Below are 144,179 nucleotides of genomic sequence, written 5' to 3'. Positions count from 1 at the left end.
TACATTTATATATGAAGCAATTAAGTATAAAAATAAGTATTTATTTGTAGGTAAATTTTCGTTTGTGTTGGTGGCGGAGGAAGGATGGAGAAGTATCTTTTGAAAAACACACAGGGTAAGTTCCATTTCCCAACTAGCAACGCATCCAAAGAAGTGCGTTCAAATTCGAAAGTCACAGTTTCACTTATTATTCCTATTTCGTGTGGCCTCTAAAACAATTTGGAAAACCGCACAAAAAATCTTATAACCGAAGCTGGCCTTAAATTTAATGAATTTTTAATTGATAGCGTAACCAAAAGGCTTTACAGGTATGAAGAACGCTTAGTAACCAGCATTTCAACATTGCTTGATCCGAGGTTTAAGAAACAGGGTTTCCGTTCGCAAAACAATGCTAAGAATGCGGAAAAAGTTTTGATTGAAGAACTTATTCATCTGAGCTCTATCATCTCTCCAGCTCCCACCTCAGAGCCACCAACACCAATTGAGCAACCAAAGACAACACGACATTCTCTTTATGATTTTGTAAATATCAATATAGGAAATTTGCCGATGCAATAGTTGATTTGCACCAATATATTGGAAAAAATCTCTCCTTGTCAGATGTTGATCCCCTCAAATATTGGCAGGTATGTAGTTAAAAAAAAGTCTTCAAAAATCTTATATTTTCCCGCATTTACAGCATAACGAGAGTAGAATAAAAGACGTCATTACTTAATTTTTGTGTATTCCTGCTTCATCCACTGAGTCAGAGCGATTGTTCAGCAAAGCTGGACAGATTAGCACGGAACGACGAGCTGCCTTAAAAGCTAAGCATGTGGACATGCTTGTCTTTCTTAATCATAACTCTTGGATCTTGGCAGAAGAATAAAAGCCATGCATTTAATTTTAATTTTATCTAAACTTTTTGTTTATTTTTATTTTTATTTTTAAATATGCATTTATTTAGTTTCTTTTTGAACTTGAAATTATTTTTGATAGTACTCTGAAACTATTGAATGTTGCAACCATCGATAGTTTTACAGCTCTACCACGCATTAGAGTAGTGTAAGACCAAGTGTTTAGAATTAAGAGAAAGATCATCAAGTATTAAAATTATAGTTAAGCAAAACAGGTATACCCATTTTTATGTTTATAGTGTAGGGTAGCAACAGCCGATGCAGCGTCCATACTACAAAACATATTCACCATGCTGCACTCTAATAGTGTCCCAGTGCTGCCTAGATTACATGCACGTTTTTTGCTTAGGCGTAATACGGACTTTATTGAAAAGCTGGGTTCACAAAAAAGGCTTCGAGTTTTCCTTAGTGTCAACGAAAATAACATCAATCTCCGAGGAGTCAACTTTTAATAAAAAGAATATACCGAGGGAATTTAAAAGGAAACCTCGAAGCTTAAAAGACCTAGACAGATGGAAGGCAACAGGGCTTAGGCCATTTTTATTATACACTGGGCCTATCGTGTTGAAAAAGAATTTGAATCGATATATTGCCATTTTTTTTTTTAATTATCGTTGGCTATGAGGATACTTTTGGACATATGTACATGACTGCAAGTCAAACAATTCTGTTGCTGCTCAATTATTAAGATCATTTGTTGTTCACACACCAGAGTTGTATAACTTGTGTTGTTTTACATACAATGTTCATGCCTTGTTGCACATCAACGAATATGCCAAATTTTTGGAGCCTTAGATGGCATAAGTTCATTTAAGTTTGAAACCTATCTGCAGCAAATCAAGAGGAAAGTCGGAAAAGGAGGAAGTGTTGCAGTTCAAATCTATAAAAGACACATTGAGAAAAGCTACCATTTGGAAAAGGAATTAAAGCAAAAATTAAACATAAGTTTTGGGAAGATCATAAATGATAAAATGTCAAGTATTTCTTTAAAAGGTGTCTTCATTTCTTTGGAAGAGCCCAACAACTTTTCTTTAGTAAATAATAAAATATTTAAAATAATAGAAATAAAGAAAAATGAGAATCTGCCCGTTATTGTAGGGAATGAAATACATGGCTTGACATTACTTTTCGTGGAACCAATATGAAGCGATTTTAATATATATAGTGCAACTGACTTACGAGCCTTCGATAATACAATTGAATTTTGCTTAAATCAAATAAATAATGAAATAATATGTTTTCGTGATTCCTTAGACTTGTAAGTATTTTTAATAAAAATTTTCCAATATTATTTTTAATAAACACATAATTTTTAGTGACAAACGTTACGATACCAGAGACGGGAAACCTCCAGTCTGAAGTTTCTGAGATAAAACATTTAAATTCCGATTTGAAAGCAGAAATAACTGCTTTAAAGGAGTCAAATAAACGGGGACTCTTAAAGTTGACAGAGCAGGTTATCTCTGTTAAAATGGAAAACAGAAAAAACAACACAGATTTTGATGATGTTTTATTCTCGGACATCCCAAAACTTCCTCTCAGTGCCATTAGTGAAGTAGTAGCATTTGATGAGAAAGTCCAAAGAAATTGGAAAATATTGAAAATATTTTGTATTAATTAATATTTTCCCTTTTAGATATTGCTGAAAAATATAAATGCACGGACAAAGATTTGAACTAATTCAAATATATAGTAAATAGTAAATGAAAATTATATTTATAAAAAAATTATTTTAATTGCAAATCATTGAAAATTTTATTCGAATATGAGTCAGAAATTATTAAATTATGACTCGTGGAAGACTCTCTTATGATTAAAAGATGACTCGTGGAAGACTTTTTTGTGATTAATAAAAAGAGTCATTAGCGACTAATCAAGAAGAGTCGCGGATAGGGTACCATTGTCTCCCGACAGAACAGTCTTTTATGATCAGAAAATGAGCGCAAATATGACTATTTTCAATCGTCGCGCGAATCTTTTAAGACTGACTTATGCTTTGTGAAACTCAAAATTCTGGGTGGGTATATACAGTGAAGAACTAAATTATTGGCACAGCAAGGTTTTTAACTTTATAGAAATTTTTCAAGTATCAAGTATTTCAACAAAAAATTAACTAAGTAGAAGGTGTTTATTATGTTATAAAAAAAATATATATATATTGCAACAAACTTCATCGTACATTTTAAAAAATTAAATAACCAAAAAAAAAAAAATCTAAATATTGCTGAACAAAATTATTGGCACACTTAGTATTATGTTTGTTTTTTTTTTAACAATTTGGGTTACATACCAAACATTAATTTTAGTTGTAGACCATTTTTTCCATAAAATTTCTATGTTTCTTAAGTTTTTTTTTAGATGTGCCAATAATTTTGTTCAGCAAAATTTAGGTTTTTTTTGGTTATTTAATTAAAAAAAATGTACGATGTACATAATAAATACCTTATTCTACTTAGTTAATTTTTTGTTTCATTAAAAAAACGTTTCAAAATACTTCAAAAATTTCTATAAAGTTTAAAAGCCTTGCTGTGCCAATAATTTAGTTCGTCACTGTACATACATACATACATACTATAAATAAGCGCGTGCATAAGACAGACTGGAATGCTTGAAATTATGCGAGCAGACTTACATATGGATAATATAATATGTAATATAATATTTATATATGTATGTATGTACATACATACATATGTATGTACATATATACATATGTATATGTATATGTATGTATATATCAGCAAGCGATATATTTATTATTATTTTTTTTTTTTTGCTTTAAACACAGCGAGCCGCAATTGTCTCGTTGTTACTTCTCCTCTTGTTCTCAGACTAAAGCCACGTACGCACAGCCTCAACGCTCGTGCCTATACATATTCTCTTTTTCACATAACAACAACAATCGCGCCACACTCGGCTGAAGCATCTCTCTCGCTCTCGAGCCTCGTTCTCGGCATAGAATTTACCGCTAACCGTTATTCCTCTTTCGTCATTTACTTTGCTTCTTGCATTGTATGTATATAGTAGCGACGCAATCACACCACTATGAAGTTTTACAACATCGCAAAGAAGCATCGCAACATTGTGTCACACCGACCGACGTCATCAACATTTCACTTTCATGTTATTATCATAACATACTCCTGTTATGTTAAATTCTCATGTTAAATACATAAATCTCTGACATACACACCCAGAATTTTGAGTTTAACAGAGCATAAGTCAGTCTTAAAAGATTCGCGCGAGGATTGAAAATAGTCATATTTGCGCTCATTTTCTGATCATAAAAGACTGTTCTGTCGGGAGATAATGGTACCCTAGCCGCGACTCTTCTTGATTAGTCGCTAATTTTGCAGTCGCTAATAATTTGCAATGAAAATAATTTTTTAATAATTATAATTTTCATTTACTATACATATATGTATATATTATCTTAAAAAATAACAACAACAACAAAAGTAAATACAATGGAGGACAAAAGTATTTTGACAACGCATTGCAAAAACTTGAACCGCTTATTTCTGCGCGCTGAGAGAGGTAACGGTACCCATTATATTTTTCAGAGAGAGCAAACATACTAGGCTTTAAATGACCAAAATATTGCATTGATGACATGACTCATTATTTTTATACCCTGAACCCATTGAAAATGGGAAATCAGGGTATAATGGTTTTGTTGAAATGTATGTAACAGGCAGAAGGAGGCGTGGCAGACCCCACAAAGTATATATATTCTTGATCAGGGTGACGAGCTGAGTTGATTTGGCCCTGTCCGTCTGTCTGTCTGTCCGTCTGTCCGTATGTTTGAACGCGTCGATTTCCGAAGATATAAGAGCTAGAGACTTCAAATTTTTTGTAAAATGTTCGTAATTACAGCGCGGATATCGAGTTTGTCATTAAAATTCGATAACTCATCCCGATCTTTTTTTATCGATGAAAAACCTTATCGAAAACCAGTTATAAAATTATATCTTCTACACCTTTATTGCTAGAGTCTCCAAATTTTGAATGTATGCTTATATGCAATTTATACAATTTCGGTTTTTGTTAAAATTTACCCCCCACCTCTAAATTCACCCCCTCACCCTCACTTTTGTAAAACGCGTATTTCAAATACTAGAGACTTGTGCTTTGGCAATTACATGCATATTCATGTTATAATCATAGTCTGAAAGTTTCATGAAGATCGTACGTCCACAAAAAAAGTTATTAAACAATTAAGTTCTCATAGTAAGCGCACACGGCAGCCCATGCGTGTTTATCCGTGGGTGCTTGTATGTGTATGTGTTTGTGTATGTGTGTGTGTTTCTTGTGTAAGCTGAAAGACGCGAAAAATTATTGAAATAGCTAGCACTCCAAGGGTTCAGGGGATCTCGTAGTCGAGCAGTCTCGACTAGAGCTTTCTTACTTGTTCTATAATTATTTGCATGGCGGATTATCATTTTTTGGTTATCATACGGGCCTTATGGCATGGAGCATTGTCTTGCTGTAGTATAAATGAGTGTCCAATTAGCCGGTCCCCAGAAGTGAATGCGTGGTCATTCAGTAGTGCTGGGAAAAGATCGATCTTTACGTAGATCGATATTTCGATATTATGTATGGGTCTCAGATCGATGTATCGATATTTTCATAAACATATTTTAACTCCCAAAATTAAAAAAAAAGTTTTCATATAAAAAACAAAAGATGAATTTCTTATTAAAATTAAAAAACGTTTCATATAAACTAAACTAAACTATGTAACAAAGATTATATTATTTAATAAGATCAGTTACTTCGTCCAATCATTTTTGTTTATAAAGAGCAGCATATCTACTTGCTGCGGCTTGAGACAACTCCTTTTCTCATTTACTATGTGTCCAGCTTTGCTGAACATTCGTTCACTTTCTGTGGACGTTGCTGGGACGCACAAAAACTTTTTCACGCATCTTTTAAATGCGTTGTCAGTTGAGATCTGTGAAGAAATTGTTTTAATTAAAAATGATTTACTCTTATGTTATGTATTTTTACCTTCCAGTAGTCCAATGGGGAAATACTTGGTTCAACATTTTCCGTGTTAAAATACTGTTTCAATCCTATAATTGAATCTGCTCGACTGCTTCTAATTTTTTCAGATTTTTTCTTTTTTAGAAAGTCGAATAGTGGGTGGGGTTGGACTGCTGGTTTTGGTGCTGGCAGGTTGGAGGAAGATGGATGTGGCTCGGACAATGCGTTGAACATAGAGAGTTCACTTTCTACAAATTTCTCTGCTTCGCTGACATTAAAAGGTGATAAAAATCCATCTTTCTTGAATCGGGGGTCCAGGAGAGTGGAGATTCTTGTATTTGACCGCGACTCGTACTTAAGTAGTCGGTTTCTTGTGCCATATATTAATATCGTACAAGCACGCTCACCCTCCTCAGTAGCTAGGTTGCCTTTGAGGCTTTGAAGGTTATGAAGAAGGCCACAGCATACTGGAATAACCATCGACACGGTGACCAAGCTGCTCGATGATGTGGACTTAGTCGCGTGCTCAAAGGGAGACAAAAGCTTTTCAAGGTCTTCCAAAATGACAATTTCATCCGCTGATAAGGGCGACAATGCCTTTGGAGTGTTGAGTAACACCTTACATATAGCATCTTTGGTTTCCAAAAATCTTTTTACCATGTGATAGGCACTGTTCCACCTTGTTGGGCATTCTTGCTTTAGGCTGAGTGGGTTTTCCTTATTTTGAGCCTCCCTGAATTTCGCATAAGCTATGGTACTGCTCTTAAAAAAACCCACAATTTGTTTACATTTTGCCAATAAAGGCTTTAAATTTTCATTTGCCAAACATTCTTGTACAATCAAATTAATTGTATGCGCTACGCATGGAACATTACTTTTTGAAAGAATTTCGCAAGCGCTTTTCATGTTCGATGCGTTATCAGTTACGATTGCCGTTATTTTTTGTGCAACTCCCCACTCATTGAATACATCGCGTAGAGAATTGGCAATGTTTTGTGCGGAATGATTTGTTTCTTCTTTAAGTTTTGTAGTTGACAGAACCGCTGTCCGCATCTCAAACTCTTCAGTAATGAAATGACAACTAACTGATAAATAGCTTTCATTCGCTTTTGAAGTCCAGCCGTCAGTAGTAACAGCGCAGAACTCAATCTTATCAAGAATTTCGCGCAGTTTCTGCTTCATTTCTATAAAGAGATTTGGTATGCAGACATCGCGCAATGTTCTTCTTGATGGAAGCTGGTAGCGAGGATCAAGAACTTCGACGAGATGCCGAAACCCCTTGTCCTCCACTACACAGTATGGGCGAAGATCAGACGTAATGTACGTTGTAAGCGCACTGTCCAGTGTTTTTTTCCTGGCTGATGAGGCATCATATTTTTTTTGAAGAAGCGTTGAGATGGGGCCTGCAGCCTTCGGCTCTTCAATGGTGCTCAAATTGGGATGTTTTCTTTTTAAATGAGCAGACAAATTTGTGGTATTGCCACTTGTTTGGCATATTTGGCCACATTTTGTACATTTGGCAGACTTGCCATCCGCACACTTTTTAAAATAATCCCATACCCCAGACATACCATATTTGGTCCTCTTACGTGGTATCTCCTCCTCTCCATTTTCCTTATCCGCGTCGCAATCTACAAACAAATGCGTGTTTGTTACATTAATTTAAAACGCAAAAGCTGCAGACATATGCAGTAAAATAATATTTACCTTCGCCATTGTCCTTGCTCTTTAAAAACTTATCCATTTCTCTACAACACTACCAACACCAAAATCCTAAATGAAAAGTGGGTTACGTTAGTATTTGAATTATATTGTTAAAATAATTTGCAAATTACCTGACAGTCTTATCCCACGCTTTTAATTCAAGTGATGGGGAATTAATGGTATAGTGATGGCGATATATCAAGTATCGAAGTTTTCTACATCGATATTTTCGATGGATATGAAACATCGATATATCGTTTGCTAGATCGATCTTTTTCCCAGCACTATCATTCAGGACACGTAAATATTTGTCCTTATTCATCGTTCCATCGATTGATGTCAAATCGCACAGGCCATTGAAGCACACGCAACCCCAGAACATTACCGATCCTCCTCCGTGTGGTGCCCGTTTGAAGACAGGTCTCATTTTTTTGTAAGTATTCTGTGGCAATCGGCAATATATCTTTCCTTTCGACCCGTGATACTCGAAAGAGCTTTCATCTGTCCATAAAACTTGTTCCCAGAATGATTGCGGCTTGGTTATGTAGGATTTGGCAAATTGTAATCTTTTTAGCTTATTTTTTGGTGAAATCAATGGTATTGGACGAGCTACATAAGTAGAAAAATTTGCCTCCTTTAACCGTCTTTCGATGGTTTTTCCACTTATTGTTATGATGTTCTTTCAGCTCAATCGACACTGCTTTTGGAGTAATCAGCACATCTTTAAATTTTCTTAATATTATGCGGTCTTCTTTAGGTTTTGTTTTGCGCGGTCTTCCTGATCTGGCCTTATTTTTGAGTGAATAATTTTTTTTTTTTTTGTTTATTTGGTAGTAAATTGTTTGTCGTGGTACACTGTATAAGTTGCTAAGGTATTCTACCGAAATACCTGCATTATACTTCGTAACCATTTCATTTCTAATGAGTTCATTTATTTCACGTGTTTTGCCCATGATTTAATGAAATCTTTGATCAAACAGTGATAATTTAGTAAATTGCCTGATAAAGAACGAAAACACGCTTAAGAAATTAGAGCACGTGCTTTTTACCGCAAGCGAATCACCGAAAATGAATATGAAAAGAATGTCAAAATACTTTTGTCCACCCAAATAATGATGATCTGCCATGCAAATAATTATAGAAAAAGAATGTGTAACGTAATCAATGCAATATTTTGCTCTCTCTTCTCTTTTTATACTCATTCACGAAAGTGAATCAGTATATTGGTTTTGTGCAATGTCCGTCTTGCTGTCCGTCCGTCTGTCCGTCTGTCCGTCCGTCCGTCTGTCCGTCTGTCCGTATGAACGCAATCTATTTCGGCGCTATTGAAGCTAGAGACTTGAAATTTGGAACACATACTCGTGTATATCTCCGATTTATAAAGTGTTAAAATTTTCCCGATCCGCCCACTAGGGGCGTGGCAAATCGGAAAATGCATTTTCCGATATACCAGAAATCATGTTTGTTGAAGAGCTAGAAAGCTGAAACTTGGTATGTAGGTCCGCGTTGACCACCCAAGATCACGAGCTATGGCGGATATATCTACGCCCATTGGGGGCGTGGCAAATCGGATAAAACTGTATCTCCTAAAGTTGTAAACCTAGAATGCTGAAATTTCGCACGTCAGCTAATGGTATGATTCTATAAAGTCTGAAGATAAATTATAAGTCTACGCCCGTTGGGGGCGTGGCAAATCGGACCTGAAGATATAGTGATTTTTTAAATTCTCCTATATTTTGGACACTATTGATGGCAGAGACCTCAAATTTTGTATATATACTCGGACTGATCACCCAAGACCAAAAAGTTTTGTCGGATATATGTCCGCCCACAGGGGGCGTGGCAAACCGCAAAAGTTTATATCTCCTAAAGTATAATAGCTAGAAGCTTCAAATTTGGATAGTTGAGTTACTGGTAGCCTCCTCTATCGATTCCCCAAAAATAATTTTTACGCCTCTTTAGGGGCGTGGCATATCGAAAAATACCCTGTAATTTTCACATTTTTTTAGGGTAAGCATTCAAACTTTGCAGTTAGGGTAACGTTATCTCTTTCTAAAAACTGACCAAAAATGAGGTGTCTACGTCCAGTTGGGGCGTGGCAAATCGGAAAAACCTGTATATTCTACAGTATTAGAACGAAACTTAACTACTAAATTGTTGATGGGATGTGAATGAGTATTCCGCAGTCGGTAACGCCCGACTGCAACGTTCTTACTTGTTATGTTTGCTCTCTCTGAAAAATATAATGGGTACCGTTACCTCTCTCAGCGCGCAGAAATAAGCGGTTAAAGTTTTTGCAATGCGTTGTCAAAATACTTTTGTCCTCCATTGTAGATATTCAAAACAAAACATAGAAATTCAAAACAAAAAATAACAAAAACAGTGATAGTAATCATAACATTTAACATAATTAATTGAATTAATGTAGATAATAACAAAAATATTAACAATATTATTTACATGTATGTTTTATATTACTCTAAACGCCTACGCTTCGCAGGCCTGTCATTGGCATGTACAAAATGCGTTTGTAGCACCGTATTCAAATCTTTGTCCGTGCATTTATATTTTTCATTAGTAATATCTAAAAGGGAAAATATTAATTAATAAAAAATGTTTTAAATATTTTCCAAAATAATACATACTTCTTATTACGGCTACAATGTAGCATCTTTCTGCTGAAGGTTTAATTTTCATCTCCTTCCAGCTCTATTCGGAAGCTACCTTGTCCGAAAAACTTTTCTGATCGCAGCTCTAATAAATGGTGTGGGCCCAGTGGCTCATTTAGCTAGTCCCTCACGAAAGTCAACTTCACTTTTCTTGCTACTGGCAAAAGACCCACTGTCACTGTCGCTTGAACTTTCCGCACTCTTCTGATTATAATCAAAACTTTCGTTTGCCAAAAGATCACTTGAATTGTTGTTTTTCTCTATTATTTCGTTTTCAGGAAATAATAGTTTATAGGCCTCTCTTTTGGCCACGCGACGCAATTGTTTGACTGACATAATCACCTTTTTATTTGATATACATACAGAAATTGATATAATAATTGATTTTTTTGCACTTCGCACTTTGCAATTGCACTTCACTTGCACTTTCACGATCGAAAGACGAAATTTGCACATAGATTAGTTGTTTTTTAATCGTCAATGGGACTCAAAAAAGACTCATCAAGACGATTTCTGTTAAAACAGTCTTCCAATTGCTTGCTGGGTATTTATGAAGAAACAAATTTAAACTTATAAAAATGAATTAAGCTTTAAACTTATTAGTAAGTAGAAAATAAGAATTTGTTTTCATTAACAAAAAAAAAAAAAAAAAAAATTAAAAAAAAAAAATAGTAACAAAATTCAGCTGCCAAAAAAGTGTTTAAACAACTAAAACTATTAATTCATTATAGTGTTTTAACTACTTTGTAGTTAAAACTAATACTTTGTGTAGCCACCGTTGGCATCTATGACTGCTCCCAAGTGTCTATTCATCGATTGGACCAGGTCTTTGACATATTCCACTGGGATATTTTGCCATTCCTCCAAAACAATGGTTGTTTAGCTCAGTTTTATTCTTTGGATGCCTCTTGGCGGTTCTGTTCTTCAGAAAAGCCCACAAATTCTCAATGGGGTTTAAATCCGGGCTTTGAGCTGGCATATCCAACACATTTTCAAAGCTATAAAGTCATCACCTCACAATATTTGCCTTATGTTTGGGATCATCGTCTTGATAAAACCTAAAAGTTGGTTTGCCATTGACAAGAACCCAAATTTGTTGGCACTGGTTACTAAATGTGTGCGCACAATGTCCAAATGCTGTCCAGCATCTATGGTGTTCTCAATAAAACATAGATATCCAACTCCTTTGCTTGAGATGCACCCCCAGACCATTACCGAAAGCTTTCCAAAATCAACAGTCGGTATTAAATTTTTCTTCTCAAGGACTTTTAGGTGCTTGCGGCACACTCTAATTAGACGATTGTTAAAGTATTTATCGCATAATATTACATCATCCCAATATGAATCTGTCTGATTTCCGTGCATTCTAGCAAACGTTAGACGCCTTTGAACGTGATCTGCCGACATCTGTGGTTTGCTTCGATACCGATTGCAGAATATTCATTCACAGCCCAAACGCTGTCAACCAGAGTATATAGTGCAATTTTCAAATCTAGTGCGCAACAAAAAACAGGGCATGATCCCATTTAAATTGAAAAATCATCGAAAGCTATTGCTATCATCATTAAATCATTGCAGGTCTCTAGCATCAATAGTGCCTAAAATACTCGAAAAATCACTATATCTTAAGGTTCGATTTGCCCCTAATGGGCGTAGATATATAATTTTGTCATTAGAATTTATAGAATCATAACATTGGCCCACGTGCAAAATTTTAGAAGATACCGTTTTATCCGATTTGCCACGCCCCCAATGAGCGTAGACATATCCGCCATAGCTTGGTTGGTCGACGCGAATCTACATTCCAAATTTCAGTTTTCTAGCTCTTCAAGTAACATGATTTCTAGAATGTTGGAATATCTGGAATATTGGAAAATTTACTTTTGTGAATGAGTATAAAAAGAAAACTGATCCTCTTGCTATTTCGAATTATCGGGATTCTACTCCATTAATTTGTTGGCGCACTGTTATTGTGCTTTCTACCTACTTGCCAATTTCCCTTTCTGAATGCCCACGTACATACATATGTACTTGTGCGTGTGAATCGAGCCTGTGTTTCAATGAAACGAAGAATGCGAGTTATATGATCTATGCTTTGGTTTATCTATGTCTATGGAGTAGAGTGCAGCATGCTAATGCGTATTGAATTTGCTATTTTGTGTGTTTCGCGACTGTTGTAATAGTTGAATATGTTTTTTTTAGCAGACTTTGATCTCACTTTTTTACGTTTTATCAAGATTGCTAATATAACAGCAACAACTCTCAATTGTTGTGCCGACATAATATAAACACGTCGTTATTCCTTGAATTTTTCAATTCAACTGAACTACCAAATGAGTGTCACTTGCAAGCAGTGCAAACAAAAACAAACAAGTAAGAACGTTGCAGTCGGGCGTTACCGACTGCGGAATACTCATTCACATCCCATCAACAATTTAGTAGTTAAGTTTCGTTCTAATACTGTAGAATATACAGGTTTTTCCGATTTGCCACGCCCCAACTGGGCGTAGAGACCTCATTTTTGGTCAGTTTTTAGAAAGAGATAACGTTACCCTAACTGCAAAGTTTGAATGCTTACCCTAAAAAAATGTGAAAATTACAGGGTATTTTTCGATATGCCACGCCCCTAAAGAGGCGTAAAAATTATTTTTGGGGAATCGATAGAGGAGGCTACCAGTAACTCAACTATCCAAATTTGAAGCTTCTAGCTATTATACTTTAGGAGATATAAACTTTTGCGGTTTGCCACGCCCCCTGTGGGCGGACATATATCTGACAAAACTTTTTGGTCTTGGGTGATCAGTCCGAGTATATATACAAAATTTGAGGTCTCTGCCATCAATAGTGTCCAAAATATAGGAGAATTTAAAAAATCACTATATCTTCAGGTCCGATTTGCCACGCCCCCAACGGGCGTAGACTTATAATTTATCTTCAGACTTTATAGAATCATACCATTAGCTGACGTGCAAAATTTCAGCATTCTAGGTTTACAACTTTAGGAGATACAGTTTTATCCGATTTGCCACGCCCCCAATGGGCGTAGATATATCCGCCATAGCTCGTGATCTTGGGTGGTCAACGCGGACCTACATACCAAGTTTCAGCTTTCTAGCTCTTCAACAAACATGATTTCTGGTATATCGGAAAATGCATTTTCCGATTTGCCACGCCCCTAGTGGGCGGATCGGGAAAATTTTAACACTTTATAAATCGGAGATATACACGAGTATGTGTTCCAAATTTCAAGTCTCTAGCTTCAATAGCGCCGAAATAGATTGCGTTCATACGGACAGACGGACAGACGGACAGACGGACGGACGGACAGACGGACAGACGGACGGACAGCAAGACGGACATTGCACAAAACCAATATACTGATTCACTTTCGTGAATGAGTATAAAAATGAAAACACGTGTAGACATTAATGCAATATATTGCACGAAAAAGCCATGCAAAAGTTTGCGTGCAAAACGAAAATTGATTGCAGCAAGTAATTGCATGCAATATTTGCATTGGTGTGAACATTTGTGCAAACTTTTGCAGCAAATTATTTTCAGCTTGCTGCAAATTGTTTGCATCGTGTGTACCTATGTACATAGCTTAATGATTGCGATTTCGTATATTTTCGTAGCCCGAGCCTAAAAGTGAGGAGCCGAGCAAATACGAAGTTGTGTGGGACGCAACGATCGAAATAAAAGTGTGCAAAACGCTTTACACTACGTGTCCGGTCTATGTATGTGTTCTATAGTTAGTATATTTATGTAATTAACATGAGAATTTAACATAATAGGAGCATGTTATAATAACATGAATGTGGAATGTTGATGACGTAGCAATGTATTGGTGCGCTGCCGCCACAGTCAGTCTGACACAATGTTGCAATGCTTCTTTGCATGACGAAAAAGGAATAACAGTTAGCGGTAAATTCTATGCCGCGAACGAGGCTCGAGAGCGAGAGAGATGCTTCAGCCGAGTGTGGCGCGATTGTTGTTATGTGAAAAAGAGAATATGTATAGGCACGAGCGTTGAGGCTGTGAGTACGTGGCTTTAGTCTGCGAAGAAGAGGAGAAGTAACAACGAGACAATTACGACTCACTGCGTTCAAAGTAAAAAGAATATCACTTGCTGAGATAAAAAATATATCATGGAGCAAAATAGTTTAGAGCCATCTCCGGCATACATACATATGTATTAACAGTGAACCAAAAAAGTATAGGCACACCTAAAAAATCAAACTTCCAAGAGCTGTAACTTTTTTTTTGAACACAACTATAAATAAATGGACAACTGTATTTATTAAAACCATATATTCTAATAATATTTAACGAAAAAAAAAAACAAAAACATTAAATTTCTGCATGGGTTCACTTGCATAGAACTAAAATATAAATATTGGCTCAAATTCTCGTCAAATAAGTATTGGCACAAAAGGCGTAATCAGTCAATCACATCGGTAGTCAATCACCCCAATACTTTGTGGGTCCCTCTTTTGACTTAATCCTTGACGTTTCATAAGTAGTGATTTTCGCCCACTCAGCGAGTAGAGCCTCTTTTAGTGAATTCTTTTAGGTTATTCGGTGTGATCGGATCTTCCTTTCCAATAGATGTCATACATGCTCGATGGGGTTCAAATCCGGTGATTGGGGCGGTGTTTTGTACTGCTTGCAATGGTATATGAGCCTCTCCTGCACAAGATAAGACGAATGTTTTGGGTTATTGTCTTGCTGAAACTGCCAGTCAGTGCCACTGAGACGCAGTTTTTGAATATCTGGACTTTAATTCTCTTTGAGAATCTCTCTATAAACATGCTTGTCCATATTGTCATCAATAAACACAAGGCTTCCAACTTCAGAAGCAGCAAAACACCCCCAATTCATCACATTACCTCCATTGTGCTTAACCGTTTTGAGTAAGTTGAGCAAAAAGTTTACGGAGTATACTAGAATGAAATAAGCACATTTGATTACACTTACGAAATTGAGCCACTATTTAAAAATTAATAGTTTTAATAAAATATGTAAAAGGCTAATTGTGACGTTAAGGTAAACAAAAATTATTTAAAATATATTTAGCTTTAATCATTTTTACTTTTACTTCATATTACTTGTTTATTTTACTTACTTAACATATTTTAATTTGAAAAATTAATAATATTTTGTGTTGTGACATAAGTGCTCGGTTCCTGTGGGTAATATTGAGCGGATTGAGATTCAAGTAGAGTCGGTGATATATAGGTAGCTTGGTTCTCAATATTTTGTAAATTAAAAGAACGCCCCACGTTGTATGTGTGATCATAGACCGATTTTCGCATATCCATTCTGTACAATAGCTTCGTTTGTGGATCCATTTTTTTAACGTGCGGCAATAGGCTTACAAAAAAAGCCATGTCTTCATCGTCGGCTGGAATCTTGTTTTTTTTTTTTTTTTTTTTTTATATATCCTGAACCTATTGAAAATGGAAAATCAGGGGCAGAAGGAGGCGTGGCAGACCCCACAAAGTATATATATTCTTGATCGGCGCGACGAGCTGAGTCGATATAGCCCTGTCCGTCCGTATGAGTGTGTCGATCTCAGAAGTTATAAGAGCTAGAGAGCTGGAATTTGGCATGCATACTCGTGTGTACCATACGCAGTACGAGTTTGCTTTATGCGTTTGCACGCAGGCTTATGCGTGCGTGTGGATGCATGTGAATGTACAGAGGTGGTCAAAAGTAATTACACACCGAGCTTTTTTCTGCATGCTCAACTTTAAAAGCTTGTTGTTGTTGTTGTTGTTCGCTGTTTTTGAAAAAAAAGCTTTTGTGTCATAAAGCTTATTCTGTGTAGAAGCGATCGGCAAAAAGAAATTGCTAAAATAACGGTACAGGTTCGTAGATATAGCAAAAAGAACAGTTACCTAGAGGTTGTCAAAAGTATTTACACACATTTTTTTTGCGTCATAAGTATTTACACAATGTAAATTTGCCTTTAGTCTTTGATTTGCGTTGATCATGTGCGGTCTTTGACTAAGATCGGAATTCAATTTGTAGTTGAAATTGTAGATGTGCTGTAAAATGGTAAAAACAAAGGAACTATCAGTCGAAACAAGATCCGAGATCGTTTGATCCTTTTTGTCCTATTTGAACTCTCAAAAAACATTTTTCTGGGACGTCCACGATTTGAGTTTGTTGCCAATTGATTGACCTTACTCAACGGAATCGTTTTTTTCCCTTCCAACCATGTGCTTTGGCACTTTAATAATTGCCTTTTGTTACGCTTGTATTTTAGCCAATACGCAGCGATTTTCTTACAATCATACGTTACAACATTTTTTAGATCACATAAATTGGTTGTGAAGCCTTTGTTCTCAATGTGTTTTTGCACTGCATCAAGCACAATTTTAGTTTTGCCGGCACCAGTTCCCTTTTGAGCGCACCAAATATCAAAAATAAACATTCGCGAATATTCGCATTGATAAGAAGAACCTGACAAAAGAAAGCCGAATTACAAATAAAAAAATAAAACACAACCAAAAAAGGCGAACACGAAATAAAACAAACACAAAGAACAGCTGAGCGTCAGAGACGTTGTAGAAACATAACCTTAATGGCACAGACTGCTACCTTTTTTTTCTTACCACTTAATGGTCTGCAAATATTTGCAAACTATGGATGCGTCTTTAAAATCACAAATAATTGACGAATACAATGACATATACCACATTGGAGACGTGTGGGGGGAACACAACTAAAACCTTAGGTAAACATGAAAAACAGAGCACAAAAAACATTCAATAATCAATGTTACTAAAACACACAATTCACAATCACAATGTGTAAAATGACATAAACCTTAATTTTAACAAAAAATACATACCATTAGCTTTAAATTCCATTATTCTTACAAACAATTGGTTAAGAAACAAAAATTCATATTTTTGTTTCTTAACCAATTGTTCGTTTCAGCTTGTCAAATGTGAACACGTGTGCTGTGTTGCAGAGCTATTTTTAGAACTTACCGTTAGATTTTCGGCAAAAGCGAGATGCACTTGAAAAGTTTAGACATTTCTGTGTTGCCTTGATAACTTATTATGTTAATCTTTCAACTTTTTTTTTTTATTTTTGACCTATGGGCGCAACCACTGTGCGTTGATTCCCGGCTGAGTCACGGTACTCAAGTACTTCAGTCCAAAATGCTAGCGTATTTTCCGAGTTTTGCCAAGTACACAGTCTTAAATCAGCATATTGTCTTTCAACATCAGCAATTTTTGAAATTTTAAAATATTCGAGAACGGCAACGATATGAGGCTGCTTAAATTTGAAAACATTTTCCACAGCAAATATATCGGTTTGTTTTAAGCTGATGTCAGAGTGGAATCATCGCAGACCCCATAAAGTATATACATATATTCTTGATCAGGACGACAAGCTGAGTCGATATAGTCCTGTCCGTCTGTTATAAAAGCTAGATAGCTGAAATTTACTCGTGTATATCACACGCAGTACAAGTTTATCATATTTTTTCGATAACTCATCCGATAAATCTTTTATCGAAAACAATCGAATAATTGATTTTGTTTTTTCAGCCTAATTTCAACGCTTTTAGACCTGGAGACTTCAGATTTACTGTGTATATATGTACATATGATGAATACAAAGATTTTGTAATTTACAGATTTTGGATACCACACCCCCTTCGCCCCCAATTTAAAAAAAACGCATTTCAGAGGTTACTAGAGACCTGAGCTTTAGAATGTACACACACTTTAAACATATGATCACCCTCTGGAAGTTTCATTAAGATTGTTGTCTATAAAAGAAATTTTTCAACAAGTAAATTGTCATAATATTGCCTACACTAGTGTAGATAAAAATCTAAAATTTTTGTCGAAATTCAATAAAAATATAATAATTAAAAAAGCAAAAAATCCGTTTATGTTCAATGCCCTTCTCTTACTGCCCGTATGGAGGCAAATGTGTATTCTTCTTGTCTTGCAAGATCAAAAGCAAATTCACCTGAGTGCCAGCTTCTTCATTATTAGCTTCCTTATAGAGAATTTTATTTCGCGAGGACCTCGGCTCCATTAAGTTTCTCAATATTCTACCAATGAATGAATTATTTTTAATTCTTGTAGATTCTGGCTAGTTTTTAGGAAATATTTTTAATAAAATCAATAAATTTTACAACTTCAGCAGAAATAATATTTTCCACACTTTCGTTCATATTGTTATTAATTTTCTCAACGATACAAAATTTTCTTTAGCTCTACTTGGCGATTTTTGCTTGACTATGGTCTACAAATTCTTAGCGCTGAAACTCATATTTTACTAGAAAATTGTTATTTTTTCGAAATGAAGCAAAAAGGAGCAAAAACGATCTCTAGTAATAGAGGGTTCGGACAACACGTTTACTCATTCACATCCCATCAGCAGTTTAGTAGTTAAGTTTCGGTCCAATACTATAGAAAATGCAGTTTTTCCCGATTTGCCTCGCCCCTACTGGGCGTAGATACCTCATTTTTGGTCAGTTCTTAGAACGAGTATACAGTACCCTAACTGCAAAGTTTGAATGCTTACCCTCAAAAAATGTGAAAATTACAGGATATTTTTCGATATGCCACGTCCCTAAAAAGGTGTAAAAATTATTTTTGGGTCATCGATAGAGGAGTTTACTGGTATCTTAACTATCTAAATTTGAAGCTTATAGCTATTAAAGCCACTCCCCCGGTGGGCGGACATATATCCGATAAAGGTTTTTGTTCATCGGTGATCAGCCCGAGTATATATACAACATTTGAGGTCTCTGGCATCAATAGCATCCAAAATATAGCAGAATTTAAATAATCACTATATCTTCAGGTCCGGTTTGCCACGCCCCTAATAGGCGTAGATATATCCGCCATAGCTCATAATCTTGGGTGGTCGATGCGGATCTATATTCCAAATTTCAGCTTTCTAGCTTTTCAATTAATATGATTTCTGTCATATCAGAAAATGCATTTTCCGATTTGCCACGCCCCTAGTAGACGGATCGGAAAAATTTTAACACTTTATAAATCAGAGATAAACACGAGTATGTGTTCCAAATTTCAGACGGACGGACAGCAAGACGGACATTGCGCAAAACCAATATACTAATTCCCGTTCGTGAATGAGTATAATTAGACAATGAAACAAATGTACTCAAAAATTGGAATTGACAGTTTATAGTATGTATTATTAGTATTAATTATGTTTTCCATTTTTAAAGTTTTCTTTTTATTTACTGCAGCATTAAACTTGAAAGCTGTACAAATTTTCCTGCGCTTTTTTGCATACAGAGCAACGTAGGGTCAACCCTACGTTATATGGTAGGGACAGTTCAAAAAAAAATTTTTTTTAATACTTTCTACTTTAGTTGAGATGTTTATTATTGGAAAATAAAAAAAATGTATATATGAATCCAACAAAAAATTGCATTTATCAACTACGATGTTAGTTAATAATAATTGATAAGACACACAGGGGCATCGCCTGTGTTGTTAGTTGCTAATAATTAATAAAACACAGCGTATTTTACTTTCAACGTAAATCTTTTATTAACACTCATTTTTATTCTTAAGCTGCTGCGCATGCTCACTCGCTGTTCTCGATCGCTCACTAACTAATCATTATGCTCTCGCTCTTCATCCGCCTCTACACTTTGGCCGCAGTGGTGCCAGATTTTCAGAGTCACCATAAGCTAGATTGAAGAAAAAAATAAGCTAGAATAAGCTAAAATTAAAAAAAATAAATCTTTAAAATAAGCTAACTAAAAAAAAAAAAAAAAACAATTGATGTATACTTTTTAATAGATATTTGAATTTTATTAATATATTTAAATTTATATTAACGAAATTATATCATCAATTTCATTATTTGCTTCCTCATATTTCTCAGATGTTTTAATTAATGATAAGTACCTTGCAGGTACTTTATAATTAAAGCAACATTTGCCATGACGGCGTAATCCATATCTGTAAAAACCTTATACGTAATATTGCGTTTAAACCTTTAACACTCAATTGATTTCGCAATTTAGTCTTAACTATATTAACTTGGCTAAATACGCGTTCAACTGCAGCATTCGACCAAGGAAGCGATAGCATATGTATAGCAAATAATGATAACTGCTAAAAAGTGTTGTTTCCGCCAACATCCTTATAGTTAAGGACCTCGGCCCAAAATTGTGTAGTATTTTCTTTTTCCTCCCAATTTATTAAATGAACTTTTGCAAATTGAGCAACAATTTCACCAACATTTGAGTAGTTTGAGAATTTGCAACAAGTGTGACCGAAAGTTATCAGCGAAAATTACCATACATATATACTCAAAATGGCACTATCAAAAAAAGTTATTATCGATTTCTCGATCAAAATGACCGAAAGCTACAAAACAATCAAAAAACAAAAATTGTTTTGTACTACATTTTTGCAAGCCAAAATAAGCCAAATTAAATTTGAAATAAGCTAGATCTCAAGCTATAAGCTTTTCATTAATTTTCCAAGCTTTTTAATTTCAAAATATGCTAAATCTAGCTTAAAATAAGCTAAAATGGCAACACTAGTGTAGAGGCCAAATTGGCCGCGCGACCCGCCTCGGCGTCGGCAATGCAACTCACCACGGCGTCGGCTCTTCGAACTTTCGCCGCGAAGGCAGGGTTGCATTGCCGATCGCTGCGACTTGCGCGGGTGCCTTCGTCGCATTTGAATGCCAGCGGCCTCAAGTTTTCTAGCATGTGAGGCGGTTCGGTGCCTTACAAGATATTTTTTACCTCCTATTTGTTTAATCACCTTTTTTAACGTGATTCTTCGAGTTTAACAATTTTCAGGTGACTTCGCTGGAGATTTTTGGCCATTCCTCCAAACGCAAATTATGCTAAAGTAGGGGAGGTTCGAAACCCCTTCCATGTTTTTTTTTTCATACATATTTCGTTTTTTATAAAGGGGAAGGTGCGAGCTTGAATGAATGGCACTAAATGCTTTTCTTTTTCTTAGTCGAATAATTTAAAATAAGTTTAAATTTGTTTCTTCTTAAATACATATACGCCCTCAAATACATATACGTAAATACATACATATGTATATATGTAGGTCTGCACGCATGGCATCAGCCAGCCTTATACACGCGGTCATTTGTATGTGTGTATGTATGTATACATAAATGCGACTCTATCATATTCAAAGAATCTCAGCTGCGATTGATTTGTCTTTGCATTGTTTTTGAATTTCCAACCGGTACACTGGCTTTTCTTTGCTATATGGCGTCATAACAATAATGTGATTTCGTTTTAATTGCTGTTGTTCGAAAAGACGAAGCGGAAGCGCCGGCGGTCTTTATTTTAGATATTTTGACATGAACATGCTATTCGGCTAGGGTGCGAGTTCAAATCCCACGGAAAACACTTTTTGTAAATTGCAAATTTTTGTTATTTTAGCTTCTTTTATATTTTTTGTAAATTTCATAAAAATGTTTCTTTCCGTATTATGAATATCTATTAAGCTTATTTATATGTATGTACAAATACATACATAAATAGATGGCTGACGCATATAAACGATGCATATAAATTACAGGGTATTTTTCGATATGCCACGCCCCTAAAGAAGCGTAAAAATTATTTTTGGGGCATCGATAGAGGAGGCTACCAGTAAGTAATTTGAAGCTTCTAGCTCTTAAGCTGTAGAAGAGACATATAAACTTTTGCGGGTTTGCCCCGCCCCCTATGGGTGGACATATATCTACCACAGCTCGTTGGACTTGGGTGGTCAACCCGCGTATATGTATATACCAAATTTCAAGTCTCTAGCATCAAAAGTGCCTACAATATAGCAGAATTGGAAAAATTCCTATATCTTCAAATTTAGACTTTATAGAATCATAACATTAGCTGACGTAATAAAGCTCTAGTCGAGACTGCTCGACTACGAGATCCCCTGAACCCTTGGAGCAATAGCTATTTCAATAATTTTTCGCGTCTTTCAGCTTACACAAGAAACACGCACACACACACACACACACGCACACATTCACATACACACATACACACACACACACACACTTACACACACAAGCACCCACGTATAAACACGCATGGGCTGCAGTGTGCGCTTACTATGTATGAGAACTTAATCGTTTAATAACTTTTTTTGTGGACTTTTTATACCCATACCCATTTTCAATGGGAAATCCAAAATATAACAAAAGTCAAAATTTTATAAATTATACATATGTGTAATTCGACTATCCCAGCTCTAAAGATTTACTAGATATAAAAGGGAATAGTTAGCAATGATTTCTTAATTTAAATGGGATCAGGCCCCGTTTTGTGTTGCGCACTAGAGACTTGAAAAATTCACAATATGTATATACATAAATATGTATGTATGTACATATAATCGGGCTGATAGCGGTTGGATTGTGAATGAGTACTCTGCAATCAGTATCGCCCGATTGCAACGTTCTTGTTTAGGTTTACGCTTGCTTCACTTTGCACAAGATTGACCAACTCAAATATGTCAAAGCAATCGCAAAAAATATTATATATTTGGCAAACAAAATTCCGATATATATATAATTTTTAAACAAAATTATCGATGTATTGATATTTCGATATATGTATTTTCCAAAACCCAAACAAATACCACTGGTCAGTGCAAATACCAACGTAAATTTACCTACAAATATATTTTCGACTCCCGTTATTTTAAACCTGCGATATTTTGAAGAACGATAAAATTCGTACTCATTCGACAAATCAAATTTGCGGTTTCTTTGTATGTTAGCAAGAACTTTGAATTTGAATTTTCGGACTCCTTCGGATAGAAGCTTTTACTCAGTTGGCGCTGTTCGAAGAGTTCCAATTTCTTCTATATTTAGTCAATATAACCGTCAACCAGAGCTAAATATATTTACATACGTACACATTTATGAATGGGTTGTTTTCATAAAAAGTCGTTATTATTTATGCGTACATTTGTTTAATTTGATGCAATTAGAATTGTTAGACATGCCAGAAATCGGGTACTTGCAGAGTTTCGTAGACTTGGGGAGTAATACCCAACCCTTTGGACCCGGTATAAATGTTCTAATAATAATCACAAATATTTGAGTCATAAAAAAAAATCAAATGCATTTTTACTTGGGTCATATGAGTGCGAGCGTTGCATTCGGCATCAGGCAAAGCAAAACAATTGTGAATATAGAATTAAATTCATGTGCATGATGATCAGCATGATAATGTAGGCGCATCATTTCTTCTTGGCATCTTTAAGACCAGCTCCGGCGTTGAATTTGAAGAAAATGATGTCGCCATCCTCGACCGTGTAGTTGCGTCCCTGTTGGCGATACTTGCCGGCTGCCTTCGCGGCCACCTCACTGCCCTCGGCCTTGAAGTCCTCGAAGTGCATCACCTCGGCCATAATGAAGCCCTTCTCGAAATCGGTGTGAATGCGTCCTGCGGCCTGTGGCGCCTTTGTGCCCTTCTGTATTGTCCAGGCCTTCACCTCGTCGGGGCCGGCTGTGAAGAAGTATTCCAGCTGCAGGGCCTTGTAGCCGGTGACAATGATCTTGTCTAGCTGGCTCTTGCACTTGGTCTCCTCCTCGTAGCTCTTGCGTTCGAGCTCGTCCTTTTCACTAAGCTGCTGCTCGAATGCACCCGAGAAGGGAATAAGTAGAGCGCCCGGATCGTTCTTGTCAATCCAGTCCTTAATCTTGGGCAGCCATTTGTTCTTCTTGCGTATGAAGTCCTTGTCAGACAAGTTGACCAAATAGATTACTGGCTTGGACGTCAAGAACAAGTACTTGTTCAGCGTTTCGATCTACGGAAAAGAGAGGGAAGATGAAGGGCAGGATATAAGATAGAAACACTTGTTACCCACGTCGTGCGCATTCCAGTCCTCAAAGCGCAGCTGACGCTTCTGGTCGACTAGGATGTCCTTGATCTTCAACATGGAGTCATATTCGGGCTTTAATTTTTTGTCGCCGCCACGGGCGACCACTTTCTCCAGCTTGTCCAGGTTCTGCAACAGTTTCTCTTCGTCCTTCAACCGCAGTTCCTCAGCAATTATGCTCAAATCGCGCACGGGATCCACCTCGCCTTCCACATGCGTCACATCCGGATCCTCGAAGGCACGGCACAAATGGAAAATGGCATCGCAGGCACTGATGTGCGAAAGAAAGTCATTACCCAAGCCCTGCCCCTCGGCGGCACCCTTGACCAGTCCGGCAATGTCCACCACATTTAGATAAGCGGGCACAACACTACAAACGAACGGAGAACATATTCATTTGAGCACTCTTATTTGACACTCAATATGTGGCACACTCACCTGGCTGGCTTGTGGTAGTCCACGAGGTAGTCGAAGCGCTCATCGGGCACGGGTACACGACGTATGGGTAAGGCAAGGTGAACGAGCGAGAGAGAGAAAGAGAGAGGGAGAGCGCATGTTAGCTGGCTTGAATTGGTATTGTAATTGGGAGTTGGGGCGGGCATTCAATGCCAAGCACTGCCCTGGCCACAGCGCCAATCATTGCAATTTTCTATAATTTTTATAAAATCAAAAAAAAAAGAAAAAAAAAAAAAACCCGCGAGCACTCAAAATGAAGTCGCTCAAATTAAATGGGCTGCACGTAATTTGCATACGAAGCAGCTGCTGGCTGCTTGGCCGGCTTGTGGAATCTTAGCCTGCAACTAGATCTGGCAAATTGCCGAGATTGGGACACGCCCCCGCGACGGCAGCCAACATAGAAGCGACACAGGGAAGCTGCGGCAATGCAATGAAACGAACGAACAAAAAATTGCATTGATTACAATTATTTGGAGGCAACGCAAATTGCGACTCCAATGGCCGGCGGCATCGCAGCTCTTGGTAATTGGAATACTTATTCTCATTGGGCTTAATGGTGCAGAAGGGGAAATTCTCGGCCGGCGCGGCGCTCTGGGTCAGCACATTAAAGAACGTCGACTTTCCAACGTTGGGCACGCCGACGATGCCGATGCGCAGGTTGGTGCCAATGCGTCCGATCAGCGGCTTGCGTTCAGGTTCATCGTGCTTCTTAGGTGGCATATTGAGTGCTGTCGCTGCAAAATATATACATGGGTATATATAGTTAAGCATATGTATGCATGTATGTTTTTATGGCCATTATTATTTTTGGCCACAACAGCATTCGACATAACCTCAACGTCGCTGGCTGCGGCTGTTTACACTTACTTAAATTCTATGCGCTGCTGTTGGCCTTTACTGGTAAGTGATTTGAAAACTAAAATGATATTCGGTGACTTCAAATGCTTCGGCTATATTATTTAATAAAATTTTAGTTGCCGGTCAAAATAAACTAAAGTTGCACCACGGCTGCTGATTCCGTCCACCTCGTTGAAGCATATAGCAGGAGAGAGAGAGAGAGAGAGAAAGAGAGCGATTGTATGAACAGCTGTCAACCATACAGCGCTGTCTGAAGTATGCTAAATGCCATTTGTACTTGCACATAGCATTCAGCTTTGTGTTATTTACGTGGCCTTTAGTTTACGCTTTAGGCAATGGATGGCGCTAACAAGCGGGCATTTCAAATTTTGAATTTTCGTTTTCAAATGTGTGTTTATTTCTTGAGTTAGATGTTTTTTTTTTTTCTAGTCAAAAAACCTGAAAGCAACTAACCCACTATTAAATACACACACTGCTGAAATGTAATTAGGTAAAACTGTAAAACGAAAATTAAAAAGAAGTTCTTGATGAACAAATCTGTAAAAGATAAAGAATTCTTCAGTAGTTTAGGTGTGTCAAGCAATAAACTTAAAAAATCTGTTTGTTTTAAACATTGCATTCCTTAACTCTGTGCAGTTTGAATATAATAGGCGTCTGCAAGGTGTGCGTGTTTCTGGTCGTCAAGAATTTGGCCGAAATTATTTCTTAATTTTTGATACAGTTTGCGATCGCTAATGTGATTAAAAGCAACAAAAACAATGGCCAGCATATCTGTGAAAGTCATTTTACAGACGCACGTACGCGCAATTTGGCGGCTTAGTGAAAACCCGCAATAATCAATAATTAAGCATAATTAGTGAGCCGATCGTGAGCTTTATGATACATTGAAACGCAACGCAGCGCAGCGCAGCTTCCAAAAATAAAATAAAAACTGAGAGAAATAACCAGTCGAGTCAAGAGAGTTCGCAACTGATCGTTTGATTTGATTTGAATCAATGCTACGAAGTCTTTTCTTTCGTCCAAATTAAAAGCGCCGTTATTCGTGCGCGGAGTTTAATCTATAAAACATATGAATATATATAAAGATATATGTGTCCTGGCATATAATTTGATCGGCCAAAGAGATAAAGAGCGCGAGAGAGAGAGAGAGAGAGAGGGAAAGCAATGAATCGAGGTCGGATCGATGATCGCATCAGCCATCAAGGACAACAAAATTGAAAGTATCGGAAAGCTTTTACTTAAGCTGTAAGCAGTCCCACCTAATGTGAAATCGACTCAGCCAACACTTAATAAAACAAGAACAAATAATAGTTTAAAGATAATTAATAATACCTACGATACTTACTTACTATAGTATAGGCCCTGCACTGAGGCACGCTAGGCATGCGGAACACAATTTAACGATCGATTGCGGTTTCAGGGCATTTAAAAATCCATTTGTATAGGTGACCGCAGCAGCGCTTGAAGGATCATAGCCGGGCCAACTGTTGTTTGCTGATTCTTAACAATTTAATTCGTTTGCCCACAAAACCGCAAAACGTTCTCTCACCGCTCAGTTGCTTTTCATCTTATTATTATTATTCCTCTTCTTTTTACTGGCTCACTGCTAAAATAGGGTAAAAGTCTGCTAGGCACATGTAACAGGCGGCATCAAAGTCTTCTCCTACCCTAAAAACTCAACTTTGTGTCATGCTGTAGTCGTGTAGTCGTTGTGTCCATTGGCGGGAGACTTTTCATAATCATAGATGAAATTTATTAAAGACTCATAGATGTATATTTCACCTGAATCGATCTAGCTGTCCGATGTCCCATTTTCCATCATTATATTATTACAAATATTATACACTTAGGAATTTATCCGAATTATTCACCTTGCAGCGATTTCTTGCTGTCCATAGTAACTCAAAACATTTCACATTAATGAAATATTGAAATATATTTATGACAGCTAGAGGTGTGAACAGTCGGGTAATTCTATATATATCTCTGCCCCAACTGGAGCAAACTGTACCTTCTATAATTTGGGAATCTGTTTTGTTTACCGTCTGGCTGAGTAACCAACAATCATACCAAGCTCTTTCTTGGGGGCGAATTTTAAAAACTCTAAAATTGACAGTTCAGTGAGAGCGAACGAGTATTATGCAGTCGGGCTACTCTAACTAACACAAAACAAAATTCAATGTATCTGCTTTTGATTACAGCCTGGCATATTCCATAATTTAGTAAGTAAATGCGATGATATGTGGCTTCTGTAAAATTGGGCTTTAGTATGAAGGTTCATATTTGTGTTATATGAAGTCTTATTTCGCATACACTTGAATTCACTGGAAACTAATAGGGGTTACGATCCATGACATAAAAGGCATTGATAAAATAAATAAGGAATCAGTACAGATTGAGTAAATGACATAAGTGAAGGTTCAGCTTGGTGTTTCAAATTATGTTTTTAGTAATATTTATTAGTGCATCAACTCTCTGCATTAATATTGCTTATCTTTCTCTTTTCTGGTAATATGTATTATTCAAAATATAAAACTTATGGAGTTTGCCTTGATGACGGCATAAAATGCATCTTTAACCTATCATAATTGAATTCATTTTCAAATTGGTCACTGTTTTTTTTGGATAATACAAACGAATAAAATAGCTCTAGTAATCTATTAAAAAAATGTTTTTTAATTTTAAAACATTTTTGCTTTAAATTTGCTTTAAAATTCCAGTGAAAATTCCTCATACTAATATAACTAATATATCGTATATGCTATATATATTTATTTTACAGTATTTATCAATATTAATTTGACCGTTGATCTACAAACTGTGGAAATGTCTTTGAAAATGTTTGTAAACACATTTTCACGTTCGTCGCTTAAGTCTTTTGTTTTGGCCTGTTCTTCGGCAATGGAATGAAAGTCGTGTTGCGGCCAATTATTTTAATTTGGCAATAAAATTTGAATATTTCAGCATTTCATTAATTGAGGCAACAAGCTGAAATGGCAGCCAGAGCAGCCACAACTCGAATTCGTGGAAATTTCATGCAATGGGCTCAGATCTACATATATACATACATATATAGCATTCATATGCATTTCACCTGCCCGAGTGCCGAGTTACGCTATGCGAAGCCACGCCATGCCACGCCCCAGCTGCCTCGCCCCGACGCGTTACATTAACGCACGCCTAATAAGTCTGAATATTAAATACGAATCGTACATCGTAGATTGGGGGTATCGCCGCTATAATTACGGCCACAGCCCGCGCGCACACCTGGAGCATGGAACATGGAATAGTTGCGTGGGCAGGCGCCTTTTGGCTTTTGCCTTTTTGGCGGGGCTCTCAGGCTCGTTGCTAATTTGGCAAATTAAAAACGGGTGCTACGCCAATAAGAAGCCGCAATTATAGTTACGAGTCCAATTTCAGCATGTGTGTCTGTGTGTGCGTGTGTGTGTGTGTGTGTGTGTAAGCATGGAAATTTATGGGCCGCATACGCTTGTTGTTTGATAGGCATGCGGGCGGGCGGTCTGGCGGGCCAAAGGTGGAGCCCGCTTGCCCAGCCAACCGCTGCCCGCTCAGCGCCAACTCCGCCTCCGATAATTAAGCGCAATAAAAGTCAATTAAGTGCCGCTAATTAACAAACAATATGCAAAGAGCGGCTTCAATGGATAAAAAAAGAGATGAATTATACAAATATACATTGGAGAATATACACATATATACATATTAGTAAATACATATGCATATATATCATTTAAAAATACAGTTGTGCTCAGGAATTTAGTAGTGCCTCAGAATTACTGAATGAACTTTGGCTAATATTAAATATAAAATAGATTTATGTTTCTATTTTTTTTTTTTAGTTTTGTTGAGTTTGTATCGAAATACTCAAAATGAATTGGAATTTGACATTATTCTCAAAACGAGTCGCACTATTTTCGTGAGCATAGCTGTATGGATGCATATGTATGTGTATGCACGTCTTAGCTGACAATTATAAATTATAAATGTTGCTCATATATTCCCATATTCATATATATTTAGATATTTATTATTTATGCTTATGTATATATTCATCTATGAGTAATAATTTTCTCTCTCATTGAAGCAAGTGTTTTATATTTATTATTGGCTTTTTCTCTATCTGTGGCCCATGAAGCATCATCAGCTGCCATTCACTATAAATTTGTTATGTATTTGTTTAATTCTTAGGCCACGCCTTTTAGTGTTTGAGTCAATCCATAAAATTAGAAAATATTTCTCCTCAAGATGGAATATATGTATATTCTTTTTAGCTGAAGTTTGCAAACAACAATTCAAGATTGTGTTTGCTATTGATATTTAAGGCGAACTTTAGATATATACGAAATTGTAAATAAATGATAAATGATTAACATAAATATCTATCAATGATATATGTACATAGGCTGATATTTTAAATGTCCCAATTCACATAATTCAAATCATGCAAAACAATATATTACAAATAAAACAAATTCCTCTAGGGAGTTGCGTAATAAAGCCCAAACTGAATGGAGAAACTGAATGGAGAAACTTGATATTCGTACTCAATAAATCAATGTATATAGATATATTGTAATTTTTTTATTTGATTTTTGTATGTATTTATATTTTTAATTATATTTATATTTGTTATTTGATTTATTTATAGTAATAATTTGTTAACAAAATATAGATCTGAGTGTCTTTTCCACTCACGTTCATGTTAACATTCTTGCATACTAATTTCCACTCTGTGTTCAGTGAATATACATATGTCCAATGTCTTCGATATGCAACATTGCATATAACAAGGATCTGTGTAATATATAAAAAAGAAATGCCAAATATAAATATAAATAATATTTTCCTGTCTCTGGGAGGTTGTCCAAATATTTAAAATCAAGCTAAAAAGTCTATAGTGTTTTTTTTTTTTTTCACAAATAATAAAATCGTTGTGAGCATTTAAATAAATTGCACTGCAATAATAGCAGAAGATGATGCACTGCCTAAAGAGATTTTGGCTGAAACATTAGTAATAGTATATATTATATACTATATAAAATAGTATATTATTTGTAGTCTTTTAACGTTCATTTCGATGGGTAATGCGAAGAAATCCGACTCTGCTTATTTTTTAAAGACGCGAGAGTATACTCAAGATACTTTTACGCATTTCCTATGATAGACAGACGTACGTAAATTAACAGCTACAAGGGAATATAGTTGAGTGCATGCTGCTCATTTAAGTACATATAGAGCTTAATTGGATTTTCTCGCCATGTCTATGATGCCAAGGTAGGGTCCAGGTGCAGGAGAAAGAGCAGAATGCGGAGCTGGGTACGGCAGCAGGGCCAACCTCAGTCTCTCAGCCAAAAAGAAGAATAAAAAAAAAAAAAAAAATAGCCTCAGGGTTGATTTCAATTTCTATTTTCTTGAATGTTCTCTTATATATATTTTTTGTTGTTTTGTATTGTTTTTTATATGATTATTATTGTGCTTATTACGATTTCCATTTCAGCCGTGTGGCTAGGGGAGTCGCAAGGCGACGCCCACCTTTTTCTTGCATATACTTGAATATAATTGTGATCGGGCTCGTTCCGGTGTCAGCTTTTCCTCAACAGCAACAACAACAGTAGCATATGTTTGTATCTATGCATATAGTATGTATATATATATAGGCACATATAGATGGATATTTATGTGCATAAATAATATGTTCCGGGTCTTTGAATCTATCGCACCTTTTGCATTTAATGCAGTTCCTCTTGCAACAGTTCCCACTTTCCTCCATCCTCGCCGTTCTCTTCCTTTGTGCATATTTTGGGTATTAGGTTATTTCTCCTTTGTGTCTCTAGAACGGTTTGGCTAGTCGGGCACCCACTGAGAAGTTGGGTAGTCTGATTCGATGTGAAGGTATGTGACACAGCTAGGGTATGTTCTGCTTCATATGATTGGTTTATTCTGAATTGATGCCAACGATAATGATATCGATTGATATTACAACTCGCTCAATCAGCATTTACTCTCAGTTGGCGTATTGCCTCTCAGTTGATGCACATATTTAACTGTAATACACCAACTGAATGAATATCTGAAGCAAAGGCAGTTAATATACGTTCTCTTGCAGTTCTCCACATTTTTCTCTCAAAGAGTAGGCCTCTTTACAGGATATCTCCTAGTCGCTCACTTCCAACCAGATGCGAATTCAGCTGAACTATATCAGGATGGGGGATGCTGTGCGAGAATTGTCCGCGGCTGTAAATTGCGTGACGATACGGAGTTTCTTTTACGATAGATTTGTGTTTACACTCTCCAGGCTTTCAATAGACTCCGTGTGCATTAGCTACGCGTATTTTTTGTTAAATCGTAATCATTTTTTTCTTTTTGCTTTTAATTAGAAATCGAAAGTACGCTCTCGTTTAATATATTTATACTTTATGATTTGTATCATGGGCATAGCGATGTTGTTGATAAAGGGACGGGGGCGCTTTACGTCGGGCGTTGGCGACGGCATGTAAATTTCAGAAATGAATGCACTCGTGGCATTTATAGCTCTCCCATGTGGCTTGTTAAAATAGAGTAAATAATAATAATCAACCAGAAAAAAGATTATATATGAGTTGTCGATTTGCGATTCATCTTAAACAGATTGACGACTCTGGGGTGTCCCACCTCACACACCTCCCTTGCTATACCTCTGATTTGTTTTGCATTGAATAAGAGGATGTAGAACTAGATTTGTTAATCTGTGTAGATAAGGCTTGAAGCCGAGTTGAAAGAATAGTTAAACTTTGGGATGAGAGCTAAATGAGAGGATCCAATGATTATAATGAGGGAGTGATTAATCCTGTTGAGTCTTTTGCTAACTTCTTCCTCTTTAATAGAGTCCTTCGGCAAGTATGTTAGAGTCGGAGTGCAGTCTCAAATAATACATATGTTGTTGGTCATTTATGTCTCCGACTTTCGACTGTAAAAGAATTATTATTATTATTATTATTATTATTATTATTATTATTATTATTATATTATTATTTTCGTTTTTTGTTTAGGACTAAGGAATCCCTGACACCTCTGTGCTAGGTAACCGGCGCGGTAGATTGGTGAATATCAGGTGATATTTTAAGCCATGGCGTTCAGTGTCTTTAAGTGTCTTTAATCCCTCCCTGAACCAATTGAAAATGAGAACTGAGAATAAATTGGTATCAGGACTTGGCTTAAGTACCAACAATGTTTTCCCTTATATCTGTAACCTGTGCCAAGTATTTTCTCGCAATGGCTCGACTAGTTTTTACATTTTAACATGCAAATTTTGCACTTGGAAACGCGTTTAAACAGTTCTGATCTGTCAGAACAAATTTACAAAATGTAAATATGCTTATCATGAGAAAGGAAGAGACTGCGCCATAAGAGGTCTTATCTCAGTCAAAAGATTGATCTACCAAATGGGGCTGTGAATCATGTTTACCTTTTCATACCTCTGCTCCCACTTTTGCTCCGGCAATGGCGCACTGCCGCCATTTTGAAGAGCAATTATAGCAACCGCTGCAGGGGCAAGTCAAACTGGTCGTACATTTAATAAAAAATACCAAGCTCAAGCACTGCACGAGTAAGAGATATCCTGTAAGTGAATGTGACTTGTGCTGGTATTTATGTGCAATTCTCGCTTCTGCCTATTCTTTAACCCACAACCATTATATATGAACCTGTATATATCATATATGCATATCATGCATCATAAATTCTTTATATCTTTTTAGCCCGAGTAGCATCGTATCATGCATTATTCATCACAATATATATCAGAATTAAATACTTGAGGCGGATAATCTCAGCATTGTATATAAAATTTTGCATTTGCAGTTCGTACACCTCCTTTATTTCAGCTATAAGGAAGCCCAACCATACATTAGGTCTATTCTCATGCAGTAAATACAGGGTATTTGGAAACTGGGAATGCATTCACACTTTGTGCAACATCAAATATGCGGTAATAAAAATTAAGCTGATGTTGAATTTGAAATTCAGATGCCAGTGTCGACGGCGACTTAGCCAATTATTATTAGTTGCCAGCAATAACAGCGGCAACAAGTTGCAGTTGCAAAAAACGACACAGAAAGAGAGAGAGAGAGAGAGAGAGAGAGAGAGGGAGAGGGAGAGGGAGATGGGGAGAGTAGCTCTGACGACCAACAGTGAACAGAGCAAAAAAGCTAATAGGACCGCATTCATTAAATCCATTTAATGTACAGAGCGGCAAATTATTGCGCTAAAAGAAAGAAAAAAGAAAAACAGAAAAAGAGGAACAAAAACAAGAACAGAAAAAGAAAAAGCTGAAAAAATATACAGCGTACCATAATTGCAGTTGGCTGAACACCCCAAACTACGATGACGGCCATTAAAATGGCCAACAAATTTGCCTCGGCCGAGGGATGGGTTAGCGGCCTGAATGCTGCCTGGCACTGGCACTGGCACCATGTAAAGTGGCCCGAAACGAAGCGCAGAGCCAAGCAACTGCAAAATGCAAGAAAAAGAAAAAACATACAAAATGAAAACCGGTAGCAAAACCAGAGAGGAAGAAAAAAAGGAGTCGTAACAAGTCCAGCTCCACCTTTAGCTCCAACTCGAGGCTTCTCTCAAACCAGGCCAGGTTTTACTCTCTCTCTGCTTTAATTACTTTCGTGGAAAACACGCGCGCCATTTTGCTGCTGCTGCTGCTGCAGCAGTAGTAGTAGAAGTAGTAGTAGTTGTTGTTGTTGTTGTTTTTATTACCAACCATCGTGGGCTTTTCCAGCACCAGCAAACTGTAATTTTCGTGGAAATGTTACTTCTCTTTTGGAATCGTCAAACAATTTGCAAGCCGCATGCAACAATATCTTCCTCTGATTCGCTGTTGCTGCCCCTCGCAGCCGTCAGCTATATGGGATCATTAATGAAATGCGCCAACTATGGAGCAGCAGCAGGAAGTCCGACCACGCAATGCCCCATTGCAGGTGTAATGGCAGCTAAATGGGAGCTTCGTCAAATTTCCCATAATTCATGGCTTGCCGCCGTCAAAAGATGTCATTGGAATCCGGTTACACTCGTAGCGCATCGTAACTGATCCTTGGGGCAGGTCCTTCCATCAAAGAGATATTCTAAGGAATGTCGAATGATGTATCTAACTCGTACGCCTTTACTAGAAACAGAATTAGGACCGTCCTTGGCTCACACCACTTACCTAGTCCAATTCTATGGGGCAGGGCCTGCCCTGGCCTCGACCAAGTAAATTGTCGGTTTGCATGTTGAGTCCACATTTTCCACACCTTTAATTCACACTGTGCGCCATTGGCTGGCAGAGCAAATGACCGAGTGTCGCCTCTAGTCCTGCAGACTGGACATCCGACAGCCGATGTCGACATCGATCTCTAATGGAAATCATTTCTTCTACTGTAGCTTTCACTTGATTATAAGTAGCTAATTGAATAGGCATCGGTAATTTTTAATATATCATTTAAATGAAAGCCTAGTTGATATACAGTTCTTAAAAAAATGTCTGCCGGTGGAATCAACTTTAAATTAATCTATGGGTTTATAAAAATCGTCATTAATGTTCATGTCTTCATCTAAAATATTTACATTTTGTTCGATTAGGAATTTAAGCATTAGCATTTTATCGATGATAATAATTAGAATAACAATAGAGCGATATATTGAATAATAGTTTATTATATTGTTTATACAATATATATGGAAAATGTATTTTTGTAACTACCACGCGTTTAGTAGGAATATTGGGAAAATATTGATAGTTTACATATTCAATATTTCAAGTTCCTTGCTTCAATAGAATCGAAAAGGTGTCAATTGAAATGCAGATAGACGTGCGGACGGATGGACATTGCACAAAATCAATATACTCTTTTCCTCTTTAGGAGCAGGGTATTATAGTAATAGTAATATTAATATAATAGTAATAATATCTATGCCAGCCATGTCGCCACTCTAGGCGATGTGAGCTTGCGAATAAACCTACTCCCTCTGGGACTGCGTTACACCTTCGAAATGGGCGTTATCTTTCATTAGTTTTCAAGGTCGAGTCCTTACATGTACTTCAACAGCGCTCGGCCCACAGTCTCTTCTTCTTTCTTCTACTTTCCACTGTAAAATGTGGAAACAGAAAAAGGCTTTGGAGAAACTATGGTTGAAGTTTATAGAGGGAAGGACTGATAATATTCGCCACGTCCGTCCTTTCCGCTTCACGCTGAATACAGTAGAATAAAGTGTGCATTGCGGAGCTCATTGCATTTTGTTAATCAGTTTTCCCAATTTTCTGTACCTACTCTCAAAAGTAACCGTTCCTTGGAAAACAGAAGGATCTCTTACTATCTCATGTCTCTAGAGAATACTTTTCATTGCTATAATTTTTACTGTCCATGCATTTGCAAATAGTTTGATTTTCCATAAACTCTGAGATCTAATATCTTCTTGTACAGTTGCACAACAGACTCCTGCTCTAGCTATCCATTCTGCATTGCAGCATATTCCTTAAGCGATCCCAGCCAACTCAGAGAGCCTGTTGATTGCTGAAGCTGCCAATAAAGATTGGTATTAAAATCCTATCTATGAATATCATTTCAGTAACATAGTTGTGATTACAGAATGTTTATTATTGAAACTATGCATGATTATAATAAGTAAATAATTTACAAATTATTTAATTGATATATATCTATAATGCTTTAATTCATGCTTTATCAACAACATATTAATGTATCATATTTAATGCCTTTAGACATATATACATGTATTATGATTAACTCCTTGCGAGATCTATTGAAATAATTCATATACATAATATACTACGAGTAGAAATGATTTTAGTATGAGATATATTTTTTGCATTTTGTATTATATTTCATGAATTTCTAAGGATTATTGATCAAATTAAAGTTCAGTTGGTGTTGGCATAGTTAGTTCTCTGGGGCTACTCTGCCCCATAGTCAAATGCGAAAATTCACTTGAAATGCGTTGACATTATTATTCAGTTGCGCAGAAGTAAATTGTGGAGTGTGCGGAGCTGAAATTTGAAATGGAAATTGGACGGCAGTTAGAACTGTTGGCGCACCCGTTAGACCAGAAGGAAAATGGAGAATTCAAACGAAACGAAATAAACCTGCCATTAGCCTGGCTCTAATTGGGCTTATTATACTATAAGCAGCTGGTTTTTGTTGTATTACTTATTTCTACATACATATATGCATACTCTCTGCTCTGGCTCGAATTGAGGCATTTCGCGTTGTGCTGACATCAAGTAGCGATGCTACGGCCCATGTTATAGTCAAAATGGCAACGAAAGAGAGGGGGCTAGAGGAGCTAGATCAGAAAGAGAGAGCGAGAGAGAGAGAGCAATCCAGAGAAAAAAATTTTGAAACGCAACAGCGCACAGCGTTTTGCGATTGGAGAGTAGAAGGCGAAAACGACCCCGCGTACTGGGCCAAACAATGGACAACGCCTTCAACGTGACTGATTGCCACATGGCACGGAAGCAGCGACGCTGATGACGGCGACGGCGACGGCGACGACGATGGCAATGGCAACGGCAACGGCAACAGCGACTTGGCAAACTCAAGCTTCAGTCGTCGCGTCGCCATTGCGCAGTCGCCGTCTACGTCGAAGCCAGCGCAATGGCCGCCAAAGCTGTTTCTCCTGTTGTTGTTGTTCCTCTTGTTACTGTTGCTGTTGCTGTTGTGTTGTTTACCATTTTGTGCGTGTGTCTGTGTGTTTTATTTGCTGGTAGCATGCAAACCCAGCGAGCCACTCCCCGCAGCAGCAATCTTTCACTTGCCGCGACCCATTGTTGGGCCTGCAACCGCAAACTGGTTGAGCTCGCTGGCATCTCCATATCTGGCTGCTGGCTGCGATGCGACTGCCTCGACGACTTCTGCTGTTACACTTCAAGCAGCAGCCATTGCGACTGTTAACAGCGCTGCTGGCAACACCAAAGATGCTGCTGCACACTGCACTCTGCACTTTGCAGTCTGCATGCACAGACTAGCTCATGCAGTTTGATTGGAGATTGATTGGAGCAGCTTGAGTGCTTATTGTATACTGATTAATTTTACTCATTAGCTGGGGTAGATTTAATTTAAATAAATTCTATAGTAAGGATATTATGATTCTTCCGATTTCAATTGACTGACAATGTTATTAGAAATATAGAAAATATTAGAAAAATAGAGACTAGAGTTTCGATTATCTCTTTATTGGCAAATACATCATTTATCAGTCAATTGATCAATATGAAATACCTCTATGATAACCTGGGCTGCCAGTAAAACCAAAATATAGAATCCTAGACTTGCCTAGACTTGATCAGTTTAATTGTCGCAGCTCCAGCTAAGAGCGCATTCGAGCCAACTTGCAGTCAATTAATAAACTAATAAATTTAGAATGTTACTTAATAAAAACATAAGTATCAATATCTACTAGAAGCTAACTGATGTATGCCATATGAGCTGAATTCAATTATATGTAAAGATCATGTTCGTGATCATTACCTAGGGAAATGTATCTATATATACCATATATACATATTCCACTTACTATCTATGATGTTTTAATTCGAATGTGTTTTATTTCATGTTTTTGATCCTGTATAAAATATTTATGTTCCAGTGCATCATCTTTTCTTTTAGATCCATTTAGAACATTTTCTTCTATGATGTCCTATATGGAAAGAAAACATTCTATATAGATCTCAGATCTAAAGCTTCTATTAGAATATATTTATCTATATTTTTTTTTTTAGAAAATTTACAAATTATAATTATTTCTGGTCTCTTTAAGATAGAGCTCTTCTTTATATAGATAGAACATATTTGTTGTCATAGAATTAGTATTAATTTATAGCTTTCTAATGCAATCGAGCAACTATTCCAGCATAAATGTATCAGTAATATATATTTAAATATGAGATGTATTCCAGATATGATCAGTCGAAGAGACATTCCATCATCCCCTTGACTATACGTAAACTTAATAATTTGTATATAAAATGTCCTGTAGTTCCCTATTACCTAATCTAATAAGGAGAAGAGTATCTGCGGGTCGTAATGATGTGCTCGTCATTTTGCTATGGCCGTTGTTATTTACATTTTTGGTTAATTCGCGCGGTTGTTACTGCCGTTGGTCGTGATTGCAAGCTGCAGGCGCTTTTCTGCTGTGCCGAGGGTTCGAATCGTTCAGGCTGGCAGCAGAAGAAAAAAAATTATTATTAGGTGTATCTTATCGACAGGAAGCGATCATCGCACATTCGCATTGGCCACGCTCGCTTCGACCAGCTTCCGAATCTCAAGCAGTCTCTCTCCGTTCCACAGCCAACAGTCGAGTCGAGCTGGCCAACCCTTCATCACGGCTGCTGCTGCTGCTGCTGCTGCACTTGCTCCACCAGTTCAGTTTTGAATTTTTCAGATTGGCATTTGCAGTTGCTTATTAAATGCATTTTGTTGTGTTATTAGGCTCCGGCATTCGTGGAAATTGTTACCTACTGCAACTGGTTTTATTTCTCTTTCTTTTTTTTTTTTTTTTTTTTTTTCTTTTGCTGTTGCGCATATTCTTGCTGGTCGCATTTGCCACTGCAGCTACGGCTTCTGTGCTGCACTCATAGCAAACATACGCCAGCAATTTGGCCGGCCAGTTTCGTGCTGCATTAGGCACAGATAAAGCTGCACCACAGCTCGGGGATGTGGCTGCACGTATTTGCCATATTCATAGTCATTTCCCTATGTAAAGAGCCACTTGCTATCTATTTATGTCGATTTGTATTTGTTTTTATGCTGCCAACTTAAAAGTTGTGCTATTTGACCACATTTGAGAGAGCTTGGCTTGAAAATGAATTGCATTTCGATAGGAATGCGGAATACTAAGACTAATAGTTTATTAATGATTTGCACTTTTCATATCACCTTAATCAAGCCTTCACTTGAAGTTTACCTTAATCCAATATTTGCCTAAGCCCTCTGTCTCTCTCTCTCTCCCTCTTCAAAGATTCTGTCAGCAAGAATAATGCCAGCTAGTATATGGTTCCCAATATACATCAATACCACAACCATTCCTTGCAATGTTCTCATCTCCTTGAAATTTTCTACATTTAATACTCTATAAATGACAAATCAGTTTAGTTTCAAGTCTCGCTCTTCTTCTTTGAATTCAGTGCCAACGAAAATTGTGATTTGCGAAATGTTAGCTTGGATTATTAACATCAATAACAAATTTTAAATCTCTGCTTCTATATTTTGAGTTTATTTAAACAATGAGCTCAGTGTATAAAGAGTTCATTTCGTTCATAGTCATTACTGACATTATCGTTTTTGCAGACAGATGAACTACAGATACCGCTAGCCCATAAAGCGAACCAAAATATGATTTTTCGTGGCTGTAAATGCGTTTAGACAGTTCTATAAAAGCTTTCGGAATATCCTCACTCCAACGGCCATAGTTCTGTCTATTTACGTACCCACACAACTAAAAATAAAATGGACGAAATGTAAGATAAGTTTGAATAACAGATAAATTATTTGGATGAAAATAGCAACGATTTATTAGCGTTGCTCCGGTGTAAATCTTTATATTGTATTTACACATAGTAAATTATCAACGCATTAAATATATTTAATACAAAGCAAAGACAAATTCTATAGAATTTTACAAATTTGGAAGTGCTATCTCAACGAGTTAAACTCAGTTCGAAAATTTATTTTTACAAGATCTTTGAGATAGCTAAAAAATAATTCGATCCGAATTATCTACTCCCATGTTCATCAACGGTTGTACAAGAAACGTTCTGAAATTGTAATTTTTGTTGTTTTATTAGCTTATATAAGTTAAAACTATATATCATCCTCGAAACAGAGGAAGAACTGTTAAAGAGGAGAAACTGTTAAAGATATATTTAGTCTAACAAATTTGTATATTTAGTAAAATTATATTATTTTGATTATATATGGAATCGCGCTCATGAGATCGAGCGTGAAATTAGAGAAAGAGCGAGAGAGAGAGAGTATGCGACAGAGACCAGAGTCAAGAGACGCGCACGCGCTGAGCCTTCGCATAGATCGATCGATTCAAAGTAGCCAACAGTGATGCAATATTTGTGTGGATGGCTCAAGATGCTTAATTAAATTATAGGCCAACTGGCAATTGTATCCGTAGGGGAATTCTTGCAGAGAGCGAGGCAAGCAGAGCATTATTCGATGCGCAGCAGCTGCAGAGAGAACTGGGTGCCAGCGCGAACCAGGTCGCTGCAGGATGTGTGAAAGCCGATACTCGCGCATTGTTTTGATAATTATACGGTGCGCCGGGAGATGACGAGATTGTGATGAGGCAGATTGCGCATTGGCTATTGGGCATGTGCCGAGGCCATCATCCATCAAGGACTAGAAATTGACTTCCGCTCGCCAGGAGCGCAGACGCACAAAGCTTTGGCACCCCGTGCAGGATGCTTTGATTATTCGGCTGATGGCAGCGCTTCCGGGGCTTGGCCTATAATTATATTAGTGCGTTCTCGTTGTTGCAGGCGTCAAAAGGGTGCTATATGCGACGTCCTGCCCGAGTCCTGTGCGCAGCCGTAATTACAGCGCGAGAGAGAGCAAGAGAGAGCTGAGTTCTAGCGCAAGGGAGAAAGCAAACCTTTGAGCCTTTGCTAGCTCGCTTGCGCCCCTTACGCTGTGATTCGTTTTGTTTTGTTTTTTTTTTTTTTTCCTTTTTATAGGTAATTTTTGCACACTTCCGGTTTGACATGTGACAGGCAACGCGTTCGTCCTATATTCAACAGTACGGGGCACGCATTCAGGCACACACACACACACACACACATGCACACACGGGGGCGTTGCACGCCCGCCCGTCGAATGAATCGCTGCACAAATGCAAACGCGCGCAAGAAATAGGCCGGCTGCCAGGCCGACAGCCAGGCAGCTAGCCAGCCAACCAGCCACTGGGCGTTCACCAGCTGGTCCTGGATTCGGAGTCCGGGGTTTGGCACCTCGTCATCGCCAGTGGCTTCTGCCATGATCATTCGTGCTCGCGCTCGCTGCCACGCCCGTCCCGCCTCTGAGGACGCCTTCGCCAAATGTGCTTTGTGTTTGCTCTTAATGTGTGCGTGTGTGTGTGTGTGTGTGTGTAAGCGTGGATAAACATTCATAGCACTCCTCGTTCATTCACTCTACATTACATTCAAATTCATGAGGCTGACCAAGCGTTTACTTAATGTTCCGGGAATGTGTCAACGTCAACTAATCACGTTCCGAGTCCATATATAATCCTTTTTCTCCTTTCACACACACACACACACACACACGCGCACACACACAAACTAAGATTCATAATCATAATACGATTTCGGGCAGGATGGGGCGTGCACCAACTGCTTACCATCTAGTAATTGTGTGGGCGCTTGGTCGCTGATGCGCTTATTATATGGATATGAAAATAGAGCTAAGCTGAAGGAGTGTCGGGCAACCGGGAAGCGGAACTCAAACTGGATTATCATTTGCACTTCAGAAACACAATTGCAAGGATCAAATTCAATTTGACAAAATATTTTTCTAGTATCTGTGTAAGCCTTTCATAAAACTGTCAATCAGAGAGCAGACCAACTGAATGAATGAACTGAACGATGATCAAGGCCTGATCCTTGATCCATAATGCTAGTTGAATCGAATGGGAATTTAAGTACAGAAAATCATTTTAATAGTATGGAAAATGCCTATATTGTATATCATCTGTTAGCTATTCCATCTGTTGGAAACACAAAATATATCATATAAATTTATGATTTATATAATACATAATATTGTATGCCAATAGGCATATTCCTGCTCACTTTTCAAGATCAGATTAGATCAAGTATATATCATCTATTGGAAAAACATATTTTTAATATGAAATGGACTTGCAGTAAAAAGAATTCGGCTAAAAAAATGTTCAATCAATTGATCATCGCACTATAAGACGTTTAATTGGTGTTCCATCTGCCAGTAATGATGGCTTCAAGGATGCCAAACTAAAATACATCATCAAAGACTCTTCTACAAAACAGAACACTAAGCACTCATCCCAATCCACTAGCCCAATCACTTGTGTTTGATACTTTTGATCCTTCCATATGCAAACTTAAAGAAGCCACACTGAAAACCATTCTTACCATTCGAAATCTTCGCTGTCGTCCATGGTATATAGTTCATTATCTCATTTCAATATATATATATATATCTCAATAAAATATATATTCGATAATCGAGCTGGACAAATTTTCATGATTCAATTGTAGTAAATTCGTTGCTCGTTAGTTTAAATGAGAATGTAGATCTATTATAATAAAAGCCTGATACATTTTATATTTTGCCAATAATAAATCAAAAATTGTGTAAGAATCTGTAAGGTTATCTCCTCTTCAGCAGTTCCCTAACCTTAACAATTGCCTTAACTTTGTGGTTAATTTTGTAAAAATACCTTATGTATAAATGTAGGTAAAGGCATAATGTATAATGTATAATGTATATATATGTATATATACAGCTTACATATCACAAACATGCTGTGCAGCTCTGCCGACAGCCGCATGTTAAGTTGTCTTTCAATTTAGTTCTGAGCCGAACAATTGGCAAGGCAAAATAATGAGATGATGATGTTGAGGATCCAATCGCACGTAGATCATGATCAGGTGCGTGTGCAGGGAGGCAGAACAGACGTATTAACCCCTTTGCTAGCTACGCAGAGTCGAGTCGCCCGGTTTGCCGATCTGCCCTTTGTGGCAGCAATGTGCGTGACTGGTTCCCAAAGATGCCCATAATATATGTATACCATACACATATGCATATATTGTACATTCATGTATGTGAGTGTGTGCACATATATTGATTGAAGGGAACTGGGACTGGGCTGTGGGTCTGGCGATGCAATGCCAATTGCGTCGGTCATGCCGTGACACATTTTCTATGTCTATGACAAACTCCGCTGACGTGCAATTATGGCTGAAACAATAGACACGCATGCGAGCGAGTGTCTCGAGCTGGAGAGGACCAAGTGCCAGCTAGGTAAACACAATGTTTTCCGCTTATACCCTGTAGCCATTGGCAGAGGTAAGCTGAAGTGGGCATGACTCTGCTCAGCCTAGCCCCCTCTCTTTCACTCTCTGCTTCTGTCTCTGTCTCTCTCGCTGTGCGCTAAGATAAGCAACTTGAAGTGCCCAAGGACGGGGTATCTTTTGGCTGGGCATTCTCGAGCGGCGCACTCCATTTCCATTACACTATTACATTTCATTTCATATTCAATTTGCAGCTACGAATGCACGCCAACTATGACAAATGCTTTTCGTTTCTGTTTTCGTTTTTTACTACAGCCAACCGCAAAGCGGAAGGCAAAGAGTGAAGACGGAGATGAAGTCTGTAAGCCATGACGGCGGCAGCACAGATGGCTGATAGATTTGCACCTCTTGGCCCGATAGCAATCGCTTAGCAGCACGCGCAGCCCAAGACCTGGCCAACGGCGAGCGAGCGCCCAGTGAGTGCCATGGCGCTGGTGGGGGGCCAGCGGGTCGGCCACATGCCAGACGAGCAGCTGCTGGCCAATCATCGGGCGCAGGTCGCACGATGGGCAGCCACAACAAACAACCGTTGGCTGGGGCCGTGCTCGACTCTATCGACTCTGGATTGAGCCTGGCGTTGGGGGCGTGGGTTATACGGGGCGCCTCTTTTCCTCTCCCTCACTCCCTCTCTCTCCCTCTCTCTCACCCGTTGCCTGTCTCAAACTATGCGTATCCATCAGCAGCTGAAAGAAAAAAAATTGAAGAGAAACAAACTTGAAAAAATGTGTTATTAACTTAACCGCGTAATTGCAGCAACAACAACAATGTTGACCAGGCGCTGCATAGAAAGGGTATATGTGGGCGTGGCAGCCGTTCCGTTGACAGTTTTTAGTAGAAGCCATTTTTGTTGGCTTTTGCTTGCTTTTTTCTTTTTTTTTTTGTATTTATATTTTGTTGTTGTATATTGTTATTGGATTCATGGCTATTTATTCATGGTTCATAACATATACTTAAACCCTGTTCATTGTCTCATTCGCATTTTTCATTTTTCATTTCTCATTTACCATTTGATTATTATAATCATGTATGCTATTATAGCCACATATACCCACTAAAAGTAAATAGAAATGAGTATCACACAGAGAGGACAGATATATACTATATACATACATACATATATATTAATTAGCATATGTTCTCCTTCTATCCATCTGCTTGGTATGTCGATTATCCTCTTTTTCGATCGGGAGCAATTGGTATATGCTGATTATGTACAGGGTATCTGGTAGCCGTACACCTCTGTTCTGTTCAACTAGTGAAATATCTACACAGCACGCACGTTCGTACAGAGAGCATCATTTGTTGAACATGGCAACTGGCAAAACACAATTTTGTCATAAGCATATAATAAAAGTATTTATTATTAGTAACTAGCTAATAATACTCTGGCTTGATGTCAAGTTTGGTCTATTTAACTTAAATACAGGGCCTGCACTTCAATCTCCAGACAAATATGCATGCTCCAGTCGAGTGGGCTGCACTGGGTCAGAACGTTTCCAGCCACATGTTCTTATTATATCATCTGTCGAGGCGGAGTTTCGCTTGTAATCAGCGAGAGATGTTTGATTTATTGTGTTAGACTCGTTCAATTATATAATTCGGATAATTTATTCAGGCTCTTTGCATGTGTTATGTGAGCAACTAGATTTGCTGGCGGATGATCATAAAGAGGCGAGTTTTTCGGCAATTGTGACTTATATCAACTATGAAGGCTTTGTCTATTTAGCTTATTATTTATTGATTGTAAGTTCTGATAGTTCTGAGGAAAAGTTCTACAAACTCTGACAAATTAAGGAACGAATGGCCAAGATGCATATACATTAGAGGGTTGCATGACCTCACTCCCAATATAGGCTAATATATACGTACATATCTATGTATAATTTTTGGCAAATCAGTATCAGGCTGTTTGGCAGTAACTTGTTTTTATTTTTATGAATTGCCATATATTTAAAATGAAGAGTTTCATTCTCAAAAGAACTTACTACCTTTTTCGCACAGACATTGGCGTATGCTCATACATAAATGTAATTAGATGGTAATATTTGTATAATAGACGTTTGTAAAGTAGTGAGCTAACTTTCCTGATGCGGAGTCTTGCACTCAAGTCGATTGAGATTATAGATTTTTAGCAATTTAAATAATAATACAATATTTCTCTTAAGACACACTATTTCCTCTATCTTAAACATATTAGATTTGGTTGGAATTTATTTATGTAAATATTCAACATGAATTAGACAAATTAAAAAAAAAAAAGAAAATTTCTTTATTTATCAGTAAGCATTATCAATAAGCAATATAAGTTTTTTCATAATTAATTTAAATACACACATATGTAAGTATGTATATGCCTTATTTTCAATGAAATCAGAATCGGCCTGAGGTATCAATAAATTCAAATTTTAAATTAAATTTTTTTTTTTCAATTCATTTGATTATTTATTATGTGCAATCCCTTTGGTAAGTCGCAGAGTAGTTTCAGTCAATTTATGACTACTTTCCCCCCAGTTCATTGGTAATAGTAACAAATATACTTCAATGAGCTGAGCTCATCGTCGATCGATTGCTGAAGTCGGGTATTTCTAGAAGAGTCAAATTTATTATTTATTATTCTATTATTTAAAATGTAGAAAATATCTTTTGCAAAAATATTTCTTACATTTTAATAAATGAATCACATATTCAGGTTAATTTCATATTAAAGTAGTTTTTGTTTTTTTCCCCTTTAAAACGTTTCTTTGAACTTCACCGCTGCAGCCTTTAGAATTCAGCTTCCGTTTAATATTGTTCTTAGTCTATATAGACTCCCAGTTACATACACATGTCTATATATTCCACATAATTGTGCAGCAATTTGTCTAGGATACCGATACGATACTTTGCGCTAGTAGCAGAGTCCACAGCTCGGTTCGTCATAATAAAGACCTGTAGGAAGTTGTCAATAAAAAAAAAAACGCAAACTGCCGCATCGATGAACAAAGCCGATGTGGAGAGAGAGATAGAGAGGGAGAGAGAGATAGTCACCATTTGCCAAGTCCATTGCATAAAACGTGCCATAAATTGGAAAAATTGCAATAACAATGAACAAAGTCAACAGTGGCCACAGGATTCAGGCAGGCCGCCGGCAGCAATTGTGAACAGGATAAAAATGTGCCTCATGCATGTAGCCGAATTGGAAATATGAAAACCAGAGAGAGAGAGAGAGAGAGAGGGGAAGATATGGAAGAAAAAAACACATAACAGTCAAGCATTGAATGTTGCATAAAAGTTATTGTTTGGCCAAGTAATGGATACGCTCTCAATGGGAGAGTCGGTGGCAGGGCGAGTGAATAGAGAGATGGACAACTCCCGGGCAGGGGCATTCACACAATAACAATAACACGCATAAATGTCAACTTCATGTAACTGACAAACGGCTCTGGGGATGCGGTTGGCCTTTGCCAGTTGTTCGGCTGTTTGTTGTCCGTTGTGCTGATCCTTGGTGAGGGCACAGCATGCGACACAATTTATCAATTAAATAATTTTGCCAGCTTACGGGCTCTCCGTCCCAAGAAGAATGTTGCCAACTTCCCAAACGAGCCCTTCAATTACGTACTGCGCGCTGACAAATTCCCTACAATTCCCCTTACCCTGCCCCGCACCCTGCCGCTACTCGTGCTGCTGCGGAGCTGCGGAGCGACCCTCGTTGCCGATCGGAGCCCTCCGTAAGCCCGGCGAACAAATACCGCTCATAAATCCTAGCTAATGATTATAATAGTTGTCAGTTTTTCATACTCATTGTCGCTTTCGAAATTTGCTGATCGATTGATCGCCGAATGCTCACATGGATACCAACAGCCGCATGCCATGATGCCACACAATATCTCTGCCATGTGTGCCGATGTCCTTCAGCCGATTGTTTGTCTGGCTAACCACAAAGCATCTCGGCAGGCTGGCCGTCAGGCTGCCAGGACGTCAGGCTGACTGGCCTTTGTTTCAATCAGAAAATTCCAATAAAAAGTAGACTTCATTCAGATGTATGCGTATAAATTTACGATCATAGCTGTTATAAAATTCTTGTAAAATTATTTTGAATAAAAGAGTCGAATAGAGAACTGCTCTCAGGAATTAAATGCATCATATGTATATAAATTAGCTGTTTATTTACTTTCGATACTAAGCCCTCCACAAGAATATATTAAATAACATTAAAGCTGGTTCGAAAATTGGAACTTTGCTGTCTACTAAAACGAATACGAAGAGACCCATGTCTGAGACTTTTTACTTTGGTTTAAGCTAGATGCGGTACTGAGTAGTGCAGAAGATGCTCAGAGCTAGCAGAAAACTTCTACGGACTCCTGACTAAAGACATAATAAACAAACAATCTGCAACATATCATTAAGCACTGTACTTCCATCCTATGCCAAAACACTCAACATGATCCATCAAGGCTCACACTTACCGCATAGCTTTATTTGATGTTCATGGTAATGTGGAATCCTTTACAGCACGTCTTATGTTGCGGTCTATCATCCTATACTCTCGTTGCATATCAGCAGCAAACTAGAAAAACATTTATTTTTAATGGAAAAAGTGTATAAATTAAATGTTGCCTCTCTTAGACTTAAATTGTAAAACTGAATTCTTTGGTTGGACAGCGAAATGGTTTATATTTAAGCTTGGTATTGATGGAAGGAACTTTACTCCCTTCACCAAGCCAAGCTAAGAGAGAAAGTGCTCAGCCGCTACATAACGGAGAACTAGTAGTGTTATTGGAGTTAATGGAATCTGACATTAACATTTAATTGAAGCTAAATGGCGCATATTTTAGACGCTAGAGTTAATACTTATAAGATTAAAGCTAAAACGTAATATGAAGCACTGCTTACTGGACTCACATCCATAAAACACTCCAACATAATATTGTATAAAATGAGAATTTCACAAATATTATATCACTGTTTCAAGGTCTTGTTATTAGGCAACGTCCAACAGCTATGGAGGATCGCCTTTAAGAAGAAGCAATGTCCTTTCTTGAATGCTGCCTAACTCGATAAAATTCCATCTACTTAATCGATTAGAAATAAGCTTGATTGACACGCGCCAAAGAGAAAGAGAGAGCAACAGTGAAAGAGAGAGAGAGAGAGCGATAGAGACAGAGCTTGTTAGTCAAGTTGGCTATTCTCGCTAAAAAGTGAGGCGGTCCAGCCTGCGGACAGACAAACAGTTGTAAAGCACTTGGCCAAGGGAAAACAATGCAAATGCTGTCGCCGCATGTGGTCCTTGCCGAGATCGAGTCGATCGAGTCGCTCACACAAAGCCGAGCGAACAATAAAGTCGAAAACTCTAAATTGAAAATCGCGCCTGATGTGTTTGTGCGTTAATTTGGCGACGCTGTTTTTAAACTTTTTAATTGATTGACAATTTTCACATTTATCGCTCAAATAAACAGAGCCGAGTCGAGGACAATTACGACTTTTTGTTTTACCTCTGCAATGCATATTGTTTATGTTTTTTTTTTCTCTCTCTCTCTTTTACTTTGTCAACAATTTATTCGCAGGCGAATTCATCTGAATGACGCCCCAGATTTAGCACGCTTCACTGCATCCTTTCACATTCGGCCCGAGCAGCCTGGCCGGCCCTGACGCTAACTATTGTAGATATTATTCGTAATTCGATTTAATATTAAAAAGGCTTATATATTTGTTATTTCTCAACATGAGTCTGGCAGGCGAGCAGCTCTCAGAATATGTCTTCCATTTGCTTAAGTTTCTTAAAATTGAACCGTAAGTAAATTTGGAATTCTCTTGTATTATCAGAGTAAAATAGCTGTAGCTGGTCGGCAAACATAGGTAAGTTTCTCTAAAAACTCAGTACGTAAATGATGATGAATTATAATTAATTACATTGATAAGTTATGGGCAAATAATTAAAAGGAACACAATTAGTTGATGTACTTATAATATTCAATAATCTACAAAGTATATTGATCATGGGACATAGAACTGTGGAGGATGCATATTTTTATCAGTTAACGGTTTGTCTTATGCTGAGGCTGCTTTATACAAATATAATATTTTCCGTAAATTCGTAATGCTTATACTTTCCCACTTATTAGCATATGCGAGTATTCCAAAAACAAATACAGACAAAGACAACGAATCTCACATCATAATTCATGAATGTATTTAACTCATAATAAGAGATAGTCAAAACAAAGCAACGTTAAAATGCTGTGGCTTGTCTTATTAAAGAGTGAGCAGCAGCACGTGCTCTTCACTAATGTATAGCTTACTCTGATATTAAATATTAGAGATTGTTATTCATTCAAAAATCATACTTTTTCCTTCTTCCATCAATACTAAGTTGGACTTTGACTTTTACAATCTGTGATCGAATTTTTTCCTGTCAACAGAGTTCATAATGAGCGTTGAGTAGATGAGATGATGTGAAACAAGATTTTTGTCAGTGGGAACGGGAACGAATTTTAGATGAGATAAATAAAAGTAGATTGCATTGATATATTGTTGATGTATTTGTATATCGTAAAATGAAATCAAAATTTCACAAATATGTAATTCGATATGATAATAATTATTGAATACTTTTCTTATTTTGTTTCCCATATTTAGAACGAGCTCTATGGATGAGTCTTTGAAAATATTGTTATAGGTTACAAACCAGGTGCTAATCATGCAATACTTGATAGGATGAGCGGTTTAGAGTACCTAATTGTAATAATGTAACACTATTATTCAAATAGAGATATTTAGCAGATATTTATCCGCTCTCTTAGTCAAATGATAACTAAATAGGTAACCCTAAATATAATATTTTAATACAAATATTCAAGTATTAATGAAAATAAGTATGAAAGTATTGAAGGTATATATGATTTGATCCCGTCAAATATATTGTTTAATCACACTTAGCTTACACATACATAAATCCCAGAAATTCAATAGAATACCGATAATTCTAAATGACAAAGGGATCAGAAATTCAAATTATCGAGAAATATTCCCAAGGAATATCTTTCAAGGGGATATAACTTTTTTCGATTTATAGCGATTTTCGATTAAGCGCCGTGCAAATTATAGAGACTCGACTGTAGTAAATGAAAATATCTCTAGAGACTAGCTGCTCACCGAAGTAGAGCTAGGATAAGAATCAGATACCGCTACGCTCAAGACGTTCTTAAAATCCATCAAATATTCCCTTGTGGAGTTCCTCATAAAATGTTTGCGTGCAAGGAATTAATATTATCTTCCATAGCTATTAAAAACATATTTAATAAATTACTGTCTAGATCTGGTTGTCTTGAATGTAAAAAGTGTTCTGCGCTCTGTAAATACATCATCAAATTAAAATACATTTTGTTCGCATATCATATGTATACAGAACTGTCTCTTGCCACAGAATCTCATTTTCATTAAGTTTTCAAAAAGAGACCAACATATTGTCAATAAATCTGACGCCGTGCTTTCTCCAGCTCTGCCAGCAAAATGAACAAGAGTCTTTTGGTTTTGTGGAGTGGAGTGCGTAAAATTCGTAGAGCTAGTGCAGAGACATATTGAAAATTATGTTAATGTGAGATGGATTTTCGGATTAACCAGACCAAGTTCTATATTATGTGTACAAAAGTTAACTTTACTTTAAGTTAAGGATGCACTGTACTTACTCAAAATTAAGTGCAGGGTATCTGTAGCTCGACCTTGTTGTTGTATTGCATGTTTCACTTAGCGTTTCGGTTTTAAGTGTCCTTGCATAGCGAGAGCAACCCGTGGCGCTTCATTCAAAGGAACTCCCGCTGCGTATTTTAATCTCATTAACTGTGGCCCTTCTTGCTTTCGTTGTTGTTGTTGCTGTTGTTGCTGCTGTTGTGGTTGTTGTTATTGAGCACAATACATTGTTGTAGTTCCACCAAAAAGCAAATTGCATTTCTCATCCTGGGGCTATTGCCAGTGCCAGTGCCCTTGCCATTGGAGCTAGCATCGTGTCGCGTGCGCGCTAGATTTATTGGTTTTCCCCTCAATTGTTTAATTAAACTAAAAAAGCAATTGAAATCGAGAACTGCGCAATAGTTTGAGGGACACTGGATTTCATTACGACGAGTACAAGCTGCACAAACTGAACTTATCTTTTAACTTGAATTAGTAAAATCTAATCAAATATCTTTAATCTTTGGTCGTTGCTCCTGAAAAAATAACTGAAAATCGATGGATGTGACCTAGACTACATTGTATTTGTTATTATTATTACTATCTGTGATTTTGCACAGACTGCTAGACATGATTATTTATATGAATTATGAACATATATCTTATTTTATTTTTATTCTTATTAATGTTTATTACCTTGATGGGATAAGTAGAAGATACAGAGACGTCTCAATAACTCCAGTAGCTGACTTTTGCGAGTATGCTTTCTTTGCGGGAGATTCTTGAGCCTTGTTACCCTATGCTCTCATCAATAATCTTGCATAAGCTACAGCACTGTATCCCAGCTCAAACGCTCAACTGCATGGATGTGATAACTTCCTCTCTTGACTGTTAACCTGATTAATATTAACATTAACAACCAACATTAACAAACTTGTGGAGTTATGTGGACAGATAATTAGAAAAATGTATGAATCAATCGCACTCGAGACATATTTAGAGACATTTAATTAACCTGAAACCTGCGTTCAACTCTTTTAATATTTTTTTTAAAGAATGTATTCCTACTTAAACTACAGAATACTTTCAGTTTGTTAATATTATACCAAAAGCATTCCTCATTAAATATAGAAATCGAAGCCGATTATCCACTTATTGAAAGCAACTGAATCAATATGCAGCCACTTTTGAATACTCCCAAGGCGTATGAATATATTGCGGTATTGTTTGGATAATTGCTCTATTTGCTGACAATGGAGGGACCCTTAGAACTGGCCGAAAGGGGGAATACATATGTACGAATACGTTCTGTTTCTACTTTTAATAATACGAACTGCTGTTCGAATCGTATGCGGCTAAGTGGAGCGACATGTTGGGAATTGTTTTCTAAGTTCGGTTTGTGGTGCATTTGCATGTGGCGCTACGCTTAATAAGTTCGTTAACAAGTCTTCAAATGGCAAATACATATGTATTATTACAAGTTAATGTTTAATTTGAATTGTCTAACCTATTATTTGGGCCAGAAAGGGTTCAGCGCACATACAATGTGTGTCTGAGTGTGCCTGAGTGAGTGTGTGTGTGCATATGCAATGAGTAGAACAATTTTCAAACTTTTCAGTATGATAACTAAATAATTATGCGACAAATGTAACTGAAAACTCAGAGCAGAGAACTCTGAACTGAAGGCGGCCAGAATCGAATGGCAATCGAACCCTTTTTTCGGGAGGCGCTATTCAAATGCCAGTTAATTGTAGAGCCAACTGGCAACCGCTGCACGAGGCTGCACGCAATACCCAATTCTGTCCACGCCTTGCCACGCATATCTCGACCATCCACGCTGCCTCGGCCGTAGATCGATAGATGGATGGATGGATGGCTGGCCAAAATCGAAATTACATTTAATTACTTACGACAGCCTGGTGGCTGGTCGCTGGTGGTACGATAACACAACGATCTGGATCTAAGGTTGCCAACTGACAGGACATGCCGTGCCAAGCCAAGCCAAGCCAAGCCGAGACGAGACGAGACGAGCCGAGCCCAGCTATGCATGCATGCAGTCGAAAGAGTTAAGGTGCGGCTGGCAGTCAGCTAGTTCCTTAACCTCAGAGCAGCAGCCTCAAGGACCAGAAAGGACACACTTGTCAGTGCAGCGTCAAGTATCCCTAGACAATTACCTTCATTCTTGTACAGACTCACACACACACACACACACCGACATATACACACTCACGAAAGCGGAAAGACGTGACAGAGGCCGAGATGATTATCTGCTAGAGTTAAATTCGATACCGTCTATTAGCCTCGTTATTATCCCTTTGGCTGGCAGCATTTGAAGTGGTATCGTGTGTCTCAAAGCGCGCCAGCACCAGCAGAGTCCTTGCTTGGGTGCTGCGGCAAACAATGAACCTGTCCGCGTCCTGTGCGCACCATTGATTGTCGATCATCGCTGGTTAGGCTGTTAGGCTGTTGGGCTTCGTCCATGCGGCCGGCTCCCACGCTGCGCCAATAGTTTCCATAGCACTTTGTGCCCATTGATGAAATGGGAGACGAACAGGGAGACGCGCCAGACAGACAGGAAGCGCTGCACAGGGTGTTCGCTGTTCATTGTGTTCGCATTGTGCGGCTTATCATTCATCAGTTGAACATTAGATGCCAATGCCAATGGCAATGCCAATGCCAATACCAGTACCAATACTGATGCCTATGCCTATGCGAGTGCTCTAAGGTTTTGTCATCCAATATCCGTTTACAGTTTCAAGTGATGCAAGTGCTACAAATGTGACGGGATCTGGTTCAACTCTGCTGCCACCTGTGCTGCGATTGTGTTCGGTCCGCCCGTATCCCGGTGGCTGAATGTTTATCAGATTTCCTGCACACTCGCCAGTTCTCACAATTAGCTCTTTAGCCAGTTCCAATTATCAAACGACGCCCTCCGTTTGCGCCACGCCCACCTGTCAACATGCCATTTGACTTGTCCACGGCGAAAGCTAAGTACAAAGTAAGCACAACAAATTCAAATCAACAAAAATGGAAAAAATTGAGCACATACCAATATTAAAAATTCATTCCAAATGATAGAGCCCATATTAATGCCAGCTTGTCTCCAGGTTTATAATTAATATTTTTCAAATGAAACGCATTACAATTAATTCCCTTGAATTTTTGTTTTCTCTTTTTTTCTATGCCGTGAGTCCCACTGCAAATGGGAATTGAGAGTATATTGGTTTGGTCGAATGTGTATAACAAGCAGAAGACAGTGTGGAAAAAACATAAAGTATATATATTTTATGATCAGGAAGATGAGTTGAATCCGTCTATATATCTATTCATCTGGCTGCCTAGTTTTCCATCCATCTATCCATCAGTCCATTTGCCAGCCCGGCCTTCAGTACAAGCTTATCATTTTCGATAACTCATCCCAGTTCCTAAATATCAATAAAAATCGATCAGCTTACATCGTTGTTTAAGCATAACTGGAATATCAAAACAGCACCAGTCTTAAAACATTCTGTGTAGATCCGAATAATGAATATAGAGGGTATGTATTTTTCAAACTCGCAAACGTATTTCGTATATGAAATACTGAAATCTTGTATTCTGAAAAATACATGGAAGTATCATAAGGTGTGTGTGTGTGCACATGTTCTTTGTTTTGTATTTATAAACGAAGCATAGAATAATTTTAAAATCACCTCAATGCGGGGTTCAAGGTATCTCCTAGTCAGGCACTACCGACTAGAGCACTCTTACTTGCTTTTATTTTTTCGTGTTCTGTACCTAGTTATGCTCCTTGTAACCCTCCCTTGCACCACATTTTGCGGTTGAACACTGCTGTCGTGTAGATTATTAAAAAAGAAAAAGAAAAAAACGAAAAAAAAAAAAAAACGACAGTGCTACAACAGTAACAAGTGCTTTAGTTCTTGGCTAATAGCAGAGCAGCTCGACAACAAGTTCGCCTCAGCATATACATATGACATGCGGTTAGCCGAACCTTGAAAAGTCACTGAAAAGATTATGAGATAAGACTGAGATATGCTGTGAGCAGGGCTAAGCTGAGCAACCCAATCTCAGCCTCAGCCAGCTGACAACAGAAACCGCAACGTCTCACAGCAAGGAGCGGCCTTCGTATAGCGAAAAAGTCCTGGGAGTCAGCAGGCATTCGCACACAGCCATATCAATTATTTACACTTAACAGTTGCTAACAAGGCACTCGGCAATGCTGAAAAGAAAAATATATGTCTATGTAAAGTCAAATGGGTGAATAATTACAAGCCCATTCCATTTGACATATATACCGTACAGATAACGTGGCTCTTCGCTCCTTGTATTCTATTTAGCTCAGTCGAGCCTTGGGAACTAGAACTGACTGTGGCTAGATGCAGACACAAACTAACAACTGTAGTTGGCATCGATCAGGACTTCAACTTTATCCATCGATCTACTTTAAACTGCTCCGAGTAAATCCCATCTAAATTTGCTTAGACAGCATTCGGTCCCATCCAGTCGGTGAGAGCAGAGCGTATAATCGCTGTAATGAAAGTCATTTGTCTGAATTCATTGAGTTGGAATAATTTCACAAAAGACAGCAAGACTCGAGACTCTCATCCTTCTTCTGCCTGCGGCGTTCGCCCTGTGCCTGCCAATTTACACTGTTGTCAGCTAGTTTAAAATTTTCCACACGCGTCGCGCGTAATTCGAGTGAAACTGCGAGGAAAGGGCAGCGACTGCCAACCGTGCAACGGATTTAAAGTAGCCTTATTCAACTTCATTTGACTTCCACACTTCCAATGTTGCAGGAAACCAAACATATAGCGATGACAGAGATGAAATATAGTAGAGCTGTTCAGGAGTGCCTGTCTATACATTTATATTTATATATCCTGACTGCTAAGGTCTATGTTAAAACTGCAAGATAAAAATTTCGCATAGTTCACATCAATTTACTATGGGCAAAAAGCAGGTCCCCCTATCTCCTACATGACATAAACTTTTTTGTATCAATATATCAGATAGTTGTTCTTGAACATACAAAATAACATGACAATTACTAGATTTTGCACAGTGTAAAATTCCCTTCCCTCGTATGCTACGTTGCTTAGGCATTTATATATATGTAGGTATGAAATACAGTGAGAAATAAGCTGAATAAAATAATTCATTGCTGTTTAAATACAAATATATTTATGCCATATGGCCTATAGAATATAGTCTATAAAGTCTATGAAGTCTATAAAGTCTATAAAGCCTGCAGAGTGAGTCTATAGTTAGGATCTATCTAGATCCAGAGAAAGTCAGTAAAAATCGAAAAAAGCGATAGTACACAAAAAATCTAGAGAGAAAATTTTTTAAGAGATAGTTCACAAAGAGAGTTTATAGAGAATACATGTAGAAAGGGTCTACAATAGGTGTCCAAAGATTCTGAAGAGAGAAAACACAAAAGATAATGTAAGGATTCTCTCTATATATCTTTAAACAAGTCGCTTAACTGAATTTAATATTGAGTTCACGTTAAGAGCAAAACTTTATAATCTTCTATATAACAACAACAATTGATTTTCATTGATTTACAGAGTAATAAGAATTCAAAATGAACGTTGCAAGCAATCAATAACCCCAAAACACTCAGAAACTCATTAGAATCCAAATTTATAACAAAGAGCACAACACTTACGAATACATACATTTATAATTTGAAGGAAAACTTGAACTAAGTCCACTTCAGGCCTATGAAGAGTAGAGCTGCTGCTTGTGGCCGGCGATGTCGCATATCGACTACTTGTATATACAACTACTTGTATATATGAGATATACAATTGCACAGCTAAATGCCATTGGCCAATTATGTGTCGAAGGATAATATAATACAATATTTGTGAGCGGTCTAAGTACAGTGGGCATGAGAATTAGTTGAACAATTGTCATATTTTTGAGCAGCTAATCAATACCTTCGGTCCTTTTAATGGTCACTTACAACTTAAATTTACATTTGTCATGTTACGGTTCATGGCCAGAAAGGGTTCTCCTGCTCTCCAAGTGGCATTTAGACTTCATTTCAATGGCATTGCCCAGTTGTTGTCGTCGTTATTGTTCTTGTTGTTATTGTTGTTGTTGTTGTGCGAGTGCCCGAGCTGTCTGTGTCATTGGCTACACCTTGTAATTAACTTTAATGATTTAATTTGAAAATAATCGCCGATTGACTATGAGCATTAGATATTTCGATTTTATTGTTCGATTCGCCTTCTAATCGAGTGCCGCATATGCAGCTAATTTAAGCGGCCCCCATGCCTCCAGCTCCTTCTGTCCAGCTAATCGGTCAGTATCTTGCACTCATAATACATACGACTCGATACCCATACATACCCATATACATACTCATATTGTAATTGTTGTAGTATTTGTGTGCATATTCTCGAGTAGCATGAACAGTCGATTCTATTATGTCATGTCTATATACATAGCCATCGGGAGTTAGTTAAATTTACTTTAAGATATCATTATTTAACATATTTATAAATGTGAGAATAGATTGCATATCTCGCAATCAAAATGCTTTCCCTATGAAAACTTAAACACAACTGACTTAGACTTAGACACACCTTGACAGAATCTGAAAGCAATCTAAACTTCGCTGTTCATTCTACTCTTCCCTATGAGTATTTGCTTAGCCTCTAATTCAGGCTTTTATCAAATATAAATTAGAATTTAAGGTTTTTAAAATAGTTTACAGTATGTTAACTGGACTCTGTATACGAGATAATTACAGAACGGAAATATCGATTCTATACTATGCTTCTCCTCTTTCATTTAAGTTTTAATCAACAACAAAATCTGTAAAAATAAGTAAAAAGACTCTAATCAGGAAGGAATATACCATAATCCTGAACCCTGCGCAGAGCTTGTATTGCCATCTGTCTACTCTGGGCGGAATCGAAATCCCAATTATTATGTTTTTCGGTATTTCAGCTGCACTTGAAAGAGTTAGATACAATTGTCGATAATTATCGATAAAGAGGTAGTGGAATGAGTAATAGCATAAATCATAAGCTTGTCTATCGGTAAAGCATGCAGAGGCTACACTCCAAATTTCAGACTTATAGACGTGATCTGCCTACGCTCTCTCAGATATAAAATATATATATATATATATATATATAATTAATGGAATCTGTCGGTTATGTATTCCGATTTTGCATGGGCTCAGGTGGAATTAAGTAATTTATTTTTATAAACTGGAAATTGTAACTAATACTTCATGATAGGGATATTCCATAATTTCATTGTTAAGACATGATTATATTAAAACATCTAAGCCTAAGTAAACTCGAGTTCATGTAAATATATATGTACCTATATGTGAGCATATACTTACTCTGTCTCAAGACGGCAATCCTTCTGTCAGTTACATATATAAGATGCTTTTTACCAGAGAGAAAATTGATCCATTTGATATATGTGTGTATGAGAGAGAGAAAGAGAGAGAGAGAGAGAGAGAGAGAGAGAGAGGTGGAGAGGGTATAAACCAAAAAGCGAATGGAATTTGAGCATAAAGCAAGGAAGAACTAAAAAATGCCGTGAATGCGGGGTAAATAAATCACTGCCATAAATTAGTTGGCTTTTAATTACGATTATTATGCTGATAATAGACCGCATTTAACGCGCGATAAACATAAATAATCGTGTCAAATGCAAACAGATGTGGAAATCCCGACAAGAGACAGGCGAGAGACAACTCAGCGACAAACGACAAACAGCAACAACAACAACAGATTACGCGCACTCATTCAGCAGCAGATTCCAAATTTTTGGTGCTGCTTAATGAAAACAATGTGTGAACAAGGAGGAAGCACCCGCAGAGCCAGAGGCGAGCAGCCATTAAGAAATTTTTGAAGTGCCAGCGACACCCCTGTCACTCCAGCGCCCCAAGCGACACATAGTGTTGACACTCGAGCGACGGGCGAGGAGGGAGCGAGGGAGTGAAGGGGGAAAGGAGGCAGCTGCTGGTGGAGCAGCACAACTAACAGCTACCAATTCCAAGTCTCCCACACTCTGGCAGCTCTGTCGAGCGCCTGATTAGCGGCGCCTAACGCCACTTAAATGATATATGAAAATCATAATGATACACAAACATACACACAGTATATACATTTACATATATACATATTATTTACTCATCTGAGCTTTCTCAGATTTAGTTGAAGAGCTTCGAGTGCTGAGCGTTTTACACTGTTGGCAAACAGGATTTACCATCCAAGCATATGCTGCTCCTTTTGAGCGCCCATTTATCATCTACAATGTCCAGTGCCATTGACGCTCTCTGTGTATGTGTGTCTGTGTGGTTGGGGTGGGGTGGGGTGCGTCTGGGCATGAGTGCGGCAAGCCGATGCCAAACGCATGCCGCCTCTGCTTCTGTGTTTGCTGTTTGTGCTGTGTACTATTATAATTTTTATTTACAACTTTCATGACGTTCTTTTGAAATTCGACCATACAAATGGTGCTCCAGCGCAGCAGGAGCAGGACTCGACAGCCGTTGAGTGGGACTCGTACATCTTTCACTTGACACCCGAGCGAGACAGTAATTTACTCACTGTGTGCGCTTTAAAGTATCTGAAAACAGCTTGAATTATGTTTACTTTAGTTTTCATAGTTTTTTGCTTTTTTTTTTATATAGATTATATCAAGCTGGTGAGCTTCAACCTCTGTGTAAATATAATCAGAGCTGGACAGATCTATATCTCAGAAAAATTCCTATTTCAGTTTCAATGTGCTATGAAGAAATGAAGAAAAAGGCGGAGAATTATTAAAATAATAGTACTTCGAAGAGTTTAGGGCATTTTGTAATCGTGCAGTCGAAGCTAAAGCTTTTTAAATTGTTTTCTACTATTTAACCAACATTGAAAAAATATATACATATAGTTATTTGTTATTGTAGACAAAGGTGATGGCATGATCGAAAAGAATTTTAGGGAGCAAAAGAGAGTGGCAAAAAATAGATAGAGTGAATGAGAGTGATATTGAGGAAGCTAGAGAGGGAAAAATATTTATATATCTAAAGACGGTGTGATAAATAGTACGAGAGATACAGGAACAAACACAACAATGAATTGAAGAAAACAATGAAGGAGAATGAAATTTACATAGAACGAGAGAGAGAGATAGAGATAGAGAAGGAAAATGATAAATCCAGAATGAGAGAGATTGAAAAATAAAGTTAGAGAGAACTAGAAAAGAGAGAAACGGAAACAGGGAGGGATGAATAAAGAACAGGACAATCAAAGGAAAAGAAAAACAGCAGACAGGAAAGAAAGCTTTAAGATGGAGGGAGAGAAAAAAGGAGAATTATAAGAGTGATCGAGAAGAAAACAGAAAATGAAGTAAATTGAAATAAACGGAGAACTTTTGAAGAAAGGAAAGAAAGAGAGATTGAGAGAAAGAGATGGTTAGAGGGAGAATAAGACAAATAGAGAAGGAGAGTAAGAAACAGAAAAAAATACATAGGGAGAGATAGACACATATAGAGGGAAATACGATGACTGCAAGCGAAACCAGTAGAGAAAGAGAAACAAGGAACCAAAGTTGAAGACAGGAAATGAAAAACATCAATGCTCTTCTAATCGACATCGTGTAAGTATAGTATGGTATATGTCTACATATGCACTAAAGCTATCTAGCATTGACCACTTCTAGATCCACTTATTTAGTACACCATCTAAATGCAAACTGTCAGTTAATTGACATTTGCACTATGGAACTGCGTTAGTCTACCAATGCAAGAAAAACTGCGGTTATGTGTATAAATTCTATTATGGGAAATAATCAGTAGTCAACTGAGTTCTCCCTGTTGTATTTAAGGGGATTCATGTGTCATCAAGTATTTAACCTTTGACATACCGAGAGATAACCGTTATTTGTTGTTATTTATTATTTATGTATTTACGGTCGGGCATTTTCAATTCATTTGTCACCCGCCACCAGCCACCCACCTCGCCAGCCACCCAATCCGCCCACACTACCAACGCCATTGAACGCCCCCTCGGGACTGACAACACACACAGACTATAACAGCCGAAAAATAAATGCGCAGCTTAATCTACTCATAAGAGAAGCAAAGGAAAAAGCAAACCAAATCAAAAACAATCTGCACATACTTCAATTTCAATCTGCCCTTACCCCAATTTCCCGGCGACCCACTCATCCTTGATGGCATTCGAGCATTTGAGCATTGAGCTGACGTCGACCCCAGGCAACAAATCCACGGTAATAAAATTTAAATCACCCAAATAGCAGCCGGGCCCCCATAAGTAACTGGCGTAACCAAAGCAAATAGCGTAAACCGTAAAGCGTTTTTCTACCCGTCGCCTTTTTTCTACGTTTAAGTCGTTAACGACAAGGTTGGGCAGGCCGCCTCCGTTGACGCCCACAATGCAGCATTCCGACCGTCAAATGTTAAATAAACTGTCAGCCCACCCATCCAGCGGCCAAAACATCCAGCCCAGCAACCACCCGCAATCCGCATGGCTCAGATCGGAAGCGTACGGCCCAGCATCCCCCCATGCAATGCATCCCCCTGCGCTCGCGCGTACGTATACGAGTCCCGTTATCCCGGGCTGCTGCTGGCAAATTGATATTCATTGAGCCCGAGTCCAAGGGACAACAACACCAACAACAACAGCAAACGTTCATAACTGAAAGTTTTGTTACATTTATTTTTAATAAAATTTTGTAATTTTTTTAAATTTATTTTAAATAATTAATTTACATTTTGTTGTTTGTTGACAAAAAAAAAAGTATTATCTATATATATGGATACATATATATGTATATATGTATATATAACTGCATACGTGTGCACGTATGCACACTCACATACATTCGCGCATACATACACACATATTCAGCCTAAAGTTGCTAAGTAAGTTTGATCTCGCTAAAGAGTTAAAAACTAGTCAAGCCCTAATTGTTTTTTTGTTTTTGTTTCCTCCATTCACGTATACATATATGAAATGTAAGTTTAGTTAAATTCAAATACAGAAAAAAAAAAAAAAAAACACATTTAGTTGCAAAATTGTAATGCACTAGCGTCTTAAATATAGTATGCATAGTTCGTATATATATATTCATATTTTAAGTGGATAAAAAAAAGAAGTTTTTATTTAACAATTATTAAGATAATGCATATAGCGGGAGAAGAAGCACTGGCCACGCCTCCTAGCGCCTCCTTCACACTTGTCATGCATATTTAGCGTTCGATTGAAGCAAATCATTTTTGTTTAGATTTACAATTTTGGTTTATCATCCTTAGTTTTAGAAATAATCGCTTTTGTTTTGTTTCTTTTTTTGTTTGTTATTTTTTCTTTCTTTTCTTTTTGTTTTTTTTTTTTGCATAATTGGACTAGAAATATTATTTTAATAATATATAAGTTTAAACTATTTTTTGAATTGCTCACATAATGTTCAACAAATAATAATAATAATAATAATTGTTTACCTTTCATTGAAATCAGATTTGTTTTCATTATTCTTTCGATTCTTTAATATTCGATTCTAGCTTGTCATTGTGTTAAGCATATTATATGTATATATATATATGTATATATAACATTTTTGTAAACGCTGCGCATATTAATAGATCCATTTCTCTTAATAATTGTTTACCTAAGAACTATGAAAAAAAAAACTCTTTTTTGTAGCATACTTTATATCAATAGCAATAATTTTATGATTGTAAATTTGAGGATCGTTTGATATATATATATATGAAACTATATTCGTATAGACATCTAGAAATACATTAAATACATATATACAATAGGATATAAGCAGGACTTTAAGATATATATATATATATATTTTATTTCATTTTTATTTTAAGAATTAGCAATTTGTGTTTTTTTTTTTTAGTTGGTTTTCTTTTGTTAATTAAGATAGCGGAAACTTGTATTTAGCATTTCTAAGCCTTTTTATGTACACGTGATATTTGTTAAAACATACTAAAAAAAAAAATTGCTTAGCTTTTTTTTATTTTTTTGTTAAAAAAAAAATGCGAAATCCACAAAATAATTATTTTTACGAGTGCGTGTGTGTGTCATTTGTATTAGTGTGTCGAGTGCTGTGCGACGTCCCACTAATTATAGATGCGCCCAATGGTGGTGCACATTGAACTGCGTCCAGGAACCCATTTCTGTTCAATTGGTAAACAAAAAGGGTCCCAGCGATCCTCAAACCATCGGCGGCTTGATGTCTACCAGGGCGCTGTGGTCCAGACGCTGATCCAGGCCGGGACTGGGTGCCGATGCGCCCACCAGGTGATGGTGATGGTGGTGCAGATGGGCATGTGGATGGGACTGCTGCTGCGAGAACTGTTGCTGCTGCTGCTGCTGTTGCTGCTGCTGCTGTTGTTGCTGCTGCTGCTGCTGTTGCTGCTGCTGCTGCTGTTGCTGTTGCTGGTGCGCCGACTGATGCGAATGCTGCTGATGCTGTTGCTGCTGATGTTGATGCAGCATCACCGGCGAGCCGCCCGCGGCGACCATCTGGTGCGGCGTGGCCAGGTGCAGACCGCCGCCCAGCAGGCTGCTGGACGTGCTGGAGGCGCTATGCGCATGCAGCGAGGTCGGGGTGCCGGGATGGCTGCCAGCTCGATTGCCGCCGGCACCGGAGCCAGAGCTGCCGTTGCCGGAGCCGGAGCTGGCGGAGCCACCCCCGCCGCCACCACCTGCGCCCGTCTGTTGGCCACTGGACGCGCCGCCCAACCCGTTCGACTCACCCGACTGATTGGCTGCCTCCTCAGAGTCGCTGCACGACTCCGAGGAGCCCTTTTTAATGCCATTCGGCGCCGTGCCATTGTGCGTCTTTACGTGCTTGGCCAGATGGTCGCTGCGCATAAAACGCTTGTTGCACACGGGGCAAGCAAAGCGCTTCTCGCCGGTATGTGTCCTCAAATGCCGCTGCAGCTCGTCGGAGCGCGTGAAGCGCTTGCCGCAGAACAGCCAGTTGCACACAAAGGGACGCTCGCCGGTGTGCCATCGCAGATGCGCCTTCAGATGCGACGTCTTACCGTACACCTTGCCGCAACCCGGAATATGGCAGGAGTGGATGTTCTTCTTGCGCAAGTGAACGCCGGCCGGGCCCAGGCGCTCCGCCTCCTGGCAGTTCGGGCAGTCGCAGGTCGCGCGGCCCGCGTACCTTCGCTGCGAGCGCGGAGAGGGCGTGGACGGGGTCGAGGCCTGCGGCGAGGCGGCCGTGGCCGCCGCCGACGGCGAGCTGTGCGGCAGCGAGAAGCCGCCCACCCCCTGCCCGGGCAGCATGCTCTTGTACGTGTCCTGCAGCAAGTGCTGGCCGGAGCCCAGCAGATGGGCCGTGTTCGACAGCGAGTGCGAGAGCGCCGAGCTGTAATCCGTGCCAGCGGCCGCGGCGCTCGCATAGTTGGCCATGGTCGAGTGCATGCCCGCCGCCGCTGCGCTGCCCATGTCCAGCCAGCTGCCGGCAGCGGCAGCGCTGTGCATGTCCCACCAGCCCGAGTTGACGCTGGCTGCCTCGGCGGCCTTGTGGGCGGACGCAGTCACCGCGTTGAAGGGCCAGTCGTACGGGTGGCGCGAGTAGACCGACCCGAACGCAGCGCCCTCCACCTTGCCCAACAGCCCCTGGTGCATGTGATGATTGTCGGCCACCATGCTGCCGGACGACGTGGACGTGTTGGGAAAGTACAGGTCGCTGCCGTAGGCAGACGCCGAGGTGCCCACGGCCGCGCAGGACGAGGCGAGCGGACGACTGTAAGGATATATGCTGAAATTACTCACAAGTTGTATAAAGCATGCCGTTGTCTAGCCAACGCACAGTGGTCCACAAGCCGCCAGAACGCTGGCTGAGCAAAGGCCGCTCGCAAGCGGACCCTCGAATTGCATGAAGAGGAGAGGAGGAGCCAGTCAGTCTGGAGCCGGGCTGACTCTCCGTTGTGCTTGCTCATCCTTGGCTCAGCCAGATTCATAGGCATTGGACCACTGTGCGCCGTCGTGCTGCTTACCTAGCTGTGATGTTTACCATAGTGCTGCTGTTAGCACTGGACGAGAGGCTGCGCGATGTTTGCCCGCCGCTGCCTCCGCCACCGCCGCCTCCTCCGCCGCTGCCGCTGCCACTGGAGCTGGACGAGCTTGCCGCCGAGATGGCGCAGGGCGAGTGCTGGCCAACGCTGCTGCTGCCGCTGAGGCTAGATGCACCACCGCCGCCGGGTGCGTTGCTGCTACCTGCTGCCGGTGAATTGGGACTCTTCTTCCAGGGATGGAAACCCTTGCCGACGGCCGCATCGGCCAGCGGCGGCGGCGATTTGTTCGACAGCTTGTTGCACTGGGCGGCCAGCATGGCCAGCGGAGTGCCGCGCAGACTAGGATGATCCTAAAAAGAGCGTGAAGAAATTGGGGTACCGTCATTAAGTTGGGTTCAATGCAGTTGCCATGGGAACGGCTCAACTTCCTCTTCAGTTTTCTTAATTAACAAGCGCGTCTTTCGCTCGAATCTGAAAATTGTTTGAATTCTAATTAGTTATGCTCAATTTCATATCCTGTGTTGCGGCTCCTTTTCAGCCAGCACATCAACAGAGACGGGCAAGGTTCCGAATCAGAAGGAAGCCAAAAACAAAAACAGAAATCCAAAAACCGTTTTAATGCCACCGACGCAACGTCGGCCCACGAAATTAATTCGCAACGTAAATCATATCGGAGATTTCAGATTTAAATGCCCGTTAAATGTCTCGCGCCTTTACGAGCTGCATTTCTCAGTAGAGTCAGCGGAATTCCAGAAGCTCTGTAACCGGAATCATTTCAAGGAAAGTGCTTAAGACGGTTTAGGCCTTGGCACTTATAGCTTTTAACTAACTTTAGTTACACACACACGCACACACTCACACACACACACGCATACGGACACAACATGTGCTGTGATTTCATTTAGTTGACTTTGACTTCCGCACAGCTGGGTCTCTCTCTCTCTCCCTCCCGCGCTCTCTGAAGAACAATAGGATCTCATTTGTGATCCTGGCTTTGTTCAGCCTGCCCAGAACGAATTCCTGCTGTTGGCCTTGTCTAGCGATGCGGCAACATCCCCTGGGCACTTGTGCATCTATCTGGCTAACACTTCCAATTACTGTCCCTAGCTGTAGCCAAAATTGCAGTGTGATTGACGACGGTCAAGGATCAGCTCAGCCTTACCTGCCCAGTCTCAATCTGTTGGACGTCGGCGGCTTATCCTTTCGCTGATCCTCGTCACACACATTTCGCCTGGCAGCTTCAGCATCTGTTTGATGCCCCCACCCGAAATTGTCAACAGAGACGCCACAAATGTGATCGACCTGCGAAACTCAGCCGAATCCGCCGAATTCGCTTCGTCCACCCAGTAGTCAAGTGGCTGCCTGGCTGTCTAAGAGCATTAAGTCTGTGTTTTACAGTTCAGCTGTACCGTTGCTTAGCGGCCAATTTAGCGGCTCAGATTAGCTGTAGGAGGAGAAACAGCTAAGGCGGCAGCTAGCTAGCCGTGGCAGGCCGCAATCAGGCTGGCGCAGATTGAGGCCGCGGAAGCTGCTATTTGTCGAATAATTGCCGGGGTCGCCCAGCTACCCACAGGGAGCGCACTCGGGTTCATAGCCAACTGCAAATCGATAGCCGGCCCAGGCCGTTTCCGCATTGCTGCTGGCTGAGATTTCAGGCAGAGAGCGCCGATTGGATTGGGGGATTGGGCGATTGTGCATTTCTGGTAGCCGGGTCGAAACTTGTTGTGGCACCTTTATAGCGATGTCGCTGTGGCTGCTATCGCCGCGCAATGTGTCAGAGAGGTGCCACTGGCCCGCTGGCAATATAATGATATTGAGGCCAGTCCAGTCACCGTGCAAGAGCACAGAATGAATGGTGGAAAGGATGAGCCGTGCAGTCAAAACAGAAAGCCATCGTCGCGACGTTGGCCACCGAACTACTTTGGCCCCGAATCCGAGCAGAGCCAGAGCCAGAGCCAGAGCCAGAGCCAGGCCAGGCCAGGCCAGGCCAGGCCCAACCCGCACCGGAGCCAACATAATTGGAGCAATTTCAACGTCGTGCAACTGCGCACATGGCTCCCTGCAGAGTGCAGAGTGAGCTCGAGTGTGTGGCAAGAAAATTATACAAAATGATATCGGGCAGGCAGTAAGCCAGTAAGTCAGTTAGTTAGTTAGTTAGCTAATCAGTTAGCCAGTCAATCAAGTCTCTGCAAATTTAAATGCTAGATGATTTGATTCATCGATTAGCACAGCAGCTAAAAGCCATGTCAGAGTTTGTCCGACCAGGCGACTGCTCTGTACCCGCTAAGACATTGTTTTATGGGAAGAGGTCAGCTTTGAGGTTGATAACATCCAGCTCCAATGCTCGAATATAGAAGAACTGGCAGTCAGGCTGCTCACTTGCATCTTCTACTGTTAGTGGTATGGTGCTGTAAGTGAGAAATCCCATGGAACTCAATTCAAATAGAAGAAATCATATCAGGAGTTAGCTATCTGTAGCGCTCGATGAGAACTACGCGCTATGGATTGAATAACATCTAGGATATTCACTGATATCTTCTTCTGTTAATGTTACTAAAACTGTTAAAGTTACTGTTACCGTTGCCCCCCTCCACCTCTACCGCTCGAAGGGAGTACGCCGTTCTAGAGCTTGAATGAAGTTATCAGCTTCCGGGAGCACTAACAAGAAAGTCCTCTTCAGGCCAATTAGACTTGAAGTAATAACTGTCTCTTTCACTTAAAGCCAATGCAGAGTGCCAAACTCACGTGAGCCCGGTGCCTGCCAAGGAGCTACACCTACGCTTCATCACTGTCCACCCTCTATTGTTTGGCACGGTAAACAACAAGTGCCCCAATTCGAATCGCTTACAATATTTAACAATTTGTTTAGCATTTGTGCGCCATAGGGGGCGCCATTGGCGCCAGGCTTTCGTTCCACGGCCATTCAACATGGCCAAATTAGCGCGGCGAGCCACTGCAACGCCCCACGGCTTGACTGTGGACAGAGTTGTGGATGTGGCCGTGGCTGTGGCTATGGCTGTGGCTGTAAAGGTGAATGCGGCTGCAGGGGAAAAGGGCTTAGGCCGATCGGAACCGTACTTAACCGGGCCAAATTGAAAGGAGACAGACCTATACCTATAGATACACAAACACATATGCAGCAAACACAAAATGAATAATAAATTGTTTTTCAACTTGATGTTGTTGGGCCATAACAACAACAGCAACAATGAGCTGTCCATTATCTCGGCTCTCGCTCCCTCTCAGTTACTGACGGTCCCTCCTCCACTTAGTTTCTCCACTAGCCCTCTGACTGCGACATCAAAGAGAAGCGCGTCTGCCCACAACGAATTTAGATTTCTGTTCTTTTTTTGTCCATGTTTTCATTTTTACTACCGCTGCAGTTTGTTGCGCTCGTTACTCTGCAGTTGGTCTAAGTGCGCCATCTCTCTCCCACTCGCACCGCTCTCTCTGCTGCTCGTTGCCCGCCACTCGCACCGCTGTAAATCATTAGCAGCGACACCTGCTGTGAAAATTATGACACCGCCTCCGATTGATGTAGCCAACTTATTGCCGGCTATCGCACAAAAGGTGCTGAACCTGCAGCGCCGTCGTTGATAGCGCCTGCTGTGATCAGTTTCCCGGTTCCGACGGTTCCGACGGCTCCGACGGTTCCAGTTGCCAGATTCACCGATCCCCGCCACCTGCTGCGCCAGCCAAATTTGTTTAGCTCGCGCCTCTCCATGCTCGCCTTTGAGGTTCCGTTCGGGAGCCCTAAGGGTCAAATGACATTTAACTATTTTAATTAGCCACTTCATATGCCGACCACCTGAGATAAGGCCGGCCGCAGCGGGCAGCCAAGTGAAGTGACAATTGCCCTGATTACCAGCCAAGAATCAAGATAAGGAGCATCTACAATAATTGATAGGCCTCTAAGCGATGTTTGGCTCAATTCGAGCTGAGCTTGAGCTCTGTAAGAGGCAAAGGCAAGCCCACCGAAGTTTCTGTGTCTCTATTGCTCCACGGCCAACTTTTACTATCTTGTTGCAATTGAATGCCATATTTCAAGTCGCGAAGACGCGCACCTTGTTGCCAGCCAATCAATAGAGCTGAGCCGTGTGTTCAATGCGCCATAATTTAAATGATTTACTCGGGCCATAAACAGTCTCAAAGCTGGCCAACTGGCCAACTGTCCAACTGTCCAACTGTCCAAGTGGCCAATTGGGCGACTGAGCAACTGGAAAGTCAGTAAACGCCACTCGTCTCTAATCGAAACAGGTCGTTAATTTGGGCGAATGTTCGCGGCCGTAACGGCGCCAATTGTCTAAATAAAATAACAGCAAACAGTAAAACTTGAAATTGTGGCAGTGCGCAGACCTGAGAACGGGCTAACGTCGGGCTACTCGAATACGCGACTCGCAGAGCGGATGAGGCTTAACTGGTGTGCGCACCGGGAACAGGAATGGGAATGGGAATGAGAATGCCAATTGGAGCCTACAGACAGGGATTGGCGGTCGGGGTTCATAGGCAATTAAAAAGTTCATTGGTTTTATTCAGCAGGATAGGCTGGCTGCTTGGCTGCTTGGCTGCATGGCTGGCTTGCCTTGGATTGACTTGAGTTGAGTTGGCTTGGCGGCTAACCAGAAGCACGAACATTGCTATCCTCCTGCCCCTGGGGGCAGGCTGTGAAGGACGCGACAGGCTCCTTTCGAACCTTTGCCATTAGCATGTAAAGTGTAAACTAATGGCTTTAATTTTGGTCGGCTGGACAGCAGCGTGGGAAAAGCAGAGCAACTTGCCCGACTGCATGAAGCATGGAGCATCGAGCATGGGGCAAGCTGGCGATGCGGCATATCGAAGTGCTGCAGCGCTTAACTTCTATCTAAGAAGTTTATTCAAAAGAATCGCACAGAAGTTGCCTGGCCCGTCCAGGCCACGGACAGCCCAGAACAGGACAGGACAGGACAGGACAGGACAGGCGGCGGCAGTAAGCTCAGCGCGAATCAGGCAAATATTAAGTAGCCTCTGCGGCTGGGCCGGGCTGGGCCGTTGGCTTGCCAACTTTGTCTGAGGGCCGCAGCGTAGTCCAAAGTTCCTTGGAACTGGTCCAGGCTGCGACGGCTCCTCTCGCCATAAGTAAGCCATACGCAAAAACTCATTAACAATGACGCAGCCGCCGCAAACGGGCCTCAAAAATAACAATAACAGCAACAGCAACAGCAACAGCAACAGCCACAGCCACAGCAACTAAGGCAACAAAAATTAATGGAGTTTCATCATAATTTTTTTTTTTTTTTTTTTCATATATATTTTGTGTTGTTGTTTTTTTATCTGCCAGCCAAAAACGACCCATTTTGTTGTTGAGGCTGCTGTTTTTATTATTTATTATTTTTGCGAAATCTTAAAATGCGAAGCCGACTTGAGTTAGTCTGGGGCAAAGATAATTACGGCTATGGCATGGGCTCAATATTCGCTGCACACACACACACACACACACACACACTCACACACAGCTGTAGCTGGGCAGCGTGTTATAGCCATAACCCGAATTGATGAAGTGCATTAAAGTGTCTTTATAGTGCGGCAACAACTTTAACCCGAGCCCGAACATGAACCCGAATCCGAATCTGAACCCGATCCCGATTCCGATCCCTATGAACCATCGCACTAATATATGCCTCCCCCCCGGCCAGAGGATATTGGCCAAATGGCGCTGTCTTAAATGTCATGATTAACTGACCGCTCATTAAGGCCATATGATAGAGATAGTCTCCTTCATCCTGATGTGGGGTGTGCCTTAGAGCCGGAGATCAACCCTCAATGGGGTCAAATTTAATGTCTCTCATATTGCAATTAATTTGAACTCTTGCCCGGCGCGAAGTGGGTGGCTCGTGGCGCTGATTGAGCGCTGTCTGCAAGTAATTGGGGTTGCTTCCACTTTTCAATTATGCGCCGCAGTCGCAGAGGCGTGAGTGGCAATCGCTGCACAGCCAAGCTGACTTTATGGCCAACGCATTTTACGGTTACTCACTCTGATTTCCCAATCGAATTGCGCTCTAACTGCGTAGCTGCGAGTAAGAGAGCTCCACAGCTCTCCACAGAGCTGCCTAGAGTGCATGAGAGCTGAGCCCAGTCAAAGAGATTGGATGGGAGTCACCATTCGTAATGCGGTCTCACTTAGGAGCACATAGTCTTAACACTCGTTTATCGGTTTATTTATTATTTATATTTCATTTACTTCATATATACAACATTGTACCATTCCATTTGCTGGCAACAGCAAATATCATAGATAGTTCTCTATAGATATCGGAAGAGTTTTCAACTCTCTTTTTTCACCTCGCTACTATTTCACTGAACGTTAAGGGCGAAGGGCTAGAAGAGCTTAACTGGACTAGAAGAGAGTGACCTATGCCGTTCTGATGAGCTTCTTCACTTATCCGAAAATTAGTCCGATAATATCAAATTAAACTAAATTGCCTTGGTTTATGAGCAACGAAAGTCAGTTTCGTAATATTTTAAAACCATTTAAAGTTATAATGATAATAATTTTTCATGATTTACTTCACATTCGATTCATGTACTCTTAGGTATTAATAAACTGATCACAGAACTCTCAAATAAAATTCCTATTTAATGAAATCAACGACAAATCAACAATAATGATCTTGTGCATTGATCTCTACACACATCTCAATCTTATCCTCTCTTTAGTGGATAAAACTGGAACGCAACGAATTCGAATGAAATTCCTGTAGGGCGACTGCACTCCAGAGTGTATATCCCGTTGAACCTTAATATTGAGCATATTTGTATAACGAACCGATATTAAACTTATTTGGCAAGCCCTTGAAATATTCGTAACTTTGTAGAAAGTTCAACAAATTTTGATTAATTACCAAAAACATTTTGCGCCCTCCGTCGCAGACTTTATCGGCTTTTGGGCCAAGTTGTAATGCACTTAGAGCCTGCTTAAAAGTCATAATCATTGGATGTCCATCAAATGTGGAGCAGAGGAGGAGCTGCTCAGGCAGCGCAGCTCAGACGGCAACAAATTCATCGAGTCATTAGCTAACAGCAAAAACAACAAAAGCAATTTGGCAATTTAGCCCCTTAAATAAAAAATGTTTTAGTTGCTCGTTGTTGACTGTTGGCTGTTGGCTGTTGGTTGCTGGTAGTTGGTTGTTGGTTGTTGCAGGTGTTGTTGTTATTGCGCATTTAGGGCCTCAAGTGCTGGCTGAAGCGCTGCTGAAAGCCGAAGGGAGAAGCCGCCCCATGCCAAGCTCTGGGCAACTACCCCGCAGGCTCGCGAGCCAAGGCCAATAATTAAGTTGAAGTAAACGGGTTTATTAGGCAGCCAATAATTGAATTGGTTATTAGGTGGCAACAATTGTCACTCATCTAGAGGAAAAGATGCTTACACACACAAATGTAGAATATACTGCATACATAGAAATGGAAGACATTCGAGACATTTGAATATTCCCTCAGCTCATTTGACGCCGCCAGCTCCAGCGTGAAATTGAGCCTCACAGAGAAGCTTCTTAAACCAGTTGCTGCATTGTATTATTCATGTGTATATGTATCTTCCTCTTCTCCTTCTTCTTCTTCTGCTTCGGCTTCTGCTTCTCTTTCTTTTACTACTTCTTTGTATTCACATATGCTATAGCATAATTATCAACTTTAATATTATTCTTTATTTATGCATCTATGCGTTGCTTTAATTGCCGCAATTAAATTAAAAAAGAAGAAAAACGAAGAAGAAGAAGCAGCAGCAGAAAAATATGTAGTTATGTTCGGCTCGCTGCTGTTGCATGTGGCCCAATGTCTGGCAGAGTGATCGCCCGCCTAATACCCTGTACCCACAGCTTGGGCATCCAAATCTATCGGCGATTCCCACACCATTTACAAGTGTGTCTTCGCGCCTGCAATTAGCCTAGGCCGCGCTCACAAATGCATGAGCTCGGCCTCTTTAATGATCGCAGCTATTTCTCAGCGAGAGTTGCGGCATTCCTCTCTCTTCTCTGCCTCTCTGCCTCTCTGCCTCTCTGCTTCTCTGCTTTGCCACCTGGCGAAGAGCTACCTCTTTATATCCCATTTCAGCTGATTTCTATCTGTCCATCGATCCATCGCCTCTTCATGGCTAACAAGAGCGAGACCAACTCGAAAAAAGAGAGCTCTTTTTTGCTTTTGCCATTTTATTATCGGCGCATGCTAAGCAAGTTAACATTTCTGAAACTTTTTAAATGAAAGCTTAATTTTAACAAATATTTACACAAACAGATAAAAATCTTTTGCTCATTTTGTTTATAGTACGAACAAATTTATACGTCGCCGCAAGCTGTCGATGCTCATGTCGATGATCAGGCAATCATGATCATGCCTGCGACTGGTTCTTGAACTGAAACCGAAACTGAGACGTTGACGTAGCAGGAGACGGAGCGGCAGCCAGAGACCTGGGACTTGCACGGGGGCTGACACTATATAGAGGTGGAGCTGCTTGAGAGCGGACAGAGCCACTTTCTTAGACAACTCGACAAGTTAGTCAAGTCAAGCCAAGTCAAGTCGAGTCGAGTCAAGTCGAGTCGTTGCGAGTCAAGACAAGTCAAGTCGACTCGAATCACTCAATACTCAAGTCGTAGCAGCTTTATTGAGTTCGTCATCCATGTGGCAACACACGCACACACACACACACATAGACATCCATGTGTAGGTGTCCAGAGCTGTATGTCTTTATTATCATAATGAGGCTGATTGAATGCAAGTTGATATCGATATTTATGGCGCGCCAATGTGTAGATTGGCTCTGAGCGTATGGGAATTCTCGCAAAGCACTTTACAATGTCGCATTGATGGATTGCTAAACGAGAATAAAGCTGGTTTATTCAGTTATTAGTGGCAGCAATTACCGCAGGGGTGCTGAAAGCTGTTTGGCTCAGAGGCGAAAGCTGTTGTTGCAAAAAAACTTTCTACACTCAGTGAGAAGCGGCATGGAAAAGGGTCGCAACTGCAATATAATATAATCAAAAATTAATAAAAGTATAATAACATGCTGCATAGCCAGGAATCGGGGCGAGTTTTACAGTCTTCAACGATGGCTCAGCCATAGCTAGTCAATCATCTCTAGTGTTGACTGTACAGCGCTCGGCAAATGGCCATTTGGGCGGCTGCACACGCGGCGCAATGAGGCCAAATGATTCAATTGGCGCAGTAGGAGCGGAAGGTCAGAGCCGCATCGGCTCTGAATATGAGCGAGGCGTAATGAAAGGAGAGGCAGGAGGTAGCTGCCAAATGGCAGCGCATTTGATGGATGGCATGGGATCGAAATCGCTCGATGGGATTGGACGGGGATGTTCTCAGCCGCTGAGAAGCTGTGAGAAGGTAGTGCAGGCCGGAGCAGAGCAGAGCAGAGCAGAGCAGGGTAGGCAGCCAGGCAGCCAGGCAGCCAGGCAGCGAAGCAGTTTAAGTTAAGCTGAGTCCCGGCGTCCTACCCTCGGCCAAATGTGCAACTTTGTAGCAAATTAGCAACTATCCCAAAACATGAGCAAACACACAAATGGAGAGCCCTTTGTTGAATAAAAAGTGCCGTTGCGATTATCACCGCAGGATGTCCAGGGTGGCCAGGTACCAGCCGGCGAGCGGGAAAGAGATGGCAACAGTGTAGTGCAAAAAACGAGATCAACCAGCACTCTCGACATCGTATATGCATAAATAGAATAAATCCTCAGCCATCAGATCATCCGCTTTACGCGCACTATGCCCGAAATCCTTTAATGCGCCAGCCAAGCAGCGCCTGCTAAATAAACACAGCATTGTGCCGGGCGATTGGCCAAGAGCGCTGCTCTAAATCTGCTGCCTAATGAGCGATTTCGGTCAAGTACCTCATACAGGCCGGAGCCTCGACAAACATGCCACACAATGGCCATTATCCCCTGCCACTTGACCAGCCGTGGCCAGCAGAATGGCAACAATAGCCGACATGGTCTTAAATAAACAACCAAACTACGCTGGCATAGTTGCATGGGCCTAAAACAACAGCAACAACAGTAACAACAGCAGCAGGAGCAGAGACAACAAACAGGCATGAGTTGAAAATTCCTATCCGCAATTCTGGCAAATTTCGATTTTCGTACATATTTATACACATATATATACATATGTATATGTATATGTATATGTATGTATATCCTCAACAAGCCGAAAATCGTTAAACGTTTTTCACTTCAATCTCCAGTGGCGCAGGCAGGCGCAGACGCACTTAAAAGCTAGTTTCCTGACACGCCCCCTATATCATACATCGGAATTGGCGGGCCGACTGGAGTGGCTTGCTATATCCTATATCGCCGACCCCACTGCAGCCGAGTCCCGTTATCATTAAAGCCACGCGAAAGTGTTCTAATTGTAAAACTTTTGCCATGCCAGCCGAGCTGAGGCGAGGCAAGGTGAGACGAGCTGAGGCGAGGTGAGGTGGGGACTGGCTCTTGTTATTGCAGTAAGGCTGGCTGACTGGCTGACTGGCTGACAGTCAGTCCGCAACCGCGTGTTTGTGGTAATTGCAAATTGCTGTGGCATGCAGCTGCAGCCCCTCGACCAAGTCAACGAAAATCCCCAACCAGGCGGGCTACGGCGCGGAGTATAGCTCGGCTTTCGCGTTTCGAGTTGGGCTTTAAATTAAAAGTGACAAGTATTTACTAAGTGATAGGTCGTTCCAAAAACTCACATATGCATGCACGGCACGATCGCCTACGAGTCTTCAAGTCGATGCAGCCCTATTGCACGGGCTGAAGGGGTATTGAAAGGCTTGCGTTTTGGGGCCACAACAGAAATGCCAATTCATTTGTCCGATCGTTGCGTGACTGCAGCCATAATACACATCCATAAATCAGGCGCAATAATATCGCCGCATTGTTGCTCTGTTCGCTCCTATTTACCCGGAGTTATTAAAATAAATCTGCAGCCGGCGCAGGCTGCGATTATGCAGCTAATCACATTTTAGCCCGCTTCGTGTCATTGCCATATAAATGCGTATCGCATTTGTCACACTGTCACGCCCCGCCTGTCGCCACAGCAAAACATTGTGCATCATTGTGCTAAACGTGCGACAATGTGTGTTAAGCCAACAGTAGCCAATCCGCCATCCACAGTCGGCAATCGACGCGGATTCGCGGGAAACAGGCCAGCATCGAGGCGTCGTCGGCAGCAGCCGAATGTGTTTATAATTGGATATTCAAATCAACGCAGAGCCGGGCTTAGCTTGCTGATAAATTGCAGAACGCTGCATCATAAAACCAGTAACTGATATTACTACTGTTGCTGCTGTTGCTGCTGTCACTGCCACTGCCACTATCACAGCAGCAGCAGCAGCAGCAGCAGCAGCAGCAAGAAAGACAACACAACAGACACTTTGACTGTCCGTCCGGCTGTCTGCGCACATGCCTACCTCGAGCTTATTTGATTTGGCCACATGAATATATGGGACTTATGGCCCAGCTCGCAGCTTGAACTGGATCTCGGACTCTCGACTTGGGCAACGCGCCCCGCTGCGCGCTGTCCAGTTGCTTTGGTCAATACACAAAACGCTGTGGATTTTGTTTTGTTGCTCTGCTGCTGTCTGTGTGTCTCTGTCTCTGCCTCTCAGTCTCAGTCTCAGTCTCTGGCTTGGGCCCGCTGGTGCTGCGACTGGGGCCTCTTTTGCATATTCATTTAGAGTGGTAGTCGGCAGAACACCAGTAGCCAATTACCTGGCAGTTAAGGTTGCACCAATTCGTTTAATAATAAATAATTAAACACATGCATATGTGCATACAAAGCCTCAGCGCTGAGCCGAGTGGCCGGCCGGCCGAAAGGGGAGCTCGATCGGCTTGAGTTGTTCAACTTTATAGCCAATTCACAAAGTAATCAAAGAGTGTATATTGCTTACATAAACTAAACACGAGATAAATGCCATAAATTGTCAAATCTCATTTTCATTTTTGGCACTCTGCACAGTGTATCGCCCAGTCGTTGTCTCATTTGATTTTTATGTGCACACTGACCACCAAAAAGCAATGCTCGACGCCAGCTGTTGAAATTGATTAATGGCCGTGTGACAAAGCAAGAGCTGCGTGTCTATTAATTATATTTATAGTTTTTTTTTTCTCTATTTCATAATTTTCAATATTTGTTCAGTGAACGATTATAGAAAAAAAAAAAAGATATTTACCTTATAAATATACATAGATAATTAAAATAACTTGCTAAAAATTTAAATGCAACTAACTATTCGTTCCATTTTATATAAAGCAGCGACAATATGAATTTTTATGGAATATTTAAGTTTAAATTTTCATATTTAACTGTCAATTATATTTCATTTATTGATTAAATAAGCAATTATTAAAATATATCAATTAATTCATTTGGATTGAATTCAAATTATTATTCGAGAATATCATTTATAATTTTTAATATACATATTTGTATATATTATATACACACGTGTATATTTTGAAATAACTAGCAGTAGCAGAGCAACAGGCAATTTGAAATTTGAAATTTGAAATTTTGAAAAAAAAAAAAAATGTATTTTTATTTTTTTATGTTATATAAATATATTTAATCCATTTGAAATTTAAAAAGAAAATAAAAATAAATACATAAATATATCTAAAATTAAAATTTAGCTAAGTAAAATATATTATATGCATTTTACATCATATAATAAATGAGGCATCAAATTCTTATTTCATCGTGTTGCCAGTTTATGATGATAGTCATCATATTATAACACATTTATATCTCCAATTCGTTTAAATAAGATCATTATTTAAATGAATTGTGTAGAGCCTAAAGATGACAATTCTTATTATCTATTGATGAGAATGTGTGTGATTATATATTATCGAGTATATCGATAAAGATCGCCACATAGCTCTCCCATAAAATTTAGCTAGCAGAAAGAATAATCGGATATATGTATCAATCAGCACTAATAAAAAATCTCCTTTAGAATTTAATTGGAATTTTGCGACTTTTCCTTAAGTCAATATTCGTTCTACACTCGAGCAACTGATAAAAGCCGTCTTCATGATATCGATTCAGTGATTAATAAATCAAGCTGCTGCTCGCTTGAAGAAGATCACAAATTGACGCTTGCCTCTGTCCACAGCTGACGACCTTCCCCAGCAGCCGGTGGCACCGTCAAGAAATCAGCATAAGTCGTTAGCTGGCCATTGGGAAATGCTAAGCAAGGGAGTTATGAATGCTGTTTAATGACTCAATGAATTAAAAATGTGTGTTTGCCATATTGTTTCGCGGAGTGTGACTATCTATTGCCATTGTGGCTGGCGTTTGGCGTTTGCCTTTTGGTGTGTGGTGTCGCTATTGTTGTTTTATTGAGCATTTAATGGCTTATTAACAAAACGCAAAAGCACGGCAAACGGCAAACAGCAAACGGCAGACGGCGATAGACAGACAACATCAATTAGCTGGTCGAGGCAAGCACATTAAGATAGATGGATGTATATTTTTATGGAAAGTGCAAAACAAGCCATAAAAAGGCGCCATCAATGATAATTTCTGATTGAATTCCGTACACGACAGCCGCCAGCACGAAAAGCCGAAAATTGCCCATAAAACATTGTATGAACGAGTCTAAAGGGCGCTGGCTAAGCACTTGCACAGACTAGCAGATACCCTAGGAAATGGTGCAAAGATCAGCGATTCATTCCACTCCACTACGGGCCGCATATACTACCTGTCTTGCTGGACTCGCTCAGGTATGTCCAGTGTGTAAGTCGTGAAAATCGTGTCAAGCATTGCATTGCAGTTAGCCATTTTCGATGACTAGCGCTCAGTGTTGGCTAGGCCATCTGGAGCTGGGGCCGATAATGATTGTGAGGGCGATCGCGAGCTGCAGAACTACGTCATAGTTCGGCCGAAAAGTCATCGTTTGCAGTGCTTTCTATGCTCAGCACTTTAGAGTTGTTTTATGCTTTTTTTGTTTAGGCGCAAAGTGGAAAATTACAACCTGCACACACGGCAAAGCTTATGTAAGCAGAGCCCAGAGGCCTGGGACCCAGCAAACGACTTAAGACCCGAAACTCGAAACTCGATGCTCGAAACTGGAGAGCGACAAGCAGCCAGCCAAACCGCTTACCGGGCCCCAAAAATTACTGACAGTGCTCCAGACCACAGCAGCGAGCAGAGGAAGAAGATGGGGCAGCAGCAGAAGAAGCTGTAGAAGAACGTTTAGCTTTTCATTTTGGGCTGCAAATGCCGGCCCAAACTCGCTGCATCAGCCAATCTGCAGGCCAGGTTCTCTGACGGCTCTAACGAATGTGGGAAGATCGCCGGCGACGAGTTCAGAAATACTCTTCACATTGCTATACACTGTGCTACAAAGCGGGGATATTGGCTGAGGTCTAAAGAGGATTGATATATAGATACATATAAAGAAGTATCTATTGATAGACAGAGATAGCTTAAAGTCCAATATGAAGTCATTCGTCGCAGAGTCATCTAAAGCCCAACTTTACCCTGAACTTGGCTTACACTCTTTGGCTAAACCTCTAGACTTGATCGAGTCAGAGTCCGTAAGCAGCTGCAATTGCGATTGCCGTCAGCGCTGATTGCCAGCCAAATTTGTCATGTCAACATGAGCACAGCAGCGATTGCTGTCAGACGCACTTGACAAACAGCATGGCGGGTCAGAGGTTTTCCTGCGATTTTCCTCAATGGCGAGCCGATGGAGTAAACGCTCTGCGCTGGAATTTAATTCATTGCATACAAATTGCTGCTGCAGTAGCAATTGCTGCTGCTGCTGCTGTTGCTGCTGTTGTTGCTCTTGCTGTTGTGGCTCTTTTTGCATGCAATTGAATTTTTTCAAACGAGCAGCAGCAGTAGCAACAACAACGACAATTTTCACGTACAGATTTCAATTGAGAAATTGTTATGTGGCAGTCGCAGCGACATGCCCATCAGGAACTATAACCGCAGCGACAGCGACAGCGACAGCAGCAGCAGCAGCAGCAACTTGGCAGCAACTGCTTCACTTGGCTTGCAGCCAATAGTGGGCGTTGCACAACATTTCGTTACGTTTCAATTGCATTTGCTGCATATATTGTCGCCGTCATTTGAAAATAGCGCGCATAAATGTGTACATATTGATAGATTCTGGCATGCCAGCAATGCTGCTGCCTACAACAACATCATCGGCGGCAGCAGCAACAATGGCAACTGCAACGGCTGCCACGTTGCAACAGCAACAACAACGCCCACTTTTGCCCCCCACTCATGGCAATTTTTGTCGTTACCAAAGTGCCTTTAAAATGAAATTGAAACTGAAACGAGTTTTGATGTTGTTGCTGTTGCCGTTGCCGTTGCTCTTGGCTCGCTGCATTATATGTAGTTGCCTTGCAGCTTTAGTCCAGCTTCGTGCCGTGGCAAATCAATCAATTTACGGGCTATCTTGGCATATTTCTGCTGTTGTTGCTGTTGCTGATGCTGATGCTGGGGATAATCGGTGCGCTTCATCAGGCTGCAAACATGAAACATGAACATCATCAACGCCATTTCAACGCGCGCCTTGTGCTAAAAACGAAACCTAATTTCGGGCGTAAGACTTAACTTGAATCGAGCGCAGTCAACTGCGGCTCCAAGCTCAATGTTGCGACTTGTGCACAAGGACAACGTGACCCAAAAAAAAAAAAAAAAAAAAACAGCAGAAAAAAAAGCATATAAAATGCTAAAGTATACGCTCGCCTGGTGGTAATCACTGCACATACATCTCAACCAGCAGGCGTAACAGCAACAAGAGCAACGGCAACGGCAACATCAGCATCGGCAACAGCAACACCAAAGGCAAGACGACTCATGTATTGTGCTGTTGCAGCCATGTCGCTGGAGTCTCGCCTTGCTTGATGCACGAATCGCTTGCAGCCAGCAAAAATGTTGCTGCTGTTGTTGTTGTTGTTGTTGTTGCTGGCGTTGATAATGCGCCCAGCCTGACCTTATGACTACGCTCAGGCATTAGATTTTAACTTGCCAAGTCATGCACTTGCTGTTGCTGTTGCTGTTGCTGCTGCTGATGAACCGAAAATGTGGCATATTTGCGCAGGGAATTTGCAACGGCTAGGGAAGTTATAGGCAAAGTGAGTTGTTCCAACAAATCTTTATCGAAATTCAATTGATAAAATAACAAATTCAATTAGATTCGCCACAGAGAAACTGGGAGAGAGAGAGAGACAGACAGAGAGTGAGTAAGTGAGACAACGAGAGCGTGTGGCATGCAGCATGCAATTTTGACTAGCTATGAATAATGAGTCGCGCATGCAAAGCGGCAGCTACCAAGCGCTTTTGCATGCATTTGTCAATTTAGCATGTCATCAAACATCCTTTCAATTTTGTTTGACAAGAGCCGCCGCCGCAGACGCAGCAGACGCAGCGCTGAGCAAATGTCATGCCACATGTCTGGCCGGCAGCCATTTGCATGCCTCGCTAGAGTGCAACGCAGCGTTGCAACTGCGAACAGCAGCAAGCTGCATGCAGCAAGCAGCAGGCGGCATGCAACCCCAGCGACAGCAGCCGAGCCAAAAGCAAAAGCGTCGGCGTTGAGGATCGCTTCACTTGTCAGCGCGACGGACTCAAAGAGCGCATTATTAAATGATTTTAACGACTTCATTTAGTGTTTAACATAATATTTACAACTGTCATCGCTGCAGCCAGAGCAATATATATTGCTACTTCACGGATTTCTGCTGCTGCTGGTCCTGCTGTGCATGTTGCTGTTGCTGTTGCTGTTGCTGTTGCTGTTGCTGTTGCGTCAAGTGACAAAGCGTTGAAAGCTATAAACCGTAAAGTGGGTCACAACATTTTTGTGCCTCATTGATGAGTTACTTGAACGGAAATCGGAAGTTGAGCTGCATGTTAAACAATGGATATATTATATAGGAGTGGGAGTGGCATCAAGACTGAGTAGGAGAAGTGGAAGAAGTAGAAGTAGAAGTAGAAGTAGAAGTAGAAGTAGAAGTAGAAGTAGAAGTAGAAGTAGAAGTAGAAGTAGAAGTAGAAGTAGAAGTAGAAGTAGAAGTAGAAGTAGAAGTAGAAGTAGAAGTAGAAGTAGAAGTAGAAGTAGAAGTAGAAGTAGAAGTAGAAGTAGAAGTAGAAGTAGAAGTAGAAGTAGAAGTAGAAGTAGAAGTAGAAGTAGAAGTAGAAGTAGAAGTAGAAGTAGAAGTAGAAGTAGAAGTAGAAGTAGAAGTAGAAGTAGAAGTAGAAGTAGAGAGTAGAAGTAGAGAGTAGAAGTACAGAGTAGAAGTAAAGAGTATAAGTATAAGTAGAAGTAGAAGTAGAGAGTAGAAGTAGAGAGTAGAAGTACAGAGTAGAAGTAAAGAGTATAAGTATAAGTATAAGTATAAGCATAAGCATAAGTATAAGTATAAGTATAAGTATAAGTATAAGTATAAGTATAAGTATAAGTATAAGTATAAGTATAAGTATAAGTATAAGTATAAGTATAAGTATAAGTAAGTATAAGTATAAGTATAAGTATAAGTATAAGTATAAGTATAAGTATAAGTATAAGTATAAGTATAAGTATAAGTATAAGTATAAGTATAAGTATAAGTATAATAAGTAAGTAAGTATAAGTATAAGTATAAGAATATGTATAAAAGTATAGTCATAAGTATAAGTATAAGGATTAGTATAAGTATAAGTATAGCATATAAACAGCATATGATTTGTCACTCGAGCTCTGTCGTCACGCAGAACCCATTTCTCTTAGCAACTGCTCGTCACAGTGCCGCACTTTATAGGCCATAAATCAATACGGATATATGTGTGTGTATATATATGTGCGACGACACAAGCGCAGTTGGTTCCCTCACAAATAAATCATTGCATTTTCGGTCAACAAATCAGCTGGAGCAGAGTCATAACAAATGCAACTTACTTAACAAGGAAAGGAGAAACGTACAACGAGAAATCCTATTCACAGTTAATAAATATAAAAGTTGGAGATATTTAAACACTATGCGTATATGACATTTGTAAAATATTTGCAAGCATGCGGAAAGCCAACGAACAACACACTAAACAAGCAACAAAACAACAAACAACAGCCAACAGCAACAAGCAACATGCAACAACTTTTACGAGCATCCGTCGCGCTCGTTCTTTTGCTCCTCACGTCTGCTCGCCTCGACATTGAGTCTGTCTCTTCCGTCAACAGACTTCAGCACCTACCAGAAATATGGCCACATAAAATGACATGAAATGTACAGCAAACCACTTAAATAAATCCATAAGAATCTAACTTGGATTCAGTGTAGCCCTCGGCCCATGGCCCATGGCCCATGGCCCGTGGTGCCTGGTGCTTCCATAGAGGGAAGAGCATAAAGGCATCTAAGCCGCCTAAGCAAATAAGCCCACAGAGCTGCGCACATAAACAGAATAACAGCAACAAAGCCAAATCCGTTATGACAAACAAACTGCATCACATCAACACAATGACACCTACAGTGAACACTGTCCGTCATGTAGGTCGCCTGAGCCGCTTAACACGCAGCAGATCCTCTCTAAGCCCCTTTGCAATAGGAGCCAGCTACGGCCTTAGGAAAGCAAACTGAGGGCGACTCTATTTCTGTTACAGTTCGCCTTGTGTGTCTCTGTCTTGTCTCATGTCTCTCTATCATTAAGAGTGTACAAAATGTATAAGAAATTATGAAAATCGTAATTGGCTGGTGATGCACAAAGGAAGACAACTCCTATTCCGTTTTCCTTGTATAAATATTGAGTCGATGCTGCCTGCTGAGCTGTCAGTTTCTAAGTCTTAGTATTATCTTCATCCAGTATACATATATTATGCTGATGTCAGAGTAACAAAATCTGTGGTTAAATATGCATTTGTACGTACTATGGAATCAATTGGATTATGTCTACACTAGTCATCACACTGCTAGAGCATACACCTCGCTTCATCACGATCATCTTTGATATTGAATATTATCTATACCATTTGAGCTGGACTCTGGGTACTATAAAAATTCAGCAATGTGTATATAACTGATTGAAGATTAAAAATATATAGAGATCATCTATAGTAGATCAGCCATTTATATCAACCTTTATATATAATGAAGCTAAGATTCTATAATCAAAGAGGCGAGACTTTAGCTTATATAGTATTGAAAATATTCAACACTTATCTGTTACTAAAATATTGAATAATATGAAAACTACTAAATTCCACTTAACAATATATGAAAAGTAGAGACTAATAAATATCAACTCAAATATAAGCATTTCCAAATTACGTTCACATAGTTTGCCTAATTAATAGATATTTTTACTTAAGTAAAAGTATACATACAATTTAGTTAAAGAGATCAATTCACTAGCCTAACAACTACATGATATAAAGCAAAAGCGAAATGAAATTGAAATTGTTTACTTGTAACTGTGTAACATGGGGCCAAAACACCAACCATAAATATCATGAATGCCATTCAATCAGCTCGTAAAGGGTATAAGAACTTAAGAGACCAAAAAACTGTTATGCATTTTAGACACGCATCCCGAGCAGACAGACCCAACAGACCCGCCAGACCCAACAGACTCGAGAGACCCGCCTGAACCAGGCAGCCAGTGCCCATCTCGATTTTATATCGATTTCGAACAAAAACAAAACCTGCGACTGCGACTGCGCCCTTGCGGTATGATTATCACAATTATCTGCAATTCAGACCATAAATCATTTTATTCTGCAGCAAACGTTTTAACGTAACCCAATCTTGCTTAGCTGTTGATGTTGCAGTTGCCTTTTTGATCGAGTAATACAGCGAATAGATGCATATACATACATATATATATATATATATATATATAGATACATTTACCAACTGGCTGACTGGCTGGCTGGCTGGCTGGCTGGCTGGCTGGCTAACTAAGCTGCATTGCCTTGGCTTTGCCATATAAGGCAGCTCGCCGACATCGTCGTCACCAAGTCGAAAAGCAAATTTACAGCACGATCAAACAATTCAAAAAGCTGTTTCGCATTTGACTCCGTCAATTGATTGCCCGCCGCGGACACAACGGCCCTCCACCTCAGCAGCTCACCTCCTCCATTCGATCTGTACATACATATATATATTGATTAACTTATGAACTTGCATTCAAATTAACGCTGACAAACGCTTCGACTTCGCGCCAATAAATTGTTGATGCATTGGCCGGTTGGCATTCGGTTGCCTGCAATCGTCGCACGGGTCAACATGAAAATTGCCAGAAATCGCTTGCTTTCAGCCTGGCCCGGACGGCTCTGAGAAAGTTGCTAAGATGTCGACACGAAAAGACGAATAAGGGAAGTACTCAAACTAAAGCCTCGGCAAATTGATGTACACATTCACAGAGCATAAGTGCAGTGTAGTACAGTGTGGCTCTCCACGAAAATTGTCAAATTTCACTGTGAACCTTGAAAGCAAACAAAATGTGAACAAATATTGCAAATTTTGGAGCTTCGATTTGTAATTCACATTATGCTGCTCTTAGACGTAAGGCTATAGCTTAACGACTTCAGGAAAAATACTTGGAATAGTGCAAAAGATCGAGTAATTATTTATAATAAACGCAGCCTATCTGGAAACTGAACAAATTATGCTACGCCCAGGCTCAGGTTTTTGATAAAGTGTGACACGCATCCAATTCAATGTCAAAACTTGAAATTGCTAAAAATTTATTGTGATGTGGATATGTGATTCGGAATTTAGCTCTCTAAGTACATCACTAAATAAAAAACATCTGAATATTTTAATATTTTGAAATAATTATTATATTACATTTTATGATTTTTCAAAAGTATCCAATAAAGATAATGTGACCATGAGTTTTAAGCCATTCAATTTCTTCAGCCATTTTTAAAAATTTCTTTTCAGTATGGCGATGAATAATGCAATTCCATACCGAAATGCAATTATATAAATGTAATAATATTGAAAAACATTTCGCAAGGCCGTTCATAGGTGAAAGAATCAGAACCCTTGGACATTGGTTTAACTATCTTCAATATACATTCAATGTATATGTCAATATATATTCATAATCTGTTGGTTGTCGCACTTTATCACCTGTAAAGCATTGCCAACGGCAGGTAGTGCTAGCACTGCGATGTCAGGTCAAATGAGCACTAAATATATAATGAATGGAGTAAAGCATAAAAGGCGAGTCCAAGGTGCAACGACCACGGCGCAGGGCTCTGAACTGAGCTCCGCTGGGGCCCATTCAGCATGTTCAAAGTATTTGCCACTCTGGCTGGCATCATAAAGCGTACACGTCGTCAGCTCGACGAGCGTGTTTAATTAAAAGTCCACTCTGTCCATATATCATGACATAGCTATGTACGTAGCGCTGCAGTTGCCATTTGTAATTGCTTGGCATATCTAAATTATGCACTTTAACTATTAAGTGACATTTGTTATAACCAGTCTTTGCAATCCTTTAGTTTTTCCTGTTTCTTTATTTTTTTTTTTTTTTAGCTCAAATTGCATTTGAAAATATGATATATGCTTAGCAATTCTTTACTGAGTGTGTGAGAAGTGAGAGGAGTTATCGCGAGTCATACTCTTAAGTGGTTAGGACTCAATTTTAAATATGCTTAAAGATTTTCCGCAAATCGAAATGCGTTATACACATATATTATATGTTTCAAATAATTTTTATATGCATTATGGAGTACAACTTTTATGAATAGCATAAGGAGAAGTCTAAGATTAATATGCTGGCAATAGGCCCGGACTTAAAGCCAACTGCGCCCCAGGGTCTTCAACAATTAATAACAAATGAAGCTGAATAGTAACAGCATCAAAGAATATATGCTCTGAAAAGATATTCATAGCATTAAGATGAACTCATATAAGACGTAAGAAAACCGTTTATTCATATTTTTGTATAACTATTGCAAATGAATTTCATTGAAATTTATTGCCAGCTTCAATTCTCTAAGCGGCCATCACCTGACTGAGTATCGATACTTATCGCTCCTGAGAGAGTTAGCGAAAAAAAAAAATAAATAAATAAATAACTGAGCTTACTTGCTGCCGTCAGTTAAATTGCTTCACTTGACTGTCACAGGGCTTTCAACAAATCTGATTAATTCCATTATGCGTTGCGTATACGCCGCGATTGCCAGCCGCCTGTCAGCGTCAAATTGCCCGAGCCGCAGTGACGTTTTACGCGGTGGCAACTGACGGTGACGAGCTGCAAGTCAGCAACAGCAGCAGCCACGGCAGCAGCAGCAGCAGCAGCAGCGACGGCTTGGAAAACCAATTGAAAAACGCTCGCGAGCGGCGCCTTTGATGAGCCGAGGAGCGAGCGACCTTGTACTGCGCTCTCGCTTCCACTGCACTTTGTTCCTTTTGATATGCCTGCATTTGACTTTTTAGCAGCATCATGCCACCTAAATTTCTAGATGACGCAAGTTAATTGCGCTGCCGCTGCCGCTGCCGCTGCACTGCACAGCCCATTGTCAAAGGTGAAAATGGTCGGACAGTTGCACAAAGCGAGGCGCATTCATTAAGCCAAATAATATGAGGTAAATATGTCGAGCAGAGCTGAGGAGGAAATAAGCTAAAAGTCGGGCCCTCCGTAGGGTGAGCCACCACGCCAATACTGAAAGAAATTTTTGAATGAAAATCAAGAGAGACTCGAAATGGATTCAGTAAAAGTTTAGCTTATTTATGTGAAATATGGAATCGAAAATTTGAAATATGATATCGATCTGGGACTCTGAATCCTTACTGCCAAATTACTTTGCATTCGAAATTAATCAGAGCAGGTTGGATCGGCGTATCAATTTGTATTCACAGATTCTTCATGGCTTTAGAACTAAGCCAAAGATTACTTTTGGATATATGTACGTATGTACATATATTTTTTATATACATATATCTTATTTTTGTTTTGCTTGCTCATAATTGTACACAAGACTTAGGCATTTATATATATATGTATGTATATAGGCATTTACTCAATCAGAAAAGAACAATTCAATTCAATTTTCAGGTAGATCTACGCAGCTCCGATGCGTAACACCTATTCATATTCAATTTTCAAATAGGTCTCCTATGGGAGTCGCAGAGCTCTAAATAAAATTGTATAAACTGAAAATCAATTACGCATTATTTGAGCTGTTTGTATTGAAATAATTTCTCACTGTGTACAGAATAGACGAGTCGAATGAAATATATAAACTGACTGACTGGCTGGCTGGCTGGCTGGCTGACTGACTGACTGACTGACTGACTGACTGAGTGGGTATCTGCTGACGGCGCCTGCTGTTCGGGGCAGTCAGGGCTACCGATGCCCTGCCGCTGAGCGACGCCCTGGCGCCTAACCGTGTTGAAAACACAACAAATTAGTCAATGACGCGGCGATCTTGCTCCAGCTGGCTCACAGCTCGCTGTGCATTTGTATTTTCATTAATATATTATTGCTTAATTTCTTTTGTTATGCTGATTATGCCGACAGACAGTGCCCAAGTCCATACCCGTACCCATACCCGTACCCGTACCCAGGCCCAAGTTCAGAGAGTGGTTCGAGTCAAGTCCAAGAGATGTTCATGGGAAAAACAGCAACAGCATTGCATGATTTTCAATAATTTAACAGCCACAACTTGGACGCGTACCGTTTTACCGCTTTGCCTTTGCTGCCAGACTCCGTCCGAGTGTCCGAGTGTCCGACTGTCCGACTGTCCGGCCGTCTGACTCTCTGAATCTTCGACTGAAACACATGTTGTGCTTTGTTTCAAGCATAAATGTTAATTTCAGTTTGTCTTGGTAATTTATCATATTTTTTCTTTTCAATATTTTTTCTTTTTTTCTGTATTTCGCGTCGCGTCTTTAAACGCCTTTAATTAAAACCAATGCGCATGTGTAACTTTCTTAAACAGAGCCTAAGATTAGAGCGCCGAGCAGGGCCGCTGCGGAGTCTAGAGTCGAGTCTAGCCGAGCGCTGGCTTTGAACTTGGCCGACAGCACGTTTGTAAAATGATTGATGTGGTATTAATTTTAATAAGCGCCTGCCCGCTCCATCAATATGCATATCGGGGCCCAGCTCGATACCGAGCGAGCAGCCAGCTACAGCTCGTTCTAGCCCCGTTTAGAACATTTTCTTCGGCGGCTTTACATTTTGAATGACGCACGTAGTTTCGTGGCGTTTACACTTTTTGCTTGTGGCACAGCCTGGCCATGCCCCATGCCCCATGCAACACACTTCACTTCACTGAGGCATCTCAAGTAGTCGCAGAGTGCGAGCGGCACGGCAGCTTAGGCGAGTTCCCAACAATTTTGCGCCTATTTGACCGGATGGTTGATGGCCATCTCTGGACGTTGCCAACTCTATTGAAAGTGTTATGCAATTAGGCCAGCCTGCCAGCCGGGCTAAAAACTTTATCAATTTCGGTCAACAGGAGGCCCGAATGCCTTGCGATCGTAAGCAACTGTAGCTGGATGCACTCAGAGACATAGGCCAAGTTAATGTGGTGCTGTGATTTTTACAGATCATTTCTCTGTCTTTACTTTTCTCTATTCATCTGTAAATATATGTAGCTAACTTTGGCCCTGCGAAAAGAGCCAGAAAAAAACTTATATATACTAGAGTTTCGCAAAACTTGATTTGTTCGTTCATTTACTAAGTTTTAAGTCCATACGATGCAAGTATAGTGTCTTATAAAGAGCGTTTTTTAGCTAGTATATTCTATACAACTATAGCTATATTGAAAAATGTATATATGTATATAAATTATTATAATAATTCTTTATTCAATTACTCTTGGAATACCAGCTCGATATCAACTCTAGCCGTTCTAAACAATGAATTCCTTGCAAGATCTATTTTCACATTCAAGAACTGTAAAAATCGTTCAATAAATCGTCTTCCTGTGATATATACGATAGATCTATGGAGGACATTATAAAATAGCCTTATCTTGAACTCTGTTAGAAGTACATCATAAGCATTTTCATTTCTTTTTTCATCTAACAATTCTAGGTTTTTGTAATGTTAATAAACTGAATTTAGATGAACTGTTTTTAAATTAAGCAAAAATATTTTTCGTCTGATATTATGATTTATTAATAATGCTAGCCAACTGTGTATTCTCAAATAACAAAGGAATTTCAGATAATTTCTAAATGCAAATAAAACAAAAATATAATATTTTTATATAAGTTTAAATATTATTTAGCGATCGTTTATTTCATATGTAATTTTTAGTTGGAAAACTGCTCTAAATATCGTTAAAATATATAATCTGCATGGGAGCTGTGTGTATGTGTGTGTGTGAGTCTTTTCTCTATAATCATCATCATCATCATTAGGAATTTTGAAATTGATTTCGTTCAAGTAGCATTGCCTTAGTTTCGATTTATGTTTACGTTTCACAGGCGGCGCGATCAAAGCAGTTTGTTAACCATCGACTATGAGTATTTGGCAAAATCATCATTAATGCCTGTCAGAGGAGGAGCAGAGTGTAGCAGATTGAGCAGATACGCTGAGCTGAGCTGAGCTAGCATTAGCGATTGACCTGATGGAACCCTGAGTCTACGGCTTGGTCCATATCTCCGATCTGCCTTTGTCGCCATTCGATCGCAGATGCAAATCACATCAACTTTGACTTTGGCACCTCGAGTCACCTAAGTGAGCTCGAATAATTGATTTCAGAAGCAGCGCATACCTGAGTGCCCACATAATTGCCATGTATCGCCTACCTGTATCTGCAACTGTATCTGTATCTGTAGCTGTATCTGTAGCTGTATCTGTAGCTGTATCTGTAGTTGTAGCTCTAGCTGTAGCTGTATCTGGGATGTGCGTAGCTACTAAGCCGTAGCGTGAAATTCGTTTGCACACAGAGCGCGACGCGTTGAACAAGCCGCATCAAATCAATTTCGAAACTGACTTCAACTCACACTCAAACAGGGACTCAGCGACTCATCAGCAGCATTAGATACATGTTCTTTTTTGTTTTTTGTTTAATTCATGGAGTCTCGTTGATCGGCGCACAGAGAGACAACAAAGGAAGCCCTGCCCATCATGGGTGACTGAGTTTTCCAGCGCCTGCCCTGATGGCCTGCCCTGGCGTGGCCCTTTCAGCGCTCTCGTACCTGGCGGCATCCCGGCAATTGCCATGGCGTTTAACGGCGTTTGCTGCCGCTGCGGCATTGTTGCCAAAAAACAACAACAACAACAGCAAAGAAAAATGTTGCCATTCTCTAAGGCATTGTAAGGCCCATTGCCGTGTAAGTGGTTGATTTGCCACAAACTCGCTGAGACAAACTCTGACAAACAACTGACAAATGCCAATGCAAATGCGATAACATAGCAAAGCAACAACAAACAGTAAACATCAAAGTATTATAAATAATAATACATGTATTTGTCTGCTTCAACACCTGAGCCGCTTTATCTGCCATCGCAATGGCCATTAAAACTATGTAATCTAATTAATTAGAGCTCGATTGTATCTGTGCCCGCGTCAGAGCCATTATGATAAAGTTAAAAATATCATCACATTTTATAAGAAACGTGTGTATGCACAATTATACACATACATAATTAAATAGTTGCAGACAAACATATGTATGTATGTATGCATCGTGTATTAATATGCATTAGGTGAATGGGACACTTTTCTATGAAGGCTAATTTGTGCATGACATGCAAAACAGGCGTACGAACTTGATCGAATCATGTCAAGATAAATAAATATCTTTGAGCGCTATATATAAATGTATACTATCTATAAGTTATAGATTTCGAGATGTACACAGTAGATGCATGTGAAGCATATATGATACGATACTAGTATATTAAGACAGCTGCCTTTTGTGTGCTTAGATACAGAATTTTCATATGTTATATAGATTTATATACACATACAAATAAATGCATATGAAGCATATATGCTTTAGCTTTCATTTGAAATTTAATTTTCGAAATGAAAAAGCAACTTGAGCCTAAGCAACGGCGCCCATTTCAAGTGAACTGCTCGCATACTTAGCTATAGAATTCGTTATATAAAATATAAATGTGCCATTGTATTATGCCAATAATATCACGCCTCAAGCGATAGCATAGCCCACAAATCTCTTCGCTCATTGAATGACAACGAAATGTTTTTGATTAAATATTTAGAGAAATGCATTGTATGTAGATTTCAATTTGGTTGCATATGCTTAACGCCTTACAGTGGGCGTCTCTTCATAACGCTCAAAGCCATATATAGTGAAGACTTTTTACTTGCTTATTAACTTGATTCTACGTCTTTTAGCTTATTAAACAGATATGCTTCAAATGCGAACGACAGTGCTTCGCTTTGACATTCTCAAGCATTTTTTTATGCCAGACACGATTTCCATTTTCGCGTAGATCCACTTGCATACAGAGAAATACTCATATAAATGAAATGGGAAACGTTGATGAAGTGTTGTTTTTATGTACCCGAAAATTGGAGTAGAGTGTAACCTATTCAAAAGCTCATAAATTCGAGTTGGTAATTTCACATATGCAGTGAACTGGTTTGCATTGAGACATGGAGAAGACGTTTGCTCTGGGCCAATTGCATTTACAGCTGAGCATCAGCACAAAGTGTTAGCACCTCTTGGAGCTAAGAGTTACTTAAGCCTCAGATAAAAGTTTACTAACAAATAGGTTCCCAAATATTCAACAATCAATCAAGGTCTCTACCGGCAAAAGTTCGAAGAAGACGAAGAAGTTGCCAATTAGAATGTATTTGTTTTGCAGGTAGCACTTACCGGATTTACCTGTGGTTTCTGCAAATGTGTCGCAATGTTGGTGATGTTCATGCCCGCCATAGCCGGAATCTGTGAGCCGTACAATTGGCCGGCGGTTGGTGTCATGTCCGTTAACATTTTAGCTGCTGCTGCTGCTGCGGCGACAGTGGCTGCTGCTGCTGCTGCGGCGGCTGCTGCGGCTGCTGCGTCGGCTGCTGCTGTCTTTCTTCCTGTTGGTGTTGTAATTTTGAGGCGTGCGCGCGAAGGGATTTGCCTAGGAACCTAGATTATTCCAAACAAAGCACACATAAAACAAAGTCGCTCGCTGTTCAAAGTCGCCCAAAGACGAGGCCACAATCTCGAAAGAACCACACACAGAGTGAGAGAGAGAATCACACAGAGAGAAACACGCGCGCTAGTCGCAAACAATAAAAAATATGCAACAAAAAAATAATATTCTCTTAAGGATTCGACTTGCACTTTTCACTGTTATTCGGAGAGATTTGCATTTGCTCTTTCTTCTGATTCTTGTTGTTATTGTTGTTGTTGTCGCTTATTAATTTATGCTGTGCAAATACTTATTTCCGTAACTGTTACTGTCACTGTCACTGTAACTGTCACGCTTTCATCCGTGACTGCAACACGCTGGCGCCAGCCTCTGATCGTCACAGGCAGCGCGATCGAATCAAATGCAAGAGATGCGAATACAGTTAGAACTGAAGCAAAACAATAAACCGCGTGGGACAACTTACAACAGAAAAAAAAAATAAGCTGAAGTTGGATTTAAAAGCACTAAGACGCACTTTAAACTGTATGTGATTGTTGTTGTTGTTGCTGTTGATATTATTGTTGTTGTTATTATTGTTATTGTTTGTTATCGATGTCGATGTCGATTTCGATGTCGTTGCTGATATTGCGTTGTGCTAAGGCGTCGGCGGCGACGTTGGCGACAAGGAGGCGTCTGCACTAACAAACAAAATATATCCGCGCAAAAGTTTTTAGCGTCGTCGCTGATCGTTCAAAGGCTTGCAACTGTTTCACGCGATGCCAGCGCAAACAAAAAGCTTGGGCCCATTCCCGTTTTGTCGTTGGCGGCGACTGCTCCGTCAACGTCAGGCGAAGGCGTTGTCGTCGTCGTTCAGCTATAGCTATAGCTATAGCTACAGCAACAGCAACAGCAAACAGCAGAGGGCGCGTCAAAACAAGAGAGAGCGCGATTTGCAATTGTTGTATTTGTGTGTTCTGCTTGTGCGACTGTGTGCGGCGCTGGCAAACTGAGACAGCGACAGCGACTGCACTCAGCCAGCAAGCCAGCCAGCCAGTCAGCCAGCAAGCAAGCAATCGAAAACCGCAGCCTCGTCGACGCTACGCTCTCTCGCTGCCAAAGCAGCAGCCATTCCCATTCATCATGACGCAGTTACACCTAACATTGGCGCAGCTCTTGTATGTGTGAGCGCACAAAAGAGACAGCAATAAAACGAGCCACCACCGAATGCGAGCTACGTTTATGATCATCACAGTTGCTGTTGCTGTTACTGTTTGCTGTTTGCTGCTTGTGCCGGCGCTGCTGATGATGATGTATTAGCTAGCCGGCGAGCAGAGGGCGCCGCTACTCTCTCTCTCTCTCTCTCCCTGTCGCTCTCTGCGTGTGTTTTTTGTTGCTGGTTTGGTTCATTCATAAAAGCAAGCAAGCACGCGCTCAAAACGAGTTTCGTTTGGCGACGCCCCGTTGCGTGCGTGCTGCGCGCCGACGCGATGGCAACGACCAATCCGAGCATTGTCTTACGCTGTGCTGGCCCTAACCTATAATTAGAGCAATGGCCGCTGTGCGACAGAGATGGCCATACAATTGGCACGCGCGTGCTCGCGCTAGCGCACCCTGTCACTCTTGCTGGCGCAATAGCGCTCTGCTCCTCTCTATCGGGAGAGCAAAGAGAGCGCAACCTCAACTTCTAGCCCTTAGTAGCTGCCTGCAATGGAATCCCATCGCGTGCATACGCCAAAATGTTGCGCATTTTTATCCTATGGATCCCATTAATTTATTTTATCCCTTCATCCATTGAAAACAAATGAATAGGGTATGTAGCCATAGCAAATAGTTTATATCTTTTGCTTTTCTTTTCTTTCCTTTTTTATAGCTACCCCCCAGTCCGCACCCATTATAAAGGGAATATCTTAGTTTTTTTATCAGAGAGAACCCATAAAAGTTATACGGCAGTTGGAGCTGCAGCAATGCTTGTGTTTTGTATTTTCTTTTTATTCATTTGTGCTTTTATTTACTGGTTTCGCGAGTAAGGTAATCCGATGCTGTATGGGGGAGCATGTCCGAAAATTATTTACAGCATGGATTGTCTTGGAAATGCATAGGTATAGTGTGTCAGCTTGATGTCGTTATGTCGATCTATGTGTTAACAATCAGATAGAAATCAAATTCAGTCTTCTTTAATATATCTTATCAGCTCATGTATTTCTATTAGTTTGAGCTTACATATAAAAAGAGTAACCTTTCATTTCAGTACGTGTTCACATTAGAGTGTCATAAATATCACTAAAAAATCATTCAAGTTTTCTGTGTTTTCCATCATATGAAACTGAGTAAAGTGGAACCACAATCCCTTCCACAGGGGTACATATAAATACATATGTATGCATGTATTTGTGAATGGAATCGTATATGTATTGGGGTTGCTTTTTTCTGGTTTGTCTTGTTTTTTATACGAAATGTATTTCAATTCGAAATTAATGCAACTGGATTCCTGACCAAAACTGAAAATTTATTATTTCTCCCTTTTTTTCAAAGAATACAATTAAGGTAGAAGAAAAACGTTATATATATTTATAGAAATATGTAGAATACAATTAAAATCTAAAATGAGTATGGAAAAAATTATACATTAATATAGAACAGACAGGAAGTAATATTTTCGTTTCGGAACTGAATGCAACCAGTTGAGTTGAGTTGAACGAGCGATTCCTATTTGACTATGTGGTATTTTAACTAAAGATTTTATACTGGAAAGGTTATAAGCCCTATTAATAGTGTAAAAAGTATCACAAATAAATATACATATATTTATATTTGAAATATATGCTTTAACTTTCTTTGTAACTTTCTTTTGTTACACATTGAAGCCACTCAATGTAGAATTTCAGGGTATATTGGTTTTAGAAAATGTATGCAACACGCCGAAGAAGGTGTGGCCATCCGTATGAACTGAAAGATCTTGTAAGTCATATAAGCCAATATATATGTATATGTACATTCATATATTCCTGAATACGATACTAGTTACAGGCTATTTTGTCGATAACTCTTCCCATAGCCTAATTATCGTAAAAATAGTTCTTTGCAGGGCTCATGAGATTTCGTATTCGGAAAGTCCTGACTGAAGTACTCCTACTGGTTTTTCCTTAACTTGTATAGGCTAGCTTCAAGTTATATGTATTGCATATGATACATAAATTCTTTGCGTGCTACCAATTACTCAGTATCCCTAATGTCCTTAATCAATAACAATGCACTTTGAGTGCATAGCGAATCAATCAAATTTCAGCAGAGAACTAAAGTCTCCAGTTGTGAATCATCATAGTGCCCAGACGTTCACGGGGTGTCAGTAGAGACCCTCTCGAAAACCCGATTTAGCAGGCGCCAAACGTGTCCATATGTATATCCTGTTGTGCAGACAAACATATATATCTATACATTCGCGTGTGGCTGTCTGCCTAAGACAGTTATCATATTTTCTATACATCAAAACAAATCTAACAAATCTTCTTGGATGGTTTTTATAGAGTATTCTAGGAGGAGTAGACAGAGTATAGCATAATTGCTGCCAATTGACTACAATTTTATTACTCTACAAACTTTGGTATTATTTATATTTAAATTGTTTAGATACTAGTTTAATTAATTTACAAAAGTGTTTTTCCTTGCTCTCGCCAGTGACATGCTCATCAGCTGCTTTGTATATATAGTATAATGGTACAGTATGTTTTCCAAATATCCAAACAAACACGAGCCCAACAACAAAATGTGTAGAAAGTGCCGAAACACTTTTGCCTCAGTTGTTTTCTATTCAAGAGAGACGCATGCCTCTCGCCGCTCGCCCTCGCCCTCGACGCCGCCGCATGCCGCACATGTTTCTCGATGTTGTTGTAATTGAGCCACACCCCAAGTGGCAGCTGCTGCATTTGAATCTAGCTGCAGCGCCGCTGCCTGGACAAACAAAGAGCCAGCGAGCCATGGGGCAAGTTGAAAGTGTGCACGGCAGCCTTAGCTCCAGATTCCCTCAGATTACGCTTGCCCACGGCCCGAGATGAGCCCTGACTCGCAGTGCTCGCATCTCGCGACATTGCCAAATGACTGCACGGCAAAGGCAGAATTCGAGGCGCCGCCAGTTGCTGATTTGGTGCCGCAGCGGTCGGGTCTCATTAGCTGACCGACAGCCGCCCACCGAGTGGGCGTGAGTGGGTGTGAGTGGGTGTGAGTAGGTGGCTGCATGTGCGTACTACGCACGAATCAACGTCATGTACTCTTTGCAGCTCAGTCTCTGTCTCGCTTTCTCTCTCGCTGACGCCACAGAAGTCGCTCAGCGGAGGGTGTTTAAAATATTGAAGAGCCTCCGATGGCCTGGCCTAACCCAAAGCCCCTCGTCTAAAATAGCCACACACAACATTATCTTTTAGACTAAAAAGCTCTGGTACAGTTTCCGCAATGAATGACTAACAATCACGTATATATGATATATGAGATATATATATATGTATATATACATCTTTTCGATCGAGCTCCATACTTGTACCTCTTCAAAGGTGTTTTCGCCTCGTTAGCCAAGCTCTACTGTATGTATGCGCATCCCAGCCATTCGCTGGCCCTGCCATCCGTTTAGTTAAAATTTTAATTATTCAATGCAAACCGTCTGCAATCGGACTTCAACTTAAAGTTGGGCGTGTCGCGCCCACAAATTGGAGCAAATGCTCCCTTCGACGTTTAGCGCTTGCCCTTATTATTATGGCTGTCAACGATTATAATGACACTCTTATTGTTGCGCTTAATTAAACCATTTGCAATTTGCGCAAGTTGCTGCACGGAAAGTTTCCCAATCAAAGAAAACACCTGGCCACGCCCACGCCGGCTGGGCACGCCCTAAATTGAACAATGTATTTCGCTAAAAATGCTTTCCGTTAATTGCGCTTTTTCCCATTTTATATTATTATTTAATTTTTGTTTTTATTAAGTTCTCGAATTGAACTTTCTTTCCGCCCACCTGAACGGGCAGAGATGGCAACCAATTAACAGGTGTCCAACCCAATTTGCCCACTCAAAGTTATCGAGTTAAAAGTTAATCACTGTTCCTAAAAACATTTTAATAATATCTGTTCATCACTGAGATTCACTTTTCATATCCAAACTAAGTTTAAGATTTTGCGTTCCTCAGAGATAATTTTAGACTTTAGATCACAATAGATTAGCAGATTATTTAATGTTTACATAAGATAAATGGAAATTTAATGTAATATTATTTAATTATTATTCATACTAATTTAAGTATAGATTTTTATATGTCGTGCAACTAGTGTTCAGACTTTAATGTTTTTTCCATTATGATAAATGTAATTTTTATGATATGTTGATATGTTTTATGCAATCTTTTAACTGTATGAAATATATGAAAATATTAATGCAGAAAAAAAAAAAATCTCTTTAAAACCTGTATTATGCTATTCTGCCTGAAAAGTTTCCAAATAATTGAAGAGTCCTGAACACTTGACTCCTGAAACTTAGAATAAAAATAAAGATTTTTAAATAACGAATTCCTAGTCCATATTAAGTCACATCGAACTTATGTTTGTAAGACTGAACTCGTTATATGAATTGAATTTGAAAATATTTTTCTAGCTCAAGTTTTAGTTTTACTATTTCTATATAGCCACACGTACTAGAGTTTTGGAGAATAAGTAGATGAGACTTTAAGATGAGGTGAATTGTTTCTATGTTAAATATGACGGTTAATCAATTCTTCTGAATCGTTTGATTTCCTTTTATATTCAGACTGGCAACAGGGACGAAAAATCTGGTCCCCAGACAAACTTTTATAATCAAACTTATACGGTTATAGTGCCTTCCGGGTATAACGATGGTCCCTTGAGCGTCGTTATAGCTGGATTTTACTGTAGATCCCAATAAGTTCGCAGCAGTTTTTTGCTAGCTCTAAAATTCTGCTGCACCACTCAGTGCACTCAGTGTTAGTTTGATTTCGATGGCTCGTCGTGCATCCAAATAAGAGTATAGTATAAAAAGGGTCGTATAGAGTATAATAAGAGTATACCTTTATTTAAAAGTTTTGATTTCAACTGAGAATTTGTAACCCAAACATTTTCTTCGCCTTATTCTCACCTGTATTTGTGACCTCGTATTTTCGACAAGCTACCCGCCGGCCGAGTTAGCATTTGATTTCGAGTTTGTGAAAAGGTGAGATAAAATAATTCGCAAAAGAAACGGTTATTAAATAATGATGTAAACTGGATACAGTTTATAAATAGAACAAACCCAAACTAAACTAATTCAACACTTCGAGCCCTTATTTGAAAGTGCAATGGCCCAGGTGCAGGACCTTAAACAAATGCAAATATATATATAATACATATGTACATATGTCTATTTGTGGGAACCTATATAGGTAAAAGTTCTAGTTGAGTAGAATGAATAACAAAGCAGTAGCCAAAAGCCACCAGCCAACCGCAGTCCGTGCGCAGCCGTCTGCTAAGTATGTAAGTACACAGAGACAAATACACATACACACATATATATGTACATGTATGCACATGTGATAGAATATGTCTACATATACATATGTATGTGTGTATGTGTGGCTTGGTCATACGGGTATTCTTTTCCCGAAAGGGGACTCGCTCTCCAAATTGCTAGGCGAGGGCGTGTCACAAAATCGTAAATCACTTTGAAGTGGGTCGTAGACGTTCAAGCGGCGTTCGAAACTTACGCTAATACAACAAATGGCAACAGCAACAACAACAACAACAACACTAAGAACAACAACAACAAGACGAACAGTAACAGACACTAGGCCATCGACCAGCATCTACCATTCACGTCCAGGGCCAGGGCCAGTTGAAGCTTCGGTTGGACGACCCCTCGATGCCCCGCAGCGACAGGAAAAATCACGCTAGGCGCTGCTTGTCCTGACACACAGTAGCGATAATGTGTCTAAGCACCAACAACAATAACAACAACAACAATACGCTTTAAATCGATCGTAAACGCGAATCAATCAAATTTTGAGCATCGGCCTAAAGCCTCCAAAATTGTGAATCATCATAATGCCATGACGTTCATCACCATATTGCCAATCGTTAAAGACCCTCTCGAAACTCTGAATTGCATCGAAAGAAATGTAAGGATGCTGCAGCTGCCTAATCCACGATCACCATTTGATATGAACATTAATTGATCTATCCACTCTCTTTGTTGATATTCGAAATTATCTTGGGAGAAACTCCCAGCAACTGTTGCTCTATCTATAATCGAACAGGTCTAGAGGGTTTGTCTATTTACTATTCTCTAACTACTGTAGCCGAGCGAAGATCAGCACTAACTTTTCCGATCTGCCTTTACATAGTTTACATTCATTCACGAAATATAGGAGTTAATTGGATCTGGGCAACGTCCGTGCGAGTAGTCCATATAAAAGCTAGAGACTTGAAATTTGGGATATATATTCGTGGGTGCGTCGTCTGATAAAATATAAAGAAACTTTACTATTTACTATGACCAGATGAAGATCAAAGTAGATACAGTTGTGACCACGCCCATATCTATATCGTCCAAAGTTTCAGAGCTAAAAAAACATGATATTTGAGCTACTGTTGAGCAATGATAATATAATAAATCCTTGCATTTGCAGGCATAAAACTTAAGTCATGTCGATATCTATGAAATCGCATTAAATATGGCGTGTATGTATGGCGCATAGTATTATAATAACTCTTCAGCTGCTAAGTACAATTAGTGTGAACTTGCAGTTAGTTGAAATATTATTTAACTAATTGAGCTATTTAAATCAGCGCATCAGTGCCAGCAAATCGTATAAAGCTCTACATTAATCCCGGGCCAAGACCGTGGAGTTTACTATATAATGACTACCTACCTTGATTACACACTCTCGCTGGTGCTTGACTCTGGCTCTGACTCTGACTCTGACTCTGACGCCGAGTGTGGCAAGTTGAGGGTGTTACTGCCGGCTGGCTGCGGTTGCTGCTGCTTCTGCTGCCATGGTCCAAAACCTGTGTTTACGCTGAAAAGGGTGCCAACTTGCAGGGGCCGGCATTATATACGTATACATACTTGCAGTACTCTGGCCGACGCACACCCCAAGGAACTACTTCTCGCAGCGCTGCTCCTGCCCATCACTTGGCACTCCATGTGCTTGTAGCTACGTGAGCCGCCTTTGCCGTTGCCTTTGCCTCTGCCTCTGCCTCTGCCTCTGCCGTTGCGGCTTCATTGCACTTAATTATTGTTATTTATTATTTTTATATTGTTTTGATGAGATGTTGAGCAACATGTTGACGAAATGTCGAATGTGTAAATTGTTTAAATCAACTGCGCGTCGGCTGGGCGGCCACAGGAAGACCGCAGACAGGATACCCAAGCGAGAGAGAAGCACCTCTCACCTCTGTGCCTTATAATTGATCGATTGCAGCTCGAGGCGCTTAGCAAAATTATCATAATTAGACTTAATGCTTAACCAGTCAATCAGCCTGGTCGCTACTGACTTCATATCAACTCTTTCATTCTCCCCTCTCCCAACTTGCACGCGTCTTTCTCTTGGCTCGGCTCTGATTTTTTGCTTTACTCTCTCTATCTCTGTCTCTGTCTCTGTATTTTCGAAGCGCCATCGATTTGATGGCTCCTAGCCTTCGAGCCTACGCCCCTTACAGCCACGACCAGAATTTGGCCTCGGTGTCGCATTTTAATTGCATAATAAACCATAATTATAGCGTGCCAGTTGACAAAGCTAAATGAATGCAATTGAGTGTGACGACAATAAATCAATATAAATCAAATCGAGCGAGAAATGCGAATATTCATTCAGGTGACTTGGCGGAGCAGTTTAATATTTATGTGCTTGAAAAGTGATTCAATTAACAGGAAGGCAATCAACGAATTAAATTAGCTCTCTAAAGATCTTTAATCTGTTCTATCTATTTCTGTGAGCGAATTACGAGATCGAAGCTAAAGTTATGTTTGACTCTGATTCTGATTCTGATTCTGACTCTGACTCTGGCTTTGGTTCTGAGTGTGACTCTGATTCCGATTTTGATTCTGATTACTATACATCAGTACTTCATGCACTCATTGGGGCTCGCTCTTCTAGGGAGACATAAGTTGAAGTGATTCCATTCAAGACAGCAGCGGAATGCTCTCGAACTTGCACACAGCTGTTTCATATGGCCTCATCCGCACAATTAATTATTGTGCTCAGCAGCGCCAAAAAGTCGGCAAAGCCGAAACCAGGACTAGAGCGTGGCGCTGCAGATCGGGCGAGCTGCAGAGGGGCAGAGCTGGAGATCCAAAGGCAGGCGCAAGCAGCTAACTCGGCTTGGGAACGGCAACTGAGGCATTTTTCTTCTTACAGCGCAACCTGTAATTATCATTCGATACAAATCGAAAACGAAAGACACTAAAATTTATTATTGTGAATTAATAAATTTTTTTGTGGTTGTTTTTTTTTTTTTTTTTTTGCCGCCGTTACCAACTTGGTCAGCTTCGGCGGAACGCGGCAAACCGTCCGTCCAGCCGCATACATATTTGTACCCTGTACCCAGGAAAGTGGTATGCTGATGCTCTGCCCACGGATGTAAAATATATGAAGTGGCTGCCGGAACATATAAGCAAAAATTATTCAGTAAAAGGTAAGTAGTTTCTACTCTAGAGGACAGGTGTAAATATACCTATCTTTTATATATTGGGTATACATTATCTTATTTTTCGATACCTCTCGCAAATGGAAACTTTTATTTTTGAGATCTAAGACATATAAAAATTTAGTATCTGGGGCTGTAGGTTAAGCAGATATATAAAACAAGTAAGAAAGGCTTAGTCGAAACAGCTCGACTTCGAGGTCCCCAAAACCCTTCGAGGAACTGAGGACTTGCGATGGGCAATTTTTGTTTAATAACTTCCTCTGTAGATCAATCAATTCGTCTTTCGGATCGTAATAGTACCATTAAAATGTGTTTATTTGCCTAAGCAAAGAGTAGGGGCTTAGGGGATTTAGCACCGATATCTAAAATATAGGAAAAGTCTATATTCAATTAAAATGAATCCATATTTAATCATAAAAGAGAGTATCTGTTAGTCGTGCACTTTTAAATAGTGCAATTCGACTTGTTTTGTTTCTTTTTCCTGCTGCACCAACAATTTTTAGTGCTGAAATTATTTTTATTAGTATTTTATGTATTTCTCTTTTTGCATTGTGTTTTGTAATCTTTTTTGTTGTTTTTGTTGTTGCATGTTGCTTTGCAGCTTGCATTTGTTGTCTGACAAGGCGCATATATCTTAGGCATTATCTTGTCATGTAATCAGGCAGCACAAAAATTGTTATACAGATGATAAATTTAATACCAACGTATGCGGACAAATTAACTTAAACAAAAGGAAACAGAAAAAGAAAAAGAACAAGAAAAAGAAAAAGGAAAAGAAAAGAAAGAAAAATCGGTGTTGGGTGGCGCTCAAATTGGACTGGACACTACGAAAGACCCCAACTATTTAAGAATTCCAAAGACATCCGTTCTATATTCAGCAGTCTTTCAGTTTTCCATTCTCCACATTTAAGCTTTGTATTTACACTGAGTGTGTCTTCAAGCTTAAAGGAAGCTTTTGTTATCGAAAATAAATGTTTCACACTAAACATACATATATCTATTTCCGAGAGATCGTTAATTCTATTTATTCTATATACCCAGATGCTAATTTAAAAAAAAATAATAATTTTTCCACACATGGGATTTTATCTTAAAATATTATAGCATATTATATTGAATAAAAGAGCTTAACATTTTTTCAAATATCTTTAAGTTTATTTGCTCTGCCCTTAGATTTATATGCAATTTACACAAATATCTATCTATATATAGTTCAGCAGTTATATGTATTAATGTAGTAAAGTCACGTTTCTCTTCCATGTCTTAAAAAATATTTTATACATGTGTACCCATCATACTGAGATATATGATATAATAAAGACAGTCGCGTTTTAGTTGGGTTCCATCTCAGGTCTAAGCATTTTGACCCAATGTATATGCAGCATGACAAATGACGCTTTCAAGGATAGGTTTCTATATACACCATGGACCTACATATATTTATCCAAGTCAGCTCGTTGGACCGAATCGTCTACAGCTCTTAGGATGCAATAGCTATATATACTTTATAGGATCGTTAGAGATCTAAATATAAAATTAAATAAGTATATGTATGTATGCAGCATATAAGAATCAAATAATGAAATAAACAGACAACGACAGCGATGAAAATGACAAAGAGACAAGGAAAAAGAAGAAGAAAAGAAAAAGCGTTACAAATAAAACGCTACAAAAAAGTAGAGGGGCGAGCAAAAGCGGAGCCGGAGCGAGAGTGAGAGTGGGAGTGAGAGAGAGAGAGCGAGGGGGAAAGCTCTGGATGTGAATGGATTGGGTTTTGGATTGGCCTGGTTTCAGTTGGGTTGGGCTGATTTTAGGTTGGGCTTACGTTTGGCTGGGCTTGGTGCCTGTTGTGGGAATAGTGCAGCAATTTTCCCCATTGAAATTAACGCAAAAAAGGCGTGGCCTTTGCCGTTGACAACAACAACACTCAGAGAAATGCACGCATTAAAGGGGGAGCCGTACAAGGAGGAGGACGGCAATGTTGATTGTTGCGGGCTGCCAGCTAACCGGAGGTGGGGGCGGCGGACGGGGAGCGGGGGCGACAACTCAACCACCATCGTGCAATAAACAAACAAGCGGGTCTAACAACAAACATCAGCCAGACTTTGCGGATTAAACGGGCCCTTACCGGGGGGTAGCTCGCTCTGGCTGGGGCTGCCTCGTGGGTGGACGGAGTTGGGGCACAGTCAAACAACAACTGCTGCAAGGAGCAGCTAGATATGTTGCCTCGCTAAGCTGCAGCTACTCAATTAATTTTTATTACACTGTCAGCAGTATTGTGGAGACGAGCTCGAGTTGTCGGGCCGCCTATCAAAATGCCGAGCGGCAGCGCCAACCCCTTTGGCAGCTAATAAAAATGTCACAGCAGCCGAGTAAAAAGAGCAATACCAGGCACAGCATCGAGCCCACCACACAATCTGACTTGTTGTGACAGCTCTTTGACAAGTTCCCAGCCGCAGTCTGAAATTAGAGCACGTGTCAGAGTGAGGGAGAGGGAGAGTTAGAGAGAGTGAGAGTAAGATAGAGAGAGAGAAAGAGAGAGAGCCTGTGTGAGTACGAACGGAATGGCAGCCTAGCTGAAATCATTTCTATTTCGTTGGACTTTTAATTAGCGTCAAGCTTAATTACACTTTGTTAACAAAATACGCTTTGTAGTTCCTTCTCCCTTAACGGTCAAGCACCGACCGATTCCTTTTTGATTGCATTCAGTCTCCCAAATGGCCTAAATGACTTGTACGCATTTCATTAACTGGCTCTAAACTATACGCGAGTCCTATGTAAGCATTTAAATTCGCTTCTTTTGCAGTTCCTTTATTCAATCTAAACTTTTCCAGATCTTTCAAATACTTTAGAAAAACAGTTTCAAAATTTTGTAACGCTGTTTGCGGAATTGCTTAGCTTTAGGATGGATTAATGAAACAATCAAAATATTCCAAATTTATATATGTGTACCATATATGGTTGTAGTCTTAAGATCGGAATGATAGACTAAATATACATACGTAGAATAAAACGATGTACGTCAATTAGTACAAGCGATTCTATACTCCATCTACTACACCTTATCTATATACTATATACATATGTATATATAAATATATATTTATATGGATACTATAACTTTTGAAATGCTGACATGTGCTGCTGACGCTCTCAGAACTCTCGGATCAACCAAATGCCAAAGCTCAAAAGCCAAAGTCTTTGCCGCTGGTTACTTGGCACCTCGTCTGCAATATCAATATGGCTAAGTCGACATTTATCAGTGCCTGCCAACACACCACCTGCCTGAATTTGAGCGAGATGGAAAGCAGTCAGTGCTCTGAGCCACGATGACTGCGACTTGATGATTTGACTTTGATGATTTTGACTTGAGTTCTGCGCGAGTTTCTGTGGCCCACGGGCAGACGGACGGACTGACGGACCGACTGCCTCGGCTCAGCTCAGCTCAGCTCAGCTCAGCTCGGCTGACTAGCTGCTGCAGCTTCATGGCCAGATATGCCTGACGCGTTAAATATTTTGTATCATCCCACTCTTTGGCCACATTGGGCCAGACAAAAGACAAACTGAAGAGGAGCGGGCGGTCGCTCGGAAGGACGGACGGTCAGGCGCGAGAGCCGACGATGCAGCCATTTGGGACTTTTGTCGAGTCTGAGGTTGAGGCATTTCTGCTTGCATTTACCTTTCGCGCTCATTTATTTAGCGCTGCCATGAGAATTATTAAAAATTTAATTCGCATAATTTGTGAATTATTTTTTCCCCTGTGTCTGCTTAGCCACAGATACAGCCACAGCCACAGCCGCAGCCGACGCCGACGCCGCCAAACGCTGTTCCAAATCTCTAACCAAGTTCGGCTCGGCCTGTCACGCATCGCCTTCGGATTATGGCGGCCATTTCAAGATTTACAGCCGCAGCCATAGCCGAAGCGTCCAGCGCATCTCAATTGTTTAGCTGACCTCTATTTGATCAACTGGAAAAATGTTCTCACAAGCCAACAACAGCCACGCCCACCGACTGCCCACACATAAATTGCCGCTAACAGAAAGCACGAGTTGCTATATTTCACTCCAAAGCGTTTGCCACTAAATTATTTGACAAAAGCTATATAAATATCTATACGTAGATGGCGTTACGAGTTAACAATTAGCGTTTAGATGCGCTGCAAAATGTATATTCAATTTGCGCAGGTAAAAGTGTGACCTGAGCTGTGATTATTCATACTGTATACACATAGAATGTATATGCATAGATCCATTCGTCAAAGCGCTTTGACTTTTGTGTATAAGCAGCGATCTTGTAACTCGCAACAAGTAAAGTATTATAATCTTATATATATTTTACTGTATATTCAGTAAATAAATGCACAATAAATGGAAAAATTGCATTTTTCTATATTTGATACAAAAATTTGGTATATTTCAGATTTTGGATACCTCCACTCCTTCTATTTCGAATCTCAAAGAGAGAGAAGCTGGAAATGATTAGAATAATAGGGTTCTTTGCAGCCCCAACGTATCTGTTAGATGAGCAGTTCCAATTAGGGCACTCTTTTCATGAATAGAAAGTTTTTAAATATCTAAGACTAGACTCGTCGCACTTTATGTATTTAATTGCACAAAGGCAGCGACAACAACAACAGTGCAGGAGTCGCAAATGAATTGTGCTCTTTGGTTAGACCGACGATTCATTAGGTAGCTCTCGTGCACCAATTACTTACAGCTGTTTAGAACTTGTCATTTATCAAGGTACCAGAATTATAAATAGTTTTTTCCTTTTGTGTGTAGGTGCGCCTACTGCAATGCACCTTCAAAGGAGGCGAACAGATCTCTTCAGGACGAAATTCCAGAAACTGCACGGGTAATTCATTCAGCAATTGCACTAATTACATGCAAGTGCAGGTCGCAAACCCAAATTTCGGCTTTCGGCTTTCGGCTTTCAGCTTTGCGGCTCAAACGGAGACTAGGAACCATTCATTCCCAGTTGGCACTGACTGCTGCTGCTGCTCTGGCTGCTCTTGCTGCTGTCTCGTTTAATTAGGCTTAGTCCGGCGTCCAGGAGGTAGCAACGGGACGTGCAACTGTAGATGAATGCATTGAAGTCGTCTTCAATCGGCCTATGATAAATTGTTGGGCTGCCAGCAAGAAATAATTTTTGTAATGAATTAAATTCAACTTGCTCCAGTTTGGACAACGCCCATGATTGGGCATTCAAATTTAATAAATGTTTGTAGAGATGGTCCTTGTCAGGAGCGAAGTCTGATACCGGTCCTGCCGGCAATTAGGCCGACCAGCGACCAGCCGAACAGCCGAACAGCCGTCCGGCTTGATTAGAAAAACGCAGCCCAGCATCGGGATAGGGAAAATGCGTGCGAATGTTGCAGGCACAGGCTTAGGTAAGGAGAGGCTACACTGGCAGCCTCCAGCAACCTTTTGACACCTGTTTGTCATGCGGTCGAGGCAGTCGCCGCGCCAACCTCCTGGCTGCCTCAGACCCGGCTTCGTTACCCGTTACAGTCTACAAATAATTCATCATTGCGCAATGTCTGACCTCAAGCAACATTAACATCAGCTCCAAAATGCTCTCGACCTCTTTCACAACCGTGAGCCCCTAACAAACAAACAACAACTTGTCTGTGCTCATCTTTCATATAAATTATCTTTTTTCTCTCTGCTGCTTGCTTCTTCGTTCTACATTCGTTCGGTTTATTTTTTCCGAACTGCCCGGTAACCCATAATTATGCGTCTTTGACACAACGTCTGACTCGGACTGCGACTGCGACTGCGACTGAGACTGAGACTTGGGCTGGGACTTGGACTGGGACTTGGACTGGGACTGAGACTGGAACTAGGCGTCGCCTTGCTAAAAACTTCTAAAAATTGAAACAAGTAAAAGTGCGATAATCGAGATTATGCGGCTAAAAGATTCCCTGTACAAATCGTTTCGTACTATATACTTTATTTTCGTTGTATATACTTTCTAAATGATTAGACGTATCTCTGTATCAATATCTGCATGTCTCGTATCTGATCGTATCCTGTATCTGTATCTGTACTATCTGTATCTGTATCTGTATCTGTATCTGTATCTGTATCTGTATCTGTATCTGTATCTGTATCTGTATCTGTATCTGACTGTATCTGTAATCTGTATCTGTATCTGTATCTGTATCTGTATCTGTATCTGTATCTGTATCTGTATCTGTATCTGTATCTGTATCTGTATCTGTATCTGTATCTGTATCTGTATCTGTATCGTATCTGTATATCGTATCTGTATCTGTATCGTATCTGTATCTGTATCTGTATCTGTATCTGTATCTGTATCTGTATCTGTATCTGTATCTGTATCTGTATCTTGTATCTGTATCTGTATCTGTATCTGTATCTGTATCTGTATCTGTATCTGTATCTTATCTGTATCTGTATCTGTATCTGTATCTGTATCTGTATCTGTATCTGTATCTGTATCTGTATCTGTATCTGTATCTGTATCTGTATCTGTATCTGTATCTGTATCTGTATCTGTATCTGTATCTGTATCTGTATCTGTATCGTATCTGTATCTGTATCTGTATCTGTATCTGTATCTGTATCTGTATCTGTATCTGTATCTGTATCTGTATCTGTATCTGTATCGTATCTGTATCTGTATCTGTATCTGTATCTGTATCTGTATCTGTATCTGTATCTGTATCTGTATCTGTATCTGTATCTGTATCTGTATCTGTATCTGTATCTGTATCTGTATCTGTATCTGTATCTGTATCTGTATCTGTATCTGTATCTGTATCTGTATCTGTATCTGTATCTGTATCTGTATCTGTATCTGTATCTGTGTATCTGTATCTGTATCTGTATCTGTATCTGTAATCGGTATCTGTATGTATCTGTATCTGTATCTGTATCTGTATCTGTATCTGTATCTGTATCTGTATCTGTATCTGTATGAATGCAGGGTATTTTATGCTTTATGCTGTGGTCTAGAGTATTTCCTTAACACATCGCTGGCACGTTAGAGACCAAAATATAATTATTGAGCTGCTCACGATCCATTAACTTGAAGCTGCGACGCATGAAGTTAGCCCAGGCTTCATTTTGAAGTCGAGTACTTTCTAATGTGGCGTGTGAAAATTAATTTTATTGTAAAACTATTCAAAGTTTATTAAGTACTTATTAAAATAGTAATAACCATAATTGATATTCGCTGCTGCCTCAAAAGTGAAAATCGATTAATAAACGATGAAATTAAACACGGCAGACTTAATAAATTTGTGAACGAGCTGCTAGATCTTCGGCCTAGAAAGTATCCAGAAAAAAAATGAGAAAAATAACCATTTAGAACTGGCGCCACAAGGCTGACCCATGATTAAGCAAACAAAGAACCGCATGGGCCCGTAAAGTGTCGAACACCAGCTCGAAGCCAGGTCGAAATCTGTTTTCAAAGCAACGAAAAAATAACCATTTATGAAGTCAAAAACTAAATCAAAAATGCGGCAAACTACAAAGCAGCCCAGACAAAGGAGGTAACATTGGAAACTGTAACGAAATAGAGTGTATTTGTGTGTGCGTGTGTGTATGGCCGTTATGTGTGTGTGCGTCTGTGTAGGTTTTTGCATTGATGCGCTGCAACCTGCGTAGCCGACCTCAAAAGTCGAGCCTTTTTGGTGTGAGACCTGTTGAGCTCCACAAGTCCCACACTAAAGGGCTCGTCTCTAGAAGCCATCAGACTGACTCGATGGAAAAGGCGCTCGGCAACCAGACTTTGAGCATAGAATATCAGCAAAATGATTGAGCATGATTAAAATGTGCGAAAAGATAAATTGTTTTCCTTTAAATGAACAGCGAATCCACCAAAGCCTTATCAGACAGACAGAGAGTACATTAATCGATATTTATATACATACATAACATATATAAATACATACAAACCTATATTTCATATATCTCGTTCACAGGGGTCAGCTCAGTTTGGTTCTCTGTGTGAATCAATTTTTGTCGGCATTATTAAAGCTTGTATTTGAGTATATAAATTTTAAAGGAAAAAAGAAAAGAAATTATCTTTAATGCGTTTGAAGCTAGAGTAAATAAATTTAGAAGATAGACTAAAGAATGAAAGTTTTGAATGGGATCTGATTCGGTACGTACTTAAGATGATAAATTAAGATTAAGTATATATGTACATACATATATAAATAATGATATCCATAAAGCCGAAAAGATTTATCACTGAGTATAAAACTCATTAACAAAAGCGAAATGTATATATTGAATTTGTACAATGTCCATATTGTTGTCGATCCGACTGTCCGTCTATCCGTATGAATCCAAAACATTTCGCTGCTTTTGAAACTAATAAAATTGTGAACATATACGATACGCCCTTTAGAGGTATCTCAGAAATTGCGCTAGTTGAAGTGATAGAGCGTGGATATTCAGCATATACACGTGGGCAACGCAAGCTCAAACAGATATGATGGATATACCTACGCGCATGAATATGAAAGATATATCTGCCCATATGAAACGATATATTTTTTACTTTTTTGTGGCACATCATAATATTTAATAATTAATTTTAAAAACGTAAAGATCGCTGTAATTGAACATACCTTCGCTCTCTTCTCATAATTCAAGAGGTATTTTTACTTCTAATTCCCATACTTAACATATTGAAAATAATAAATAGAATTGGTAATAATTTGAACTTAAGTCCGTGAAATATTTTTTCCACGTAATGGGATTCAATTCGTACATGCAATATAATGCTTGCCAGACAGATAACAGTATTACTTGGCTATGGATTGAGTCGAGGTTGCTGAAAATAAGAAGAACAACCTAATTGTTTCTGTCAAAGAATGCTTTTGATATCACTTAATATATATTTGCATGAATATACTTTATTCATGAGTTTATATTCTCATTCCAGCTCTAGTAATGCTAATCAAGTGAGAATAGAGATGGATATTTGGAGATATCATTCATATCAATAATCACAGGCTTTCTATAGGGCCTAATTAGAATGTCAAATCATAATACATATCTCTAAATTGCGTCAACATTAAAAGTTTTTGGTGTACACCAAAACCAAAGTATGCTTTGGATATATATAAGTACTTAACCCTTTTAATACTTGTTCTGAATGTACACAATGATAATAAAGATGATAGAAGGAGAGCTAACCCATCTCTTATGCAGCTCTTATGGCTACATTTCTGCAGTAAGGCAAAGTCCGAATGCGGATTTGCAAATAAAAGAAGCAGGCACTCTAAGGCTTATATATATCATGGCTTTGCTGTTGCCTTTGCTGTTGCTGTTTCTGATGTTGTTGCTTCTGCTTCTGTTTCTGTTACTGGCAGCCCTGTAATTAGCCACAGACGCTGCTGCTGCTGCTGCTGCCGTTGCCATTGCCAACTTGTCTGACTTTAAGTCTGACTCTGGGTCCCCCTCCATGTCCCTGGACTATTCGTATCTTTTTGTTTTGTGTGTGTATGTGTGTATGTATGGGGTCTTCAGCTGCTGGCGCAAATTCCTTAGTTTCCAAATCCAACTCAAATTCAAGTCCATGGTCATTTTGCCATAGCAATTTTGACGTTGCGGCTCGACCGCGCGACCTGCCAACTCAGCATCAGCCAAAGTGTAGTTCATTTTCTTGTGGTAGTGTATGTTTCTGCTTGGTATACCCTATATTTATCAAGTGCCTACCAAAGGGATGAATTGAATCAACAAATGTCGGCTGACAAAATAAAACATATTTACTTTATAGGACAAATATCATACATAACAAAGGGAGACTAAATATGGACTTAAAGCTGGAAATCACAAACTAACTAAGTTAATACGGGATATCTGTTAGTCCATCAATGTTCACTTGTGCAGCTTTACTTAATATTTTATTTTTCATTTTTTGCAACTGAGTTATTTTCGGCCATTTTTATACCCTGAACCCATTGAAAATGGGAAATCAGGGTATAATGGTTTTGTTAAAAGTATGTAACAGGCAGAAGGAGGCATGGCAGACCCCACAAAGTATATATATTCTTGATCAGGGCGACGAGCTGAGTTGATTTGGCCCTGTCCGTCTGTCTGTCCGTCCGTCCGTCCGTCCGTCCGTCCGTCCGTCCGTCCGTCCGTCCGTCCGTCCGTCCGTATGTATGAACGCGTCGATTTCAGAAGATATAAGAGCTAGAGACTTCAAATTTTTTTTAAAATGTCCGTAATTACAGCGCGCATATCAAGTTTATCATTAAAAATCGATAACTCATCCCGATCTTTTTTTATCGATAAAAAACCTTCACGAAAACCAGTTATAAAATTATATCTTCTACACCCTTATTGCTAGAGTCTCCAAATTTTTAATGTATGCTTATATGCAATTTATACAATTTCGGTTTTTGTTAAAATTTACCCCCCACCCTTAAATTCACCCCCTCACCCTCACTTTTGTAAAAAGCGTATTTCAAATACTAGAGACTTGGGCTTTGGAATATACACACATATTTACCATATGATTACGCTCTAAAAGTTTCATTAAGATCGTATGTCTACAAAAGAAATTATTTAACAAATAAATTCTCATAATATTGCCCACACTGCAGCGCAGCCCAAGCGCAGTCGCTGCTTACTGCGCAGTTAGCAGAGCGCAGGCTTATGCGTGCGTGTGGATGCATGTGTATGTATATGTGCATAAAAGAAGTGCAGAATGATTAGAATATCAGCTTGGAGGGTTCAGGGTATCTCCTAGTCGAGCAGTCTCGACTGGAGCTTTCTTACTTGTTATTTACGATTTCTTTTACCAGCAAATTCCGTCGCACTTCAAGAGACAAAAAATATATGGAGTATTATGAAAAGTATAGACACACCCAGCGCCAATATCTATATCTATATCTATATCTATATCTATATCTATATCTATATCTATATCTATATCTATATCTATATCTATATCTATATCTATATCTATATCTATATCTATATCTATATCTATATCTATATCTATATCTATATCTATATCTATATCTATATCTATATCTATATCTATATCTATATCTATATCTATATCTATATCTATATCTATATCTATATCTATATCTATATCTATATCTATCTATATCTATATCTATATCTATATCTATATCTATATCTATATCTATATCTATATCTATATCTATATCTATATCTATATCTATATCTATATCTATATCTATATCTATATCTATATCTATATCTATATCTATATCTATATCTATATCTATATCTATATCTATATCTATATCTATATCTATATCTATATCTATATCTATATCTATATCTATATCTATATCTATATCTATATCTATATCTATATCTATATCTATATCTATATCTATATCTATATCTATATCTATATATCATATTCTATATCTATTATCGATATCTATACTATATCTATATCTTATCTATATCTATATCTAAGATCTAGATCTATATCTATATCTATATCTATATCTATATCTAGATCTATATCTATATCTATATCTATTCTATATCTATACTATATCTATATCTTATATCTATATTTATATATCTATATCTATATCTATATCTATATCTATCTATATCTATATCTATATCTAAATTTCAATATGAATATGTTTGAGGCTCAGCCCGAAGTTATTTGTTTGCACATGTAACTAAATTGAGTTGTCACAGCGCCTATTAAAGCCAACGGCCAAATAATCATTAATCAATACGTGATACATGATGTGAGCATTGGGCGCCAGACGCCAGCTTCAAGCAGAGACAGCAGAGAGACAGTGACAGCGTTTAACCCTTTTTGTGGGTAGCGACAATAAAAATGCGCCAGCAACAAACATATTTTAATTTATACAAATGACTAAATAATTAAAATTACCAAGTGTACCGACCCGTCAGCTAGACTATATATCATTAGTATAACGATATGACGCCGCTGCGCAAGAAGTACGACCAAAAACGAAGCACGGCCAAAAGCATAATGGCAAAAATGTGGCACGAGCACGAACCCGGTGACAGAGACAGAGACAGGGCGAGAAAGAAAGAATGAGTGAGAGAGAGAGAGAGAGACAGAGGCAGATAACAACATCGAGGGTATAGACTGGTATTCCAATTAGCCTTACCTAGCTGGTGCGGCCCTACTCCGTTGACAATTTTCATTATTGACAAATTAATTGTCACCTTTTAACAAAATGCCGAACAACAACAGACGCGGGCCAAGACAGTGTGTGTGTGTGTGTGTGTGTGTGTATGTATGTGTGTGTGTGGCAGGTTGGAATGGCTTAAGGACAGCCATTTTAATACAATTATTGTACAACAATTGAAATCACATAATTATGATTAGATCGGCCAGCTACTTGGGGGCCGCAAAGAAAAGCGTAAACGCTAAACACGTAAAATATAGATTAGCGCCTTTTGTCAGCCCCAAAACGAAACTCGTCTAAGTGTCATTAGTTAGCGCTGGATATACGGTATGCGCTATACGGCTCCCGAAATAAAAAACGAGGGTGGCGATTCTATGAGTCTCATTCTATGAGACTCAGTAAACCGAAGTCTTTCTACTCTACCTAGCCCCGAACTAAGAATGATGTCTTAATTAATTTTAAATGTTACTAAACATAGTATGCTAACATGATAACATAACCATGAGTAGATATGGCTAAAGCATAGTAAAGTGTTTCTAATCTACTCGAGTCGGAACTTGAAAATTAGAATCTAAAGACAATAATATCAAATAGAATTTATAAATATAAAATGTGATGAATATTAACTGGCAATATTTCTTTTAAAATGGTACTTCACTTGGTAGGCTAACATAAAACATAACTATAAATAGATAATGTTACTCTATTTAATGTTAATGTTACTCACTTTTAACCACTTTTAAAGACAGTACATTAATTAAACAATGATATTTCTAAACTACCTAAATGCAAAAGAAGAGTGAAAAGTGTTAGCTGAACTTTCTCCTTCTCATTGCCCATGTATCCTTTGCTAGGGTATATGGAGAAAGTTTGAGCGCGAAATTCCCTTTTAATTAAATAGACACGACAACGGTATAACCCAGAAAGTTAATCATATTTTAATGTACCACCCTGACTGAATAGAAGTCCGCTGCCAGGCGTTCCAAAGGGTCCCAAGCTAATTACAATAACAAAGCAAAGCGAGAGCGAGAGAGTGGGTGAGATAGAGAGAGAGAGAGAGATGGAGAGCAGGCAGTAGCCACGAAGTGTCATTAGCAAGACGTCTGTTTCTTACTCCATTCGAGTGTCCTGGTTGGCTCCAAGCTTCTAGACATTAGCCCTCCCGACTGACATCGATGGTCTCTGATTATTTAGTGCCTGTTTGTAGACAGTTTTTGTCCCTTTGTGCCATGTCAGTTTGCGGACAGCTCGTGTCCCTGTCAATGGCTAAGTTGTTCCAGTCCACGCCGGCACTTGTTATTAACTATATAGTATCGCGACTGTAATAATACACATGCACACACACTCACGCAGTGACTGCAATATGTCGCAGCTAATGAAAGGCAGCCTCGGCGCCTCCGAATGTAATTTATCTAATGCAGTCATTAATTTCATATAAACAAGGTGTGGATAGTAAATTATCTTTCATTTACTTCGAATGTACACAATGTATTCATCCGCACCGGCCACATGTGCTCAACTTTGATATTAAGAAGTCACTCTCTCTTATTCTCGTCTTACTCTCTCCCTTTCCCTGTCTTTCGCACGTTCCTTAGCCAAATACAATAGAAGTTTTATGACTTTTGCGGTCAGTTGTCTTTTTTGTTTCTCTACATATTGCTGAATCATTTGGAATGAATGTTTTCAAGTCGTTTGCTTTAGGATTACTCAAAATTAAACTTGGTAGTTAACCCGAAAGCCCCTCACTTAAGTTACTTAATTGTGATGTGACATTGTTATAGTTTTTCGACCTTGAGACTTCAGCTACATATTCCATCTATTGATAAAAATCAATTTTTTTTCACTCCTTAAAAATTTTTAAAAACAGTGAAGCGCATTTTAGTTCGCAAAATGTAAAATGCAAATTATTTATTTTCTAAATTATTTCTTCTCTACCTTAGCCTTTGCTAAAAAATTGTGAAGCTACAAATTACAAGCTATCCCACAAACTTTTATAGCTATCATCTACATATTCATCAAATAAACTACATATGACTTATTGCCAGACCACACCCTGGAGATTTGACAGTCATTGCTTGCAATTCGCAGTTTGAGAGTCATACCACCTATAAAGCTTAGATTCGATCTTGCAATGAGGATGACAGTGCTCAGCTATAAGAGGACTTCAACATAAAGATTAATGCGGGTTAGCAGTTGATTCCAAGGTGGGAGCCAATCCAAGTATGAGGGCTTTTGATCCTAGAAGAAGAAAGTTAGAAAGACTACCTAATAGATGATTAAATCCACACAGAAATGTATCCACTGGGCATAGATACATGATTGCCACGAAATCCTTAGAGGTAGTCTGAAGTAACGAAACTACAAAGTCTTGCGACCTTCGATCCATAACTGTGACCACCTATATGGGTGTAAGATGTATCTTGAGCTGGGAATGCGAGTATATATTTTATATTTCAAGACCTTTCATTTCTATTTAGAAATATGGTATTGGCAAAATCTCAACAATTTATCAGACTATGAATATATACATACTTATTTAAAGTGGATGAACTACAAGGCTAGCATTCGGAAAAACCATATTCCTTTTTTTAAATGAGAACACATTTATGAGTCTCAGGTTTTTTTTAAAAGACTAATCAATTGGGGTTCGATTTCAAAGTGTTTCCAGCTATAATTTGAAAAGGATTTTTATTATCTTTGGTCGGACGGACTAGCTAACAAAGAAAAATTAGCAAATTTTTCCCCCTTTCCAATAGAGAATTACTTAATGATGATAATGATGAAAGAGTTAGAAACGAAGCGCGCATGGCGTGAACTGGGTATTGTTCACATCAGCCAGTTAGACAATCAATCAGTCAATCTGTCCGGCAGTCTGTCAAGCTAGAGCGTTTTATATGCACTAATAGATTATCTGTAATTATTTCAACGCATTCAACAAATTTATCAAGCAATGACAATTAGCGACGTGCACACACACACACGCAAAGAGAGAGAGAGGGAGAGAGGTAGAGAGAGGGCGACAGGGCTAGTGAAAGAGAGACAGGGGACAAACGCCCACAGACACTTTCAAGTTTTAAGCTGCTAGATAAATCTAGAATTGCCGCAAACGAATGACACGTGACCTTTGCGACATTTGTGTCAGTTGCTGTCTGGGAGATGCATCCATTAAAATCGAAAGTCGAGCAGTTCACACACGCATACACGCACACACATGCAGCACACGAAGCTGTGGCAAGTCAAAGGACAAACAGCATGACGAGGCAATTTACGCAATTGTTGTCAAATTAAAGTGCATCCGCTTCGTTGGTCATTTAAAGCCAAAAATGTTGGCAATAACTTCAACACCCTAACTAGAGCGTACGCACACACACACCAACACATCAACACGCACACCAATACATAGGCAAGCGCCAGCACGTGATCGGGCCGCACATCATGTACGCTTTTCAAAAACAGTTGAGAAATCTTCACTTCACTTGCCTTCTTGTTTAAATTGTGCTACAATGTTGACGTTAATAAATTATAAAATGAAACTAATGACAAAACACAACCAACACACAATGAGGGGGCGGGGCAGCTGGCAGTGGAGCCAGGCGGGGGTGAATCAACGCTGAGATTCACTAGCGGCGAGGGTTGCGAACCGCGTAACGAGCGCAAATTGTATTAATGCTTCCAGCTGAACCCCCCGCCGCCCGACTTCTGCCTCTAGCTGCAGGCTGCTGACTGTTGACTGCTGACTGCTGACTGCTGCCTGCTGCTTTATGAGCACAGGAAGGACACAATTTGGCAGAGATGCGCCAACGCAACGTGTTCAATGCGAAATGGCTTTTCGGTGGTTGCGCCACTTTTACAACGCATTTGAATACCCTGTTCGAATTTCAAGTCGGATAAAATCAAGTTGGTAGAACGTTGTCTATCAATTAATCATTCCTTTACTTAAATAAAGTCTTTACTAACCAGCTCACCTTCACTCTCATTGAGGATTTCAATTATTTTAGGATGAGAAAAAGAAGGGAAGACAAGTTTCAATAGTTCTTACGCGGTATCTGCTTGTTGAGCATACCCGATTTAGACTCCAAGTATTAATTGATCTAAAGTAATTAAGCAGTTTACTCTGATTATTTCTGTTATTATGGACATCCATTTAAAGGGCATGCTGAAGGTCATAATCACACAAAGTCCTATAGAACTCCAGTTCTCGACATTAATTCCATTAGCTTTCCTCATAGCTACTTTCCTTGAGCATTTCGCAATAATTGAATACTATTTATCTAAATCAATCACAGTCGATATTAACCGGCTTACCTTGACTCTCACTGACTTTGGGTATTCTATTCAGCTACTTACGCGGTATCTGCGCGCTGAGCACACCCGATTGGATCACTTTTACTTGCGCCTTTGCAATAATTTAATATTACTTATACGCCATGTAAGTTAATTAAAAATTCCTTCTTCTTTTTTCTTCCCAGGCAGTATGTAAAATGAAATTAATTTTGCGACGTGTTTTGCTCAGCACATCTGCAAGCAGAACCGCAGCAGCACAGCACTGACACGCCCCCATCGCCCCGCACCGCACATCAACAGCCGCCCGACTGGCTGGGGGGAGACACACCTGCAAGTGTCATGGCTGCAACAGCCGGAGACGAGACGAGACGAGGCAGCCACGTCGCCAGCCAGCGGAATCGACATTGTCGACAGATCCGCATGATTCGATAGTGTAAAGTGTGCCGCAAACATGCTGCAACAGCGCAGCGACCGGGCAAACTAAAAAACTTACAAAAAACAAAACAGAAAAAAATTATTGAAAAATAATTTCAAGAAATTGCTTCAATGCAACAACAAAGCACAGCGTAACGCCAAACAAAGTTCATAACAAAAAAAAAAAAAAAAAAAAAAAAAGCCAAGCTCAACCACATTGCATGGCGGCAATGCAGTTGACTTGGCTTGGCTCGAGCTGCGGCTCTGCTGTATGCATTTTGTTGGCGGTCTGCACTTTATTAGATTTTTATCTGGTTATGTTTAAAAAGACTTGAGGTCTTGCTTATAAGTATGTGGCCTGTCTGCATACAAGGCGCACGGCTAGCAACGTCGCTGCGAACTACGAGATGTTCCACTAAAGTTACGAGATGCTATTGCTGAGTTAATGCATCGCGAGTGCATGGAAAACTGCAATGGCAACAAACGAGAAAAACTGCCTTGCTTGACAGTGCTCGATTGAAAAGCTATCCTGCACACGCCGCCACCTGCTTAGCACCTGAGTGAAGCGCACCGAATACATTTTCCCTAAGCCCACTCCATGAGAAATTAATTAAAAAATGTGTTTGTATTCTAGAGACTTCTTGGCCTAGCCGTCAAGAGTCTTACGGTTATAGAATCGCAATAATATAAAGCATACACAGGTTGAGGGAATGAAGTAGGACATTTTACATAGAACTTTTACGATTTCATAGATATTCATATAGAGGCACATGCTTGAACTCACTAAACTTTCTTGCCTGACTAAAAATAATATTAAATTGAATATTATTTATAAGTTTTATATACATACACATCATATTCAATGCATATAAACAAAGAGTAAAACTAAAACCTTTTGTCTTCTCATGATGAACATCTACGTAACATCCCAATCCATTATTAATTGACAAAGTCAAAAGTATGATATATAAATTCAATTATCCCTAATCTAGGTCTCTTTCAATGGTTCTCATTATCATTTTCTCTTTCCTTCTCTCTTTATATCTGTCCCTTACTTTATATATATCTTTCGCTTTATCTATCCATCTCTCGTTTTCTCTCTCTCCGTGCCTGCACATAGTCTCTGTCAATACTCACATTGCATCTTATTCTCCCTCATGGCCTTCATCTCTCTCTCTTTCTCTCTCTCTACCTTTGTTCGTCTGCCTATATCTCGCTATATGTTTATCTCTTCCAATTTTTTTCTTTCGTGACTCTCTCTTTCTCTTCTCTTCTTTCTTCATTCATGTTATCTCTCTTTATCCTTCCACCTATATAAATCGTTCTCACCCTCTCTGCCCTCTATTTATGTTTCTTTATATATCTCCTTCTCTTTCTTTTTCTCTATGTCTCTGTTCTCTCTCTCTCTCTCTCTCTCTCTCTGTTCTCTCGCTTTTTCTCTCCCTCTCTCCCTATTTTTCCTGCCCCAATCGATCGCCATCGGGCCTTAATCACTGAATGCGTAATCGATTGAGATCGAATGATCGTTGATCGTTGATCGTTGATCGTTCACGCGATCAATTGAGCATTCAATTGAGCGAGCAGCCAGAGCCAGCTGACATTTAATTAAGCCAGACGATACACGGATATAAAGAAATCGCCGCGGCGCTACAATTTTCAGCAGTCTATTCATTTGGGGGCATTTAAGTCGTTGATCGTCGGCCTCAATGGTAGGTGTTGCATATGCAGTGGCTAACGCGGCCGGCATGCACCTGTGCATAATTCCCTATTCATGCGGGTCCTCTTTGATATTAAATTACCATTCACAATGCAGTACGACGCGGACACACATACAATCATGCTCTTCAGAAATCCCACAAAAATTATTGTTCGGTCATCTTTACATCAGCAACTTATTTTTGCGCTTGTAACAGCGCCAGCAACTGCCACTGAACAAAAACAGCCCAACTTTGCCTTGCCAACCCGACGGAAGGATACTCTGTATATAACTATATCAGGGGAATTCTCAGATATCACTTACAATATATGGATAGAAAGAGTGATAGCTGAATCGGGAATAGCTAAAAATATTTTAATATCTCTATACTTACCCATACTAGATGCGTCAACACAGTTTATATACCCTTTCAGTTGTCATCCCAGGGTGCTCCTATAAATACTTAGCAAAGGCTAAAAGCATTTTAAGTGCGTCTTTAACAGAAGCCAGCGTCTATATCTACTACAAAGCAGCCTGGAACCTCAGCTCTTTTCGCATCTCACGTGATTGATGTCAAGTTAAAGTAACACAAGTTGCGGCTCAGCCTTTTACGGCTTATCGCTGTAAGATCAACCGATGCCGATGCCGATGCCGATGCCGATGCTGATGCCGACGCCGCTGCCAATGCCGTCATAATCATTAAGACCGAATGTATGGAAATGGGTATAAGCACAGCTTAAGCCAAGGTCAATCAAGAAGATTTTATGAATTGGCTTTACATTACGGAACAATTTTAGAGCAGCGCAGATAAACGCATCAAAAGAAGCTTTAATTATCAAATTGAAAACTTTAATGTTTTCAGTGAGGAACGAAAAATTAACTCCAAAACATAATGAATCACGTAATTTGACAACTATAATTATAGTAAATTATAAAAGAGATTCAGCACATCATTTAAATTAATGCTAGAAACTTTAAATTTTGCTATGAAAGAAAACAAATGATTTTTGTTTTTAATGTAATAGTACAATATTTTAAATAAAAAACATGAGAAATACAAATGAAATAATTTATTTTATTAACAAATTTTATTAAAATTAAAGATCTATATTTCTAATTTAAGTGCAACACGAAATTCAATAAATTAAAAAAATAAGCTAAATATTCAACATTAAAAGAGACCATAAACAATATAATATATCAATAATAATAAATTAGTATAATATTGGAGAAACTTCGTAAATCTAGTTGGAAGTATTTTAGATGTTGGGACAGCAAAAAGTCTATTTATAGCCCCTGACATCATTTGGAGCAAAGTAGAAAGGTAACTTTAGATAGTACTTTGCTAACAATAAGTAAATATAAAAACTCTTAGAAAACGTAGAGAAATAGGAAGGTGAAAAATAGTGAAACTGCACTAGAACCTGGAAGTAGGTGAAAAAGCAAAGTAGAAACAGAAAAATAAAAGTATATGAAGAAAGTAAAGATATATTTCGAATATGATTATACGCGGCTAGAGTATAAATAGCTATAATATTTAAAGATTTCATATAGCTTTTTTTATGATTCGCTGGAAAAACACTAAGAGCCAAATTAACATTAAGCTAATCAATGCAACAATAAACAGCAACAATTGCGAACAAAAAGAGAAATAAAGAAAACAACAGACATAAATTGGCATACCAAAATCAAAGAGGAAGGCAACATCGATGCCACTTATTTCTAAGAAATAAAAACCATTTGGGCGTGTCTCCTCCGCCTTAACCGCCCAGCGCGCCCCGGCGCAATCCGAAACCGACACTGGGTTAGCCCAGCGGAGTTCGCTTTGATAGGCTTGCGAAGCAACCCACTGACGGTCCTGGTCCCAGTGCGAGACTCAGTCGAAGTCGCAGTCCCTGCTCCAGTGTCGGTCTCCGACTCAGCCTCAGCCTCAGCCTCAGTCTCAATCAGGCTCAGTGGCCTTTTCGCACTCATGCGCTCGACTCTAAATAAAACACCCACTTTTCTAACATTGTTTGCCTCAACACATTTTGCCACAAATCCATGGCAAGAATGCAACCAAGTGAATCGAGATATAAGAACTGGGAACTTATAAAAAAGCGCAACCCTTTTGTATTCGCTTCATGTCTGCTCACTCAATGCCACACATAGAAAGGGTAAAAAGGTGGTGGAGCCAGTCAGACAGACAGACACACAGACAACTCCCTTTTTGGTGCACGCGCTTTCATTTCGTACCAAATGTGAGAAGTCGAGTGGCCAAAAAGCAAGCGAGAATAATGAACTAAAAGCTTAGACACTGTTTTAATGCTGAGATTCGGGAGTAGCCTAAAGCTCCATTTGAGGATACGCCAGACCGATATGGCATTTGTCCAGTGAATCGAAACATTGGCTCTCATTAAACAGTATTGCTAAAGTCCACGAAGAAAGAAATATACTCTGGACACACTCTAGGAAAAGAAACGCCAAAAATATAAATCACAAAAGACATCTGATTTTTTTGATAATTGCTATAACGGTTATATATGCTAAGTTGAACCGTTCGAGGCTGACACGCAATAAAAGACAAGGAGCCCATCGTGACGATAGCTTTCAAGCCGATTGATTAGTATCCAAGGAAACAGACAGGTAATAATCGAGACGGATGGACTGATCGAAAATACATATGTATATGAATAGAGATTATATATTGGGACTATGACTATGATTAGGCAAACGAATTTCAATAGCTCACATCGTAGTTCAAATACAAAAGAAAAACAAAAAAGAAAGCCAAGCGAACCCTCGGTATTCACAATTGAATAGGCAATAAGTAAGGTCAAACTCTTAGCTAATAAAGGTGTTCTCTCGATTGATTTGAATTGCTGTGTATAGCTCTATATAATATATATTAAAAGTTAGCTGAAAAATGGGTGTCAACATATGATGAAACAAACATTCATTTTGCGGTGTGGCGGCAAACGGCCGTTAAAAACCAGAAAGCTGAAACGAGACACGAGAAGCCAGAACAGAACACAGCCGAACAGAACTTCAAAGGCTTGCCAAAAGCTGAATCAACCAACGGAGGGCGACGACTGCGAGCGGTGTTTGGGTGCTATGCCACTACCACTGTCTCATTTGCTCGGCCGGCAGTCAATTGTGCTGCTGCTGCACGAAAGGGTTCAAATTGTTGGTCGACGTCGTCAACCTCATTTGAATGAATGGCGACGCCGAGCAGCGGCCAAAGGAGCATGGGGAGCGACGACGAGGACGAGGATAACATCAGCATAGACGCCACTGACTGATTTTGCGATTTGTATGAGTATTCGCGTTGCCGTCACTTCCTTTAACCAACCCACACACACACACACACACACACAGACAGAGGGGACGTGCGTGTGTTGTATAAGCAGAGGCATCCTTCTAATGCTAATACGAAAACGCAGGCAATTGGAAAATTTATTCAATTGTTGGCAATTCAACTAAATCCCTCATTGGCTTTATGTGCGCTTCATTTAAATATGTATATATCTACATATACTTGGAAGTAAATTTTAGTACAGCGACTCTGCTCAACAGTTTATTGCCTGAATGCGTGTGTTTGTGTGTGTGTGTGGCAGTAGTCCTTCAACCACCCATTTCATTAGTATTGCATACCCCAATATTATCAGCACCATCATCATCATCATCATCATCATCGCATCATCACTGTCAACCATTTTAGTGGAAATAATTTGAAAATTTGAATTACTTTGTGTTTTTTGGCTTGATTAAAGGCATATTGCCATAGTCAGCCAACCAGTGAGTCGGGCGCCTGTCGGATGGGGTCTCGTTGGTCTCTTTCCACTCATCCGCTCCATTTAAGGTCGATTTATTCTCTATCAAGCTGACCATAATATAGTCTACTTAATGAGTAACTGACTGGGCCAAGTTCACTTTCCTTATGCCAATTCAGGGTTGTATCTCTATGTATCCTAATGGACTTTTGGAGGAATTTTTGGAAATCATTTGAGTTGTATTATGAAATCGGTAAATGGGGTTATACAGATATAATCACAGATAGAAGAGCAGTGATATAGTATGCTTAATAATGGAATCTATACATGAATCAGAAGAGATCAAAATAGCAAATTTGTTTCTGTTTGCTATACTTTTACCAAATCCTTTCTACATGCCAATTCTAAGCACAGTCGTAGAATCGTAGAATTAGGTGTTCCAGATCCCAAACAGCTGTACCAAGTTGATCAAGTTGCATCGAGCTAATCCTGTTCTTATGCTCGACTGTCCGTCCGTCCGCATGTTCGTCAGTCCATCCCCCTCTTCTTCTTCTTCTGAACAACCTATAAAACTTAGAGCTCAAATATTTTATAAATAATGTCAATAAATTTGCTTTCGTACATCTCTAGAGAAACTAATTCCTGAACAAGCTTTTATTTCGATTAAATTGTCTGACACTCAAACATATAATGTATGTATATAATATTATGCAACTATCTTTGAAATCCGTTAAATAAAGCAGAAGTTCTAACGGAAAAGTCCGTATGTCTGTAGCGTATTTCAAACACTAGATTTTTGTGCTTTATTGCGATGCTCTGAAAGTTTTATGAGGATAATCAATTTATAAGAAACTATTAAACAATTAAGCTCCCATACAGCCCATGTGTTTGTGTTTGTGTGTGTGCGTGCCTATGTGACGTAAGTGTATGTCTGTCTCTGTGTAAATGTTCAGGTGTGCGTGTGTACGCGTCTATATATGTCAATATATGGGGTGAGTGTGTGAGAGTATGTAAAAAACAACAATGGCATCGGAAGGCGCAATTTCTACCAAAAATAGTTTATTATTATTATTGCTTTTTTTTTTTTTTTTTTTTTTTGCTTTCATGTTTTTTTTTTTGTCAACGTACACAAATTGCGGTATCTTAAAATATAGAGATTTATAAAAAATATTAATGATTGCATTAGGAGATAGTTCACATTTGGATTTTGGTTGAAAGATACACAAAATACTTAATAGACGAACTTCGATACAGTGTCTGCGACGTAGGTAAAGTAAATTTGTGTGCCCCTGAGTATGTGCGTTGTCTCTGTGTCTGGGTTAAGCTCAGTGAGAGCTATACGCTCATGGGTCGAAGAATATTTTTGATTTCATCAGATATATCATAAAATTTTGTATTTAACTCAAATGGGGCTATCCGGGCTCCTTTCCGTTCCTGCGAACGCACTTTGTCGTTTATTCCGAGTTGGTGATGTTGCCTTCGCTCGATGACTTTGGTGATGGTAGATATTCGGCATCTAGTTTACGACGCTTTGCGACCAACTCATTGACTTTCTTCCAAGCCAACTCGCGCTCGCGCTCGCGCTGGCGCTGCTTGACCCTCTCCTTTTCGCCGGAACAATCGCTCAACAGTTCGTTAAACAAGTCAGGATTCATCTCCACTAACAGCTGCAGTGCAGCATAGCCGCGCTTCAGAACCGTCTGATTCCAGTGCCCCTTCGAGATGCTAAGTAGTGCCGGGCAGATGATCGGCATAACAGCAGCCGTGTTTGGTTCAAAAAGCGATATCATGTGTTTGTTGTTCAAAATATTGAGGGCATGCTCAGCCACCTCTGTGTGGGGACTGCGCACGCACGTGGCTAGTTGGGTTAACAGTGGCTTCTGTATGGCAAGGAACTGCTCAGGTGCAATTCCGTTGGCGTAACTATCGATTTCGTCCAGAAACAGTATCTCCTTCTGAGTAGAAGTCTTGGGCCAAAACTTGATGAGGCCACGCACAATGTTTTCGATGTATTTGCTATCCTTCACCAGATACTGAATGAGGCTCTGCTCCAGCTGGTTGTGAAAGGTCGGCAGGCTCTTGACCTTGTGCAGCGGCATCAGAATCTTCTCCAAGCACTCTTCATGTTCGGCCTTCGAGGCTGCGGTAAAACAGCTTTCGAAAATGGTGGTTTGGACCCACAGCAACTCAGCAATGCCGTTAAAGTCTTCCACAATGTAGATAAACTGATAGAATATGTTATAAATCTGGGTTCGTATGTAGCTACGAAGGCCATAGATTTTACTGTAAATGCGCAAAATGACCCACTTGAGGAAGCCACGTTCCCGTGGATCGGCCGAATTGAGTAGCATCAACAGCTGCAAAACAAACTTTCGATCAATGGGGCCCTTGGCAACGCTTGGCTTAAACTCTCGGGAGTCGAGGATACCGAGGAAGACATGGTAGACCACCTCCAGATGGACCCAGGTTGCGTCCAACAGTTGCTCATCCACATCTGGATTGAATGGCGAGAGTGTGTTGGGCGGAAAGGTGCGAATGATGTTGCATGCAACCATTTTAACAATTTCCACATAGATTAAATCCGTTAGCATTCCTTGCCCCTCATCTACGAACTTCAGTACTTCATTAAGTGCTTTCAACTTGGCATCTTTGCCTATCAGATTCGATGATGCATCCCTAAAGTCGAATAAAGTGCAGCACACTCGAAGCTTCTCCAGAAATTCCTCTTGCTCCCGCTCGGCACGGGAGCGCTCTGCCTTCAATAGGGGCAATTTTTCTTTAACAATATGGTTCCTACTCACATCGTCCACGTTGGTTAGCTTGATAGACTGCTTTGCAAAAGGGTTTATTTTCTCAAACAGTGCACCCAGAAACATTTTTCTCGTTTGCCTCAAAATTATTGCCGTTGAATTTGCGCCTTTTGTCTTTTGAATTTTTTCTTCTGCCTGATCCGATTTGGTATTCGCACTTGCTGCTAAAGCCCTCAAATCTGTCGATAGAGCTGCGACTCTCGTATTCGCCAAAAGCGAGCAGTTGCCGAACATGTAGAAAAGCTAAAGAACTTTCAACGTTTTACTGAATGCCAGACAGCAGTGGTAGTCATCCACGAATGTATAAATGGATCAAATTGGTTTAGTTAACGGAAATACTTATTTTTACGAATTTTCAAAGGTTTACAATTGCCACAGAAATTTTTATGAACCGTATTCAAACCAGCCTACTGACAGTTTAACTTCTCGACAGCCTCATCGTTTGACTCGATAGAAAGCTTCAAGCCGAGTTGGCATGTCATGATTATTATAAAACCATTTACTAAATATGTAATGTCCGATGTAGCCATATCCGTCAGTCCGTCTGTCCGTAAGTCTGCATGTAATAAATAATACATTAATTATATACAAATAATTATTTTATATGTTTGTGTGTGTGTGTGATTTATATATATATATATAAATGGAATACAAAATTTAAAAATAAAATAAATTAAAAAATAAAAATGAAATCAAATTAAAAGTTATTTATATTTTGGTTTAGCTAAAAATACCTTGAAAAATACCTGACCATATGCACGAGAAACTGTGGCTGACCGAATTCTCTGATCATATCTTGAATTTAATTCCAGCTCTGTCAGCTGTTTGTCCTGTAGATACTTATCCCAGTTTGTTTAGGCCAAAAAGAGCCGATAATTCTTGACCTCCAGCTGTATATTATTTTAGGATATTCGCGTGCTGTTATTGTAATACAGTTGCTGTCGAACAGGTATTTTATGATTATGGAATAAGTTCATTGGACAAATTCGTCATTAACAAAGATGTTCAATAATGAAACCAAATTTAATATAAATTGCTCTTATACTGAGTTTGCATCAGACTTTGAAAAGGCAAACATTTTACTGCTTATTAATTTTTGCCTAAAAAAGCTCGCATCATTCAGAGTTCATTCCTTCATCATCCTATAAATCGACGGTCAATCGATTTGTCTGTCGTACGTGGCGACCAAATATGGGGATCAAGTTGGCAGCCCCAAAGCTGTAAATGCTGTAAAATATCATAGGAGCAGCTACTGTGAATATATGCAGAGCATTGTTCACAATGGGCATAATGAAGTGCTTAAAGCCAATTTTAGCCTTTTCCAGATTATACCTATGCTGCACTCGGATCTTACGGTTGTCAAGGAATGAAAACCCATTCGAAAGGCAGTTTACTACAGAGGATTAATGCTTACTACTGGCTTCCCCACTATAAGACTCGCATTCTTGGCCACGTATTTATAGTTTTGATATTCGTTAGTAAAACTAATAACAATGAAATACCCCTACTATACTGCAAGCCAAAAGTATTCATCAATTGCATACATTCTATTTCTTATACACATAAAGGACCAACGTATTCATGCCTGCAATTCAAGCAAATTGAAATATGATGCTTCATCACTGGGAACACTGGGTGCCCTTTTACACATATCATTTGAATAGTTGCACACAATAGAATTTTATGTAATAATATTATAACAAAATTAATCGATGTTTGGGAGAGACAAAACTCATATGGAATTACTTTTCCACAACTGCAGCGTCTCACACGTGGCAGAGGTGCCTTGGCCTTGGACTCTGCGCTGCGATCAACTGCTTATATAGATCCACCTCCTTTAGAGTTTTGATGAGTTTCCAGCTGTTTTGCTTTGTTTCGCTGATATCGATCTCGCTTAAATGATCGCGTCCTAATACTATTGGAAACAGGGGTGAAGTTGCATTTGAGAAAGTCATTTCCTTTGCGCCTGACTCGGTCGAGTCTTGAAACTGGATTAGGAATGAGCTCGAGGCTATGCATATCACTTAACGAAATCTATGCTACGATATGTTTCTTATGCTATGGCACGTGTTGGCTGTGGCATAGATGTGTAAGGACTAGGATAGAGCATGCAAGATCATCGGATGTTAGTGTCTTAATAAAGTCAGAGATATTTCATATATGTATATTCAAAAACAAGATACCTAATTCACACAAGATCTTAAAACACTTTCAGCATCCAGAATGACATTCCAAGTAACTGGATTGCTCAGACCACGTCCTTCAAGTGGAAGTTACAGCAGAAGAGCTTCTGAAACGTAAAGATGAAACATGTTGATAGACAAAATCACAAAGGCGATATTCAAATTTGCAAATCTGCTTTGCGCTCAATTTTATATAATATAATAATATATATAAGAAATGACAAAATATATGATTCCAGCTGCTCAGGCAGCTATCCATCCATGCATCGCATATGTCAATCGATTTCAATCACGGCTACAATTACGATTGAGCAGACATGTGAATGAGTGTTTATGAAGTACTCTTGCACAAAGCATTCGAAACATGCATCTCTTGGCGGATACACCGCTTTCCGGCAGGTGTGGCAGCGGTGTTCGATTCGTCGTGAAATTCGAGAGCAGCCCAGACGCTAATCAATGCGATTGGAGATTGCCAGCGATAGCGGGATCACAGGGAGTGTATCCGCTCATCGCTCAGTCGCACGCTGAGTTGGCTAATAGAAGCGGAGCAAAGTGTCTCCTTGACACAATTGTCGCACAATACAATGTGTTCACTTGAGTGCCACTGCCCCTCCCCCTGGCATCGCAGGATATGTCAGGGATATCCGCTGCGCAAAACGTATCAAATATTGGCGCGTATGAGCGTGTTTAATTTTTCCGCTACCCACAATGATAAATGCCTTTCGGCCGTCAGCTTCGCTTGGTGGTGCTGCAGGAAGTCCAAGCTTGACACATAAAACGTCCTGTTCCTTGCATGAGGGTCCTGCGCATTGTCCGTTTAGAAAATGCCAAAACGACTTGACGACGTTCATATGCCCTTGAAAGTGGGGTCAGTATTGGGATCGTGTTGTCCGTGTTGGAAATAATGCCAAAGCTTACTCAGTCCTCGAGCCAGCAGCACTCGAGATTTGACTCAGTTCCAGTGCAGAGAAGAACCTAAAATAAGTCTAAATTTACATTAAACTTTGGCATTTTTAACACAGAGAAACAATTACATTATTATATCTTTACACATTCTCAACGATCGTTTCAGCCCATTCTCTATCATATAATATTAGTGTAACGGTACTTTGATCGAATATGGCCTAAGTGCGTCTTACTCAATCACATCCGATATTCGAGATGTTTTGTAATTTTCGGATGGAGTTTTAGTTCTTTGCCTGTCCCGCTCAAGGGGCGCTGACATTTTTTATGCATTTTTTATGTATATCGAGTAGATCAATTTATTGTAACGATGTACGACAAGTTCATAAAAAATGCAAACGCGCTTCTTCAAATAAAATGTTTGTATTCAGCCCCGGTCAGCCCCCTCCCACTGAATAGCCGCCCATTGAGCACCCTCTCGATTGGCAGTGATTTATGCCATGCAGCGAGCACTTCTTTTTGTTGCCATTGTTGTTCTTGTTTGTGGTTGTTGTTGCTGCTGTTGTTGTTGCTGTTATGTTTGCATATTGGCGCCAAGTTCTGGTCATTGCTGGTTATCGCGCACGCCGCTGACCGGGCGGCATCCATTTCCGTTTCCGCTACCTTTTTTCCTCCACATTTTTTTGCTGTTCTCGATGTTGCTGTTGTTGTTGTGTTTGTTGTTATTGTTGTCTGGTTGTTGTGCATATAAAAAAGTTTATGCAAATTTTCGCTGCGAGGCGAGGCCATTTTTTCAATGAATTGACGATTGTTTTGTATGTCAACATACAAGTAGTTTGTTTTTATTCGAGTGCTGAAGTGTTGTGTTCGAGTGCCTGGTAACAAGAGGCAAAAGCAAACATGAAACCAAAAAAAAAAAAAAAAAAAACAAAATTAACGAACCACATTTTTTACTGCCGTGCAGAGTGCGAAGTGTGAGTGAAAACCTGATGAGCCAGGAACAACTATTCAACACTTAAAGGTAATTTATAAAAAAACTACAGATATTATATATTATGGAGATGATGCTACCAATTTATGATGGTGGGTATCAACCTCTAACGAATTGAGCTTAAAGTAGAGATGACAATTCTTATTATCTATTGATGGTAAAGTGTTTGATTATATATTATCCAATATATCGATTAGGAACATCAGAGTGGTGCCAGATCGTCACAATATGCATATGTACATGTGAATATATGTATGTACATACATATATTGATGATAAAGTCGCATAAATCGAACAATTCTGCCTGCTAGATAATTTCAGCAAAGTTAACTATGTATATAAGGTAGAACTTTTACACACGCACACACACTCAAAGAACTGTGCGAATAACTTATGCAGCGGAAGTGCTTCTTCTTCTTTTTCCATCTTTTGTCAATTAAAACTTTGACAATTGGGTTCTTGAGCAACTTCTTCTTTGCTTATTTATTTATTTATTCATTTTATTTCATTTATTTATCTATTTATATTTTTATTCAAAATGGTTTATGAACCAAGCAAATGAATATTATTTACGTTCTAGAACTCTTGTATATAAGATACACAGATATACCTAAGACACCAGGTTGAAAGGGTGCTGTCGTTATACAGAAATATATAATTTTTATTTAATTAAAAAAAAAAAAAAAAAGGATCGCAGCATATCAAATCCTGTAAGAGTTGTATACTTATACTTGACAAACCCCTTTAATAATAGAATATATAGGAATAGATATATAAATATAGATATAGATATGGGATATAGGTAAGCGTTTTTTGCATTAACATTAAGTAAACAATATTAATTTAACCCTCTTTTCACTTACTCCTCGCATAAGTTTTCTTAAACTAAAATCTATGACTGGATAATTTAATTACCAATAATACAGAAATGGAATGAACTATCTAACAACTGAAGAACTCATACTGCAGTGTGGTATACAGGCAGATTTACTTGAACTTACAGACGGACAAACTGTTAGATGGTCAAGCAGAAACCCTACACCAGCGTCTTTGCACTTCCTGATCGGGAATATATACACTTTGTGGGATCTGTCACGCCTCCTTCTGGCTGGTATACACATTCTCAGCAAGACCATTCAATGGACTCAAAGGTATTATACATATATCAATATTTGAAGTTGAAGTTATGTAGCTAACAAATCTCCGCTCTTTAAGCCGGATTTCAGGAAAGCTAGAAACCTCGCTATGGTCTGCGAAGTGTATAAAACTAAGACGGCGCAGCCCACACTATTGACACCTATGGCCCATTACCATCTCGCCGGCATTATATCTGGCATGCACACACTTTGTATTCGTAAGTGTTTTGGCCATAAATTTAACCATATACTACTTCAATGTTGCTGTCGTGGCCGTGGCTCAACTTTTGTTACATGCATAAATCAAAATGTTGATTTATAATAATTGCAAAAAAACATACACACACACGAGCACGGAGTGAGAACACAGTCACAGAATGCTTTGAATTGTCGGCCACATGTCAACCGAGTCACAAAAAATACAACAGCAAAAATAAAACATTTGGACTCGGGTGCAAAAGATCTGGCAGCTATGGTAAGTGTATAGAAGTACTGCGATCCTGAAAGCCATTCACGTAATTATCGGTGCACACGTCAGGGCCAGACTTATTTTAGACTATGGAGGCAACAACAATCTAACAAACGAATCACAACTAACCAAAACACAGAGCCAAATGAATTTGTGGCGCCAAAGGGGAAACAAAATAAATACAGGATAAGAATACGTGAAAAGCAGGCGCAACAAATCGATTTACGACTAGAGAAAAAACAATGAACAAAAGAAAGAAAGAGAGCAAGGGAGAGATTGGAAAGAAACCATGTTTGGCTAGTTCCAGGAAACATCAATGACTTAACTAAAAATGGATGATCCAAGCGTAAAATCCTCGCTACAACTATTGGAACATACTTTCAAAGGAACCCTCTTTGAATTGAGCTAAATTGGTAATACTACATCTGATATAATAGAAATGCTATTACTTAAAGTGCTGGAGACTTGAAATTTGAAATATAGAAATATCAGAAGGATATATATATGTATATACGAAAAAAAACTTTATTTAATAGAGTTTTAGACAAAGAAACTCAAAATTTCACGACTACTATTAGTTCGATATTCATTTACCAAAAAAAAATATATACACATATGCCGCTAGTGGGTGTGGAAATAAAAAACTAAGAAATCTACGTATATCTTCGAAACTGAGCGCCCCAAAATAGAAAAGTTCAACAAATTGAATTTTCCTCTTGAAATGTGTATAAGTAGCAAAACTGCCTGCTTTAGTCTGTAACGCCCGATTGCAACTTGACATTGAAACACTTTTCTGAACTAATTAACTATCGATTAATGGAAATATTATTTTTACTACATAAGTTTTTACCTTTTTTAACTGTATTGTTCGATGGTCTTAGAGCTCATCAATCTAATGTCATCGTCATTTACATTAAATATTGAAGATTGGTATTTGTATGAAGTTATCAAAGTTTTTTGGATAAATAAATTGCAATTACAATCAAGTCTATCAGAGCTTTAAACTGTGCAAATAAACTCACATTGAATCGTCGCACATATATCTATAGATCTACCATTGTTAAAGTGGCAAAACAGAGATACTACATTCTTGTAGACTTATAGAATCATATTATGCTATCAAGACTCTATTAACCGCCTGTATTTACCAATTACTTCTTAGCTCTATGGCTTGATATTTATATAAAATATGGGGTTTTGTAATCATTTATACATATATGACAAAATATATGATCTTTAACGGTTTAATGTTATTTAAAATGAATTATTATTTTAATATGACTCATCTTCCATGGCTAAATTTCTAAGTTCTATGCTTAAGAAGCATAACAATTGTATTCTGAATTAAGAAATTTCTTTTTATTTAAACACGATAATCAAAAATTGGCATAATGGTTAAAAAAAAAAAGGAACATGTATATATGTATATATATATAGATATACATAAATATATGCATATGGCTATGAGTCATTGGCTCTTTCGAGACTTTCAGGTATTATACCTGATCTTTTGTATCTATTGAGAACAACCACAAGCATGACAGTGCTGAATGAAATGGTATTTACCAATTTCGTAGCTCAGTGTAAGTGTTGGCTTTGGATATTTAGCTCTGTTGGCGATGAACAGAAGGCTGGGACATGGGCGTAGCCTATTAATAATGCAAATCGTGGTGGGGTAAGTTGTGGGGGTAAGCAAATGCGCTAAGCGCAAAACAATTCAATCAAATTTAGTGTAACAAAGAGCGGAGTTCAAGATCGCCGTGCGTAGACCCGTACTATGAATATACACATACGCGCACTTAACTCGCGTAACGGAGCGAAATGGCTGGCTGAAAGGTGCCAAGTCATTGTGGGGCCATTAGCGGCGCATAGCTGCGGCTCGTCCTTTTTGGTCCTGTGCCCCGCATTGTGTGCCGTCAGCATGAAGAAGCGGAAAAATTTATTGACTGCACATATGTCACAGTTTTCTTGAGCCGTTGGCCAGACCCGTCGAACAATGTAATTCCATAATAGCCAGCGGCACAAAATATATTTGAATTTGTATGCCACAGATGTCAACAATGTAGCATTTACTTACTGTCTGCTCGATTGAGATGTTGTTATTGTTGTTGCTGGTCAATTGGCCACTTAGGCAGCCGGATCGCCCCCTCCTCGATGCACAGACATCCTTCCAATTGAAGTGTGACTGTTACGCTTAAATGTGCAAGGCATTGATTGAGTCACGTACTCGAGACCGGAATAACCGCTAAGCGAAGGTGGATCGATTGAGGTGCCGAGAAATCCATTTTCCAATACATACTAAATGGGCTGAAATGAATATAACAGGCCCGAGCTAGATATTATATAAAGCCATCGAGCGGTCCTTTAGTAAGAAAGAGACGGCGCAGTTTCTTGATGTCATTTGATAGTTAAACAATAACGTTTAATACAAATTTAATAAGAGTTCAAATACTTTACTTGCATATCAAGTATATTTCATATCTGGATTATGGCCTGTGTCTAGCCTCAAGTTAATTAACAAAAAACTAATATACTCTTTAAACATAATAAACGAGCCCACAACTGCCCAACATGGCCAACTCTTATTAATATTAATATGAAAGTGCCGAACCCTAAGTCTTTGGCAAAGCGTTTGCCCAAGCGAGAGTTGGTATTCGACATAGGAAGGTCGGAATGTAAACCTTAAGCACAATGAGCAATATGCTGCAACCATTTTTTTTTTTCTTTAATGAACAAAAAACCAAACAACGTCAACAGCAAAAGAGCCAAAAGAGCACCCAGCAACAACAACAACAACACCAGAAACAAAGCGTACAAAAAAAAAATAAATAATTACCGATGACCATGTCATACACGCCCACCTTAAAAACCCCCAACTAGGAACAAGCAAGCGTGCTCTATTCCAGACGGACCGACCCGTCGATACCCTGTAAACAGTCACAGCAAGTCCACTGTCATGAGGAACCACAGAATAATGCTCCCTTGTATGATATAAGAATAAAAGAATATAACAATAAAAGAATAAGAAAATATGAATGTAGGAATGGAAGAATAGAAATTGAAGAATATATGAATATAAGACATAAATAATAGAAGATTATATTCTTAAATATCTAAACATACTATCTATAATACAATACTAAATTAGAGAATATATGAACATTCATATTTGAACATATGAGCAATAAATGGAAGATTATATTCTTATATTCCCATATGCATAAATTTTATATGCATATTCCTGTATGCCTCATCATGTTTATTCTACGAGTCATGACATCCCAGCATCACAGTATCTTTAAGGGGTATTCGGTTAGAAGTGATCTGTGGCCTAAGCAGCGATAATCCGAACTAAATGTGCAGAGTCCTAATGCTGCAGGTTGAAGTGGTTTAGGATCGTCCGCAAGGATCACGGCCTCTGGACGATGCTCTCTGTAACTTCAAACCCGATTCTGTGGAAAAGGGCGGTACGGTTTTGTGAAAGATGAAACACAAAGAACGGCCGGGCAACTGTCAAGTGGTTGTATAACATTTATATTATTTATAATTTTGATTAAAATTAGAGCGATCGCACAGAGTCCCTCAAGTCCTCAAGTTCACTTGAGCAAACGGGTCACGGTCAGCCCATGCGGCTCGCCGGATCACTCGTCTCACTCGTGCACTTGCCCAAGGAGCAGTTGAGTTGAGCTGGACCCATGCAGCAACTTTATGCATACTGAGCGGCTCCCGTTTGCTAAGTACGTGTGACACGGTCTTCAAGAGCACCTTGACAGCCTCTAAATGTGTCAATTGTAAGTGTGGGGTGTCAGCTAGCGCCAAATTCTGAGAAGGTTTTCTCGAGTCGTATGCGAGTGGCACTTGATGCGCAGCCAAAAAGGGAAGTATGATAGATTGCCCTTAAATATGAATATTACTAGCGGGTGGGTATATTAGTTTTACAGATGTGCTCCTTATGCCACGCCTGCATGAGTAAAATTACCCAATGGCTGATATTAGCCTTAGCCTTACATTTTTTATGGAACCCTATACAACCCGCACACGTCAAATTTGCTTCAAATAATCCCCACATATAGTTTTTTAAAATGTAGCATAAATGTACTTTATTTATGCCTGCTATTCTTTCAAGAAGATAAGTCTATAAATAAAGTTAGTTTAGATGACTATCAAGATAAGCATTCATGTATGCAAAAATAAATCCAAGTTGTAGTATTATGATATGATATGATATGATATGTATAAATTTATACAACACATTTATAAAACTTTGTTTCCTCCTCATGTTACTTTAATATTTCACTATTATCATATTGAATATATTTAAACATTTCTTTGGCTTGCCAGTTGTAAAGATTTCAGCTTTGACTTTTTGTTTTGTTGGGTTTTGTTGAGTTTAGTTAATGGCTCAACAAATTTCAATTTTGTAGATGATTAATTATGGGGCTGACAGGCGTGGCAGCTCGTTTGCCGCTCATTCACACTGTCTGTATGAATTTTTGTTCGTATAAGTTATCTTACACGAAGCACTAATTCAACATATGCATAAACATGATTTAGTCATTCACAATGTGGGTCTTACCTGGCTTTAGCCCTATTACACTTTTAACTCATTTTTATTTAACTGGACTTTAGGCTATACACACATAACAGAGATATATATTGTTATGAATTTATATGTACATATATACAAAATTATATTATTGTCAAATTATAGTTCTCTCTTAGGAAAATCAAAATATTTTCCTAATTTTCCTCAAGATTCACTAGGCAAAATTTATGAAATATGTGAGGCTTCTTCTAACCCTTTGACTAAAACCGTGAGAAGTCGAAAAACTGGCCATAAAAAACGCACATAAATTGTAAGCCGTAATAATTTTTGGAATATGTGTTTCGGGGTAATTTCAAATAGACAAAAATCTCTGCTCAGTCAGTAGATATACTAAACACATATTCGCACTTTCTCTTAGACGTGTTCATAACCACTAAAAAAAAGCACACACACATGTGCATACAGACTTTTTGCACTGCGTTTTAGCCATGTTTACGGCAAATTCACTTAATGAATAACTTTCATTATTTATAGCCTGATCGTAAAGCTTTAGGAAGCCATTCAGTTATACAAGAAATTCATTTTTAAATTATTTTCAATTGTGTAAATTGTCCGAGTATCTAAAGACCACAAAAATAATAGTTGAAAAAAAGGTTAACTCGTTCTGCGTGTGATTTACGACTATAGATATTTCAAATCAAATATTTCAAATAGAGCACTGTACATATGTGAACTGCCAGCACTAAATAGAAGATTTGTATATATGATTCTACGCAGCTTTAAAATATAAGGAATGTACATATATTATATATTATATGTGAAGTGAAAAAATTATATATATCTATTAGCGTTCTGCTATCCATCTTGTTGAACATTCATTCGTACTCGTACATATTCTGCCATGCGTCACCCCATTTCGGAACTACTGAAGCTGAAGACTTGAAATTTGAAACATATTCTCGTACCAGGGTGCCCTTAAAAAGGGTTCATATCCTCATTAGAGCAAATATAGTACGCTATATAGAACTCTAAAATTTTCAGCTTTTAAGCTAGTGATTCGATACACAACAACATTTAACTGTTTTTGGGTAGTGAACGAGTAGTACCAAGTCGGTGTAACTTGCTTGACATCTAATCTACTTTATATACCCTATCTATCTACGAGCTTTACTATTCTTTCTATTAACTGAAACTACCAAATCTATCATTTATCGTTTCGATATTCTTATGTGATACTAAAAATAAATATCTTTTCGCATCTATTTGTAAAAATATGAAGTCTATTTGATAGCTTAACACTATTGGCCTTAAAAAAAAAAAAAAAAAAAAAAAAAAAAAAAAAAAAAAAAATCTACAAAGTCAATTTAATATCGCATACAAATTCCAGTTAGTCCCAGAAATCCTTAATCATTTTTCCAATATAAATAGATCGTGGGTCTCGATTAATTACCCCAATTATCTAATTCGAGCACTAAATTCATAGGATATCATATCTCAATTACCTATAATCTTAGATAAACGCCAATCAAATTTTTATTCGAATGTCAACTAAGATCCTAGCTAATCTTTATTTTTCTTTTTCTTTTTTTTTTCTTTTCTTTATTTCTGTTCTATATAGACAGATTATAAGTCATCTTATAGCATGAACTGAAGTTTGAAGCCACTAAGATATCATTTCAGGATTCCTTCTTTCCCTAACTATATAGATCCGATGATCCAATTGCCAATACACAAAAAACAATTCAACTTTCAAACAAATTTTTTTTATTACGGTATTCCGTCTTGTGTCTTTTCTATATATGTATATATATATATATAAATATATTTATATATATACGGGTTTTTCTTTATCTTAAAGACAGTTAACAAATAATTCAAATATAGTTTTTGATGTTTTGGATTAAGGTTGATTATTTACATACATGCAAAAAAAAAAATCACTTAGCCTAGGCAAAAAAAATGTTTCTTAGGTGTATTATTGAATTTGATGCTTTATGCACACCCACACACACGTGTATGTATGTTTGTGTGTACGTTTGTATGTATGTTTGCGTATATGTATATATACATAAATATATTAGTTTTTATGGGCTTAACAACAACAATTTAGGTCACTAGCGAGACAAAAACTTAGGGATATATCTTCGAGGTTCGTACACTTCGGGATTGATTAGAATGAATTCTTAGGGTGACCATACACAATAGTTATATCTATGTATATATGTATGTATATATTAATTAGGTCTGCATATATGCAGGATTATGGCTGTTTTTAATACTTCGCACTATTAAAAAAAAAAAAAAAAAAATCGAAAATATATATATATGTGTGTATATATATTCTAAAATATTAGTTCGATTTCAATTTTTGACAATTGAACCAACACAACAACAAGGATTTAGTTAAGGTACCCGGCCGCAACGATCTCCTCTTCCGTCTAGGCGGTCGCATGCGGATGATAGGCGGCGGTCCACGCATTGTGATAATGATGATGATGATGATTGTGGGCGTGCGCGTGCGCGTGGGCGTGGGCGTGGGCATGAGCATGGGCGACATGATGATGCGCATAGCCGTAGCCAGAGCCGCTGGCAAACTCGGCCGGATAGTTGCCGACGTAATCGGACTTCATGGGCCCCACAAGTCCGGAATATCCACCGTTCAGATTATTACAGCTGCTGCTGCTGCTGTCGCTGGCACCGCTCGCCAATCCGGACATGGTCAGGCCGTATTCTGAGGCCAGCTGCGATTCGCTCTGCATCGCCAGCGCCGCATAGTGCTGCGTATGGCTGTGGCTGGCGCTGCTGCTGCTGCTGTTGTTGGTGTTGTTGTTGGTGTTGCTGGTGCTGCTGCTGTTGCTGCTGGATAGAGTTGGTGCACTACCCGATGTGGGTCTGGCGTTCGCTGAGGTAGTTTGGTTATGTTCCATGGCACGATTATTACTATTGCTGTTGCTGCTGGCGCTGGCCGTGCACCAGGGCTCGTAGCTGCTGGCGCCGCTGCTGCTATTTGGATCACTCTGCTGGAATAGAGGCGGAAGAGGGGGTGGCAGACTGCTGGCTGCAACAGCTGCCGCTGCTGCTGCTGTCGCGTAGGGTGCATAGCCCAGGCTGTCCGGCTGCTCCTGCTTGAATTGCATGCTGCTGCTGCTGCTGCTGCCGCCGAGCATTGGCGCCGTGACGGCAGCCGCGGTGCTCTTCAGCGCCTTCTTGCTGCCGTTGAGCGCCTTCTCGGACTTCTCCTGCTTGATGGCCGCCGCCGCCTGTTCCTTGGCCTCGGCGGTCAGGGCCTTTTTCGTTTTCTTGTCCTTGAAGTGGGTCTTCTTGTGCTTGCTGAGGTGATCGCTGCGCGAGAACTTCTTGGAGCAGATGGGGCAGGCGTAGGGCCGGTAGTTGGTGTGGGTGCGTCCGTGGCGCTGCAGCTCGTCAGAGCGCGAGAAGCGCTTGCCGCACGTCAGACAGAGGAACGGACGCTCGCCCGTGTGCCATCGCAGATGGGTCTTCAGGTGTGAAGCCTTGCCGTAGAGCCGCTCACAGCCGGGAATATGGCAGATGTGCTGCTTGCGGCCGCGCTCATCGGGCCCGACGATGGGCGGCAAGCCGCTCATCTCGTTGGTGCAGTTGGGGCAGGTGCAGCGCACAGAGCGACGCTGGAGCTGTGTCTGGAAGGCGATGTCGTCGAAGTTGAAGCTCGGATAGCTCTGCGAGGACCACGGCTGGTAGAGGCGCTCCTGGTGCGAGAACCACGCGGCCGACGCCGATGCTGCAACGCCAACTGATGCCACATTTCCGTACGTTGCATATTGAGCATACGGAAATTGAGTTCTACGGCAAAAAGAGAAAAACAAAACGGAGGCAACAAATTAGAGCGTGTTAAACGTAGCCCAAAGAGGAGAGCGCGAAAGGGAATGATAGATGTATCGATGAATCAGGTGGATGAATGGATGAATGAACCTACCTGGTTGGTAGCGCTGTGTAGGCAGCCGTATTCCAGCTGTAGGCGCTAGCCACAGCCGCGGCGCCCAGGTCGGCGGCAGCGGCTGCGGCGACGGCTGCTGCGGCGGCCGAGGAGGAGCCACCGCCGGCTGCGGCTGGCGGACTAGTGGATATCGAGGCAAAGGACTGCGCTGGCGATGGGAAAATGCTGGGCGACACCGATGCAGAGGAAGCGGCCGATTGTGACAAACTGGAGTTGGGCGATGCACTGCCCGTGGATGATGCCTGTGGCGGATATTGCATTTCCAGCTTCATTGGCGGCACCGCCTGATGTGATGATGCGGTCGATGCAGAAACTGTCGGCGATGCATTTCCCTGCTTGCCGTAAAATGCTAGCGGAGAGGAGGCAGTCGAGTCACAGTTGGAGGCGGAGGTGGACGTCGAGGCAGACAGCAATGTGGCGCTAATGAAATCATGACTTGGTTGCTGTTGCTCCTGCTGCTGCTGCTGTTGATGTTGCTGTTGATGTTGTTGCTGCTGCTGCTGCTGATGCTGTTGTTGTTGTATTTGCAGTTGCTGCTGCTGTTGGAGCTGCTGCTGCTGCTGAATGCCTGTTGGCTGGGACAGCGTATAGGGATTCAAATAATTGCAGGTGGCGTCAATCATGTTGGCAATTTTAATGGCTGCTGTCGTTATTGGTGTTGCTGATTTAGCTGACTGCTGATGTATTTTGCTTTGCTTTTCCTTTCTTTTGTTTTCCTTTTGCTGTTGTTTTTAGCAATTTTCGCACATTGCCGTTTATTGATTTTGTTTGCGGTCTTTGATTATTGTTATTAGACTGCCCTCGGTTTGCTTCTGATGCTGCCGATGCTGTTGCTGCTGTTGTTGTTATAATTATGGCACGCTTTTCACTTGTATTGTTTTATAGGGTGCACAAACAGCATATGCGTATGCGTATGCGTATGCGTTCAAATAATTATAGCCTTAACGCGTCGATCGCCAACTCTGCATTAATTTCTTTGCTGTTTGTGTTCTTGTTGCTGTAGCTAACGCAGCTACTGCTGCTGTTGCTGTTGCTGCTACTGCTAATACTGCTGGTGCTATTGCTACTGCTTGTTGCTGTTGTTGTTTTCTCTTTAATAATTGCACAGTGCGCTGACATCGAAGTCGCCGCTATAGTCAATAATAATTTGCGTTCAGAGGCAACCCACAAGTAACCGGGCACAACAAATTCGAATTTGGCTTCGTTATATTTCTCGTACACTCACTCACTGCTCACAATTGGTGAAACTGCTGTTGTTGTTGCTGTTGCTATTGCTGCAGCGTTCGTATTTTTGGTTGATAGGCGAGAAACGCGAGCGCGGGCTTCGTATGCTTGTTTTGGTCAGTTCGGTCTCAGTCGCAGCGCTCGAGATACAACCACCGGTAATTATCGTTGTCGACTGAATTCAAAACGCAGCGAGAGAGTCTAACAACGTACAAAACGAATCAGTGATGACGGCAGCAGGCAGCGACGGCGACGCCGGCAGCGAATCGTGCTGTGCTCTTTTAGCAGCAGCAACGTGCGCCTTCAGCATGCTTGGTGGTTGTTTCCTCCGCGCTTGCCCGCTGTATGCATCGACAAAACGTTCATTCGGCTCTTTGTCTCGCTCGCTCACACGCGCGCTCATTAGCTCGCTCCCATTCGCGCGCATACTCTTCTCCAGTGTGTGCGCGTATTAATGTGTGTATGTGTATGCGTGTGTGCGCGCGCACATTTGTATGTGTTCATGTGCAATGCAATGCGTTGTTGTTCTTGTTGTTGCCAGCTCTACCAGCGCCCGTATAGGCGTTTTGTTTTAATTTCTATGTGTGGGTTTGTGTGTCAAAGCAATTGGGCGAGCCTTACTCATAAGTATTTTTGCTTGAAACGCGCATACGGCTGCGGCTGCGGCTACGGCTTTACCCTGATTCTTAGGCATGATGCTACAT

The 144,179-nt window shown here is 39.6% G+C and overlaps 4 protein-coding genes, 2 long non-coding RNA genes and 1 pseudogene across 8 annotated transcripts; 2 read left to right on the top strand and 5 right to left on the bottom strand.

Moving 5' to 3' along the window:
• Positions 1–5,561: 5,561 nt before the first annotated feature.
• On the bottom strand, positions 5,562–7,867 carry LOC149268093 (E3 SUMO-protein ligase ZBED1-like). The gene is made up of 4 exons (XM_089474464.1): positions 7,718–7,867; positions 7,590–7,655; positions 5,907–7,513; positions 5,562–5,850 (listed from the first exon to the last, which is right to left on the bottom strand). The coding sequence occupies exons 2-4, from the start codon at positions 7,624–7,626 to the stop codon at positions 5,668–5,670; spliced, it is 1,827 nt and encodes a 608-aa protein (XP_089330590.1). The 5' UTR covers positions 7,627–7,655; positions 7,718–7,867; the 3' UTR covers positions 5,562–5,667.
• A 15,326-nt stretch (positions 7,868–23,193) lies between these two features.
• On the bottom strand, positions 23,194–25,673 carry LOC108620065 (obg-like ATPase 1). Its single transcript, XM_018016931.2, has 5 exons — positions 25,471–25,673; positions 25,143–25,337; positions 24,586–24,646; positions 24,136–24,517; positions 23,194–24,075 (listed from the first exon to the last, which is right to left on the bottom strand). Exons 2-5 carry the CDS (start codon positions 25,321–25,323, stop codon positions 23,506–23,508), a joined length of 1,194 nt encoding a protein of 397 aa, XP_017872420.1. The 5' UTR covers positions 25,324–25,337; positions 25,471–25,673; the 3' UTR covers positions 23,194–23,505.
• A 36,233-nt stretch (positions 25,674–61,906) lies between these two features.
• Positions 61,907–94,283, bottom strand: Sp1 (transcription factor Sp8). Of its 2 annotated transcripts, none has more exons than XM_018017064.2 (3): positions 93,020–94,283; positions 65,241–65,608; positions 61,907–64,987 (listed from the first exon to the last, which is right to left on the bottom strand). In XM_018017064.2, the coding sequence occupies exons 1-3, from the start codon at positions 93,134–93,136 to the stop codon at positions 63,439–63,441; spliced, it is 2,034 nt and encodes a 677-aa protein (XP_017872553.1). In that variant the 5' UTR covers positions 93,137–94,283; the 3' UTR covers positions 61,907–63,438. The 2 variants fall into 2 exon arrangements, with proteins under 2 accessions (XP_017872553.1, XP_017872551.1); XM_018017062.2 differs by having other exon boundaries at positions 61,907–65,002; positions 93,020–94,282.
• A 692-nt stretch (positions 94,284–94,975) lies between these two features.
• On the top strand, positions 94,976–122,448 carry LOC149268092 (uncharacterized). The gene is made up of 3 exons (XR_016271071.1): positions 94,976–95,076; positions 102,391–102,928; positions 119,561–122,448. It is a non-coding gene; the product is annotated as an uncharacterized LOC149268092 (long non-coding RNA).
• Positions 122,449–126,691: 4,243 nt separating this feature from the next.
• LOC108618347 (serine/threonine-protein phosphatase 2A 56 kDa regulatory subunit epsilon isoform pseudogene) lies at positions 126,692–128,113 on the bottom strand (annotated as a pseudogene).
• A 3,435-nt stretch (positions 128,114–131,548) lies between these two features.
• LOC149268091 (uncharacterized) lies at positions 131,549–134,042 on the top strand. Of its 2 annotated transcripts, none has more exons than XR_016271069.1 (4): positions 131,549–132,154; positions 133,051–133,275; positions 133,340–133,735; positions 133,799–134,042. It is a non-coding gene; the product is annotated as an uncharacterized LOC149268091 (long non-coding RNA). The 2 variants fall into 2 exon arrangements; XR_016271070.1 differs by lacking the exon at positions 131,549–132,154 and adding an exon at positions 132,569–132,926 and having other exon boundaries at positions 133,000–133,275.
• Positions 134,043–140,029: 5,987 nt separating this feature from the next.
• Positions 140,030–143,743, bottom strand: btd (buttonhead). Its single transcript, XM_089474380.1, has 2 exons — positions 142,231–143,743; positions 140,030–142,097 (listed from the first exon to the last, which is right to left on the bottom strand). Exons 1-2 carry the CDS (start codon positions 142,872–142,874, stop codon positions 140,714–140,716), a joined length of 2,028 nt encoding a protein of 675 aa, XP_089330506.1. The 5' UTR covers positions 142,875–143,743; the 3' UTR covers positions 140,030–140,713.
• Positions 143,744–144,179: the final 436 nt, after the last annotated feature.

This window comes from Drosophila arizonae, chromosome X (genome assembly GCF_054131065.1).
Source record: "Drosophila arizonae isolate 15081-1271.41 chromosome X, UAZ_ARI_1.0, whole genome shotgun sequence".
Classification (NCBI taxonomy): domain Eukaryota; kingdom Metazoa; phylum Arthropoda; class Insecta; order Diptera; family Drosophilidae; genus Drosophila; species Drosophila arizonae.
The sequence above is the reverse complement of the archived record's forward strand: the minus strand, read 5'-3'. Positions and strand labels throughout refer to the sequence as shown.

Coding starts and splice junctions, on each gene's coding strand:
- LOC149268093 (XM_089474464.1), bottom strand. CDS start 7,626: ATGGATAAGTTTTTAAAGAGCAAGGACAATGGCGAAG. Junction 7,514..7,589: donor GAGCAAGGACAATGGCGAAG/GTAAATATTATT, acceptor ATTTGTTTGTAG/ATTGCGACGCGGATAAGGAA. Junction 5,851..5,906: donor CCCCATTGGACTACTGGAAG/GTAAAAATACAT, acceptor ATTTCTTCACAG/ATCTCAACTGACAACGCATT.
- LOC108620065 (XM_018016931.2), bottom strand. CDS start 25,323: ATGCCACCTAAGAAGCACGATGAACCTGAACGCAAGCCGCTGATCGGA. Junction 24,647..25,142: donor CACCATTAAGCCCAATGAGA/ATAAGTATTCCA, acceptor CCTTACCCATAC/GTCGTGTACCCGTGCCCGAT. Junction 24,076..24,135: donor AGGACTGGAATGCGCACGAC/GTGGGTAACAAG, acceptor TCTTTTCCGTAG/ATCGAAACGCTGAACAAGTA.
- Sp1 (XM_018017062.2), bottom strand. CDS start 93,136: ATGTTAACGGACATGACACCAACCGCCGGCCAATTGTACGGCTCACAG. Junction 65,609..93,019: donor AGAAACCACAGGTAAATCCG/GTAAGTGCTACC, acceptor CGCTCTTTTTAG/GATCATCCTAGTCTGCGCGG. Junction 65,003..65,240: donor ATGGTAAACATCACAGCTAG/GTAAGCAGCACG, acceptor GAGTAATTTCAG/CATATATCCTTACAGTCGTC.
- btd (XM_089474380.1), bottom strand. CDS start 142,874: ATGATTGACGCCACCTGCAATTATTTGAATCCCTATACGCTGTCCCAG. Junction 142,098..142,230: donor TACACAGCGCTACCAACCAG/GTAGGTTCATTC, acceptor TTTTTGCCGTAG/AACTCAATTTCCGTATGCTC.